Here is a 144,179-nt window from a genome sequence, read left to right on the forward strand (position 1 = left end):
GGCAGATAACATTTTTTTTTTTACCTGCCATTTTTTCATTAAGAAAGTGCTGGTCAGTATTAAGTTAACCACTCCCCCCCAATCCAGCCATTTAGTTTGTTAACTTTTAACAGGTTCTGTTCTGCTTACTTGTTTTAGCAGCACAGCTCCCTCCCTGCCCAGCGCTCCGAGTCCTCCATTGACCCTGGCCGTGACGTCAGCGCGGCTCACGCCGCTGGACTGAACCAAGAGACTCCCCCATAGGAGGGGGAGTGAAGAGGGGAGTTACAAAAAATGAAAATTGGGCTAGGAAGAGCGCTTGCGGCAGTCGGCACACAGAGGGCCAGATTCATGAAGCACTTACACCGTTTTTTTGGTAGATGCACGGCGTAAGTGCAGATTTGCGCCGGCGGATCGCTGCGCCGTACCCAGAGAACCAGATTACGCCTCCAAATAGACTTCATCGCCTCGGTGTAACCTTTCCACGCCGGCGCGGCGTTGGCGCAGATTTACGCTGGTCGGATCTGGCGCGGCCATGGTTTTTGTGTTTTAAATATGCAAATGAGGTTTTTGGGCCGATTCATCAACTTAAGCTTGACCGGCGCAGGCTACTCCCGGTGAGCGGAGCTGAAATTTCCGGTGCAAAGTTACACCTCATAAAAGCAGGGGTAACTTTGCACCAAACTTGCAGAGGTCAGCTGGAGAGCAGCTAAAGCAGCAGCGTTACAAACGAACTGAGCAACAACACTTGCTGGACAACACATAGAGGCGGTCCCCATGTTGGGAGAGGCCCTCAATAATGACAGCCCTCTCCTCTGGGCTGAAATTGGTCATCCGCCCACCTGAGGATTCCTCATCAGCCATAACTGCCCCACCACAATGCAAACGACCTAGCTTGGAAAAAAAAAAGCTTCAGTACATTTGCACCTGCAGGGCGGAAGTCTGGGCTGATTCATGGACTGGGCTTTGGTAGTGGGTCGGCGTAGCTCAGGGATCACGCCGGGGCCCAGTTCTGAGCATGTGCAGATTGGGGCATTTACCCCTGGATGTCACTGAGCATGTGCGGTCTAAGATGCGCCCTGGCGTGACCCCTGCGCCGCAGTCGGCACTTCATTAGCATAGGGTGACTCCCAGTTGGCCTTACCCCGCCTTACGCCGTCTAAAATCCGCCCCGCTGGGGCATCGTAGACAAAAAAAGTTTCTTGAATCACCTAACTGCCTCTCCGCGCTGGACCGGTGTAGTCTAAAAATGATGCGCCACACCGGTGCAAATCTGCACCATTGTTCATGAATCTGGCCCAGTATGTACAGTGCCACTGCCGCTGCCCGCGCTCTGTACTGGTCTGGCGGCCGCGGCTACATTTTTACAAGAACCTGCCACCCCTCCTATACGCAATGGTACCGCCCACGGAGGGTGGTCATTATCGGCAATTTTAAATGTATTTCGGCATGTCCCCCAAATTGCTATTTTCGGCCGATATGTATCGGCCACCGATATATCGGTGCATCCCTAGTTTTATATCTTTATGTTTGAAGCCTGAAATGTGGCAAAAGGTCGCAAAGTTCAAGGGGGCCGAATACTTTCACAAGGCACTGTATGTCAATCTCCAGGCCCTTCCTCATGGCGTAGTTGTGCAGCACGCAACATGCACCGAGGATCTGCCACACAAAGTTTGGGGAATACAACAGGGCCCCCCCACGTATCCAGGCATCGGAAACGGGACTTCAGGAGGGCAAATGTGCGTTCCACCACTGCACGGGTGCGTATGTGTGCAGTATTGTATTTTCTCTCTCCTCTGGTTTGGGGATTCCGGTATGGAGTCAGGAGATGGGGCCCAAGTGCATATGCAGAGTCACCTGGAAGGGAAAAGACAGGAGGATGTTAGTCGTGAATGTGCCCCTCGTCATGTCTGCATCATGGGGTCGGACAGTCATGCCTGACTCCCATGTCACTCACCAGCCAGCCAGCTGTCCCTGTACACGTTCTGTTCAAATTCTGTGCAGATGTTGCTTTGATGGTATATGTAGCTGTCGTGGCTGGCCCCGGGGTGTTTGGCATGGACGTGCCATATGAGGCATTGGGAATCGGCTATCACCTGTACGTTGATGGAATGCCACTGCTTACGATTGCGGTATATGTGCTCTGTGGCACGGGGGGCCGTAGTGCCACATGTGTGCAATCAATGGCCCCCACGGTGCGTGGGAATCCGGCAATTCTGTAGAAATCCTGCATTGCCTTCTGCCGCAGATGCTCTTGGGTGGGTTTGATGAACTGGTGAGACATGCGTCTGAGGATTGCGGAGACAACCTGGTGCATGCATCTTCTCATGGTGGATTGTGACATCCCAGCCACGACTCCACTTGTACGCTGAAAAGATCCACTGACAAGGAAATGGAAATGGAGTGTTGCCAGTACCTTGACCAGTGGCTGCACTGCATGTGAGCGTTGTGTCTTGCTGGTGATGTCATCATGCAGGGCTGTGGCTAATTCCAGGATGGCAGCAGGGCTGAATCTGAAGATGCGAAACACCTCCGAATCCCCCATGCCAAAGACGTTCATGCGCTTTCGGTATATCCTCTCCCCTGCCCTCCTACGTGCTGGTGGACACAGTAGTAGTGCTATGACCATGGCTGCCCCTGGCATGTTGGCATACAGATGTGTTGTCCTGCAAGTGTGGTTGCTCAGCTCTTCCGTAACGGTGCTGCTGCAGCTGCTCTCCAGCTGACCTGTGCACGTCTGATGCTGAGTTACACCTCCTTTATGGGGAATAACTTTGAGCCGGACGTACAACTTACGCGCACCGTGCGTAGCCTGCGCCGGGCGCACGTACGTTTGTGAATCGCCGTATTTCCCTATTTCCCGTATTCCAGCCCATATTTGCGCCCACGCTACGCTGGCGTAGGCAAGTTACGTCGGCGGGATGAAGCCTATTTTTAGGCGTATCTTAGTTTGTGGGTCCGGCGCACATATACGACGGCGCATATTTGCACTTACGCGGCATATCTCGAAATACTGGCATATGGATGTGTTGTCCTGCAAGTGGGGTTGCTCAGCTCGTCCGTAACGGTGCTGCTGCAGCTGCTCTCCAGCTGATGTGTGCTGTTGCTGAGTTACACCTGCTTTATGAGGGATAACTTTAGGCCGGACGTACAACTTACGCGCACCGCGCGTAGCCAGCGTCGGGCGCATGTACGTTCGTGAATCGCCGTATCTCCCTCATTTGCATATTTGAATAGGAAATCAATGGGAGCGCCAGATGCGTCCAGCGTAAATATGCGTCCACGATGCGCCGGCGTCGGAAAGTTACGTCGGTCGGAAGAAGACTATTTTCAGGCGTATCTATTTCTGTGGGTATGGCGCACAGATACGACGGCGCACATTTTGAATTACGCGGCGTATCTCGAGATACGTCGGCGTAAGTCCTACGTGAATCTAGCTCCTTGCCTTTAATTGAACTTTTTAAGATATTCTAAACAATTTCAAGTTGCTTATGAAGTCCTATGCACAAAATGGTTAAAAAAATTAAAAACTAGGGGCCAGATTCTTGTACGATCGCGTAACTTTGTGCGGGCGTAACGTATCTGATTTACGCTACGCCTCCGCAATTTAGACGGGCAAGTGCTGTATTCTCAAAGCACTTGCTCCGTAAATTGCGGCGGCGTAGCGTAAATCAGCCGGCGTAAGCCCGCCTAATTTAAATTTGGATCAGGGGGGCGTGTTTTATGTAAATCTTCTGTGACCTGACGTGATTGACATTTTTCCCGAACGGCGCATGCGCCGTCCGTGGAATTTCCCAGTGTGCATTGCTCCAAAGTACGCCGCAAAGACGTCATTGGTTTCAACGTGAACGTAAATGACGTTCAGCCCCATTCACGGACGACTTACGCAAACGACGTAACTTTTTTAAATTTTGACGCGGGAACGACGGCCATACTTAACATTGTTACGCCGCACTTACGCCACCATATAGCAGGGGTAACTATACGCCGGGAAAAGCCTAACGTAAACGACGTAACTTTACTGTGTCGGCCGGGCGTACGTTCGGGAATTCGCTTATCTAGCTAATTTATTTTCCTTTTTTTTCATTTGAGCAGAAGATCGAGCAAAAACATGCAACAAAACGTAAATGGCAAATGTGTAAATGGTGTGTTTCCATTAATTTCTATGAGAATAAAGGTGTGCCAAAAACACACAAATCTGCCCAATCTGACCTTCAAAAGAAGCCCCAGAACTTTTCTGAGCTTCAAGTGTTTGGCCCTCGGCGACATGGAGTGGATATGTGAACTAACTCCATAGAATAATTTATTTTTTCTCCTCCAGCGTTTTGGAGCTTTGAGCTTCAAACTACAAAAGCTGGAGGTGTGAATGGGGCTTTAAAGTTTGGCTCCAACAGTGTTTGGTTGCTTCTGATTTCTGTAAGTATGTCCTCCACTTATAGCTGAATCAGTAAGGGCCCTTTCACATCTGCGGACCATGGGGCAGATCCACAAAGAAATTACGCGGCGTATCTATTGATACGCCGCGTAATTTCAAAGTTGCCGCGTCGTATCTTTGTTTTGTATCCACAAAACAAGATACGACGGCATCTGGGATCGATCCGACAGCCGTACATCTTAGTACGCCGTCGGATCTTAGGTGCATTTTTTCGGCGGCCGCTAGGTGGCGTTTCTGTCGAATTCCACGTTGAGTATGCAAATTAGCTAGTTACGGCAATCCACGAATGTACGTCCGGCCGGCGCATTTTTTTACGTTGTTTGCGTTTGGCTTTTTCCGGCGTATAGTTACCCCTGCTATATGGTGGCGTACTCAATGTTAAGTATGACCGTCATTCCCGCCTCGCATTTTGAATTTTTTATGTCGTTTGCGTAAGTCGTTCGCGAATAGGGATTTGCGTACAATGACGTCACCGTCGTAAGCATTGGCTTGTTCCGGTTTAATTTCGAGCATGCGCACTGGGATACCCCCACGGACGGCGCATGCGCCGTTCAAAAAAAACGTAGTTTACGTCGGGTCACAACGTATTTACATAAAACACGCCCCATCACATCCATTTGAATTTCGCGCCCTTACGCCGCCAAAGATACACTACGCTGCCGTAACTTACGGTGCGAATTCTTTGAGAATTAAAAAAAAAAAGTAAGTTACGGCGGCGTAGTGTATCTGTGATACGCCACGCCTGCCTAAAGATAGGCAGATCTTTGTGGATCTGGCCCCATATGTCCACTTTTTCATCCATCCGTTTGCGGATGAAAAAGGGACATACATTGGTCCCTATGAAATTGCGGGTGTCAGCGGATGAACATCCGCTGACACCCGATCTCGTCCGTCTTCGCAATGATCCGATTCTGCAGATGGAAGAAAACCCTATTTTTCCTTCCGTCTGCGGATCTGATGAACACGGACATACGGTCCGTGTTCATCCGATCCCCCCATAGGGGAGAGCGGAGAAAAGACAGGGCGGTCCCTGCACAGTGTGCGGAGACCGCCTTGTCATCCGCTGGCTCAGCGGGGATCAACGGAGCGATTCCCGCTGAGCGTACGGAGGCAGGTCATTACTGATCCGCCCCGTGTGAAAGTGGCCTAACACTTTTTCATATAGTCATGCTTTGACATACAGTATATTTCACTACATGCCTTTCTTTAATCAGATTCTCCACACACTTGCTATTATATTCTCACAGAACATTTTTTTTCAACAATTTGTTACTATGTCTTCACTAAACTGCCTCTATCCAATTTGTTACTATGTTTCCACAGATAAATACTGTGTTACAATTTAATCTCTTGCTCACAAGACAATAATTAGGCTCAGTTCACAATGCTGCAAAGCAATTTTAAAGCGATTTTCAGTGTGATTAGGTACTGCGACTGTGCATATGATATGGGGCCAAATCGCACTGTAAATCGCATGAAAATAGCACAGAAACCTTTTCCAGTCGCACCGTGCTGAGTCTCATTAATGAGAATGGGCAATGGAAAATGGCAAAAAACAGATGGACGGCTGCACACCAAAAAACTCTTGAGTCGTCTTTATTGAAGGAGCATAAGCACACACCACAAATATACAGCAAGAATCATAAACAGTCGACGCGTTTTAGACCCCATTCACACCTAAGCGACAAAACGCCCGACGCGGGACGCTTCTGTCGCTAGAGGGGAGAATTCCCATTGCCGTCTATGGAGATGGTTCACATCTCATAGACGCGCAACGCCTGTCGCCTGAAAAAAAGTCCCGGACCCTTTTTTTCACGCGACAGGCGCGTTTTCCCATAGACAGCAATGGGAATACTTTAGAAAAAAAAAAAAAAAAAAGAAACATTTGTAATCGCGGCAAATCTGCCGCTACACGCGTACGCGGCTGTCGCTTAGGTGTGAATGCAGCCTTACACTTGGTTAGTGCTTATTCATGGCCTTATGAGAATGGGCACCATTGAACATACTGTAATGCGTTTTCCCTCATCAGCACTCAAGTCGCACTTACATGTACACCATTTCTTTTTTCTTTTTAACCACTTCAATACAGGGCACTTATACACCCTTCCTGCCCAAACCAATTTTCAGCTATCGCTGCTCTGAGGCCTCGTACACACGGCCGAGGAACTCGACGTGCCAAACACGTCGAGTTCCTTGTCGAGTTCAGCCCTGAAGCCGCCGAGGAGCTCGGCGGGCCGAGAGCTCCCATAGAACAACGAGAAAAAAGAGAACATGTTCTCTATTTTCTCGACGAGTTCCTCGGCGGCTCCAACGGGCCGAAAGTGTACAGACGACAGAGTTTCTCGGCAGAATCCGGCTCTGACCGAGTTTCTCGCCGAATTCTGCCGAGAAACTCTGTCGTGTGTACGAGGCCTCACACTTTGAATGACAATTACCCAGTCATGCTACACTGTACCAAAACAAAATGTTTTCACAAATAGAGTTATCTTTTGGTGGTATTTAATCACCACTGGGTTTTTTATTTTTTGCGATATAAGCGGAAATAAAAAAAAAAAAAGAATTGTTTCTATTGTAAAATTTGGCAAATAAGTAATTTTTCTTCATAAAATGTGGGCCAAAATGTATACTGCTACATATCTTTGACAAAAAATAACCCAAATTAGTGGATATTATTTAGTCTGTGTGAAAGTAATGCCGCGTACACACGACCGTTTTTCGGGTTGTAAAATTTTTTATTTTTAATGGTCTAGAAAAAACGACGTTTCTTTCAACCCGATCATTAAAATGGCCTTGCCTACACACGATCGTGAAAAAAAATGCTCTAGCAAAGCGCGGTGACGTTCAACACGTACGACGGCACTATAAACGGGAAGTTCCATTCGGATGGCGCCACCCTTTGGGCTGCTTTTGCTGATTTTGTGATAGTAAAAGATGATTCGCGCTTACAGCGTGATGAATGTGCTTACTCCATTACGAACGCTAGTTTTACCAGAACGAGCACTCCCGTCTCATAGCTTGCTTCTGAGCATGCACGTTTTTTTCACTTTGTTAAAACCTGCACGCGACTATTTTTTTTTACGTTAAAAACGACAACGTTAAAAACGTTTTTAATGACATAAAAAAAACGACTCAATGCGTACGACGTGAACGTAACCTACGCCCAGGCCCATTCACGTACGACTTACGCAAACAACGTAAAATCCGACGGCTGTTCCGACGTCCATACCCTAACATGACTTACCCCTGCTTTATGAGGGATAACTTTACGCCGGACGTACGCCTTACGTAAACGGCATAGCTTACTGCGACGGGCGCAAGTACGTTCGTGAATTGGCGTATCTAGATCATTTACATATTCGACGCCTAAATCAATGGAAGCGCCCCTAGCGGCCAGCGTAAATATGCTCCCAAGATACGACGGCATAGGAGACTTAAGTCGGTCGGATGGAGCCAGAATTCAGGCGTATCTGGTTTTAAGAATACGGCGCATAGATACGACGGCGCATCCTAGAACTTATGCGGCGTATAAGAAGATTATTAGATTATTTCTAACACATAGCATGTACTGTACATACCAACAAACCAAAAAACATTCTGCTGAGCAAAGGGTAAACAAAAGATTACCTGTGGTTTTAGTAGTGCAGTGGTCTACAGAGGAGAGCATCTGTCCAGGCAGCAGGCAGGAATACTGTCCATAGTCAGTACAGGCTAGAAGCTGAGGTGACGAGAGGGCCCCCCTTGTGGCTGAGAGCAGGGTAACCCGGGAGTTGGAGACAGAGAATGCTCTGCCCAGAGATGCATGGGTTGCCTGCCGATGAAGGTGTCTGATGGTTCCAGAAGCGAACCCCCCGGAGCAGAGAAAGTGGTCACAGCCAATGGCTCCCTGGATGTACTGGCAGATCTTAGCAGGTGGAAAAGCAGAGACATCGTCAAAAGCCAGGATAGGAGTCAAACACAGGAAGGCAGTCATAAGCAAAGGTAGGAGGTGTAGTTGTGATCAAACCGGGGGTCAAACACAGGAAGTCAATCTGGAACAGGCAAGGAGCAGGTCCGTGAACAAGCCAGGTTCAGAGCCAGGAGAGAAGCCAGAGCAGGTCAGGGTAAGCCGGGTTGGTAACAAGTAATCGAACAGGAGCAAGGAACACAGGATACAGAGCTGACGACAATCCAGCGATTTATGAGAGCAGTTGAAGTCCTTATATAGGCCAGCAAAACACTGATAATTAGTGTTAGTGTTTGCGTGCGAACGTTGGCCGTTGCCAGTTCTTATGCGGTTTCTTCCCTGACAGAAAGATACTGTCAGCACAGCCAAAGCATTGGTCCAGGTAGCAGGCAGGGATGTGGTCAACAGCAGCAAAAGTGTCACACCGTGTCCAGGATTTGATCCTGGGACCTGGTGTTCTGTGGACAGTTTCCTATTGCCTGAACAACCAGGTTCTTATTGCCTGAACTTCCTTTAACCACATAAACCCCCTTCGTTCCCAGGCGAAATTTCAGCTTCCGGCACTGCGTCGCTTTAACTGACATTTGCGTGGTCGTGCGACGTGGCTCACAAACAAAATTTACGTCCTTTTTTCCCCACAAATAGAGCTTTATTTTGGTCGTATTTGATCACCTCTGCGGTTTTAATTTTTTGCGCTATAAACAAAAAAAGAGCGACAATTTAAAAAATATATATATTTTTTTTACTTGTTGCTATAATAAATATCCCAATTTTTTTTTAAAAAACTATTTTTTTTTCTCAGTTAAGGCCGATACGTATTTTTTGACGTATTTTTTTTTATTTAAAAAAAATCGCAATAAGCGACTGGTTTGCGCAAAAGTTATAGCGCCTACAAAATGGGGAACAGAATTATGATTCTTTTTTATTATTTTTTTTTTTACTAGTAATGGCGGCGATCTGCGATTTTTATTGGGACTGCGATATTGCGGCAGATGTATCGGACACAAATTTGGGACCATTCACATTTATACAGCGATCAGTGCTATAAAAATGCACTAATTACTGTATAAATGTGACTATCAGGGAAGGGGTTAACACTAGGGGGTGAGGAAGGGGTTAAATGTGTAGCCTGGGTGTGTTCTAACTGTGTGGGGGGAGGGGGGTGACTGGGGGAGGTGACCGATGCTGTGTCTCTATGTACAAGAGACACAGATCGGTCTCCTCTCCTCTAACAGCACGTGGAGCTCTGTGTTTACACACAGAGCTCCACGTCTCTGCTGTTACCGGCTGTGTCACCGACGATCGTGTGTACCGCGGCCGCCAGGTACACGCATCAGGTCCCCAGCGATGCGGCGGCACAGTGTTTACCCGCTGCGCGCCCCCCAGAGGCGCTCGCGGGTAATGCTTTTAAAAAGACGTCCAAAGACGTCCAGTTGGCACCTGAGAGCCGCGCTGTTGACGTCTTTTGTCAATAGCGCGGGTCTCAAGTGGTTAAGGTAGAATCCTTGTTATACTCTGCTACTTGAGTTTGCATGTTAGCTCAACCCTGTGACCAGCTGTTGGCAGTGGTCCCACTATTCTAGTTGTCATCACCCTAGATGGATTAACAATGTTCCAAAGAGTCAGTTCAATCGACTTAGACGAAACTGCACCAGACCTGAAGATTACAATTCCTTGAGTACTAATCTTAAAGATAAGTTCCTCTCTAAGGGATATCCTCCCAATCTTGTCCAAGATGCTTGTGACATGTATGGGCGAGATCCTCCATCTCTACCCCAAAAAATCACTACAGCACCCATCACTCGCTTTATTACCCAATACCACGCCAAACATAACAAAAATGGAGAAGATCTTTGAAAAACACTGGTCTATTTTAACTCAGGACCCTCATCTATCCTCTTCCATTACCCCTTTACCCAAGTTTGCTTACCGTAGGGCACCTAACATCAAAGGCAAGATTGCGCCCAGTAAAACCAAACCATCAGATAACCCTAAATTAGTAAGGCTTAAACAACTCACCCTTATCCCCCTGGTTGGGATGTACCAGTGTAAAAAAGCAAAATGTCTAGCTTGTGTTAATGTCCCGCATGGTAAGAAGAATTTTATAGCCAATAAAAAGACATACACACTGAATTCCTTTTATAATTGCTCGACAACTTATGTCATTTACTGTATCTCCTGTCCTTGCGGCCTTTTAAATATCGGCCGTACTATCAGAGCCCTTCGCACGAGATTCGGCGAACACAGGCGGGCTGTTCAAGGAGCAAACCCTAAATACAGTGTAGCACGTCATTTTGCTACCCACCATCATCGAGATACATCTCTACTGCAAGTGTGGGTGATTGAAGCTATACCCAAAACCCCCACAGCAGTAGAGAGATTTCAGCGTCTTTGTCAACAAGAAACCTATTGGATTTATTCCCTCAATACTATGTCGCCTCATGGCCTGAATGAGGAAATTGACACTAACAACATAATCTAAAGTTTTCTTGTGTTTTTTGGATATTCATTGTGCATACACATTATTAGTGATTCTGTGCCCCATGGTTTCTCCCCATTCGTGCTGTCTGATAGAATAGGAGTAGAGAGTTACCTTTACATAAACATATATGCTATATCTATTTTACATCTAATTTTCCTTGAAGGTACATACAATCTGAACCCTGGATTTTACCTTCTCCTTTTTATCTTAATATTTCCTATTGACTGGGACTATATTGTGATTGGTCTCATCTATCTCTATATATATGTGTGTATTATACATGCGCACATATATATATATATGTATATATGTATGTATATATGTGCATATATATGCTTGTGCAGTATCATTATCATTATTTTTATATTTGTATCATTCCCACATAGGATGTATCTTCACTCGTATTTTTATTGTATTTTTATAATTATTTTTATTCGCTTTCTTATCTGTAATCTATCTGTTTTATTACATATATTTTATACATGTATTTTAAACATGCTAATATTCCCCATTTTTTTAAATATCCTTTCGATGTTCGTTTCAAAACGTTTCAAAAATGTTTGGCTTATATATTAATATCTCATTCTTGTTGCATTTAATATTGCGTTAGCTCAGCTTTTAACATGTTAATTCCTATAGTCATCTCCGTCTAATTCTATTCCTTGCTTGAAATCGTTGTTTGCTGCCAGCCTATCACAGCAGTTCCGCGCCTTTTTAACACGTCTGTCCTCTATGGACAACATGGATCTGAAGAAACAGCTGACGCTGTGAAACGCGTAATCCCATTGGCTGGCCTGGACTCCCACGTCACTTCCGGTGCAACGGCGGGACGCTGCGCTCCACGGTGGAGCGCACGCCGATTCTCCGTGTCCTTCCTGGATTTCCAAACCCTCGGACATTAACATCACCAGCTTGCTGCTGCCCGGGACTTGGAACCTGAAAGTTGATGTCACCGAGTGACCCCAGTCACGCACCCGACTACCGATCACCTGCATCCCACCATTTCGGTTTTGTGTCTGTTTTCTACTTTCGTTTGTGAGTAGGCACTTTACATGTATATTTATTTTATTTATATTTCTCATTAAAATCTAGGCTTACTGCACTTAGATTGGCGCATCTTGTCCCCTTTTTTCTTTGAATCCTTCAGAGGTTTGCTTCTGCTTCAGGTGCTGATGCCAAGTGTCCCCTACAGCCATCCATACTACTATTATCCAGGACTTTAATGGACATTATTTTCTATACATGAACTTGATTGATTACTAGACTATTTTATATACCTCATTGTAGTGTTGTATGCTCTATTGGATCATGCGCCACATACCCCCTTTTTCCCCCGCCAAGGGGCAGCCTCCAGATGCCCAACCGGGCCCATTTTTCGGGGTATCGGACCCGAAATCTCTGAAGCAGTCTAGGGGTATGTACTGTATATTGCCTGCAGGTTCCCAAGAATTTACTTCTACTGAATAACCCTTCCATTTTATAAGATGTTGAATAGTCCTACCTCTCCTGCAGCAGTCCAGGATGGCTTCTACCTCGAACTCTGTTTCATCTCCCACTGAGACTGAAGGCGGAGGGTCTTCTTCTCTTCCTAGAAAAGGACTAGAGATAACAGATTTAAGTAGAGATACATGAAACACAAGATAAACATTATAAGAGCTTGGTAGTGACAGTTTGAAAGCTACTGGGTTGATCGCCCATCTAATCTTAAATGGGCCGATAAATCTTGGTCCCAACTTCAGGGAGGGGCAAGGAAGCCTAAGATTTTCCAAAGAGAGACAAACTTTATCTCCAACCTTAAAACTAGGACTCTCTCCCCTCTTCTTGTCTTATTGTTTCTTGTATTCCTCTTGAGCCATGGTTAGCCAGAGGGTTTGATAATTAGCCTGAATAGAACTTATCCTGTCTTGAACTGCTGGGACTGAGGCTTCCGGAATGACTTTAGGTAGAAATGAGGGATGGAAACCATAATTGGCCCAAAACAGTGATTGATTGGTGGTTGTGTGTACTGAATTGTTCTAAGCGAACTCTGCACAAGGGAGTAAAGAGGTCCAGTCATCCTGGGAGAAGAAGCAGAAGCAACGTAGATATTGTTCTAAGGTCGGGTTAGTCTTTTCAGTCTGACCGTTGCTTTGGGGATGATAGGCTGAAGACAGGCATGCTTCAATTGACAGTGTCTTGCAGAGTTCTCTCCAGAATCGGGAGATAAATTGTACCCCTCTATCCAACACAATAGGGGAAGGCCATGAAGTCTGACTGTCTCCCTTATGAAAGTTTTTGCCGTCTCTGCGGCAGAAGGAGTACCTGTCATGGGCAAGACATGTGCCATTTTGGATAAACGGTCCACAACTTCCAGGATCGTTGTGAACTCTTCGGAGGGAGGCAGCTCTACTATGAAGTCCATAGATACATTTCTCCATGGTTGTTCTGGCACTGGCAGTGGACGTAGAAGATCCCAAGACTTAACGTTGGACCCCTTATTTCGCTGGCAGGTAGTGCAGAAGTTAACATACTCCCTGCAATCAGATTTCATGGTAGGCCACCAAAAGGATCGTTCTATGAGGTCCATGGTTTTCCTCACTCCAAAGTGTCCGGCAAGTTGGTGGTCATGCAATGTCTTTAGAGCCTGAATTCGGGCTTGTTGCAGAACAAAGATCTTGTCCTGGTGCCAAAGATACCCCCTCGGCTTCTTAAAGAGAATGCTTCTGATTCCTGGAATTGGAGGGAAGCCTGTTCAAGAGAAGACCTTAGATCGGGTTGAATCAAAAGAAACTTCTGTGGTGACAAGATCGTGCTAGATGTTGTCTCTTCAGGAGTATCGGGGAACATTAGGGATAAAGCATTGGCCTTTCCGTTCTTGAAGCCAGGGCGGTAGGTGATGTGGAAATGAAACCTTGAAAAGAACATTGCCCAGCGAGCTTGATGGGGTCTTAGGCGTTTATCAGTGCGGAGGAACTCAAGATTCCTGTGATCTGTGAATATCATTATGGGGTGAGTAGCCCCCTCAAGAAGGTATCTCCAATCCTCTAAGGCTGTCTTAATGCCCAGGAGCTCACGATCACCTACATCATATTTCCTCTCGGGCTGGCTGATTTTCACAGAGGAGAAGGCCACATGGTGAAGCAAAGACTTGGGTCCCTGGCGCTGTGAAAGTACTGCCCCTGTGGCTACATCTGAGGCATCGACCTCCAAGATGTAGGGCAGGGTCAGGATGTTGGAGAATTGGTGCAGAGGTGAATAATGACTTTAGTTTTTCGAAAGCAGATTGGGCTTCGGAGGATCACTGGAAGTGGACATGTAGGCTGGTTACCTGGGTTATGGGTGAAATTATGGAAGAGAAGTTTCTTATAAACCGTCTATAGAAGTTTGCAAAGCCCACAAACCTTTGCACCCCCTTCTTATCTGACAGAGTTGGCCAATCAAGGATTGCCTGGACTTTCTGTGGATCCATAGCTACATCGCCAGTGGAGATGATCAGTCCCAGGAATTGTATTGATTTCTTTTTAAAATCACACTTCTCTGCTTTCACGTACAGTCCAGGTTTCCTTAATGTGAGCAACACTGTTTTTACATGAGTCTGGTGGAGCTCCAAGGTGGCTGAGAATATGAAGATGTCATCCAGATAGATGAGATATTCCCGGAAAATATCATTTACGAAGTGCTGGAACGTTGCCGGGGCATTACAGAGCCCAAAGGGCATCACTAAATACTCAAAGAATCTTGTTCTGAATGCCGCCTTCCATTCCCTGGAGGTCAAGTTTAGTGAATACTTGGGCTGTACGAAATCTCTAAAAGAGTTCAGGGACAAGTGGAAGTGGGTAGCGGTTCTTTATGGTGATTTTATTCAGCTCCCTGTGGGTCTTAAAGTCTTATCTTTTTTTTCAACAAAGTAAATGCTGGCACCGGCAGGAAAGGAGGAAGGACGGGTGAAGCCCTTTGCCAAGTTTTCATCTATGTATTGTCGCAAAGTTCCTAATTCCATTTTGGAGAGAGGGAATATTCATTCAAATGGAATCTCATGCTGTTTAGGGCCTTTCTTCTCCACTGGCATCTTGGGCGCTGCTCTCCCAAGCCGCTGCGGCTCCGTGCAGAACGAATCCATCGTTCCCTGCGTTGTCCGGTCCACCCTCGGAGGCTGAGAGGACGCCCTTTTTCGCTGGGACATGGTCCGGTGAGTTTCCTGCGAATTGCCCTATGGACGCTGAATTAAGCTGCGGTGTGAGCGGAGCTGAGAACACACGCGTCCTCACTCCACCATCGCTCAGCCACGCCCTCTGGAGGGGGAGCCAAAACGAACAGGGGTGGAGAACACTGGAGGGGCTGGAGAGCGATGGGTGGAGCTTGAGAGCACTGGGGGGGGGGGGCAGGGGTGGACAGCACGGGGGGAACAGGGGTGGAGAGCACTGGGGGGGGGGACAGGGGTGGAGAGCACTGGGGGGGAACAGGGGTGGAGAGCACGGGGGGAACACGGATTGAGAGCACTAGGGGGGACAGGGGTGGAGAGCACGGGGGGGAACAGGGGTGGAGAGCACTGGGGGGGAAGGACAGGGGTGGAGAGCACTGGGGGGGACAGGGGTGGAGAGCACTGGGCGGTGGAGAGCACTGGGGGGGAGAACAGGGGTGGAGAGCACTGGGGGGGGACAGGGGTGGAGAGCACTGGGGGGGGACAGGGGTGGAGAGCACGGGGGGAACAGGGGTGGAAAGCACTAGGGGGAAGGACAGGGGTGAAGAGCACTGGGGGGGGACAGTGGTGGAGAACACTGGGGGGTTGGAGAGCACGGGGGGGGGGTGGAGAGCACTGGGGGGGGAGAACAGGGGTGGAGAGCACTGGGGGGTGGAGAGCACTGGGGGGGGGGACAGGTGTGGAGAGCACTAGGGGGGAGCACTGGGATGGTGGCAGAAAGAACAGGTGGAGAAAACTGTGGGGGGGAGGCTGGAGAGTGTGTTGGGGGAGGAGAACACTGGGGGGGGGAGCTTCAAGGAGAACTGGATAGGAGGAGAAGCAGGGGGGGGGCGCATATAGAGGAAAAGAGCTTTCTATATTCCTCCATACAGCCGCTGAATGCTTGCAGGAGGGAGAGGAGAACCAAGCATTCCGCGGCTGCATGGAGGAATAAATATAGAAAGCTAATTTCCTCTATATTTAGCGACCCTGCCGAAGTCAATCCTCCTATTCAGGCACATAGGGCGGACTGTACGGCGGGCATCTCCTGTGTATCATCACTGAGCTGGCTGGCCTGCCTAGGTCTGTGTTTGGCGGTGACGCTGTAACACGGTCCCGCCCCCCTAGACCGGCTTGTGTGATAGGCTGAACATTGATTCTATCTACTATCACATGAGCCGGGTGGGCGGGACCATGTTACAGCGTCACCGCCGAACACAGACCCAGGCAGCCAACTTCGTGATGATGCACAGGAGCAGGTGAGAGGGGACATGGAGCATTGCAGCCCAGCAGATGAAACCGGCCACAGGACAGGCAACCTACCGGGAAATCTCCTGATATCCCGGTAGGCCAGTCTGGCCCTGCTAATAGTTGTCCTGTGGACAGATTCTCCCACCTGAGCTGTGGATCTCTGCAGCTTCTCCAGAGTTACCATGGGCCTCTTGGTTGCTTCTCTAATTAAAGTGTTAGTAAAGGTTCCCGCTTTTTTTTTTAAATAACAAACATGTCATACTTACCTCCACTGTGCAGTTATTTTTGCACAGAGTGACCCGATCCACCTGTTCTGGGGTCCTACGACGGCTCTCGCGGCTCCTCCCTGCATTAGATAACCCCCTCTGGAAAGCTCTCTTCTGAGGGGGTTACCTTGTGGGCACGCTCCTGTGTCATACACTCGGCGTCCATAGACGCCGAGTGTATGACTTGGCCCCGCCCCCCGGGTCATTGGATTTGATTGACAGCAGCGGGAGCCAATGGCTAAGCTGCTATGAATCTATCCAATGAAGAGCCGAGGATAGGATGCATCAAGGTGAAAAAACACATAGGTTTACAACCCCTTTATTGCTCTACTTGCCCGGCCTGTCAGTTTAGGTGGATGGCCATGTCTTGGTAGGTTTGCAGTTGTGCTATACTCTTTCCATTTTTGGATGATGAAGTGAAGTGCTCCGTGAGATGTTCAAAGCTTGGGATATTTTTTTATAACCTAACCCTGCTTTAAATTTCTCCACAACTTTATCCCTGACATGTCTGGTATGTTCCTTGGCCTTCATAATGCTGTTTGTTCATTAACCCCTTGCCACCCACCCTATTGCAGATTGATGTCCGCAATGTGACTTCATTATCCTGACTGGGCATGGTATGATGTCCAGCGGGATAAGCTACTCGTGGACTTGTGTGTAGAGTTTCCCCTTCTATAAAGAGAAGACCCTCATGACATAAGTGATATTCCTGGACTTGTGAGTTCCCCTTTCTATGAGGAGGACACCCCATTACATGATATGTGATATTCCTGGACTTGTGTGTAGAGTTCCTCCTGTACGAGGAGAAGACCCTCATGACATAAGTGATATTCCTGGACTTGTGTGTAGAGTTCCCCCTTCTATGAAGACAAGACCCTTGTGACATAAGTGATATTCCTGGACTTGTGAGTTCCCCTTTCTATGAGGAGGACACCCCATTACATGATATTTGATATTCCTGGACTTGTGTGTAGAGCTTCCCCTTCTATAAAGAGAAGACCATCATGACGTAAGTGATATTCCTTGACTTGTGTGTAGAGTTCCCCTTCTATAAAGAGAAGACCCTCGTGAAATAAGTGATATTCCTGGACTTGTGAGTTCCCCTTTCTATGAGGAGGACACCCCATTACATGATATTTGATATTCCTGCACTTGTGTGTAGAGTTCCCCCTTCTATAAAGAGAAGACCATCATGACGTAAGTGATATTCCTGGACTTGTGTGTAGAGTTCCCCCTTCTATGAAGAGAAGACCCTCATGACATAAGTGATATTCCTGGACTTGTGTGTAGAGTTCCCCTTTCTGTGAAGAGAAGACCCTCATGACGTAAGTGATATTCCTGGACTTGTGAGTTCCCCTTTCTACGAGGACACCCCATTACATGATATGTGATATTCCTGGACTTGTGTGTAGAGTTCCTCCTGTATGAGAAGAACCCATGACAAGTGATAAGTGAGTTCCCCCTTCTGTGAAGAGAAGACCCTCATGATGTAAGTGATATTCCTGGACTTGTGAGTTCCCCTTTCTACGAGGACACCCCATGACATGATATAAGTGATATTCCTGGACTTGTGTGTAGAGTTCCTCCTGTATGAGAAGAACCCATGACATGATATAAGTGATATTCCTGGACTTGTGTGTAGAGTTCCTCCTGTATGAGGAGAAGAACCCATGACATGATATAAGTGATATTCCTGGACTTGTGTGTAGAGTTCCTCCTGTATGAGAAGAACCCATGACATGATATAAGTGATATTCCTGGACTTGTGTGTAGAGTTCCTCCTGTATGAGGAGAAGAACCCATGACATGATATAAGTGATATTCCTGGACTTGTGTGTAGAGTTCCTCCTGTATGAGGAGAAGAACCCATGACATGATATACGTGATATTGCTGGACTTGTGTAGAGTTCCCCCTTCTATGAGGAGAAGACCCTCATGACATAAGTGATATTCCTGGACTTGGAGAGCTCCCTTTTGTATGAGGAGGACACCCCATTACATGATAGAAGTGATATTCCTGGACTTGTGTGTAGAGTTCCTCCTGTATGAGAAGAACCCATGACATGATATAAGTGATATTCCTGGACTTGTGTGTAGAGTTCCTCCTGTATGAGGAGAAGAACCCATGACATGATATAAGTGATATTCCTGGACTTGTGTGTAGAGTTCCTCCTGTATGAGAAGAACCCATGACATGATATAAGTGATATTTCTGGACTTGTGTGTAGAGTTCCTCCTGTATGAGGTGAAGAACCCATGACATGATATAAGTGATATTCCTGGACTTGTGTGTAGAGTTCCTCCTGTATGAGAAGAACCCATGACATGATATAAGTGATATTCCTGGACTTGTGTGTAGAGTTCCTCCTGTATGAGGAGAAGAACCCATGACATGATATAAGTGATATTCCTGGACTTGTGTGTAGAGTTCCTCCTGTATGAGGAGAAGAACCCATGACATGATATAAGTGATATTCCTGGACTTGTGTGTAGAGTTCCTCCTGTATGGGAAGAACCCATGACATGATATAAGTGATATTCCTGGACTTGTGTGTAGAGTTCCTCCTGTATGAAGAGAAGAACCCATGACATGATATAAGTGATATTTCTGGACTTGTGTGTAGAGTTCCTCCTGTATGAGGTGAAGAACCCATGACATGATATAAGTGATATTCCTGGACTTGTGTGTAGAGTTCCTCCTGTATGAGAAGAACCCATGACATGATATAAGTGATATTCCTGGACTTGTGTGTAGAGTTCCTCCTGTATGAGGAGAAGAACCCATGACATGATATAAGTGATATTCCTGGACTTGTGTGTAGAGTTCCTCCTGTATGAGGAGAAGAACCCATGACATGATATAAGTGATATTCCTGGACTTGTGTGTAGAGTTCCTCCTGTATGAGGAGAAGAACCCATGACATGATATAAGTGATATTCCTGGACTTGTGTGTAGAGTTCCTCCTGTATGAGGAGAAGAACCCATGACATGATATAAGTGATATTCCTGGACTTGTGTGTAGAGTTCCTCCTGTATGAGAAGAACCCATGACATGATATAAGTGATATTCCTGGACTTGTGTGTAGAGTTCCTCCTGTATGAAGAGAAGAACCCATGACATGATATAAGTGATATTTCTGGACTTGTGTGTAGAGTTCCTCCTGTATGAGGTGAAGAACCCATGACATGATATAAGTGATATTCCTGGACTTGTGTGTAGAGTTCCTCCTGTATGAGAAGAACCCATGACATGATATAAGTGATATTCCTGGACTTGTGTGTAGAGTTCCTCCTGTATGAGGAGAAGAACCCATGACATGATATAAGTGATATTCCTGGACTTGTGTGTAGAGTTCCTCCTGTATGAGGAGAAGAACCCATGACATGATATAAGTGATATTCCTGGACTTGTGTGTAGAGTTCCTCCTGTATGAGGAGAAGAACCCATGACATGATATAAGTGATATTCCTGGACTTGTGTGTAGAGTTCCTCCTGTATGAGAAGCACCAATGACATGATATAAGTGATATTCCTGGACTTGTGTGTAGAGTTCCTCCTGTATGAAGAGAAGAACCCATGACATGATATAAGTGATATTCCTGGACTTGTGTGTAGAGTTCCTCCTGTATGAGGAGAAGAACCCATGACATGATATAAGTGATATTCCTGGACTTGTGTGTAGAGTTCCTCCTGTATGAGGAGAAGAACCCATGACATGATATAAGTGATATTCCTGGACTTGTGTGTAGAGTTCCTCCTGTATGAGAAGCACCAATGACATGATATAAGTGATATTCCTGGACTTGTGTGTAGAGTTCCTCCTGTATGAAGAGAAGAACCCATGACATGATATAAGTGATATTCCTGGACTTGTGTGTAGAGTTCCTCCTGTATGAGGAGAAGAACCCATGACATGATATAAGTGATATTCCTGGACTTGTGTGTAGAGTTCCTCCTGTATGAGGAGAAGAACCCATGACATGATATAAGTGATATTTCTGGACTTGTGTGTAGAGTTCCTCCTGTATGAGGTGAAGAACCCATGACATGATATAAGTGATATTCCTGGACTTGTGTGTAGAGTTCCTCCTGTATGAGAAGAACCCATGACATGATATAAGTGATATTCCTGGACTTGTGTGTAGAGTTCCTCCTGTATAAGGAGAAGAACCCATGACATGATATAAGTGATATTCCTGGACTTGTGTGTAGAGTTCCTCCTGTATGAGGAGAAGAACCCATGACATGATATAAGTGATATTCCTGGACTTGTGTGTAGAGTTCCTCCTGTATGAGGAGAAGAACCCATGACATGATATAAGTGATATTCCTGGACTTGTGTGTAGAGTTCCTCCTGTATGAGAAGCACCAATGACATGATATAAGTGATATTCCTGGACTTGTGTGTAGAGTTCCTCCTGTATGAAGAGAAGAACCCATGACATGATATAAGTGATATTCCTGGACTTGTGTGTAGAGTTCCTCCTGTATGAGGAGAAGAACCCATGACATGATATAAGTGATATTCCTGGACTTGTGTGTAGAGTTCCTCCTGTATGAGGAGAAGAACCCATGACATGATATAAGTGATATTCCTGGACTTGTGTGTAGAGTTCCTCCTGTATGAGAAGCACCAATGACATGATATAAGTGATATTCCTGGACTTGTGTGTAGAGTTCCTCCTGTATGAAGAGAAGAACCCATGACATGATATAAGTGATATTCCTGGACTTGTGTGTAGAGTTCCTCCTGTATGAGGAGAAGAACCCATGACATGATATAAGTGATATTCCTGGACTTGTGTGTAGAGTTCCTCCTGTATGAGGAGAAGAACCCATGACATGATATAAGTGATATTCCTGGACTTGTGTGTAGAGTTCCTCCTGTATGAGAAGCACCAATGACATGATATAAGTGATATTCCTGGACTTGTGTGTAGAGTTCCTCCTGTATGAAGAGAAGAACCCATGACATGATATAAGTGATATTCCTGGACTTGTGTGTAGAGTTCCTCCTGTATGAGGAGAAGAACCCATGACATGATATAAGTGATATTCCTGGACTTGTGTGTAGAGTTCCCCCTTCTATGAGGAGAAGACCCTCATGACATAAGTGATATTCCTGGACTTGGAGAGTTCCCTTTTGTATGAGGAGGACACCCCATTACATGATAGAAGTGATATTCCTGGACTTGTGTGTACAGTTACCTCTCTATGAGGAGGACACCCTCTCCTTACACCCGGCTTTCGCTCTGTGAGGGAACGGAACCTCCCCTCCCCTCCCCCTCTGTCTCTTTTAAGACGGGCCCCTGGGCGGCCTTACGCCGCCTGTTTTGGGTTGTGCTTTGCAGACGGTCCCTGGTCGGGGTGTGTTGTGTATTGGCAGTGGGGCGGCTCCGACTCCCTGACGCCAGTGAGACCAGATCAATCCAGGTTGCCGTGCAGGAGGAGGAGGGAGCTTCTCATCCCGGGCTGCTGCTGCTGAAGGCATGCGAGCGGCTTCCCTGCATCGCTGCACACACCGACCCGCCGCCACCGCTTGGTGACTGACCCCCCGCCCGCCGGCCAAGCAGCAGGTAAACGAGGCGGGCGGGGGGGATGGGAAGAGAAGGGGGTCCGGACTGGATTGAGGGATCACTTTATAAAGTAGTTTAGTTGGGCGGAGTGCGGCTCTCCATAGAAGAAGGCTCGTCTGGGACTTGTAGTGACGGAAGAGCCGCTGGCAGCCCCCCTTCTCCTCTGTCCCAGCTCTTGTATGGGGCCCGGCCAGGGGAGCAGCGAGGCTGGCTGACTCCACAGCGCTCCCCCGTATTCCGGCAATGAGTCAGTCCGGGATAGTGCGAACTTGTGCTGTGGGACCCTGGAAAGGAGAAGGAAAGGGGGGGAGGTGGGGGGAGAGCGATGGCGCCTGCACCGCACAGAACAAGTCCTTGTGTGAGAGAAGTCAGCCTCCCTCCCTCTCTGTGTGGAAGGGCCGGACATTCCCAGCACACTGCTGTCTTCCCTCACACCAGAGCCCCGCTCACCTTCCCTCACTTCTCCGCCAGCACAAGTTTGTGTGTGAAGTCTGTCTCCTCCATAGCACACATTACAGCCCACATCTCCTGTCTACAGGCCGGCCTATGGGGCCTTTCACTGGAAAAGGGGAAATACCCCCCCCCCCATGCAAATAATGGTACAAGCGGCATTAACCCCCCCAAATGTTTATTATATTGCAGCTTACCAATTATTTTCATGGCTGCATTCATTTCTTTACACTTTCTTCTGTCTTCACCAGTGATCTAGTCAGTAAGTCTGCTCTTCAACACAACAAACTCCTGCAGATGTAGCAGTTAGAGGGATGAGACCAGCCATTTACCACTGATAGGGGTGTTTACAACAAGCTTTTATTTATGTAAAACGTATCCCAAAAGGTGAAAGTGCTGTAACTGCTTATAAAGTATTAGCTGGAGTCTGGCTTCCAATCACCCAGCGAATACAATTCACAATACACAGACAACGTACAAAGACATCCACATCTCTGCCCACAGATACATCACTATCCTTGTCTCCAAATGTCACCCAACCGCTCCTTACAACACCTCCTCCAGGACTTGCCCTAGAGCAAGGGGTCTCCTAATATTCTAAACAAAGGGCCACATTATTGTCCCAAGACTTTAGAGGGTTCTGATTGTGGCCAGCGGGAGTGGAAATTCTCCTGGCATCAGTGAGTGAACGTTGCCACATTTGGTATTCGGGCACTATTCTTCCTCCTATCGTTGGTGTCATTAGGAGTAATAGTGCCCCCTTGTTGCCAGTGGGAGAAATGGTGCCCCATTGGTGTCACATTGTTGGTATCAGTGGGAGAAACGGTGCCCCATTGTTGCCAGTGGGAAAAATGGTGCCCCATTGGTGTCACATGAATGAAAAACTTATATAGCGCCGCACATGCCAATTTAATCGCCTCTGGGCGCTTCACATTGTTGGTGTCAGTGGGAGAAACGGTGCCCCATTGTTGGTGCCAGTTGGCAGAGTAGTGTCTTGTATCAGTGGGAAGAATCGTGCCTCAAGAACACGGTAAAGGCAAACAAAGTGCCACATCCAACCCCCAGGCCGCAGTTTGGAAACCGCTGCTCTGGTGCAGTGATGGCAAACTTTGGCACCCCAGATGTTTTGGAAATGCATTTCCCATGATGCTCATATACTCTGTAGTGTAGTTGAGCATCATGGGAAATGTAGTTCCAAAACATCTGGGGTGCCAAGGTTCACCATCACTGCTCTAGGGCCTTTCACATCCTCTGGAGCTCCCTACCCCAATCTCCTAATGTGTAGGCAATCCCTGAAAGCCCATCTCTTTTAGAGAGACCTGTCCTGCTTTTAACTAACTGTGTTTTTTTTTTCTCATCCCCCCACAGTTTCTAACTTTTGTATCACCCTCTTAAAGTGGATTTTGTCACCTGTGGGGAAAAAGTCAGCTACAAAAACTGTAGCTGCTGACTTTAAAAAAAGCCACTCGGGATCAAGTGTGCTCACCCGCTGTCTTCAGTCCCCGGCATCTTAACTATGGGCACGGGCTGTGACAGCTTGCGGCTTCACAGCCAGGTGCCCACTGCGGATTGTGAATGTAGGAGGCAGTCTTTTAGGACCTGTCAGGGTCCCAGAAGACTGGAGGGAGGAGATCTTCAGTTTCTAAACGCCACAGCATTCAAAACGCAAGTGGCAAGCGGGTACCTGTCAAAATTGGGTACCTGCTACCCCTTCTCAAAAGTGCCAATTCAAGAGGAACAAGTCCTTTTGGGCGGAGCTCTGCTTTATGCCTGGAACACACTCCAGTTTTTTTTCGTGCAACCCAAAGAAAAACTGACAGCTCCAGTCAGAGCCGCTGTGATAACCATGCAAGGTTAGTTCAGCCATCTCCCCCACGGAGCTGTTGTATTCTGATGGGGGGGATAGCCCCCCCCCCCCCCGAACACTCTGATCAGCGCTGATCGGGAGTGGGTTGGCTGCTTGTTTTTTCAGCATGGCATTTCCCACAGAAGCCGGCCAGGCCGACATACACATGGGCCAAATGTCAGACTTTTTTTTTTTTTTTAAACCCGCGGTTGTCTCCCGACGTACAGCCCATGTGTACAATGCTTTAGATTGTAAGCTCTAATGAACAGGGCCCTGTAATTAGTCTTCTATTGAATTGCATTGTAACTTTACTGCTGGGCTTTTTGTAAAGCGCTGCTTGAATTGGTTCTATATAAATCCTGTATAATCATAACAATCTGCTGCTCCACTTAATCCTCCCCCCTAGACTGACCATGCTGGAGCCGAGCCCTCTGTGCTCCTTCATCCAGATTGGGGACACTCCTTATACAGTAGGTGTGTTACTGGTCAGATCATCAGATGGAAACAGGGAAAATCCTAAAACTATCGCAGCCACCCTAGTTGGTGATTGGTAAGCTGTGATGTATTAAGTTTTTGGTTATTACCGCTTAGTCTAGGGGTAGAGGACTGATCTGTAAGAATTACATTATTCCTTGTTCCAGAAGACCACTCTAAAGCCTGTTTAAATCTTGGCTGGTTCAGCAGTTGATTGGTCAGATTGATGGTTGATCGACCAACTTGTGTACAACCAGCTGATGTTTACATCAACCACATTCCTGGACTAGAGTGTACATGAGGACAATGAGGGGCTGCCCTCAACACAGAGCTTTGAAGAGTGCTGGCGGCCAGGGAAACCAAAGCACCCATTAAAGCGGAGCTCCACCTTAAAGTGGAACTCCCATTGATCGGAACCCTCCCCCCTCCGGTGTCACATTTGACACCTTTCAGGGGGAGGGGGGTGCAGATACCTGTCTAAAGACAGGTATTTGCACCCACTTCCGGCCACCCAGTCTCGGGTAAACTGCGGGCATGAAATCGCCTCCTGCCCCCCCAGTTGTGTTCTGGGAACACTTGGCTCCCAGAACAAAGCGGGAGCCAATCGGCAGGCGTAGCGTGACTCGTGCATGCGCCGTAGGGAACTGGGCAGTGAAGCCGGAGCACTTCACTACCTGGTTCCCTCACCGGGGGGGGGGGGGCAGCAGAGTGCCGAGCGATCGCTCGTCCTGTGCTGTGAACGGCGCTGGACTCCAGGACAGGTAAGTGTCCTAATATTAAAAGTCAGCAGCTGCAGTATTTGTAGCTGCTGGCTTTTAAATTTTTTTTTTTTTTTTTTTCCAGCGGAAGCTTCGCTTTAAGTATTGCAGCCTCCACTACCCTAGATCAGTGGCTCTCAACCCCTGTCCTCAGGACCCACTAACAGGTCAGATTTTTAAAGGAGTTGTTAAGGCAAAAGATTTTTTATCTTAATGCATTCTATGGATCCTGTGGCTAAGTCAAGTCAGTCAGCCAATAGGGAGAGATGGGACATGGGCCAGGTCGGGGTTCCGTGTCTGAATGGATACAGGGAGCTCTGACTCAGCTTCGGTAATAAGCTGCTGGCTGGGGGGGAACTCAAAGGGTGACCCAAGAAGAGGAGGATCCAGGCTGCTCTGTGCAAATCCATTACCCAGAGGAGGTAAGTATCACATGTTTGTATTTTTGTTTTTTTAAACAGCCTTTACAATCGCTTAAGGGCCCTTTCACACATACGGACAAACGGTCCGTCTATTACAAGTCCGTTTACGGACTTGTAATGTATCCCTATGGGATTGCAGACGTTAGCAGATGATGCATCCGCTAACGTCCGCAACCATCCGCGTCTGCAAAGATCTGCTTTTGCGGACGGAAGAAAACCCTATTTTTCTTCCGTCCGGCGGAACGGATGCATACGGACACATGGTCCGTGTTCATCCGATTCCCCATAGGAGAGAGCGGAGGGGAGACAGGGCGGTCTCTGCACAGTGTGCGGGGACCGCCCTGTCCGCCGACAGCTCAGCGGGGATTAACAGAGGAATAACGGGCTAACGGAGCGGATCAATACGGATCTGCTCCGTGTGAAAGAGCCCTAAGTATTACCTTTGTGATATGCAGACTAGAATTCTGCATTTGCTGAGCAGCAAGTTATATCACTTGTGATGTATTCATTTATCTTTCTAACCTGGCCTGTTGGTGGGTCCTGAGGACAGGAGTTGAGAACCACTACTCTAGATGAAGAGAGCATTCAACTCCTAGCCTAGATTCACTTTGGTCATGCGATCAAATCGCGTACCAATCGATGGCTATTGCTGGCTATGGCACTGTCTGTTTCCGTATGGCATTGATTCCCAAAAGTAGTTCCTTTACTACTTTTGGCGATTTTTGTATAGATTTCTGTGCATGAATCCGCACAAATGTCTGTCAAATCGCCTCTGAAGTTGGACTACATTGCCGGCTTGACATTGTGCAATTTCAAACCTGCAGCAAAGATGACCCAGTCATGGGTGCACACTAAAAACCTCACCTTCAGAGTTTTTTTTTTTTTTTTTAAAGGCCTAAAGTGCTAGGAGGAGGAGGGGATTACTAGTCTTGGGTGTGAAAAACATCTTCTGGGCTTTTGTCAGGCGCTGTCATTGAAAGCTGTGGGGCCAGTAGGCGCACGATCATACTCTAAAAAACCTATGGACGACTTTGGCGTGACACATTGATATGCAATTTTTATTTTAGAAACGCAGGACAAATCATTCATTCAGGTGTGAACAGAGGCTTAACCCCTTTACAACTGCCTAACGTGTGTGTGTCTCCACAAAATAGTGGACTTTAACACCCACATATATACATTTCTGGGCAGCTAAAGTTTGTGTTGAGCGTGCTCCAAGCTGTGAGACAGCTTTTGGTGCCTGCTAAGAATCTGTAGCTGGAGGGACCGGCTCCTAATCATGTGACCACAGTGGAAGTAAGTCAGTGGTCATGTGATAAGCCAATCTTTCCTACTCCCTAGCATTCAGAACATTGTAAAGGGATGCCAGGGTAGGGCGGGAAAGGTTTAAATGGTGATCGTTTTGTGGAGCTTTTTTTTCCTTCCTTATGGTAGAGCTTATTACTGATGCTGCCACTAAAGCCTTTTTACACAATGAGCATATCGGACAAATGATCGTCAATTCAATTTTCTTTCTTTTTTTCTTTTTTGTTATTCTGGTCACATGTTCTTGTACCACAGAATACAGCTTCAGAAGTGATGCATTGTGCTGTATTTTGTTTACAATTGTGCGGCCTTGGTCACTTGCGTGTTTTTTTTTTTTTTTTTTTTGGACGGATACCATATTGAATAAATGTAAATCTGGTATTGTTCAAGAGAAAATTCATGTTTGTCCCCTTTTGGATAATTTCAGTTGAATTGGGATTGACTGCTGTGTACGAACGATCAGATTATCGTACGATCGCTTCGCTTTTTTCATTGTGTACAGTACTAAGCATTACACACTTCCTGTCCTATGGTGACCATTCTTGCTCAATGTACTGTATCTATGGAGGAGCTACATCAGGGATCCTCAAACTACGGCCCTCCAGCTGTTGTAGAACTACACATCCCATGAGGCATTGTAACACCCCGACATGCAGACATGACTAGGCATGATGGGAATTGTAGTTCCTGAATAACTGTAGGGCTGTAGTTTGTAGACCCATGAGCTACATTATCATGCTTGGCTGATAACATTGGGAATTTCAATTCAGTGTGCAGAAAGTGACAAGGACACAAATATTTCTGTTGCCATTAACTAAAAATTTTTTTGTGTAGTTTAGCAGTAAAAAGAAAATAAATGCAGCCATCGCATCCAAGGACTGGTTTACTGCAATATTGGTTTTCTTTCTTGCGTTTAGATCTCCTTTGACGTACACATAACTTGTCAGGAAAGGGACCATCTTATTTTTTTACACCTTTTTATTATGTCTTTGTGAATATACTTCCTGTCTGGTGTCCCATATAACTTTTATTTTGTGGCCAGGTTGGATCAGGAAACCAAGAGCGCTGCCTGTGTCAGAATAGGCATGGTAATATTGTGTCTGTGCTGTACTACAAGTTTAGGTTCATCAGTAGAAGTGACGCATCAGACAAGAAGGTATTTGGTACGGCCGGCGACTACAATGCCAGATCATTACCCCGTTGGAAAGGCACTGTCTGTGTTTTCAGGACGGACAGATGTGTTGGCCTGCAGTCTGTTGCATCAGTCAGGAAGCTGCTTCAGGTTCTCCCTGGAGAAATGTTTCCCAGCTTTTGGCTGCAAAGGCTCTGGTTACTGTGGAAATGATTGGAGGCCTTTGTTTGATTTGTGAGTTTGTAGTAGCCCCTAGTCCAGTCATTCTGCACCATTCAGTCTCATGGGAGAGTTGCTGCAAGGCAGGATTGGTTTACTCCTGAGGGCATGGGCTGTCCTTGTCTCTTCGTCTGACCCCCTTACAGTAGGTATTAACCCTAACAGGACGTTTAATGTGCTCATTATTTACACTATGGTGTAGTGTAAATAATGGCCACATCATTTTAAAATAAAATACTGCTCTCTATCTCTCCATCTCTCTATCTCTCGTGCTGATGGTCTACCCCAGCCTGTTTCAGCTTCTTGTCCACATGCACTTACTCTGCTGTTGGCCTAGACTGACTCCTGTGATGTCTGCAGAAAGGGGACTTCAGTCTGCTCTCTGCTCAAAACGGGGTCCCATGAGTGGAAAACGAATTGCACTCCTGTGACCCATAGGCGAAACCCAGCCAAACTAGCTTGGGCTGGACTTCTCCTTTTTAACTAGTCACAAGCAGTATTAACTGTGGACCATGCCTGTGCATTGTCTTCATAGCTCATTCCGCCAGGAGCACATGTGACAGCTTGACAACGCAGGAGCATGATTGGGAGACCACCCAATGGCAGATTGTGCTAACAAATACTTTTTTATTAAATTTTTTTCTCTAAAAAGTGAGTCCACCCCTCACATTTTTGTAAATATTTTATCTTTTCATGTGACAACACTGAAGGAATGACACTTTGCTACAATGTTAAGTAGTTGGTGTACTTAAAGCGGAGGTTCCACCAATTGTTTATAAAAGCCAGCAGCTACAAATACTTAAAAAAAAATGGACAGTTACCTGTCCAGCGTGCCCGCGATGTCAGCAGACGAGGCCGAGCAATCGCTCGGTCCTCGGCCGCTTCCGCCACCATCCTGGGTAAGGCAGTAGGGAACCTGGCCCAGTTCCCTACTGCGCATGCGCGAGTATCGCGGCGTGCCGTCACTGGTCCATGCTCTCTGCTGGGAACAGTGTTTCCCAGAAGACAGCGGGGGGGGGGGGGGGGGGAGGACTCCAGGAAGTCAGAACCAAGGAGTGGTGCAAATCCCGGTCTTAGACCGGTATCTGCACCCCCCCTGAGAGGTGCCAAATGTGACACCGGAGGGGGGGGGGTTCCAAAAAGCGGAAGTTCACTTTTTGTGTAAGCCTCCGCTTTAAGCCCAGGTGTACACTGGGCTGCGGGTATGAAGCCGTGCGAGTTCAGCTGTACTCGCGCAATTTCTCTCCTGCTTGTCAGTCCCGATTTCGGCTTGCGATTAGATGCCAATGTAAATCGTGGGCCGAAATCGCAAAGAGTAGTACAGAAGCTACTTTTTGAAATTGGTCCTGCGTCGCACCGATTAGGGCAGTTTCATTTCCAGCAAATACCACCAATTTGACATGTCAAAACGCACCAGTGTGAACCAGGGCTCAAGGTGTACTTCACGTTTGCCAGAGGTTTAGACATTAATGGCTGTTTGAGTTATTTTGAAGAATCAGCAAATTTACACTGTTAATACAAGCTATACACTCACTACTTTACATTGTAGCAAAGTGTCATTTCTTCAGTGTTGTCGCATGAAAATATATAATAAAATATTTAAAGATTGGCTTTAGAAAAGCCAAAGCAAATTTATTATCCCAAAAACAACTTATTGCAGCTTACGAACGCTGAATTATTTTTACCCGATGATCCTGTCGGTAACACACTTTCTCACATAGAGTGACAACACTCACTACCGTAGCTGCCCTGCATCTGTATCTATGGAGGAGCAATGTTGTCCTCCTAGAATGCTCTGTTAAGCTGCTATATAATTTTATTCTTGGGTTTAGATATAGCTTAACCACTTGCCGACCAGCCGTCAAGCTATACGTCATCTCGCCGAGCAGTCAATAGGGGCGCGTGCCCGGCATTTGCGATCACCACCGGGCACCCGCGATCACTCGTTACAGTCCACCGCCCCCCCCCTTTCAGTTAGAACACACCCAGGGAACATGATTAACCCCTTCCTCGCCCCCTAGTGTTAACCCCTTCACTGCCAGTGGCACTAATCGCTATAAAAATGCCAATGGTCCCAAAAATGTGTCCTGAGTGTCCGCCATAATGTCGCAGTACCGATAAAAAGCGCTGATCGCCACCATTACTAGTAAAAAAAAATTATTAAGAAAAATTCCATAAAACTTTCCCCTATTTTGAAAAACCCTAACTTTTGCGCAAACCAATTAACCACTTGCCGTCGCCGCACCGTCATAATACGTCCACAAGGTGGCTCTCCTAGGCGAGATCACGTATTATGACGTCCTACCTTGTAGCCGCCACTAGGGGCGCACACGCGCCGCCGGAGGCGCGCGCGCGCCCCCCGCTCGCCCCCGACTCCCGTGCGTGTGCCCGGCGGGCGCGATCGCCGCCGGGCACACGCGATCGCTCGGTACAGAGCGGGGAACGGGAGCTGTGTGTGTAAACACACAGCTCTCGTTCCTGTCAGCAGGGGAAATGCTTTTCTTCGGTTCATACAATGTATGAACCGAGGATCAGTGTTTCCCCTAGTGAGGCCACCCCGCCCCCTAGTGTTAACCCCTTCACTGCCAGTGGCATTTTTATAGTAATCTAATGCATTTTTATAGCACTGATCGCTATAAAAATGCCAATGGTCCCAAAAATGTGTCAAAAATGTCCGAAGTGTCCGCCATAATGTCGCAATACCGAAAAAAAAATCGCTGATCTCCGCCATTACTAGTAAAAAAAATATTAATAAAAATGCCATAAAAAAAAACCCTATTTTGTAAACGCTATAACTTTTGCGCAAACCAATCAATAAACGCTTTTTGCGATTTTTTTTTTACGAAAAATATGTAGAAGAATACGTATCGGCCTAAACTGAGGAAAAAAAATGTTTTTTTATATATTTTTGGGGGATATTTATTACAGCAAAAAGTAAAAAATATTCATTTTTTTCAAAATTGTCGTTCTATTTTTGTTTATAGCGCAAAAAATAAAAAACGCAGAGGTGATCAAATACCACCAAAAGAAAGCTCTATTTGTGGGAAAAAAGGACGCCAATTTTGTTTGGGAGCCACGTCGCACGACCGCGCAATTGTCTGTTAAAGCGACGCAGTCCCGAATCGCAAAAAGTACTCTGGTCTTTGGGCAGCAATATGGTCCGGGGGGTAAGTGGTTAATAAACGCTTATTGCAATTATTTTTTATTTTTTTTTGTTTTACGAAAAATATGTAGACTAATGCGTATTGGCCTAAACTGAAAAAAAAAGTTTTTTTTTTTATATATTTTTGGGGGATATTTATTATAGCAATTGTCAGTTAAAGCGACGCAGTGCCGAATCGCAAAAAGTGGCTTGGTCTTTGACCAGCAATATGGTCCGGGGGTTAAGTGCTTGCCGACCAGCCGCAGCGGTAGGTTGGCTCTCCCTGTGCAAAGTGCCGTAGCTGTACGGTGGCCGCTTTAAGGGCTATAGGGGGTGCGGAGCCGATGCGTGCGCCGTGATGTCCGCCGGCCACCCACGATTGCTCATTTGAGCCAGAATGGGCATCTGTCAATGTAAACAGACATGTCCCCTTTATGTCAGGGAAGTTGAGAGAGATCTGCTGTTCTTACACTCTCTACTCCCAGTCAGTACTCTACCCACACAGTTCGAAACGCCTTCCTAGGGAGCACTTAACCCCTTTATCCCCCCCTAGTGTTAACCACTTCCTTGCTAGTGACATTTATACAGTGATCAGTGGCCATTTTTTTTAGCTCTGATCGCTGTATAGGTCACTGGTCCCAAGAAAGTGTCAAGTGTCTGTCCGATGCAATGTTGCAGTCCTGCTAAAAATCGCTGATCATTGCCATTACTAGTAAAAAAAATTATAAATATGCAATAAATGTATCCCATATTTTGTAGATGCTATCATTTTTGTGCAAACCAATGAATATACACTTATTGCGATTTATTTATTTAAAAATTTTTTTTTTTTTAGAATACATATTGACTTAAATCGGGGGTTCCGCGGTCCGGACGTTTTTCTTTTTTCCCCCTTAATTTAACTCTTGCAATGTTATTAAAATTGTACTCGGATGTTTCTACTGCCCCGCATTCACCCTCGGCATGAAATCTGTCTTTATAAAAATTTCTTGCCTGTTTCCATTTTGCTTGTGGGCAGCGTGAAGCCCACAAGCAAATGCTTCCAGGAATTCGATCTGCCATCATCACGTGACCTGCTTCATGGGTCACGTGATGAGTGAAATCCTGTGATATTTAGTGAATTTGTCTTATCACTCGTCTCCTGGGAAATGTGACGCTGTGCTCCCAGGAGATATTGGGGCGCTTGGAAATGAAATGACACGCCCACTCCCGTGGGAGGGATACCCGGAAGTGCCTGGTATTGTCTCCTGAATCAAGGTATTGGTATCATTTAAAAAAATATTGATAGCGGACTTTACATGTATTTATTGTGCCGGTCTTAATAAGCTGCAGTTTCTATTGAGGGTGAACCTCCGCTTTAAACTGATGATTTTTTATTTTTGATGTTTATAGCAAAAAGTAAAAATATTGTGTTTACAGGAGTGCAAAAGATAAAAACCAAGTGACGCAGTGCCGTATTACAAAAAATGGCCTGGTCCGGAAGTGGGTAAATCCTTCTGGGGCTGAAGTGGTTAAATATAACTTGCCTCCTGTAGATTATCCAACATTGCTGTTTGACAGAAGACAGACTCTTGTCAATTGGTAGCTGCAGATCAGTGTATTCAGACAGTGAAGAGTCCCAACTATAGTGTGGCACGCAGTAGGGGGAATTTCTCCACCCACCTTGCTTTTTTGGATAGAGCAATTATTCGTGGTGTATTTTTATTTTCCAGTCTGCCTGGTTTTAACAAAACAAAGTCATCTATGACCAGCTTTAATCTCTTGCCTGTAAGAGAATCTTCTGTACGAACTATCCAATGTTGGTACAGAGATCTCCTCTGCTGTGCTATTGTGTTCTGACAGTGTTGGTTTACATCCGACTGCCCTACGATCCGCCAAAACAGAACAGATTCCCTTATTTTTGTTTTGATCAGAGGTAGTTGGGTGTAAGGGCTCTTTCACACGGAGCGGATCCGTATTGAGCCCGTTTGGCTCAGCGGGGATTCCTCCATTAATCCCAGCTGAGCTGTCGGTGGACAGGGCGGTCCCCGCACACAGTGCCGAGACCGCCCTGTCTCCTCCGCTCTCCCCTATGGGGAATCGGATGAATACGGACCGTGTGTCCGTATTCATCCGATCCGTTCCGCCGGACGGAAGAAAAGTAGGGTTTTCTTCCGTCCGCAAAAGCGGATGGTTGTGGATGTTGGCGGATGCATCATCCGCTAACGTCTGCAATCCCAAAGGGATACATTACAAGTCCGTAAACGGACTTGTAATAAACGGACCGTTTGTCCGTACGTGTGAAAGGGCCCTAAATGAACAGACCTCTGTTTACAACCGATCAAGTCCTCCTGAAAAAATTGCAGGCAGACCTGATCAGAACAGCCATTTGAAAGAGGCATAAGGTTGTAAAAACTGCACACTATTTCCATGGAAATAAGGCCAGGTATGTATGTTTAGAATTAAGCAATCACATTCAAACACCTGTTAAATAGGAGTCGGTAAACACCTGTCATCATTTTTAAAGTGCCTCTGAATAATCCCAAATAAAGTTCAGCTGTTCTAGTAGGTCCTTCCTGACATTTTCGAAGTCGCATCCTACAGCAAAAGCCATGGTCTGCAGAGAGCTTCTGAAGCATCAGAGGGATCTCATTGTTAAAAGGTATCAGTCAGGAGAAGGGTACAAAAGAATTTCCAAGGCATCGGATACATCATTGAACACGGTAAAGTCGTCAAGTGGCGAAAATATGACACCACAGTGACATTACCAAGAACTGGATGTCCCTTGAAAATTGATGGGAAAGACTAGAAGAAAACTGGTCAGGGAGGCCTACAGGAATATCTGGCAAGTACAGGGTGTGTGGTACATGTGACAACAATCTCCCATCTTGTTCTTTGTATGTCTGGGCTATGGGTTAAAGTGACAAGATGGATGTTTTTCTTTGTAAGAAAAGGCTTCTAAGCCTGGCTTGATTTTGCAAAAATGCATCTAAAGTCTCCCAAAAGCATGTGGGAAAACATGTTGTGGTCTGAAACCAAGGTTGAACTTTTTGGCTATAATTCCAAAAGATATGTTTGGTTCAAAAACACTGCAAATCACCAAAAGAACACCATACCCACAGTGAAGCATGGTGGTGGCAGCATCATACTTTGGGGCTATTTTTCTTCAGATGGAACAGGGGCCTTAGTCAAGGTAGAGGGGAATTATGAACATTTCCAAATACCAGTGAATATTGGCACAAAACCTTCAGGCTTCTGCTAGAAGGCTAAACATGAAGAGGAACTTCACCTTTCAGCATGACAACCCAAAGCATACATCCAAATCAACAAAGGAATGGCTTCAGCAGAGGATTAAAGTTTTGGAATGGTTCAGCCAGAGCTCAGACCTGAATCTGATTGCAAATCTGTGGGGTGATCTGAAGAGGGCTGTGCACAGGAGATACCCTCGCAATCTGACAGATTTGGAGTGCTTTTGCAAAGAATGGGCAAATTTTGCCAAGTCAAGCTGTGCCATGCTGATACTCATACCCCAAAAGACTGAGTGCTGTAATAAAATCAAAAGGTACTTCAACACAGAATTTAAGGTAGTGCAGACCAATGCAGCCATACTTTATTTTTACTTCCCTTCACATAAAATATTTCAGTTTGTTGTTCAATTGAGTTGTACAGTTTATAGGTCACATTGGGACCCCTTTTACACTGGGTCGTTTTGCAAGCGCTATAATGCTAAAAACTGCACCTGCAAAGCGACCTGGAGCAGTGCGCTAGCAGCACAGTATAAAAAGTCCTGCTAGCAGCATCTTTGGAGCAGTGTGTATACCGCTCCTCCCATTGAAATCATTAGGCACCGAGGACATACCGCCAGCAAAGCGTCTCTGCAGCAGTGCTTTTAACCCTTTCTCGGCCGCTAGCGGGGGGCAAAAGCTAGTGGCTGAATAGTTCAGAGAAATTGACAGTAAAGCGCTGCTAAAAATAGCGGCACTTTGCTGCCCCCGCCCCAGTGTGAAGGGGCCTAAAGGTGGAAAAGGTTCTGAAAATGATTTCTTTGTCTTTTTTTTTTTTTTTTTTTTTTTACACCACAGAAACCTGATGGTTTTAACAGGAGTGTGTAGACTTGTTATATCCACTGTATATGTGTTTGTTTTTTTCCTCTGACCCTACAGTATCGCACATAGTACTCGCATGTGTTATGGCACGAGAATGCATTTTTTTTTTTTTCACAAGTACTTAAACTGTAGTAGGCATCATGAGTGCTATAACACTAGCATTTTTTTTATAGGAGAGGTTTGCAGTCGGCTTATAGACTCCGTATAGGTTTCCTTGAATGCATTTTAGATGCGTTTAAGGGTCGGTTCACACCAGAGAAATGCAGTCCGGATGCGTTCCAGATGCTTTTTTTGCATGCACTTTTTTATTTGTTCCAATGCGTTTTTGATGCAGTTCCGTGTGCTTTTTTTTTTTGTCTTCACTAAAATACATGCACAGTGTTTTCCATGCATTCCAATGGCTCTAGTTCACACCAGTGCAGTCAGTTTCTGCCATTGGAACACATGGAAAACACTGCATGCATTTTTGGTGCAGAAAAAAGCGCGCACAGAACTGCATCTGGTGTGAACTAGTACTAAATAGGGATGTGTGTTCTGGTATGTTCCAGTGCATTTTTATGCGTTTTTTTTTTACAACGTTCCAGTGCAGGAAAAATGCAGCATGTTCGTTTTTTCTCGAACGGCAAGCACTGGTGTGAACTATGCCATTGAAAACCATATAACCTACTTTCCATGTGTTATTGATGCAGAAAACACACTGGACTGCATGTGTGTGAACTTACCCCAAATGGTTTGTATGGTACTGTGCTGTTTTCCCTTTTAAAGGTAGTTTTTTTTTTGTTTCTATTTTAAATTGAAGGTGCTTTTTCTTGTGCTTTAGTACACTTTTTACTTACTAGAGCACAGGATAAACAAAGTGTGCCAATGTTTTCTAATGCTTTAACTGCAATTTGTTTCAAACATACCGACTCATACAACCAGTATGAATGAGACCTTTAAAGTTATTGCGGTGTCCAGCGTGGGTGATGACAAACGACATCCCAGAAGCCTGCAGTGTAAATATTCTGTTAGGTCATAGTCCCAAGTGCATGCCACTTGTTAGTCATTAGTATGTGTCAGAGTTTTCTAGTTTGAAAAAAAGACCTAGTCTTTTATGCAAGCCGGGCATTTATTGGCTTCCAAATTATTTTTGATATTCAGTGAAACATGAAATGGCCCCCCACCTTGTGTATTCTAGGTAGGTAGTTTAAATTGTCACATTTTCTTTGTCAGTGCAGCATATTAGGAAGAGCCTATCGTTCATTCCCATTTGAAAAGCTACAACAAAAAAAAAAATCAAAGCCCCTATAATATGACAAGTGTATTTTCTTTTTTTTTTTTTTTTATGCTGTAGGTATTGCAACTATGGATATAAGGAGTTACTATAGAAACTGTAAAAAGAATAGTTGCAAACACCTACTGTTTCTTATTGTATGAATAGTTGGCCCCTGTTCACATTGCTGCGACTTGTAATGTGTTTTAGCAGCGCAGAATAGCATGACAAATTGCACCCCACTGCTGCATCTTATGTCGCAATGATTATGACAAAGGTTCCTGCGATACTTTTTTATCGATTTTCTTTGGGACTTGCATAGACTTCTGTTAACTGCTTAAGACCTGGACCAATATGCAGGTTAAGGACCTTGGCCCTTTTTGCGATTCGGCACTGCGTCGCTTTAACTGACAATTGCATGGTCGTGCGACGTGGCTCCCAAACAAAATTGGTGTCCTTTTTTTTTTTCCCCACAAATAGAGCTTTCTTTTGGTGGTATTTGATCACCTCTGCGGTTTTTATTTTTTGCGCTACAAACAAAAATAGAGCGACAATTTTGAAAAACATTCACAATTTTTTACCTTTTGCTATAATAAATATCCCCAAAAAAGATTAAAAAAAAAAAAAATTTCCTCCGTTTAGGCCAATGCGTATTCTTCTACCTATTTTTGGTATAAAAAAAATTGCAATAAGTGTTTATCGATTGCTTTGCGCAACATTTATAGCGTTTACAAAATAAATGGATAGTTTTATGGCATTTTTATTGTTTTTCTTTTAACCACTTAAAGACCTCAGGTGTTTTTCAGATTTGGTGTTTGCAAGACTAAAACAGTTTTTTCTGCTAGAAAATTACTTAAAACCCCCAAACATTATATATATTTTTTTCTAACACCCTAGAGAATAAAATGGCGGTCATCGCAATACTTTTTGTCACACCGTATTTGCGCAGCAGTCTTACAAGCGCACTTTTTTTGGAAAAAATTCACTTTTTTGAATTAAAAAATAAGACAACAATAAATTTGGCCCAATTTTTTTATATATTGTGAAAGATAATGTTACGCCGAGTAAAATGATACCCAACATGTCACGCTTTAAAATTGCGCCCGCTCGTGGCATGGCGTCAAACTTTTACCCTTAAAAATCTAGATGGGCGACGTTTAAAAAATTCTATAAGTTGCATTTTTTGAGCTACAGAGTAGCTCTAGGGCTATAATTATTGCTCTCGCTCTAACGATCGCGGCGATACCTCACTTGTGTGATTTGAACACCGTTTTCATATGCGGGCGCTACTCGCGTATGCGTTCGCTTCTGCGCGCGAGCTCGTCAGGACGGGGCGCTTTAAAAAAATTTTTTTTTTGTTTTCTTATTTAATTTTATTGATTTTATTATTTTTTACACTAAAATATATAAAAAAAAAAAATGATCACTTTTATTCCTATTACAAGGAATGTAAACATCCCTTGTAATAGAAAAAAGCATGACAGGTCCTCTTAAATATGAGATCTGGGGTCAAAAAGACCTCGGATCTCATATTTAGGCTTAAATGCAAAAAAAAAAAAAAAAAGGAAAATTTGTCATTTAAAAAAATGACAGAAAAAAAATTGTCTCTTTAAGAGGCTGGGCGGGACTGACGTTTTGACGTCACTTCCGCCCAGCAGAGCTATGAGGACGGGTGGGGGCCATCTTGCCCTCACTCAAGTCCTCACTCTCCAGGCGGCAGCATCGGATCTCCTCCGCCGCTACCGACGGCTCCGGTAAGCGGCGGAGGGCACGGAAAAGCGGCGGGGGGGGCCCTCTCCCGCCACCGATAACGGCGATCTCGCGGCGAATCCGCCGCGGAGACCCCCGTTATCGTTTACACGGCCGCCCGCTGAAAACATGGATATCTCAGTTGTGGCAGCAGCTGCTGCCGTTACTGAGATATCCATGTTTAAAAAGAGGACGTATATATACAGTGGAGGGTCCTTAAGTGGTTAACTACTAATCGGCGATTTTTTTTTTTTTTCTCCTCATGACTGTGACATTATGGCGGACACATCGGTCACTTATGACACATTTTTGGGACCATTTTGGGGTAATTTTCACAGCGAAAAGTGCTATAAAAATGCACTGATAACCCCTCTACTGCCATTTTCACAGTTAACCACTAGGGGGTGCTGTAAAGGTTAAGTGTGACCTCATGTGTGTTTCTAACTGTAGGGGGGTGGGGCTGGACGTGTGACGTCAGTGATCGTCATTCCCTATATCGGGGAACAGACGATCACTGACATTGCCACAGAGAAGAACGGGGAAGGTTTGTTTACACTCACCTCTTCTTGTTCATCTCCTGTGACCGATCGCGGGACACCCGCGGCGATCGGGTCCCGCGGTCATTGGTTTTCGGACCGGGTCGCGAGTGCGCCGGAGTACTCGCGACCCGCGGCTGTCCTCTTAAAGGGGACGTATATAAACGTCCATGTGCCATTCTGCCGATGTATATCGTTGTGCAGGCAGTCCTTAAGTGGTTAAACAAAGTCGCCAGTGGCAATGAAATCGGCAGTGCAAATCTCACTGATGTGAGGCTTTGAAATCACGAAGTAGGACCCGTGTGAACCAGGGGTAACTTTTATCTTGTGCAACTATACGGCCTCATGCACACTGGACGTTAAAATAACGTTCTAAAAAACGCCAGTAACTTTGCAGTGAATTTCAAAATTTTTGCCAAAGTGTTAGCATTTTTCCGTGTTGACTTTTAATTTTTTTTAATCAAAAACGCTGAGCTGTGTTTTTGAGCGTTTATCAGCGTTGAAGCATTTTTACAGCTGAAAACGTCTTTCGGAACTCACTAGTTTTGTTTTTTTTTTCACAAAAACGCCACGGCTATGTGTGCATGGACACATAGGATAACATGGAGAGTTTAATGACTGTAGAGAATAACCGCTGCTGTGAAAACGTCAAATGTCCAGTGTGCATGAGGCCTACAACTTGCTTTTGGCCCTCTAAAGGATGAACGCTTTTTCAAAATATGTATCCCGAGCCTCCCTGTCTGTGACGATTGACTATTCACAGCATTTTATTAGTAGTGGCAGCCAGTGGCAATTTGTGTGATTATTCCACAATTTGTCAGTCGATTGGAAAACTTGATCGCAAGGGTGTGCGGCGTTTTGCGGCAATTTAGGTTTGTGCATTGGGCCCATAGAAAACAGTTCAGATTTTTTTAAAAGAGAGCGTACTGATAAAAGCTGCATTTTGCTGTGGTACACATGAGCCTTTAAAAGAACATGGACCCAAACGTACAAATTGTATGTTCTGTAGTATAAAGGTTATAAATCCTGTTATGTGTTGGTTCTCCAAGGCCAAGTGGTGCATAAAACAGTTTCTCCATCTGTGTAGTTTTATTCAGCTAATGGAGGTCTCAACTAGCCCTTATAAATAATGTAAGCTGTGTCTAATGGAGAGACTCTAGGGACTGAGGGAAAAAGCATCATTACTAGACTTTTCAAGATGCTACAGATCTCGGGATTGATTTACAGCACTGATCTGGTGCAAAATGATACATCAGGGCGAACAGGGTCATTCTGGAAAAGTGTATTATGTGAGGCTATTAGTTGGCTGATCCTAATTAAGGCACATTGAAAAAGGCAGCTGTATGTGCGAAATGTGTCATAATGCATTATTTTATGACACGAGGGTGGGACACATTTTATAGACTTCCCTAAGTGTCCTTCCTTATTTTTTAGCTTTGCTCTCTAGGTTCACTAGGTAGCAAGTCAAACTAAAATTCAGGTTGGTTTGTGAAAATTCATACTACATAGATTTGTACAGTGTGTTTGCCTATGTAGCTAAATCCACATGTTGTGTAAATATTTTATGTGCCTATACTGTCCATCATTTGCAGTGCGGTGTGCAAACATTTCCCCAGATTTCTGCTTGGGCTGAATAGACTGAGAACAGGGTCCTTCAGACAAAGGAAAGTCTCTTCACAACTGAGATAAATCGGAGCAGATAGAATTTGGTAAACAACATAATGTATGCATATCGTAGTTTAGGATTTTTTGAAAGATGTTCTGTGATCCAGGGAGCAAATTATTAACTGTTAAACATTTCAAGCATGATTTTTATTTTTTCTGTCAGTCAGGAAACTCTTTTTCCAAACATTCCTTGATGACTAGTGTGCCAGCTACATCCGTTTCCTTTCTTGGGATAGTCCCAGAATGCTCTGTCTTGAAAATCACTGTTCTCTTTATATACTGTGTACATAATGTATGTGTTTGTGTGGGGTGTTTTTTTTTTTTTTTTTTTCTATTACTAATACGAGACTTTAAGTAATATCCGTTATTAATTTTGATGCTGAACTTGTACGAGTTTGATCGCAATTTTCAAACAGGTTGGATCTCTTAACATTGTATATCATAAGTTGATATTTTTAAGGCAGCCACATCGCTACTTTTGGCTTATTACACGTATGTGCTTTTGGTTAAGATTGACACAAAGAATAAGTCTTGTTACTCGGTTATGTTGCCCATCTGGCACTCGATTTTCCCGACTGACCTCGGCACAATGAGCAGATACAGAACATGGCTGTAAAATGCTGAGCTGTTGTGCACATTTATCATCCTGTTTCCTAGCAATTTTGTACTAGTTGTGTTAGGCAGCTGTGTTCTCATGTGATTGAATTATGTTTTTTTAATGATGATGGATTTTTGAGCCTAAGAAACCATTTATATAGCACTCTACTCTTGGTTCGTGGTTAGTTGGCTGTTGGCTACTAGTCTTGGCTCAGTTAAATGATCAGAAAAGGTACAGTAAAACCTTGGATTGCGAGCATAATTAGTTCATGAAAGCACTTGTATATCAAAGCAAATTTCCCCATAAGAAATAATGGAAACAAATGTTTTTTTTCCGTAACCATTTATTCATAACTCCTTCTGTTCTATAGTCCATATAAAAATATTATAGCAATGTGATAGGTTGTGTAACCACAAAATGTCCATCCACAAATGGAAGCCTCTCCAAGGAGATTAGAAGCAAAATCCAGCAGGAGCTATAGAATATAAAAGAGAGGCGCCTCTTCAGTGTAGAAAATAGAAATATGTTGTACCTTTTTTTATTAAATGTAACCATATTGCTACACTTAGAGGCGCCTCTCCTATACTCAGTTGTGACATGACGCTACTTGTATTTTAAGACATCGATTATATATCAAGTTAAAATTAAAGCGGAGGTTCACCCTAAATATAAACGACTGCTTAATCAGAGCTCATCAGTGTGTATATAAACCGTTTGGTATCCATAATGTTATATACCATTACAATTCCTTTAATCCTGAGTCAATAGGAGGCACTTCCTGGTTTTCCTCCCGCGGGAGTGGGCGTGTCGCTTAAAGCGGGAGTTCACCCATTTAAAAAAAAAAAAAAAAAATCTCCCCTTAGCTTCCTGCTCGTTCGGTCTAGGGGAATCGGCTATTTATATTAAAATATGAGCTGTACTTACCCGTTTTCGAGCTGCATCTTCTTCCGTCGCTTCCGGGTATGGGTCTTCGGGAGCGGGCGTTCCTTCTTGATTGACATTCTTCCGAGAGGCTTCCGACGGTCGCATCCATCGCGTCACTCGTAGCCGAAAGAAGCCGAACGTCGGTGCGGCTCTATACTGCGCCTGCGCACCGACGTTCGGCTTCTTTCGGAAAATCGTGACGCGATGGATGCGACCGTCGGAAGCCTCTCGGAAACCTGTCAATCAAGAAGGAACGCCCATTCCCGAAGCCCATACCCGGAAGCGACGGAGAGGATGCGTCTCGTAAACGGGTAAGTACTGCACATATTTTAAAATAAATAGCCGATTCCCCTAGTAATAACGAGCAGGAATCTAAGGGGGAAAAGTGCCCTCTAAGGGTGAACCCCCGCTTTAATCTCTCATCGCCCCCCAGTGTTTGCTGGGACTATTTCTCAATGTCTCCTGGGAGCACAGCGTCGCGCTTCCCAGAAGACGATTCCTAAGGCAAAACGACAAAATATCGCATGATTTTGCTTGCCACGGCTTCCTACAGCCGGCCACATGACGCAGTGTGTTTTGCTACAATTGTAGTTTTCAAACCAACCTATACTAGCAAACCTTGACACGGTCAAAAATGTATGCATCGTCCTCATAAAGAACAAGTGGCTAAGCTGGCCATACATTAGTAGAAAAATATTTTGAGAGGATTTTTGGGGGAAATTTGGTCTTCTTGCTAATTGTTAATGGGGTCAAATTGTTTGCTTTTTTTCCTGTCACTACAGTGAAAAACAAAAGGAGGTTTTTATGAACAAAATTCCAGCTGTAGATGTCCCTTTTTTAGATGGAAATAAAATTTGCACTTTTTTGTAATGTGAATCCCGAAATCGAATGTAGACATCAAAACATTGACATGGCAATGGAAGAAAAATTCTGGGTTTTTGTGCAAAGTTTAGCAAATCCAAAATGGTATTGAATGTTCTGATTTTTCTTTTTCAGAATTTCCATGAAAAAGTTTGAATGAAATTTGCTAACTTTTTGGCTCAAGTGGTTTTCAGACAACCAAGCTGTCCTGCATGTTTTAAATCCAGACATATACTGATTGGATGCTGGAGTAAATGGTGCAGATACACATGTCGCTTGTTTTTGGGGACCATATGTGGATCGAAAGTTGGCCAGTTCACCTAAATTTTGATGTGTGTGTGTGTGTGTGTGTGTGTGTGTGTGTGTGTGTGTGTGTGTGTGTGTGTGTGTGTGTGTGTGTGTGTGTGTGTGTGTGTGTGTGTGTGTGTGTGTGTGTGTGTGTGTGTGTGTGTGTGTGTGTGTGTGTGTGTGTGTGTGTGTGTGTGTGTGTGTGTGTGTGTGTGTGTGTGTGTGTGTGTGTTCTACAGAAGTCGTTCTATTAATGGACTTTTGTACGACTGCCCTGTTGGATTCTCCCCACTTGATGACTGATGCAGGCTATACCTGGCAATGCTGATCGGTGTCTTCTAATGTGGGAAAGTTTCTCCATTGTTGGAATACAAAGGCTTGGAGGGGAGGATTCCACCCCCCCCCCCCCATCCTCATCAAATGCGTGGATGGAGGAATTGTGTCCTCTTTGCTTTTTTCTTCCCAGAGGGTGAAAAAAAGCAGTCTATGGGCAGCCTAAATTTTATTTTGTGTTTTTTAGATTATCAGGGTTTTTTTTAAGCTCTGCATAATTTTCTAATGTCGCACCTATCCAGCGTCTGAAGAACGAATTGATAAGAAATGTGGACCCGACGGCTTTTTCTCCAACACCTGCTGAGTCCAGGAAGTTGCATGTCTAGCCCTTCTCATTCTTTGTAAAGGGAGCATATGGCTCTGATAAATAACTGGACATCTTGCAGTTTAGCAAAAGCTGTCTGGAAGTGGTCCATTATACCTGTTGTAGTGAAGGTGTGTGATTTATATCTATACGTAATTTTTATTTGCCCTCATTCACACTGAACACGGCTTTGAAATATAAGCTACATTTCAGTCTGACTTTAGGAGTGACTTAAGACATCTGGGCAGGTTCATGCACATGTATCTATTGAAATCACCCCCAAAGTCGGCAAAAGTAGTGCAGGAACTTCTTTAGGATATGGGTGGGACTCCAAAGTTGGCATTGCATCAATTGGGACGCTCCTATTGCTGGCAGTAGGCTCCGATGTGACATGCGATTTTTGATCTGTCAAATCACGCCGATGTGAACGGGGGAGGGGGGGCCTTTAAGTGTGTGTTGTGCAGAAAGTTTTCATGTCTTTCATATAGACATGTTCTGGCAGTTAAAGACTAGTTGTGTAGTTGTAGATGGCTGCACAGAGCAGGATAAAGCAAATGAAGTCACTGTTTGTTGTCTAGCTCCTGCAGTGTCCAGGACATCCTGCAATAAATCACCTAGAAGCTACTTAACCCTTTATAGGTGGCTAAACTAGTTGCTGTAGTCAAATTTAATAACATTTTAAATCTTTTAATCCCAGTTGTCAATGTTTGACAACACTTATTAATTGAAGGCCTGAGGAAGTGTGTATTTTTATGTTCAGATAGTAAGAGAAGTCTGATTTTATAGTCAGCAGTCGCTTTAAATGGGCGTGTCTAAACACTTTTTTTTTTTTTAATATTGCTCTTTGGATGTTGTCTACATAGTGGTGTGTGGTTTTTTTTTTTTTTTTTGCATCAGTTCTTTTTTTTTTTTTTTTTTTCCCCATTTGTCTTTGTACACGTCTATGCGTGTTCCAAGCATGTTTGAAGCCATTTACGAATGCCTGTCTCGCTACCTCTGCTGGTACAGTAGTTTATTCCAATGAACTACACTACCCTTTCAGCAAAAAAATACTTTCTAAGATTAGTTTTGAAATTTCCTCCAGTTTGAGGTCATGTCCCTGTATTCTTGATTTTGGTTTTGAATTTAAAAAAACTGCCCTCCTGACCCTTATTCGACCCTTTGATGTATTTAAAGGTTTCATGTCTCCTCTTTTTTTCCCCAGACTGTACATATTAAAGTGTAAATTCGTTTTTTATTTTCTATTAAAATAACATGCCTGCTCTGTGCAGTGGTTTTGCGCAGTGCAGCCCAGATCCTCCTCCTCTGGTCCCTAGCTGGTACTTCCTGGCCCCTCCCTCCCTTTTGATTGTCTAACAGTTTGACAACAGTGGGAGCCAATAGCACTGCTGCGTTCGCAGCCAATCAGGAGGGAGAATCCCAGGTGGCCGAGACACTTGTTGAAATTGCTGGATAGAGGGGGGGCTCAGGTGAGTATTGGACCCCTTTCACATTGAGGAGTTTTTCAGGCGGTACAGCGCTAAAAATAGCGCTGCTATACCGCCTGAAAAACTCCTGCCCAGCTACCTCAATGTGAAAGCCGGAGGGCTTTCACACTGAGGCGATGCGCTGGTGGGAGAGAAAAAAATCTCCTGTCAGCAGCATCTTTGGAGCGGTGAGAGGAGCGGCGTGTATACCGCTCCTTCTCATTGAAAACAATGGGAAACCGCGGCAATGCGCCTCTATAGAGGCGCATTGCGGGCGGTATAAACCCTTTATCGGCCGCTAGTACTCGCACAAATGCTCCCAGTGCCAGATCCGATACCTGGAACCGGAAGTCGGCGGACGGAGAAGGGGCAGAGTGGAGATCGGTCTGGTGGCAGTGTATCAAAGTGAAGTGGATAAGCTGGGCAGGGGTGCAGGGTGACCAGAGCCATCACATTCGGTACATGAAGTGACGTTCCGGGGTCTCCGTCAGAAGGGTAAACATCACACCGGCCATCTTGGTACACCCTGCACTTGGCTGCAGTAAGCCAGCAGCGGACATCTTGTTACACCCAGTCCATATAGTTGGGGCTGGGTGTAACAAGATGTCTGCTGCTGGCTTACTGCAGCCAAGTGCAAGGTGTACCAATATGGGCATCGCAGTACATACTTACTAGAAGTTAAATGACATGAATAATGAGAGGAAAGGAAGGATTTTGCAATGCTATATGCCAAAAAGCATTGCAAAATCCTTCCTCTCCTCATTCATGTCATTTATTATGCAAGTGACATCAGTTCCATCTGTTGGTGCCCCCTATTCAAATTGTCACATGACAATTAAAACAAGTAGGGGGGGTGAGTTTTGGTACTTGTACTCGGTCTTAAAGTGGTATCGGGACAACAAACCTTTAGTTAAATCGCTTGAATATAGGTTAAATGGAACAAACCCAGTACAGAGCCTTGTGGTACACCACTAGTGACTGCTTTCTGTTCTGAGTGAACCCAATTTACAACCACTCTCTGGGATTTATCCTCTAGCCAACTGCTTATCCACTGAACCACCCAAGGGTTTAAAGGGGTTGTAAAGGTTCGTCTTTTATTTTCTAAATGGGTTCCTTTAACCACTTAAGACCCGGACCAAAATGCAGGCAAAAGACCAGTCCCCTTTTTGCGATTCGGCACTGCGTTGCTTTAACTGACAATTGCACGGTCGTGTGACGTGGCTCCCAAACAAAATTGCGGTCCTTTTTTTCCCCCACAAATGGAGCTTTAATTTGGTGGTATTTGATCACCTCTGCGTTTTTTTTATTTTTTGCGCTATAAACAAAAATAGAGCGCAAATTTTGAAAAACAATATTTTTTTACTTTTTGCTATAATAAATATCCCCCAAAAACATAACATTGTTTTTCCCTCAGTTTAGGACGATACGTATTCTTCCTATTTTTGGTAAAAAAAAATCGCAATAAGCGTTTATCGATTGGTTTGCGCAAAATTTATAGCGTTTACAAAATAGGGGATAGTTTTATTGCATTTTTTATTAATAATTTTTTTTTTTACTACTAATGGCGGCGATTAGCGTTTTTTTTTTTTTCGTGACTGTGACATTATGGCGCACACTTCGGACAGTTTTTGGGACCATTGTCATTTTCACAGCAAAAAATGCATTGTTTATTGTGAAAATGACAGTTGCAAGTTGGGGGTTAACCACAAGGGGGCGCTGAAGGGGTTATGTGTTCCCTGAAGTGTGTTTACAACTGTAGGGGGGTGTGGCTGTGGGTCTGACGTCATCGATTGTGCATTCCTATATTGGGGAACACACAATCGATGACGGCGCCACAGTGAAGAACGGGGAAGCAGTGTTTACACGCGACTCTCCCCGTTCTTCAGCTCCGGGGACCGATCGCGGGACTGTAGCGGCGATCGGGTCTGCGAGTCCCGCGGCCACGGAGCTTCGGACCGGGTCGCGGGAGTGCACCCGCGACCCACCTCTGGGCTTTATACAGTCACGTACAGGTACGTGATTGTGCCCAGCGGTGCCATTCTGCCGACGTATATCGTCAGGCGGTCCTTAAGTGGTTAAGCTAGTGCATTGTTGGTTCACTTACCCTTTCCTTCGATTTCCCTTCTGAATGTTTTTTTTCTTTGAATTTCTCACTTCCTGTTTCTCCTCAGTAAGCTTTCCACTATCATCTGAGAGGTGGAAAGTCATTTAGAACAGCTTACTGAACAGCTTACTGAGGAGGAACAGGAAGTGAGAAATTCAGACAAAGAAAATAAAGAAAAAACATTTAGAAGGGAAATCTAAGGGAAAAGGGAAGTGAACCAACAATGCACTAGCTTTAAGGAACCTATTTAGAAAATAAAAACAAACCTTTACAACCCCTTTAAGTCTTACCTGTGAGAAGTACCATCTTTGCCCCCATGGGTTGCACAGATGTTTTGTGCAGGTAGTGGCATTGATGTCTGTTGGGATGCAGTAGCTGCACGGCCTCAGCTGTACAGCAGGGCTCCAGAGGGGTGGAGAACGGTAGTACTTGTATCCAATCAGATGTGTTTTAGGCCATGGGGCAGAGTGACAGACTGCTTCTCCTTTTACTTTGTAGTCGCAGGATGTGGGTGGAGAGGTGACATGAGACGGCTAAGAAAGATCTGGTTGCATCCTCTGCTAGTCAGGGCTGTGCTCTTATTCTCAGGACTGAATTGGCAGACCTTGTAAAACTTTTGACCAGTCAAATGGCTCCACAAATGCGTGTTTTTTTTTTTTGTTTTTTTTCCTGGAGTTCAAATTTAAAACCAAAAGTACTTTCTTTCCTAGTTGGCCTTTGCATTATAGCGGAGTGCCGGCCCTTTGCATCTTCATAGCGGTTCCTTACTGTGCATGTGCAAAGCGTGCTGCACTTTGTGAATTGCCCTGTAGGGGGGGGGGTTGGGGGAACTTCCAACTGATTTAAGAAGTTGAATTTAAATATTGAGTACAAATTTTAGGAACTGCAACAATTTTTTTTTTTCTATTTTGTTGGGAATCCTTTACTGGCAATGACTGCCTGAAGTCTGGAACCCATGGACATTACCAAAGACCGGGTTTCCTCCTTTCTGATGCTTTGCCAGGCTCACTGTAGTGTTCTTCAGTGGTTTGTGGGTTTTTCTCACTTTAGTTTTGCCTTCAGCGAATGACATGCATGCTCAATTGGGTTGAGATCGGATTATTGACTCGGCCATTGCAGAATATTCCCCTTTTTCCTTCTAATACTCCTGGGTTGCTTTTGCAGTGTGTTTTGGATCATTGTCCATCTGTACTGTAAAGCGCCATCCAATCAACTTTGCTGCATATGGATGGCGGAGTCTGGGCTGACAGTATATCTCTAAACAGAATTCATCCGGCTGCTTCTGTCTTCTTTTACATCAATAAACACCAATGTGCCATTGGAAGCCATGCATGCCCATTCCATCACACTGCAAGCTACACCACATGACGCAGTGCTAGTGGAAGCCATGCATGCCCATTCCATCACGGCAAGCTACACCACATGACACAGTGCCAGTGGAAGCATGCATGCCCATTCCATCACACTGCAAGCTACACCACATGACATTGTGTGCTTTGGATAACGAGCTGCTCCAAGCCTTCACACCATTTATTTATTTTTGTCATTCTGGTACAGATTAATCTTGGTTCCATCTGCCCAAAGAATGCTTTTTCCAGAACTGATCTGGCGCTTTTAGATGTTTTTTGGCAAGTCTAATCTGGCTTTTCTATTCTGCAGGCTTATGAATGGTTTGCACCTTGTGGTTAACACTCTCTTTTGCTCTTGTGAAGTTTTCTCTTGATTGTACTGGGGCAGTGCACTGGCAGGGCAGTGAAGGATCCCCCCCCCCTCTCCATTGAAATTAATTGGAAAGCTCTTCAAAAGCGCTCAGTGTTTTACTGGCAGTTCAGAAGCGCCTTAGTGTGAAGGGGCCACTGATGCGCTTTTGCGCTAAAAATAGCGCCTGAAAAGCTCTTGTTGACTACCTTTTCTACAGCCACAGTGTGAAAGCCTGAGTGCTTTCACACTGGGGTAGTGCGCTTGCAGGACAGGAATGAGTCCTGCAAACGGCACGGGAGCGCTGTATTTGGTGCTTCTAAACTGCCCCGTCATTGAAATCGATGGACAGCGCTGAAGTGCATGCACAGAGCTTCGGCAGCGGTGCTTTGTGGGCACTTGTAACCCCCCCCCCTTTTTTTTTTTGTGATCGTGAAACGCCGCTGTATTATAGTAGTATATTTATTTTACTGTTGTATGCAGATCAGTCACATTTTTTTTTATTGCTGTTCATGTGAATGAAATGGTAAATGACGCCTGCAGTCTATCTGCAAGTGTCATTTTGCACAGGAATGGCTCCGTCCATCCCATCCAGTTTTTCTGAGAATTAGATGAGACTAAAACCCATCTATATCTATGCAAAATGAAGATTCTGTATATTGTGGTTTGATGCCCTTTTACTCTGTAACAGCCCAAGTTAACAATTTGCTTTACACTAAATGATCATACATAGGGTTACCTCATTGCTAAAATTTCCTACCTCCTCCCTAAGTATCTTCTACATCTGCAGTAGAATATTTATGCAAGCATCCCCATCTGTATTATCTCGTGCTGAGCAAACAGACATTTATCTCGTGGAAAGCGCCCTTTATAAAACAGGACAGATCATAATAAAGTGGAAAGCCCCCACCCTTATTTTCCTGCATGCATGGTGTATACATTTGCCTCCTCCCTGACTTTTTGAACTGTCTGTGGAAAACAGGTGTTATGTTTTTTTAGTATTTCACCAAAAACTGCACATCTGTGTGGGTGTGTATGTTGAGAAGCACAAAAGCAGGATAGCCTCTATATATAGACTTGTCTGCTCAGCTCTAATTGCATAATTTAATCAGGGCCCTGTGCAGCGGAAAGGCATCCATACTGCTCTCAGGCATCAAAGGAAACATCTTTCCAAGCTGTATCCTTTTGCAGAGCAGCACGCAGTCCCACACCACACGCCCAATTGTTGGACCCCTCCGCTGGGAAGAATAAGGAATTTTGTTCTTTTGTGTCTTTTAAACAAGCACTTCCTCCATTATTTAGGTTGGGTGTTATGGATGACCAGAGCCACGCAAAGGCCAGCTGATTACACCCTCGCTGACAGCCAGGTTTTCATATAGAAATGATTTCAGGTCAAAGCGGTAAACCAGCGAATACTAATTTTGGTTATAGATTCTGGTGGGGAAAAGTAATAAACTTTGTCTATTTGTAATCCTTATGCTGCTGGCATTAGTAAATGGATGAGGAAAGTATATTGTATTGGGTTTTCTTAGCTAAGCACACCTTCCTGCTTACCTGAGACAAGGGCAGATGGATTCCAGGAACTAAATGCCATCTGTCCTTACTAGATGGTCATAAAGTGCTCAGAGTTGTTCAAAGTGATTTCTCGGCAAAATAAAGCATTTAGACATGGATGGGTGTCCAGTCCAAGTTGAAATTTCTGTCTTCCTTGTACTAGGCAAGTTGCTGTACTTTTCTTGCAATCTCTCTCGATGGGCTAACTTTTTTTTTTTTTTTAGTTTCTGCTCAGCTAACCTGGTGATATTTAATGTGATTGTAAGGGCAAAAGGTGTTTTTTTTTAATATATCTTAAAAAAAAAAAAACTGTTCAGCACCCCTAATACTTGAGCCCCATCTAGTTCTATAGATGTTGCAGCAGTGTCTCGGCTGGCCAGGTCTCCCTCATTGGCTGAGACAGCAGTGCCACGCCATTCACCCCCCCCCCCTCCTCCTGCTACAGTCAGTCAGCCAATAAGAAGAGAAAGGGTGCCGGGCTGCAGCTTCTCATCTGAATGGACACACGGAGCTGTGACTCGGGTGCCCCCATAGCAAGCTGCTTGATGTAGGGGGCTTTTAACAGTAGGGAGGGGCCAAGAGCACCAGCAAGGAACCCAAGATAAGGATCTGGGCTGCCCTGTGCAAATCCACTCCACAGATCAGACATGTATGAAATGATGTGTTTAACCACTTAAGACCCGGACCTTTAGGCAGGTAAAGGACCTGGCCAGTTTTTGCGATTCGGCACTGCGTCACTTTAACTGACAATTGCGTGGTCATGCGAAGTGGCTCCCAAACAAAATCGGGGTCCCCCCCCCCCCCCCCAACAAATAGAGCTTTCCTTTGGTGGTATTTGATCACCTCTGCGGTTTTTATTTTTTGCGTTCTAAACAAAAATAGAGCGACAATTTTGAAAAAAATTCAATATTTTTTACTTTTTTCTATAATAAATATCCCCCAAAAATATATAAAACATATATATATTTTTTTTTTTTTTTATTTCTTAGTTTAGGTCGATACGAATTCTGCTACCTATTTTTGGTAAAAAAACATCGCAATAAGCGTTTATCGATTGGTTTTACGCATAATTTATAGTGTTTACAAAATAGGGGATAGTTTTATTGCATTTTATTTTTTACTACTAATGGCGATAAGCTTTTTTATTTTTTTCGTGACTGCGACCATTTTTGGGACCATTGTCATTTTCACAGCTAAAAATGCATTGTTTACTGTGAAAATGACAATTGCAGTTTGGGAGTTAACCACTAGGGGGCGCTAAAGGGGTTAAATGTGACCATCTGTGTTTCTAACTGTAGGGGGGACGGGGCTGGACGTGTGACGTCATTGATCGTGTTTCCCTATATCAGGGAACACACCATCAATGACGGCGCCACAGTGAAGAACGGGGAAGCTGTCCCCGTTCATCTCTGGGGACCGATCGGGGTCACGCCTTGCGGGCCCGCAACCCACGGCTGGGCACTTAAAGAGGACGCACAGGTACGTGCTTGTGCCCAGCCGTGCCATTCTGCCGACGTATATCTGCAGGAGGCGTTCCTTAAGTGGTTAACAAGGAAAAAATTAGACTTTGCAATCGCTTTAACCACTTAATGCCCACTGCATATATCCTGCTGCAGGGCAGCCCCATTGCGCAAAACGTACCTGTACATCGTTTCATGCAATAGATGGTGTGGGCGCACGCCCGCTGCACAGAGGAGGAGCTGATGTTCGTTCTGACAGTGGAGAACATGGAGATCTGCTGTTCCTAATGATTAGGAACAGATCCCTGATGTTTCTGTCAGCACTTCCCCCACACAGGCAGAAAGCACCAACAGGGAACACGTTTCACCCTTTGATCGCCCCTGATGTTAACCCCTTCCCTGCCAGTGTCATTTATACAGTAATCTGCATTTCTTTTTAGCACTGTTTTGGTGTCACTGGTCCCTAAAAAGTGTCACTTGGTCAGATTTGTCCGCCACATTGTCGCAGTCCTGGCAAAAATCGATGCTTACCGCCATTACTGAAAAAAAAGCTAAAGTCCATATATCTGTCCTGTAGTTTTTAGACGTTTTAACTTTTGCACAAACCAATATATGCTTATTGGGATTTTTTTTCCGTAATGCATATTGGCCTAAATTGATGAAATGAATTTTTTTTTTTTTCAGTTAAAGTAACACGGTGCTGTATCGCAATGGCCTGGTCATTAAGGGGTAAATCCTTCCTGGGCTGAAGTGGTTAAACTTTTTTTATTCATTTTTTTTTTGGTGAAATTTTTAACCACTTCAGCCCCGGACCATTTGGCTGGCCAAAGAACCAGCCACTTTTTTTTCACGCAAATGGAGCTTTCTTTTGGTGGTGTTTGATCACCTCCTGCGTTTTTCTATTTTTTGTGCTATAAACAAAAATAGAGCAACAATTTTGAAAAAAAAAGCTATATTTTGTACTTATTGCTATAATTTCCTTGATTTAAAAAAAAAAGCAAACATTTTTATTTTTTTACTTGTTATGGTGGCATTTTTTTTTTTTTTTGCCGTGACTGCGACATTATGGCAGACACATTAGACACTTGACACTATTTTGGGGACCTTTCACATTTATACAGAGATCAGTGCTATAAAAATGCACTGATTACTGTATAAATGTGAAGGGGTCAAGTGTGTCCTAGGGAGGAGTGACAGATCACTGATCGCTGCTTCGGAGGAGTGACAGATCACTGATCGCTGCTTCCAATGAGAGGGATCAGACTGACCTGTCACCAGGCAGAACAAAGATGCCTTTTGTTTACAAAGGCATCCCCCCGTTCTGTGACCCGATCGCGGGACACCGGTGGACATAGAGTCCGCGGGCATGGAGACCGCAGCAGGAGCACGCCTGCTAGGGGGCAGGATTCAAAGCAACTTATATCTACATTGCTTTGCCTGCCCGTGCCATTCTGCCGACGTATATCTGTGTTGGGTAAGCAGTTAATGTCTGACTTTTTAAATTGTTGCTATTTTATTTTTTTAATGAAGTCAGTGTCTCTGTACAGAGACTGAGCTGCAACCCAACTATTTTCCAGAAAGGGGGGTATCATTTCTTATACTCTGCTGGTTTTTGCAGCAGTTCTTCTGTAGGACCGTACTACGACAGTAAACCTTATTTATATTAGAAGATGGGTTATATATGTTAATGAGACACAGTTTCTCCCATTTAAGACCTATGGGCTATTTTACATATATGAAAACATTTAGTTTATACCATTTTGTACTTTGCCCCCACACACTCATCCTAAAAAAAAGCTATGAGATGTGGAGATCTGGGTTGAGCTGGGTATAAACACGTCTGCTCTATCCAAAGGGCACGCTGAGAGAACAAAAGCTGTCTAGCTTAAAAAAAAAAAAAAAAAAAATGCAAATGATCAAACTACTGTATCCAAGTTGATTCTCAAGTTTTATTTCTAGCTAGTAATTTCCTGTGTGTAAGCAAACCATGACTGTGTATAAACTAATCATTAAAACTGCAAAATGCAGGACAAGCAGTATTGGAGGAAAACATGGTGTGTTTTTTTTTTTTTTTTTGGCTGGCGCTGCTGTCAATCACAGCCAATGACGCCGGGGGTGGGGCCGAGTGATAGTCGTATAGCTGTATCATGCTCGCTCACATGAAGGTGGAAAGCTCTTGCAAAGGGGGAGCTATGACAGCCGCCGAGGGACCCCAGAAGACGTGTATCGGGCCACTGTGTGCAAAACGAGCCACACAGTGGAGGCAAGTATAACAACATGTTTTAAAAAATAAAATTTACTTTAGTGTCGCTTTTAAATAGACACTGCAAATCCCTTAAGACAGATTTTACACTGAGCGTTTATAGCGCCGTGTACCTGCGTGTTTTATTGTGCAGGTTTCCCATAAATTTCAAAGATGCAGTGTGTAGGCATTTTGGTAAGGGTGGATTTGATTTAAATCAAGGCTATTTTGATCGCTAGTAAAAGGGCTTAATTTAAATCAACTCAATTTTTAAATCATCATTTTTAGAGAGTAACCATCTGTCCCGCAGCAGCTCCTTATCTGACCCGCTGTGGACTCACCGACAGTCTCATTCACTTTAATGGGATGGCTGGGGATGTAGCAGTGACACGGCAAGCTGAGGGGTTGGTGGTAGCAGGTGAGTGGATGCCCATTAACGGGTGCTGCCATGATGGATCTGAAATGACGGATGCTCTTTAAATGTAAGGACTTATTCTTGCTGGTAGTTAAAATCTTTGCAAACAAAATAAAGGTTTCCTATTTATAATAAGCTGTCGAATTACTAAAACGGTGATATCTGAACCGATTCAATCATACAGTTTGGTGTACATGGATAGTAATGGGATAAAGGAATATTCCTGAACTTTTCTCGATTACTGTGAAATTTGTGTGAATGCATCAATACAGTGCATGTTATCTCGGCTTACAGAGCTGGGATTCATTGAATTTACCAAAAATTTTAATATTGCAGCATGTACAGCCTTATGCTACATAACGAAGCTCAATTGCATGCTGAATAAACCAAATGAATGTATCTTAACCACTTAAGCCCCAGACCCCATTATGCAGCTTAAAGACCAGGCCACTTTTTGCGATTCGGCACTACGTTGCTTTAACTGACAATTGCGAAGTCGTGTGACGTGGCTCCCAAACAAAATTGGAGGCCCCCCCCCCCCCCCACAAATAGAGCTTTCTTTTGGTGCTATTTGATCACCCCTGCGGTTTTCATTTTTTGCGATATAAACAAAAATAGAGCGACAAATTTGAAAAAAATGAAATATTTTCTGTGTTATAAATACCCCCCCCCCAAAATATAGATAATTTTTTTTTCTTCAGTTTAGGCCAATACAGATTCTTCTACATATTTTTGGTAAAAAATTGCAATAAGCATTTGATTGGTTTGCGCTATTTATTTAATTTATTTATTTTTCGTGATTGCGACATTATAGCGGACACTTGACACTATTTTGGGACCATTGTCATTTTTACATCAAACAGTGCTATAAAATCGGCAGTGAAGAGGTTAACCAGGAGGGGGCACTGTAGAGATCAAGTGTGTCCTAATATGTGATTCTTACTGTGGGGGGGGGGGGGGGGGGCATGGCATGGCTGGATGTGTGATTTCACTGATCGTCGTTCCCTATGACAGGGAACAGACCATCAGTGACAGTCTCACTAGGAAGCACTTGCCTTTCCCCATTCTTTCTCTCTGACCTAATCGCGGGACATCAGCGGCGATCAGGTCCACTGTTCCCTTGGGGACTGTCACAGGGAAGAGGACTGGGTCATGAGCTTGGCGGCGCGCTTGCGACCCACGGCTGGGATCTTAAAGGGGACGTACATGTACGCCCTTGTGCCAGCCGTGCCATTCTGCCAACGTATTAAGTCGTGCGGCGGTCCTCTTAAATAGAGAACCATCTTTAGATTTTTTAACTCAAAGCATTGTATTAAAATAGATTTGCTTTAAAATCTCCCAAAAAATTATAGCTAGATATAGATGAGAGAGATCATTGATTTATAGCCACCCTGCTTTTGGTGAAGGTTCAAAAAACGCACCAAAACTACGCAATCAAATAGTCTATGGGAATCTGCGGGTAGCCCGTATGAATACAGTGGGTACACTGCACTGAGGCCAAACCACATCGCTGTGTGAAACTGGCCTTACTCAAAAAGCACAGCACATAGTTCCAGTGATGAACACTGTGTATCATTTTAAAGAAGCCAGTGCTTTTTTTCTTTCAGTACATCAGCTTGAGTCATTCTTTGTGACTTGCACATGCCTTGCTAATGATGATCGGTGATATATTTTCATTGTCATCATTGGGCTTCTTGGGTATTTTCCTGTAATTCTCACTAGAATTATAACCAAAGAATTTTTAATGAACCTTCTGTTATGTTTTTAGAATTCCATGAAATTTAGTTTTGATAATATGCTGTATTTGCAGATTCATTTATGGTTTATGGAATGTCATTGTGCATCTGAAATGTTATGATGGCTATTGATATGATTAAGTGAAACTAAGAATAGCACAAATTGAGGGGAATAAGTTGACCTTCTCTGAGCACAGGTCACTAAATTCTCAGGGGGGTTGTGTTCTCACTGTGGATATATGTTGTGCAGCAGCCAATATATTCAGTACTCTTGAATGCTGCCAGATGATGAAATCTCGCATCTGGATTTCTGTCCCTCCCTAACTAATATATATACATATTTTTGTTCCCTTTAGATGCTGCTGGTTTACTAAGAACTTCAGACACCGACTCCTGCGCTGGAACCGGTCTTCTAGCCAAGATACAAGGATCAGAAACCTTTCGTATTCTCGTAAAGTTGGACTGGACAAGTGTTGTGACATTTGAGCTATGAATGTGACCAGCTTATTCTCCTTCACTAGCCCTGCAGTGAAGAGACTACTTGGTTGGAAGCAGGGGGACGAGGAGGAAAAATGGGCTGAGAAAGCAGTGGATGCATTAGTGAAAAAGCTTAAGAAGAAGAAAGGGGCCATGGAGGAGCTGGAGAAAGCCCTGAGTTGTCCTGGGCAGCCCAGCAATTGTGTCACCATTCCCCGCTCTCTGGATGGCAGGTTACAAGTTTCACATCGGAAGGGTCTCCCACATGTCATTTACTGTCGAGTGTGGCGCTGGCCGGATTTACAGAGTCATCACGAACTCAAACCCTTGGAATGCTGCGAATATCCCTTTGGCTCTAAACAGAAAGAAGTCTGCATTAATCCTTACCACTACAAGCGGGTAGAGAGCCCTGGTAGGTATCTTAACTGGTGCACATGGAGTGGTGTCTAATCATGTGTTCTAAGCCCATATTCATTAGCTGTATAGCAGTACTGTAATGCAATATTTCCCGCAATGGAATGGATACAGTTTAAAGTTAAATTGTTTAAATATCTACAATGAAGTAGGAAAGACAAATTGGGGTTGATTTACTATAACTGGAGAGTGCAAAATCTTGTGCAGCTCTGCATAGAAACCAATCGGCTTCCAGGGTTTTAGCTTGGTGTTACTAAACCCAGGACCCTGCATTCACTATATCTGCTCTCCCACAGTACACAGAACATGGAGATGCAATTATTTTAGTAAATATTAACTGCTAAATACTTTTTTCATCAGCAGTGTATTGCAGTCTTGTAACTTCTCAGTGTATGTTTAAAACTTGTCGGAGGAGTTTTCATACTGCACTGCCTGACCTATCGGGTTGCAGGACCCCTGTCTGGACCATGCTGATTGGCTCTGTGCTGATCACATGCACTCTCCCAAGCAAAAAACTAATACTCACCAAACTGAGCATGTGCAGCTGGACTCCAGTAACTGCCTTATCCAGGCATGTTTAGGTGACAGTGCAAGAAGGGGAGGAGCAGAGAAAACAGAATCAAACAGTCTTTACACAATGCAGCAGGTTAACCCCTTAGGTTCCACCGTGAGTATAACCAGCATGCTTTAGGCTGCATTCACACCTAGGCGTATTGTCGCCTGTAGCGCGACGCTATTGCAGCCTGCAATACGCTGGAGGGGTGATTTTACATTGTCGGCTATGGAGATGGTTCACATCTCCACGCCGAAACGCCTGAAGCTCAAAACAAGTCCCGGACCTTTTTTTCAGGCGGCGTTCGGCCATAGCCGACAATGTTGATCACCCCTCCTGTGTATGTTACCGCGGCGTATTTTACCACATTTTGTCGCGGTAAAATACGCCGCATTCAGATGTGAATGCAGCCTTACTGCATATACAGACTGATTTTACTGTTGTGTTTAGTAACACTCTAAGTGAACAAGCTGGAGTTAGCATATTGCAGGTGCATCCCCCCCCCCCAATACATGCCTTTCACCCATTTGAATTCTATGGAACCAGAAATGTCCCTGGCCCTTTCCATAAAATGCACAGATGTGAACTAAATTTATAGGAAACCATGGTAAATGGACTGTAGTGTGTGTCTGCAGAACTCAAAATGCTCTAAAAAATGCATAGGTGTGAACCAGACCTTAGAAGCAAATGCAAATCAACCCCAAAGTCTGCCAATAGGGCAAGGTAACATACAATGTGTGTTTTTGATCTCCTTTTTGTTAGAAAATCCTGTACTGATCTGATGTTGGATATGACTTTTTGTGTTGCTTTACTTCATAAATGAACCCGATCTAATAAGAAACGTGTCTCCCTATGCAAAGCTGCACTGACTGCTACCTTTTTTTTTTTTTATCACATGTTGGGGCGAAGCTTGGGCCTTCTCGAGTAACACTAGCTTGTTTGCTACAGTCCCACACATTGCCAACTTTACCTAACAATACTCCTGCCATTTCAGTGCCTGTCTCCCCACATGCTGTAGCTCCAAATGACATAATTGCTGCAGTCGCTGCTGTGACTGAAATGTAACATTGTAAACACCTTCCCGAAAAGTGCTGGTGTCCCTTTAATAGATTTTTTTTAATTATAAAAAATGAATGTTATGGCGCAAAAAAATATATAATTTATAGCTTATTTAATTTGTTGCAAAAATGCATGTCACCCTTGAATGAAATGCAAAAAAAATGTAAACAATGAATTGCGCTAACCTTAAAATTGTCAACCCACTTTTGTGAGCAACCTATTTTTATGAAGGAAACCCGTAAAGTGTTATCCTATACTCGCCATTAAGTGAAATGCCACTAGGCTTTAAATCTGTGCTTATTATATAAATATATTGATCCTAATTATACTTTTTTAGGATCAATATATTTATATTCTTATATGTTTTTATAAAAAGCAAAATTGGGTTGACAATTTTAAGGTTGGCGCTATCCATTCATTGTTTTATACTGATTTTTATTGGTGAGGACTTGCGAGCTGCTTTAACAGTTCAATCTCTGGGAGCGCACTCGGCATAGAAACATCCACTGCCCTGTAGAGCGTACCTGTGGTGTGTGTGGGCAATAAAGCCAATCCTTTTGTCAATGCACGTGTTGCATGGGCAGCAACCGGTTATTGTGGGTTGTGTTGACGGCATGGGCTAAATATTTAATTGTGTGCGTGTTTTCACTTCAGAGATTTAATTTATATAATCGTAGCCTTTGCCAGTTTAGTTTGTGAATAAGTACTTTTATTAACCAGACTGCTTATTCTATTTTTGTTTGCAAATATCCATCACGGCAGCGCCTGTAAGCGGGCATCCACTCACCTGCTGCTGCCATGTCCTTCACTTTGTCACTACCGCTTCACCAGCCATCCCATTAAAGTGAATGAGACTGAGTTACAGTGGGTCAGAGGAGGAGTTAATTTAAATCAAATCCACCCTTGCATACAGTGTCCTGTGGGTGAAAAAATATCTTTTGTATTGGCCTGCTTAAAGTGGTTGTAAACCCTTAAAAAAATAAAACCTGCAAGACAAAGGGCCCCCGCCCCCACTTCCGGGTATCGCGGCTCCGATGCTGTGATTGGCCGGAGCCGAGATGATGTCACATGCGCGTGGGAGATGCCAGTAATGGCACATCTAACTGAAGCCATTGCCATGGCTTTAGTGCGCCGATCACTTCGGCACATGCAGACACGGGGATATCTCCTAAACCGTGCAGGTTTAGGAGATATCCAGGGTAGCTACAGGTAAGCCTTAATATCGGCTTGACTGTAGCATAAAGTTACAAAAATGGGTTTACAACCATGTTAACAAGGATTGCCAAATGTGTTTATGTATGCGCTGCATCTCACTGTTGTAGTGTCAGTGGGCGCTCCATGTTTAGCAGTTGTGCACATTGCGGTCTTGTAACTTAAGTTGGTGCAGGTTGCATTACAGCTTTTCTCTGTGGCACCCTTTTCAAAACGTAATATTTATTTTTTATTTATTTTTTGATAGACTGATTTTCTCTTTTTGAAATATTCCGTAGTGGAATAGGAGGAATAATGTGAGCCTCTTCACCAGTGGGGGGGTTTAGCCCAAAGCAAAGAAATGTACAGGTTCATGGCCAATCCTCTCATAGAACAAGTTCAGGTATGACCCATGTTTTAGTTTTGTGGGTGGAGAGATAAAGGTCGCATAACCTGGTGTGCTTTAATCCAGTGCTCGACAAATCCCGGTCGCCATGGTGACTAGAAATAGGGTCTTGGCGACTTGGTTTGGAAGGGGGGGCACCATGAGCTGGCGCCATCTGGTGGTGAGCCGTTGGTATTACAAGTTAAACAGCAATTCTAATGTAATTTTTCACTATTTTCACTGCAATCTTCTTCCCTCTAATTAGAACCCCCAAACATTATATATATTTTTTATCCGAACACCCTAGAGAATAAAATGGCGATCATTGCAATACTTTCTGTCACGCCGTATTTGCGCAGCGGTCTTGCAAGCGCACTTTGTTGGGAAAAAATTGCACATTTTTTAATTAAAAAATAGACAACAGTAAAGTTATCCCCATTTTTTTTTAATATTATGAAAGATAATGTTACGCCGAGTAAATTCATACCCAACATGTCACGCTTCAAAATTACGTCCGCTCGTGGAATGGCGACAAACTTTTACCCTTTAAAATCTCCATAGGCGACGTTTAAAAAATTCTGCAGGTTGCGTGTTTTGAGTTAGAGGAGGTCTAGGGCTAGAATTATTGCTCTCGCTCTACCAATTGCGGCGATACCTCACATGTGTGGTTTGAACACCGTTTACATATGCGGGCGCTACTCATGTATGTGTTCGCTTCTGCGCGCAAGCTCGTCGGGACGGGGAGCGTTTTCTGGCTCCTAACTTTTTTAGCTGGCTCCTAGATTCCAAGCAAATTTGTCAACCCCTGCTTTAATTGCAGAGCTCTTGCTGTGTTAAGCAGTGAGAACTCATTGGGACACCACAACCTGCGTTTTATGAAAGTACCATAGAATACAGGCTGTGGTGTGCATAACCTAGAGCAGGCGTGTCAAACTCCATTTGCTTGTGGGCCACATCAGCATTATGGTTGCCCTCAAAGGGCCTGTTGTATCGGCACCCTACCCACCTTACATCAGATATCAAGAGACCCCCTGCCATCAGAAGTCAAGCATCCCCCCCACTATCTCTTACATCAATGCACCCGCTTGCCTTGTGCTGCTGCCAGGAGGGCTGGACAGAGAAATGTAGAATCTGATGGAGGAGTCCTGTCTGCTGCTGAGACCAGGTAATGGTGGAGACCAGGGCTGTGAGGGCCACATGAAAGACCTGGAGGGCTGGATTTGACCCGCGGGCCTTATATTTGACCTAGAGTATAATGGTTGGGTAGTATTATCCAATTTCTGTGATTTTATATTGGGAACCCTAAAGTTTCTTGCTGTCCATAGCAAACTTCAGTCATGTGTGAGCTCCAGGTCTACTGGCAGTATCCTGCTATATAACCTTATGAACCATTCTCCCTGTCCATGTTGAATGTATGTTGTATTGTGGGAATAGTTTACAAAAATATATGAACCCAGCTGGTGACTGGATCCACCTGTACTCAAATATCACTTTAAAATGGACTAATACTTAAGACCCCTTTATGCAGTCAAATGAAACTGAACTTGTATGCTCCCGCAAAAATTCTTTTTTTTAGGTCTGCCTTGATTTTAGAGCGGTTTATTTATTTTTTACCTAAAATCTGAAAAAAATTGATTTTTTTTTATATTTACCAGGAAGGGCTGTTGCTATGCCGAAGTAGCTGTTCTGCCTCTTCCTCCACCGCGGTCCTCCTTCCTTCCTCTATCGCGGTGTCGTCTGGTGAATAGAGCGCGCTGCCTTCTGGGAACTGTGTATCACAGGAGGCAGCCGCCCATCCACATAGCGCCGTGCGAGTCGTGCATGCGCAGTAGGAAACGGGCAGTGAAGTATGGCTTCACTGCCTGTTTCCCTTAGTCAGGATGGAAGCGCTGGACTGAGCGATCGCTGTCAGGGGCCCATCATCGCGGGCGCCTAGGACAGGTAATTGTCCTTATTAAAAGTCAGCAGCTACACGGTTAGTAGCTACTGACTTTAAAAAAAAAAAAAAAAAAAATTGGTGGGTGGAATCCCGCTTTAACTCCTCTGGCTTCATATGATTTTTGTAATTGTCACCCAATGTGACTTCTAGTGATTGGCTGCTGTAATGTTTGGCACATTGATTTTAGTGAGGGTTTTTTAACTTATTTCCTAAGCAAAACTTTTACTTGGGTGGGCCACCCAGTTTTAGTGAAGTACAACCGTGATACTGATTGGTCTGGCATTAACCCATCAAAGTTTGAGTCTTTAAAAAAAATAAATCTACAGCGAGCCTTTTCATATAAAAAAATCATCCAGCCAAGAATCTGTAATGTGTGGCATTTGTAATGCTGGCGGTTTCCCCTTGCCACCCGCATAATGTCAACATTGGCAAAGGATAGTTAAGATTTTGGCTTTCGTTCTGAAAGAGGCATGCACAGAAACATCTTCCAGACTGCATTTTATTTGCACTTAGGACTAGAGTAGATCCTATCCAAGCAGGTATTCCTAACATCTGCTCTACTAGATGTTTAATTCTTTACCAACTTTGGTGGCGTAAAATAACTGGGAACTCCAAGTGAGATTAGGCTTTTTTTTTTTTTTCTCTCGTTAACACCTTGGCAGAAATGTTCTGACATACAATATTTTTGTATTCAGAATTTCATTTTTAATTGGGAAAATATGAAGTCTTATGAGTTAAGTTTGAGTATTTTAAACTTGCCTATCGCAGGTGGTAAGCTGTAGGCAACTACACCGTCAGATTTCCTATAGCTGAACTCCAGATGACTCTCAAACACAGATGAGAGGCATATAAGGGAGCTGCTTTTACCTGGGAAAAAAATGATTTGTATTTCTCCATCTAGTCCTGAGATTTACAAAGCTCTGCCACGCGGCACAGCCCGGTCTGGGAGGGCGGGAGGCATTATCTTTGTATGCTGCAGTTAAAGTGGAGGTGCACCCTAAAACCATTATATAACATTACATCCAGCATAATTCACACATGTACAGTATGATGGTATTTATTTTATTTTTTCCGCCGTACATACCGTTTTATTGTTTTTCCCCCGGGACTGGGCGTTCCTATTCAGAGGTAGACGTCTGGTGAAAAACTTCCCAAGGCGCGTCACCAGTTTTCCGCAGCAATTTGAAGCTGCTACAGAATTGCGCTTAACATTTATGTTGCTAGGAAAAAGCGAATTGCATTCAATGACAAGTCTGAGGGTGGGAGCATCACCAGAAAGGCCAAGTGGGCACTGACTGGAAGAGTGAGCAGAGTAAGGGCTCTTTCACACGTCCGTTCCGTTCGTCCGTTTTTTTGGACGTCCGTTAACGGACCGCAATGCTTCCCTATGGGCTAGCGTCCGTTAGCGGATGAGCATCCGCTAACGTCCGTTAGCATCCGTCTGCATTCAGTTCCGTTTTTTTGGACGGAAGAAAACCCTATTTTTCTTCCGTCTAAGGAACGGACGAAAAACGGACGTTAACGGATGATCCGTTTATCATCCGTTCCGCTAACATCCGTTTTTCTATGTAAAAAGCCCCCAAAAAAAAACGGATGGAAAAACGGATGGAAAAACGGATGGAAAAACGGATGGAAAAACGGATGGAAAAACGGATCAACTGATGAAAAAAAAACTGATCTGAAAAACTGAACGGACGTGTGAAAGAGCCCTTAATAATTTGGGTGTCCTATATTTATGAATTTTTCACACAAAGGAAGATTCTCACATCTTTCCCCAACATCTACACATTTTGTAGTTTGGTTCAGTTGAGGGGAAATGCATGAATCATGTCAGTTTTTTTTTTTTTTTTTTAACTAATAACGCTTTATTTTCCATGACAAAATCCCTTATGTAGCCCTGATGTTTATCTTTACAGATGCACGACACAGGTTTACACACCGTTATGAACTTCAGTACATTTAAAATAAGTGAGATACAGCACATGCTGGGACTTTTAGTCCCCCAGAAGCCCCTGTCCCAGTGTACACACAACCAGGAGGTATCATTGGCAGCACAGGTGAGAATTGCCCCATCATAGATATTCAACACCCCTGTAGCCCAGTATCCAGACCCCACAGCTTTCTCTCTGGGATTACTTTGGGTGCACCTCTCCTTCCAGAACAAGCACGTGGGTGTGCCGATTCACTCCAGATACCCTGTATGGGAATTTCAGCCTGTTCCTGGGCGATCCCTGTCATTCTGTTCCTGGGTGGGGACACGGAACCCCATTGCTTCTCTGGTATGCGGATTGACACTGCTACAAGTTTTTAAATTCCTTGGTTATTTGTACATTGAACAGTTTAAGTGTTTCCGGCCTCATTTGCTCTACACTCCTGATTAGGGAATGACCGCTATCATTATTTTGGCAACCTCTTCAGCTGATATTGTGTGCCGATATTCTGTACATTTAAAAAAAAAAAATATCCCTATAATACCGTAAAACCTTTGGTTTGATAGGAACTTGGTTTGAGAACATTTTTGCAAGACGAGCAACTTTTTATATTTTTTATTATAAGCTTCGACTTGGTATACAAGCGATGTATTGATAGAAGAGTAGCGTCATGTCACAACTGAGTAAAAAATAGGAGAGGCGCCTCTAAGTGTAGCAATATTAGAAACTTGCATGGTTGATTAAAACGGGCACATCTAAGTATGCAGGTATCCAGGGTAAAGCTGTCCACATAGACCATCCTCCTCAAGCCTCGCTTTCAGATCGCTTCACTGCAGGGTAGTCTTCCCAGTCATGATTGCAGAATGATAGCGGTAAGAGCCATCGGTGCGGAGGATAGTCTATGTGGACAGCTTTACCCAGGATGCCTGCATACTCGGATGTGTCTCTTAATCGTCAACCATGTGAGTTGCTAAATGTTGTACCTTCATTAAACGTAACTATATTGCTACAGGTGTCTGTCTCCTCTTTTTATACTCTGTCTCTGCTGGATTTTGCTTCTAATAGCCTTGGGGAGACTTCCAATTGTGGATGGACATTTTATGGTTGCACAACCAATCACATTGCTATAATCTTTTTATATGGACTATAAACTGAAGGACCTATGAATAAATGGTTGTGGAACGAATCATTTGAGTTTCCATTATTTCTTGTAGGAAAATTTGATCTACAAGTGCTTTGGATTAAAAGCATGCTTCGGAACGAATTATGCTCGCAATCCAAGGTTTTACTGTGTGTATTATTTTTTTATATATATATATATATATATATATATATATATATTACATTTTCCTCAGTTTAGGCCGATATGTATTCTACATATTTTTGGTATTACAAATGGCAGTAAGCATCTATTGGTTGTAGCACCTACACAATAGGTTATTTACTTTATGGCTTTTTTATTTAAATTAAATTTTTTCTGGGTCATTGCGGCAGACCGGACACTTGACACTTTTTTTTTTTTAAACCATTGACATCTATACAGCGATCAGTCCTATAAATAAACTGATTACTGTATAAAGCTTGCTGGCAGGGAAGGGGTTAAATGTGTTCCCTTACGGTGTTCTAACCGGGGGGGGGGGGACCAATTCAGTGTTCCTATATACTGGAACATGATCTGTCTCCTCCCCCCTGACAGAACGTGGAATGCGTGTGTTTATACACACCCCCACGTTCCTGGCTACAAGGCACGCACATCGGCTGTGACGTGGCGCATGCCCCCTTTACTGGTGGGAAGCTGAGGCTGTCATATGATGCCCGACTAGGCTTGGAGATCCCATCTGCAGATGTCTTTTGACAATATGCTGGGAAGGAAGTGGTTAATCACTGTTATTGCTGTCGCAAGAAATGTAAACCTCCCTATTACAATAAAGCCGACGGTACCAGGGTGATGCCAGCAGCTGCAAGAATCCCCCCCAGTGTCTCTACACTGATCAGCAGCTGAAGCCACTGATAATCAGAAATTGTAAAACTTGTTTTTTTATTTTGCTTGACAGAAATCTAATCGACTTCTAACCATGGAATCCCTGCTGAACTGGCCACTTTTTTTCCCCTCGCTCAAATAGTTCAAGTTACATAAGACCCCTTTCACATGGGGCAGCGCCACTATTTTTAGCGGCGCTTTACCGCTGTTTTTTTGTGGAGGTGGTTCAGCCTCGCTGCCCATTCATTTCACTGTACACACCGCTCCAAAGATGCTGCTTGCAGGAGTGTTTTTTTTTTGTGACCGATTTCTCTTTTTAATGAGACATCAGGTTCTAAAAGGCCATGCATGTGTCCCCTGTGCTCCACTGAATATATCGGGGATCCGAAAGTGACGTCACTTCCAGGTCAACAAGGGGAGGAGAGTGGATGTGTGTCCTCTTTAGAGTGGAGCTTTGTCCCAACTTTTGGATGGGTGCGAATTGGATGCCATTTTTGGCTTTGACCAGTGAGAATGGTTAACTGTTTCATCTAGGTTCTAGAACATTCAGGTGCGACTTTTAGATTGCAGTTTATGGCCCTCGTCTCATAAAAGTTGGACCAAAAGTACAACCCCCTGACAAGTACGAAATGACCACTCTTAGAAAATGTTCATTTAATCGTGTAGGAAAAAACGAATCACAAACATGCCTCAAACTATTTTCAACATTCCAATCTTCTGGCTTTAACCAACACTTTTAAAAGAGAGAACTGTAGTCAATTGCCACTGTTTATGCAGATCAAGCAGAGGAAAATATGGAATCGCTCAATTCTGAAGAAATTATGGAATCCTCATGTACTTTGCAGTTCTAAAACAAACCCCATGCATCGGATTACATCTAATTGGTCTGCAGTTAGTGCTTGCACCAACCTGATTGGCATGCATCATTGCTCCAACATATCAGTTATCAATAAGGGCCCTTTCACACGTGCGGACCTTATGTTCGTATTTCATCCATACGGTTTTGGATGAATTACGGACATGTATCCCTATGGGATAGCGGGTTCCATGCGCTGACACCCAATCTCATCAGTCTCTGCTATGGTCCGATTCTGCAGACGGAGGAAAATCCTATTTTTCCATCCGTCTGCGGATCAGATCGGGTGAACACGGACAGATGGTCCCTGTTCATCCGTGTGTGTTTTTTTTTTGTTTTTTTTTTATTACACCCCCCCATAGAGGAGAGCGGAGATCCAACAGGGCGGTCCCCAGTGTGGGGACAGTGTGCAGGGATCGCCCTGTCTGCTGGCTCAGCCGGGGATCAACAGAGCGATCCCTGCTGAGAAAGTGGATATTAAAGGAACGGATCCTCATGGGATTTGTCGGTGTGAAAGGGCCCTAAAGGTGAGTATTATAAAACTTAAAAAGGTAAATCATTGGGGAATGTTGCAAAAGATGTTAGTGGTTCCCAGTCAGCTGTGTCTAAAATCTGCATGAAGTACAAATCAAATGGGGAAAGGTTGTTAACCACTTAAGACCCGGACCATTATGCAGGTTAAGGACCTTGCCCCTTTTTGCGATTCGACACTGCGTCGCTTTAACTGACAATTGCCCAGTCGTGCAACGTGGCGTTTTTTATTTTTTTCACAAATGGAGCTTTCTTTTGGTGGTATTTGATCACATCTGCAGTTATTTTTTGCGCTATAAACCAATATTTTTTTACTTTTTGCTAGAATATCCCCAAAAAATATATATTTTTTTCCTCAGTTTAGGCCGATACGTATTCTTCTACCTATTTTTTTTTTTTTTTTTTTTTTTTTTCTTGACTGCGACATTATGGCGGACACATTTTTGGGACCATTGCCATTTTCACAGCGAAAAGTGCTATAAAAATGCACCGATTACTGTGAAAATGACAATGGCAGTGGAGTGGTGAACCACTAGGTGGCGCTAAGGGGTTGTGTGCTTTAAGGGAGTGATTCTTACTGTAGGGGGTGTGGCTGTAGGCATGATGTCACTGATCGTCATTCCCTACATCAGGGAACAGACGATCAGTGTCATTGCCACAGTGAAGAATGGGGAAGGTGTGTTTACAACACACCTCTCCCCGTTCTTCAGCTCCTGTCACCTATCGTGGGACACCGGCAGGAATCGGGTCCGCGGGTGCGGAGCTTCGGACCGGCTGGGCTCTTAAAGGCAACGTACAGGTACGTGCCCCTGCCCAGCCGTGCCATTCTGCTGACGTAAATGTGCAGGAGGTGTAAACCGCAATATGCCTTGAAATCCAAAAATGTAGAACAAAACAAATGAGGTACAAATGGTCAAACTAAAGTCAATGTCTGTGACCGAGCTGTAAGACCTTGACTAAAGGAGATGTGATTTACATACAGAAAATCCAAACGGAAATCATTAAAGAGGAAGTAAACCCCTCCATGGGTTTTACTTCCTCTTTGTTCCCTGCAAAGTAAAAGCATTGCATACTAGCCTAGGGGTTGACAAATTTGCTTGGAATCTAGGAGCCAGCTAAAAAAGTTAGGAGCCAGAAAACGCGTCCCGTCCCGTCCCGACGAGCTTGCGCGCAGAAGCGAACACATACGTGACCAGCGCCTGCATATGTAAACGGTGTTCAAACCACACATGTGAGGTATCACCGCGATTGGTAGAGCGAGAGCAATAATTCTAGCCCTAGACCTCCTCTGTAACTCAAAACATGCAACCTGTAGATTTTTTTTAAACGTCGCCTATGAAGATTTTAAAGGGTAAAAGTTTGTCGGCATTCCACGAGCGGACGCAATTTTGAAGCGTGACATGTTGGGTATCAATTTACTCGGCGTAACATTATCTTTCATAATATTAAAAAAAATGGGGATAACTTTACTGTTGTCTTATTTTTTAATTTAAAAAAGTGTAATTTTTTCCCAAAAAAGTGCGCTTGTAAGACCGCTGCGCAAATACGGCATGACGAAGTATTGCAACGATCGCCATTTTATTCTCTAGGGTGTTAGGATAAATATATATAATGTTTGGGGGTTCTAATTAGAGGGAAGAAGATGGCAGTGAAAATAGTGAAAAATTACATTAGAATTGCTGTTTAACTTCTAATGCTTAACTTGTAATACCAACGGCTCACCACCAGATGGCGCCAGCTCACAAAGCCCCCTTCCAAGCCAAGTTGCCAGGACCCTATTTCTAGTCGCCATGGCGACCTGGCGCCCGGGATTTGTCGAGCCCTGTACTGGGCCGATTGTGCCACTTGCCTGCACGTCCATACGTATTCGCGTCCATCTTCAACGCCACTACCGGGGCCGTATGCTCTGGCTCTGCTATTGGCCGGAGTCGTGTGACATCACTGTGGCGCATGCATGCGGGAGCTGACGGTCACGGCACAAGCACTATAGAAACGGCAGGATCGAGCCGTTTCTTCAGTGCAAATGCGCTGATTTTATGCAGGCGTACATGGTGAATATCTCCTAAACCGTAGAGGTTTAGGAGCTATTTCCTGTACCTACAGGTAAGCCTTATTATAGGCTTACCTGTAGGGAAAGTTGTTGTACAGGGTGTACAACCAGTTTAATGCCTAAACAGAAAAAACAAGGTTACAGTGGACTGGATAGTGTGAAAGGGCCCCAAGTGTTTCTTAAAGGGGTTGAAAAATCTCCTGTGATGCACCAGCCCCCCATTTTACTTACCTGAACCCGGTCTTTCCTGCGACTGGAGCGAGCGCATCGGCTTCAGCCTGTCTCGGGTCGGATAGATTGATAGCAGCGCAGCTATTTGCTTCCACTGCTGTCAATCAAATACAATGTGTGGCCGAGTCTTGTGGTCTGTGTCAATAGATGCAGCAGCAGGACATGAGAATGCACCTTCACGAGTCCCCCGAGAGAGTCTCTCCAACAGGGCACTCGAGAAGAGGAGGGCCTAGGAGTGCTGCTGAGGGACCCCAGAAAAGGTTTGGAGCCACTCTGTGCAGTTGGTTTTGCACAGAGAAGGTGTAAATATCAGATGGGTGTTTTAGGGCCAGTTCACACCAGACTAGGGCTGCAACTAACGATTTTTTTCATAATCGATTAGTTGACCGATTTATTGTTTTGATTAATCAGATAATGGCCTAAAAAAAATTTAACTTGGCATTTTTACATTTTTTTGGGGGCCAATTTGTTGGGCAGATTACAAAACACAAATTGCTGCAAAAACACATTACATGCTTTTCGGCAGCTTCTCCATTAAAGTATATTGAATCAAAAAAACAAAATTGCACCGCTTTGCGTTAAAAAGTCCTTGCGCTTTCCAAATACGCAGCAGCTGGAAAAAAATCATGTATGTGAACGTGTCCCATAGGAAAACATGTAACTGAACTGTAGTGTGTTTCTGCAAAAAACAGAGGTGTGAACCCCGGCCTGAGATGTTTAACATAATGGGGTTAGAAAAACAAAAATGAGTACAAAGAGCAAAAAAATCGCTACTGTAGGGGGTTAATTTTTTTACTGCGGGACAGTGAAAGTAATATTTACAGTAGCAATTTGCTTTTTTGTACTATAAAGGGCTCATTTTCGTTTTAACCCTTTTTTTAAGCTAGGTGGCTTCATTTTATGGAAAGTGAATATGCTGAGCACTGTATCCGTGTAAGTCGCGGTTTGCTCTAGGAGGCTCCTTATTCAGAGAGCAGCTGTTCTCTATGGCCTCCATTTTGCTTCTAGTGCTTTCAGCTGTGGGAATCCAGGGAATTTATTTTTAACCTTCAGGGCTTTTGCAGCATCAGCAATCTTCTTCTTTATTGTTCATAGACCCAACTCCATGTACTGGTTGCAAAATCCATAATGGCAGATGCCAGCTCTGTTTGATCTGTTGACTGTGGGCAAGAACGCTATACCCAGCATTGATTGGTGAGTCGGCTTGCACTTGGAAAAGGGGTGGTAGATTGTACTTGGGAGAGGATTTGAAGAAAGTTGGAGCAATATTAGACTTGGCATGGGCAGAGATCTGACTTTTTTTTTTTTTTTTCAATGGTCGTAAAGAATTTCCTACTTTGCCCCTTGGTAAAAAAAATCTGAGCTAAATGGTGCTTGATGGCTGCTTTGGAACAGGCACCAATACATCACTGCCATGTATCAAAGACTGGAAGCAGCCATCTGGCAGTGCAGTATTCTCTTGTCCACCTATAACAGTAACAACATTCTAGGATATAGAATATAGTGTGTGTGTGTATAGCGCAAAACCTTGCTTTGACGAGCAAACATTTTTAATAACTTTTGATTTGATATACAAGCAATGTGTTGATATAAGAGTAGCATCATGTCACAAAATTGTCACGCCATCAGTAGGAGTGAGGAGAATGGTCTGTGGACAGCTTTACCCCGGATACCTCCAGTACTTGGATGTGCCTCTTTTTTATAATCAACCATGTGAGTTTATAAATGTGGTGCCTTCATTAAATGTAACCATATTGCTACACTTAGAGGCGCCTCTTTTCTCTTTTATACTCTGTAGCTCCTGCTCGGTTTTGCTTCTAATCCCCTTGTGGAGGCTTTCAATTGTGGATGGACATTTTATGGTTGCACAACCTATCACACTGCTATAATCTTTTTATATGGACTATAAACTACCTATGTACCTATGAATAAATGGTTGTGGAACGAATCGTTTGCATTTCCATTATTTCTTATGGGAAAATTTGCTTTGATATACAAGCGTTTGGATTACAAGCATGCTTCCAGAACAAATTATGCTTGCAATCCAAGGTTTTACTGTGTGTGTGTGTGTGTGTGTGTGTGTGTGTGTGTGTGTGTGTGTGTGTGTGTGTGTGTGTGTGTGTGTGTGTGTGTGTGTGTGTGTGTGTGTGTGTGTGTGTGTGTGTGTGTGTGTGTGTGTGTGTGTGTGTGTGTGTGTGTGTGTGTATGTATTCTATCATACACACATACACTCTATCTCTAGGTTTTCTAAACTTCCTTTTGAATCCTGTGCACGTGTTCCCTCCCATAAGACTAAACACCTCTTTATAGCCTTTTTAGTTGTATTTCTTTAGTGTTGAACCTCCTCCCTTGCCCTTCCTTCCTCTCACATTGTCTCTCGTCTATGATGAGAGTTTCCCAACTGTGCATCCTCCCAGCTGGCTCTGCCTCTTCTTTGACATTACTTGCTCTTTTCAGTACTGTTTGAACATGGTCTTTGGTTAGAGTAGATTTCATTTAAAATACAAGTGATGTACCATTTGGCTATCAAAGGCTTTTTTCATGTAATCACAAAATTATGTGTTACTGTGTGTGAGGGTAAACCCAGTAATAAGGTCTCCCCCCTCATAGCGCTGTAAAAACAAGAAAACTGCACTAAAATTCCTACTGTCCCTCACAGACTTGACAATTTATGCTGTCGCTCCTTTTCTTTCTATTACTAGGGGTGCAACGGATGAAAAAAACATGGTTCGCCGGGTGTACCAAGATGGCCGTGGCTCCGGAGCTAGGCCGAAGCCGCGGCCTTTCCTAGCGTTATGGCCGCAGCTCCGGAGGTAGGCTGAAGCCACGGCCATAACATTTGGCAATCCGCGGATCAGTGTGTTCCGATCCGAAGGGGGTGACCCGTTCGGATCACGGATCAACTGTGATCCGTTGCACCCCTATCTATTACGTTGTAATATATAACAAAATGGTTCATCTCACCATAATGCAGAATTTGAGGGAAACCTGAGCCACTAGATGCAGCTTGCCACTGTAGCTGACCACGAGATACAGCTTTTTGCTGTAGCCTGCTATTGGATGCAGCTGTCAGGGTTTTCTTTGTGTAGTAAGTAAACAAAACTAAATAATCTTGCAAGGAGTTCACAAATAAATGGGCAATTTCCTTAGTTTATCCTGTTATCTCTGTCCTAAACAAGCATTTCAACTATCAATTGAAGATGCTCTTTTCAAAGATTTAGCAGATGGGAAGTTTGAGACTCTTAAAGATCTTTAAGCTTGCAGACCCAACCCTGTAACCAGTTCTTGCTGCATTTTCGGCATGTCAAACTGCAGATAACTCGACTATGACCACGTGAACCATCATAGCCCCGTATTTCAGGGTTGTGCTGTTACACAGCAAATACAACAGTTGCTTTGTACACCCTTTTTCTGCGTAGATGCCCTGGAACAGGGGTGCCCAACCTTTTGAAGAGCAAGGGCCACCTAAGCAACTTGGTAACCGGTCGTGGGCCACTATGAGCAGGTGGATGGCAGCCCACTCGGCTCTATAGAGCCCACTCTACTCTCAGCACACCAAACTCGCAGGTAATGGAAGTCTATGGCTCAGTGCAGGTAACCCACAGGTGCACTTTTCTGCACCTATGGATCAGTTTGAAAGCAGTCCAGTAACCACTGCAGAACAGATATGCCCATATATACACTGATTTTAGTGATAAACTTGCCTTTAATAACAGTATTCTATTTAGGAGGTTGCGGGCCACATCGGAGGGCTCCGTGGGCCACTGGTTGGGCACACCTGCCCTAGAACTTCTCAAAATGCATACCATCTTGTCCACTCTAAACCAGACTTCAACTTTAATGCAAGTGTAGCCCTTCCTTTCGGTGCCAGGCCTGGCCTTCTAAGGCCACCATGTTATACCCATGGGCTCAATCATTGGATTCAAAGGGGTACAAAAGACTTCAAAACTCTACCACTTCACAACTTTTCTTTCAGATCACCCAAAAAGCTGCCCAAGCACCAATTGGAAAAATGCCTTGAACCACCTCTTGTCACATGAAGTTGTACCAGCACAGAACCAAAGCCCATCAGGGATATTCCTCTTATTCTGGATTCTAAATCTCTCAACAAATTTCTTAATGTAAAAATTTTGCACAGAATATGCAAGGACAGTAATTGCCTCTCTGAGACGAGGGGAATACATGGAATCTGTGGACATTCAAGATGCTAATCTACAGGTCCCCATTTACCCACCCCATCAGTTCTTATACACTTTGCAATAGTAGACCGACAACCACTTCCAGTCCCTCAGAGTAAACTCGTACAAGCCAAACGGGAATATAACCATATGATTGCTGAAGCATATAAACTGGAGGTTATTCCCAAAACTGCAGGGAATTTGATCTCACATTATTTTTAATTTGCATTCTGGCCTTCCTACGATCAGGTCTTGGATCAGAAATTGCCTCTGGCTTTGCTCTCCCTTGTAAGAACAGTTCTTTAACCATTTCCCGCCCGGTCAATAGGCAATTGACGTCCAGGAAGTGGTTTCATTATCCTGGCTGGACGTCTATTGACGTCCTGCAGGATAACAGCTGCCGCACGCTACACTGCTGACACACCGCTGCACTGATCTTGGTAATGAGCCTCCGACGGGGGGCTCTTTACCACATGGATCAGCCGTGTCCAATCACGGCTGATCACAATGTATACAGGAACAGCCGCAAATCGGCTTTTCCTCACTCGCGTCTTATAGACGCAAGTAGAGGAGAGCCGATCGGCTGCTCTCCTGACAGGGGGGGTATGTGCTGATAGTTTATCAGTGTAGCCCCCCCTCGGATCACCGCACAGGACCACCAGGGATAGGCATCCACACTGGACCACCAGGTATGCCCTCTAGACCACCAGGGAATGCCAATCAGTGCTCAGGCAGCTGCCAATGCCCAGGCAGCTGCCCATCAGTGCCTATAAAAAAAAATCCCTGCCAGTGCCACCAGGGATACCCATCAGTAATGAATATCAGTGCCATGTATCTGTGCCCATTAGTGCCGCCTATCAATGCCACCCATAAGTACCCACAATTGCAGCCTTTCAGTGTCTCCTATCAGTGCCCACCAGTGCCGCCTATCGATGCCACATATCAGTGCCCATCGTCAGTGCCACCTCATTGGCCCTGCCTCATCGGTGCTGCCTTATCAGTGCCCGTCAATGCCACCTTATCAGTGCGCATAAGTGAAGGCGAAAACTTACTTATTTCAAAATGTTATAACCGGGAAAAAAATATGTATTTTTTTTTTTTTCTCAAAATTGTTGCTTTTATTTGTATAGCAAAGGATAAAAAAACCCAGAGGCGATCAAATACCACCAAAAGAAAGCTCTATTTGTGGGAACAAAGTGATACAAATTCTGTTTGGGTACAGTGTAGCATGACCCGCGCAATTGTCATTTTAAACAGCGCAGAAAGCTGAAAATTGGCTTGGGCAGGAAGGGGCGTAAGTGCCTGGTATGGAAGTGGTTAAGGTGTGTCTAACAAGTCACCCTTGCAGCACCTTTTTTTTTTTTTTTGTATCTCAACTTGGTTCTTTCTGCTCTGCAAAAACCATCCATTGAACCTGGATATCTCCCTAGATCCCCATGCAAAGTAGCCTCTTTTGGTCACTATCATGCCTGCCAGATGTGTTTCTGAACTGGCTTTCCTCAGGGCTACTGCTCCAATCAGATGAATAGATTATTTGTCCTGTGTTCTGGACCTTGCAAGGTTTCCTTACTTCTAAGTCGATCATTGCCTGATGGCTCGGATTTCAAGAGCCTACATTCTTAAAGAGAAATCTCCTCTTGGGCTTTTACACGCTCATTTCACCAGATCTGTGGGTATTTTGCCACCATTTTTCGGTTGCCCGGTTGTGTAAAGCTACCTCCTGGTCTTCTGTTTATACTTTTTCAACAGTTTTCCGGGCGGATGTCCAGTCTTCTGCTGATGTAGCTTTTGTTTGCAAGGTTCTTGCATCAGCTCCCTGAAGTTGGGTCTCTTGACCCTTGTGCCTTTTTGGCACAGTTCTGTTTGCCTCGTTGTTGCCCTTCCTATTCTTTGCTTGGGGATGTCCATAATGTATGAAAATTCTGCCTGTGTACTGTATGCTTAAGATAAGTGGAATTTGACACTGAATTCTAGATCTTGGAGGATGGAACATAGGCCACGGGCCACCTTTCATTCCATTTCTTGGTTTGCTCTCCCTTGCGTTCTGTAAAACGGAGACTTGAATGTAGGGTAAGTTTTTATAGGGGAGGCTACAAGGAGTTTTGTCCTCGTTTTCACGCCCAAATTTCTGTGTTCTGGCTTTTCTCCCCCCCTTTTTTTCCCCCCCAATTCATGTTTTTTGGTGCATTTATTTTATTTATTTTTGCCACATTCCAAATGTGTTCCATATAGAGGAGAAAATGCAGCATGTTGTACTATTGATTACACTGAAATGCATTGCATGCTTTTCTTCGATAGATTAAAATTGCACCAGACTGCATCTGGTGTGAACCAGCCCTATGGTTTTACCAGTTTCTGATAACCTGGAGGTACAGGTGTATAAATATTCTACCTGTGTACTGTACTCTAAAGGGATTTCAAAACCCAAAATCTTGCAATAGGGACACCTGACCATCAAAGTATTTCCTCTTGTGTTGGAGAGAGTTCTTCCTGTTGCCAAGTATACTGACATCTCACTGGGAACATGGCCTGCAAAAATATTTGGTGCCAAGGTTTAGACCAGGGGGTGTCCAACCAATGGCCGGGGGGGCCACATGAGGCCCCATGGAGCCTTCTGATGTGCCCCGCGACCTCCCTGCTCTGGAATAGAATACTGTTATTAAAGGTCAGTTTATTACTAAAATCAGTGTATATATGGGTATATCTGTTCTGCAGTGGTTACTGGGCTGCTTTTAAAATGTATCCGCAGGTGCAGATTAGTTTTACCTGCGGATTACCTGCACTGAGCCATAGACTTCTGTTATTACCTACGAGTTTGGTGAGCTTTCTGAAAGTGCACCAAACCTGCAAAGTGCTGGAAAGCCAAAGTTACACTGCATTGCACCCGCGGAGTGGGTAAACTGCAGCGCATCAGTGTGAAAGCAGCCTTGGCCCTCTTTCACATGGACAGTCCAACCAATTGGACCCTCAATTCACCTCCAAGTAGTGGTAGACATAAACCGACTTGTGTCCTACATCTGATCCGCTAAAGTAGTGTGGGCTGTTTATGTCCACTCATTGTCTGCTCTGCATATGCAAACATGCCATCCACCCACTCTGCTCATTTTGGCCTGCGATCCGTTACCAAGTCGCTTAAGTGGCCTTCACTCTTAAAAAAAAAAAAATTGGGCACCCCTGGTTTAGACCATTGCCAGGTGTTTTCTTTGTCTGATTAAAGTAATCTGTATTGAGAAACGGTCTACTGCAGATTGCTTTCTGAAAATGCTAGCTGCTTGTCTGTACTTGGATCCTCTGACACTACTGAGTAACTGACCCAGAACCCTTCTGCAAGGAACAGAAGGTGGTGCATACACCAACTTTACTCTGACAAATGTTTTTGGTCTGAAAGTGTTTTATCTATTCCAGGGCTTGACAACCCAGGCGCTAGGTCGCAGTGGTGACTGAAAATTGCATCCTGGAACCTGGATTACACTGCAGCAGTTGCGCAGACTAGCGTCGGGCTGGCCGATTAATTGAGGCCGCGGCTTTTGTGGCCTGCGGGATACACGTTCCATCTTCGAACCGGCGCCCTCTGGTGGACGGTGCTGCAATGAGCGCGGCTCGCTCTCACTGCCTGCCCATCCTGCCTTCCCTCAGTGCCAATCCCCACCCGGCTGAGTTCGACCACATGACTGATGCGGTGGTCAGCTGGTTTCGGGCATCCTATGCGGCATTGTTGTGAAGATGCCGGAAGTGTATGGCGGTTGTAGATGAAGGGACACCGGGGATAGGATGGTGCTGGAGAATGGAGAGCATGAACCATCCTAGGTGTGTTGTGCTGCGCAGCCGTCACCCTCTCCCCATACAGAGGTATCTACACACTGACGGCTTCTTGTACAGAGGGCTCATTACTGCAGTGTGTTATATTAGATCACCATAGACCTCTATACATCATGCCAGCAGCGGGATGTCCTCCTTCCAGCCTGGATCATGATGGAAGGTCTCTCTATAATCACTAAGTAAACCTTAGAAGTATAATTTGGCTTTTGCAAAACATATATGTGCCTATATTTACATAAAAATGTATATATTTTGTATTGCTGTGATTGGCTTGGGATGCAGTGCAAAGGCTCTGTGTCTGAGACGGTCTATTGGTTCCTGAGCTGGAGGGAGTGTCGTTGCTACACTTGTATCCCACTGAGGACTGTGACAGATGGGAGTTGTAGTTCTTTCATTCACACATCTACACACAGAGTGCAGGAGATTTTCGGGGAGAAGAACCCTGCCATCCCTCATGGGTGGGGCAAGTTTTGTCGGTGGCACCATGTTTCGACCTAAATACGGGATAAGGGGACACTGGATAAATGCATAGCACTGTTTGGTGTCTGTGCTCCAGCAATCTGCATTGGAAACTGCCGGCAATTACTAGCAACACCATACACACCACACCCCCCCCCCATCTACAACATTAAACAAAATGTATATAGCACAAGCACTTTGCAATGTAGAGGGGTGGAACTGACAGGCCGCACTGACGGGTGACACTGATGAGGCTGCGCTGATGAGCATTGATAGGCTGCACTGATTAGGTGGCACTTATGGGCACTGATAGGCTGCATCAGCACAGCCTCATCAGTATCGTCTGTCGGTGCCCATCAGTGCCGCCTGTCAGTGCCCATCAGAGCAGCCTCATCAGTGCCACCTTATTTATATTTTTACTTTTTGGTCCCCCCTCTTTTTTTTTTTTTTTCTTCTGCCATAAATTGTAGTCTGCCAAACGGGGCAAATTTAAGACTTATTTGCATGTGTGCCACAATGTATAGTTGTAGTAAACGTAGTTTTGGAAGTCGGCACACAGTTTGGTTGTTCTGGGATTTTCTCCAATTTACACAACTAGACATAATATAAACATTTCAGGGAAGCTCGGCACACAATAAAATCTGTCTACAACTGTTGGGAGGCCTGTTGAAGGGTATGAAGTCACAGCTGTATATTGCAGCCCCCTTTTACTGTGTAGGCCTGCTGGATTTGTTTCAAAAACGAAGAAAAGTTTATTCAGCTCTTTAAAGTTGTGAAGCTTAAAGGAATCCGTATTTTAATTAAGCAGAATAATGATTGACTTTTTTCATTTTATTTTTTTTCCTCCAGTGGCCTGTGCAGGTTAGACATGTATACCATGTCCAACCAGACTATGGCACTGAGAAGCAAGATGAGAAGATTTGTGCCATGGGGTTTTACAGGTAGCACAACTTTTTCTCATGAATGTGCTAGGCATATGCTTTCATACATTGGGGTGTTTGTGAGAACTTTATATTGGCTGAGTAGACCATAGCCCAACCGCATCTCTGTGAAGCAGAGTACCTTTTTGGGGTAATGACCTCTAAATGCATACCAGACATTTTGCCCAGATAACCAAGACATGCTGGTCTGCTGAGCAAGTGGAAGCTCCCCCTTTTTTTTTTTCACCAACACACAGAAGCAGGTGTAAAGTGTGGTGGTTTTTTTTTTTCACAGCCAGCAGGCTTGAGGAAAGGGTGTATGACCAGCTTGGTGGCACTAAACCCTTTTATCCTTTACTGCCAAGGAAGCTGCCATCTTGGCTTCCATTTGATTTGCAGTTGCTATGGTGCTGCATGATCAGTTATGACACTAGCCATTTGAAGTCTTGACTGTTTGGGAGCATAAGCAACTGTAAAAGTTGTTCATGGCATACCCTGACTAACTTTAACTGGCCAAGTCCCTAAGGCGTACGGACCTTATTTCTCTTATAAACGTATCCCAACTGGATCCCTGCAGCCACCATCATTAGCCAGCGTCCCTCCTATGTTGCTCCCGCCGGCTTCAGATGTTGCTGGGGGGGGGGGGGTTCAAATGCGTCAGGTGGGGTGAAGTGGGGGCTTAAACATGTGTTCAAGCTTCCCCCATCCAAGTAAAGTGCTACAGAGAAAATGGCTATCTTCAGTCCCTTTTCTCTATGCCAAAGAGATATGGGGGTCTGTTTTTTAGACCGCTGATATCTCACCAAAGACTGCGCCCCCCCCCCCCCAATAAAAGTAAAAAATAACTAAAAGAATGGAAAAAGTAAACCATTTAAAATAACAAACTTGGCAAGACTCCCCAGCTCTGCCCGCACTCTCCCATCCACAGCTTCCTCCGCTTCTCCTCCCGGCCAACCATATCCATCCTTCTCCTGGCCAATCAGGAAGACCATGGCTAATATTCTCTATTGTTACAAGTGGGTGGGTTTGAGGTGCAATGCTCTGAGTCCAACCTTTTTCAAGCCAATTGGAGCCTCCGGCTCTAAGCATGTGGCTTGAAGGGGGGGGGGGGGTAAAAACTCAAATGTATGAGTCCAGCACCCTGCAGGGGTTTCACATGGGTGGATGGCAGGTCTGCTTCGCTGATTCAGAGTGGACACGGACACGGCTCACTATTCTCTATGGTCGGGTGGCAATAGACTGCCTGTCCAGTTCCATCAGATACCATCCGATCTGCTAGATGGATGGGGAATGGGATCTCCATCCCTCTGTTTTTAGTGGACTGGATTGGATGCAGGTGTGTGTGTAGGACACGTCTATTTACATCAGCCTCGCCATAGAGAACAATGGGTGATCTGATTGGACCAGCCTTAAAAATGAACAGACAGATCTGATTGGTGTGCTTGTGTGAGGAATACACAGCATACTTTTACAGGGATGCACATGTGTTCTGTGCAGGCAGACCCATTGATGTCATTTGGGATGTAGCACCTGCACGAACAGCAGTTGCTCCCAATTTTACATCCATGTAGGTCCGCATGCATGTTCCTGAGCCCACACTGTCTGCGTTCGGGGTCATGTACAAATGTCAGTTTGGGAACATCGGCTATGCTTGTGCAGCTGTTTCATCCCAATTTGACATAAATAGGACTGCCTGTATGGGGATGCATGGAACACCTGTGCATTGCTGACTGTGCAGGTAAACATGGCCCTCCATGGGCGTACACTTCAGTATTCCATATGTGAACAAGGATTTAGCAGGAAATATCGTTTTGATAAACCTTTGCACAAATCTTGTGCTGCCTTAAAAATCAGTAGCACTCTTTTACAAACTCTGAAAACTATAAGTGAAAAATAAAAAAAAGCAAAAGAAAAATTGCAAAAAAATTATCTGGCTACCTGAGTGTACAAAATGGCGCACAGGCAGCGTCTGGCAGCGAAAGGGTTATAATTGTAATAAAAAAACCTTAAAGCGGGAGTTCACCGATAAATGATGTTTTATCCTGTTTTTACCCTTAGATGGATGCTCATTTTAGTCTAGGGGAATCGGCTAGTTTTAAAATCCGAGCATTACTTACCGTTGTAGAGGGCGATCTTCTCCGCCACTTCCGGGTATGGGTCTTCGGGACTGGGCGTTCCTTCTTGATTGACAGTCTTCCGACAGGCTTCCGAAAGGCTTCCGACGTTCGGCTACTTTCGGAAAACCGTGACGCGATGGATGCGACCGTCGGAAGCCTGTCGGAAAGACTGTCAATCAAGAAGGAACGCCCACTCCCGAAGACCTATACCCGGAAGTGGCGGAGAAGATCGCCCTCTACAACGGTAAGTAATGCTCGGATTTTAAAACAACTAGCCGATTCCCCTAGACAAAATGAGCATCCATCTAAGGGTAAAAACAGGATTTTACGGGTGAACCTCCGCTTTAACGGCAGAGTGATCAAAACCAAAATCCTGTTTACTTTGGCAGTCTTTAAGGTATTTGGTAACCAACCTGTATAATTCCAGAATTCCAGCTGTGGTGAAACTACAAATCCCATCATGCCTCTTCATCTAGAATTCATGTCTGTTGCTGTTAGTCTTGCAATGACTCATGGGAATTGTAATTTCTCCACAGCTGGAGAGCTGAGGTTGCCTACCTCCTGGTATAAATTTTACATGCTTTGACAAACTCAAGCCTCGGTTACAACAATAAGGAAGTGTGTGTGGCAGTGTGTGTGTGTGTGTGGCCATTATTGATTTATCTGTAGCTTTGGTAACACAAATGTTCCAAGACACTGGAAATGTCCAATATATTGCATGTGGCCATGGGGTGTATTCGCACTTGCATATATCTATATATATATCTAATTTTAGAGGGGTTCTAAACGCAAAAGATTTTTTATCCTAATGCATTCTATGCATTAATAAAAAAAGCCTTCTGATCGAAACGGCCCTCCTAACATATCTGAGGTCCCTCTGTCCAGCGATGTCCACGAGTGTCTTGGCTGTCTGAGATGCTCTGTCCAGATTGGCTGAGACACGAGCAGTGCCATTGGCTCCCGCTGCTGGTCAATCAGTCAGCCAATCAAAGAGGGGTTTGGTTGGGGCTCAATGTCTGAATGGACACAGGGAGCTGTGACTCGGCTTGGGTGCCCCAATAGCAAGCTGCATGTGGTGGTGGCAACAGAGCAAGTATAATATGTTTTTGTAAAGTCCTTTGTTTTTATAGGGGGGGGGGGGGGATCCCTTAAATGAACTCTTGATTTATGAGATACAGCCTAATTATGTCACAATTTTTCAATTTGCCTGTGTTGAATAGTGAATGGGTGGTTTTGTACTGTTGCACCCAACTGGGTGCCCTACAGTACCATTCTATAGTTAATAGAAATGCACCACAGTATATATACCTTTCTGTTGGTGTGTTTTTATATATATAATTTGAATTACTGCGCGATCTATTCTGCAGTGCAAAATGTGAATATGCACTTAGAATGCAGTGAAACCATTTCTTAATTTTACAGTAAGAATACAGGCTATGAAGACCGGTTCCTTAAGATAATTTGACACTCAGATGTTTGGTTTTGTAGCTACTTTCTGCTGACCCTTCACATAAGTGTGGCAGCATAGCAGTGGGCTTCAACACAAGCCTGTTAACCATGTAGAGCCTGCCCTTGCTGTTTTTTGTTTTTCTAATATGCTCCTGGATAAAAAGAATTGTTTTTTCTCTAAATATGGCACGTAAATGTAATGCAACTGTTGCCGTTCAAAATCCTATGCATTCAAATACCTGATCCACACATAAGCACGTCATTGCCGGTGTGAATGAGGTCTCAACTGCTGCAGAAACTGAAACCTTTGTTCCTGAAGTTTCACAATGGTTTTGAGCCTTGCCAATGGGGATGTTCAACAATCTGAAGCTGTTGGATTTCTATAGATCAAGAACTTATTTCAGCATAGTACCAATTCCATGTCCGTTAGCACCTGTTAGATGGCACCATGCTGGGCAGCTACACAAACATCCATTTTCATACTTTCATGGCCGCCTCCTTTTCAGCTGTTAAGGTTATGTAGCAGTCTGGCTGTTCCACGTGTATAATTAGCAAATTATACATCAGCTGTTAGATTAAATTGTGGGCCTTGTCTAAAATTAGAAGTGGGGAAGGTATAAAAGGAGGAATCTGTAGCATCCAACACACGTTGGTTCTTGCCCACCCACGTTCTGCTCTCTCATCTCTGCAGTGACTGTGCCTGTACAAAACACTTTTCAGTTCATCCAACAGGGGAGGCATCCGGGCGAGCTGCACTATACACCAGTCTGCAGCGCACACGTTTTATAGCGTCTTTTATTCATCACTATGTATTGACCACTTTGGGTGGTCTCTAATGGTTTGGATGAAGAGTACTTGGCTGCACTTTTTCTTATGTACCAATACAAGCAACAGGAATCCATTGATTCAAAAATAAGTGGATAAGCATTTATTACAGAAGCTATTTATCGATATACAATTGTATCTAGTGTTCAGTTTTATGGAGAAATAAAAGTGCGTTTTTGCCTGAAAGGTTTGCGTACGCCGGAGATGATTCAATAAAGCATTTGCGACATGTTTCTGGGGATTAGTTCTGTGCCTAAAATCATGAAAGCCATGGAACAGCTTTCTTTTTATTTTTTGGCATATGACAAATTTAGCTAGCTATGTGCTACACTTTCACTTTCTGGTGGTATGGCTGCAACAAGATCATAAAGAAATACCTCCATATGCGGGATAACAGAAGTGGAGTACTGTTACTTGTGCCCGTAAGGGGAAAATAAATCACTATTCCGATAGAAAGGAATGAAGGGTGTTGGAGGACCGCTAATTGCATATCCCTGTCCTATAGTAAGACCCCTTTCACACTGAGGAGTTTTTCAGGTGTTTTAGCGCTAAAAATGGCGCCTAAACTCCTGCCCTACAGTCTGTGAGAGAACGTGGGCTTTCACACTGAAGCGGTGCGTTAGCAGGACCGCTCCAAGTCCTGCTAGCAGCATCTTTGGAGCAGTGAAGGAGCGGTGTGTTTACCACTCCTCCACCGCTCCTTCCCATTGAAAGCGATGGAACACCGCGGTAATACGCCTCTGCAGAGGCGCATTGCTGGCAGTATTAACCCTTTTTCGGGTGCTAGCGGGGGGTTAAAACCGCACCTCTAGCAGCCGAATACCGCCACAATTACGACGGAATAGCTCCACTAAAAATAGTGCCGCAATACCTTCAGCGAACCTCCCGCCCCAGTGTGAAAGGGGCCTACACTAGTTGTAGTAGTCCAAAACCTCCACTAGATGTCGGCATACAGCACAGAGAAATATCATAAGTGGGGGAGTACAACTGAACTAGGAAAGAAAAATACAGTAGCTCTTTGGATGCACTGTTCCCTTTTGTGCATGTGTGAACAATTGTGTATTTTATGAATGCATTACTTTTTAGTTTTTTGCCCTGAAGTTTTTTTTTACCACCTTGATCTTTGTTGGCAATATCGCTACTACAAATCGTATGTGTTTTGTCTCTGCGTACTGTCCAGACAGGATTTATTTATGCCAGTATAAACAAGCAAGCATGAAAAGAAAGCAAGTGTGTAAAGAACCTAAATATAGGAATAACTGCAGCTAAAAATGACCCTCAGTACCACTCAAAGCAATTTTGTGGCACACTGTCATTTGACTGGGTGTGGTGTCACTGGTTGATTTGTAACTTGGTACTAGGGACTTTTGCTTACCGTTGTACATGTTTTCATTATGTGAGGTGCCTTTTCCATAAATGAGGAATTTAAAAATCAAGTCAAACATATGTTTAAATTCCAATCCAGTTGGCTAAATGTTAACATACACATTTAAAATGTTCTGCCAGGCTTGTAATGCAGGCACCCCCTGCTATCACTTTGCTCTTATCAGCAAGTTACAAGTGTTTTGTTTTTTATTTTTAAGATGCTAATATGAAGCCATACTTGGGTGCTTGTGCTAGCTGTGTTTTACAGTGGAACTAAGGGCAAAATGGTTTTCATTCCCCCCCCCCCCCCCCATAGTGTGAGAACCCCTGGTTGTCACAAGAAATGTTGTCACCATTGGAACATGTGCCCTCCTATTCCTGCTTCATTGATGACTCAAATTTGATTCTATTACTTTTGGTGATGGTAAACAGGATAATTAAAGAGGGACTCTGACAAGGACTCTTATCCCTCTCCCTTTTTAATAAAAAAATCTTTTATTCTAGTTATACTTATTATAGTTGCCTATTTTTAGGCTGCTCTGGTGACACAAGCTACAGGGGAGAAAGGAACATGCTCCTGATGGTGGCTAGTAAAGCCTTGAACATCCATCACCCATAGGCTAATGCTGGCCATACACTCCACGAAAAATCGTCCGAACGAACTTTCGAAAAACGAAAGTTCTTTTGTGAGTGCAAACGATAGTGCCATCATGTAATGGGCGATAAATCGTTCAGTGGACATAAAAAAAAAATGTTGTTTTTTTTTTTACATATACCTAGTGCAGAAAGTTCGGACGGGAAACGCATTAACCTTCCGATTTATCGTTCGTTCGGCAGAAAATTTCCAAACTTGTCCTTCGTTTTTTCGGCTCAAAAACGTCCAAACGATTTTCGATTTTGTGCCCATTAACTGGCCGAAAAACAAAAGATCTTTCTTTACGACTGATTTTCGGGCAAATTTTCGTATAGTGTATGGCCAGCATTATATCATGGCCCATATGTTGTCTGTCCTCCTCGCCCCTTGTTTCTATGGACATTCCTGGAATGTGCAGGTGGGAATGGAGCCTTACTTGGTGTCGATCTACTGAGACTACAGGGTCTAAGCCCCCGTTTACATTGGTGCAACATCACGCCAATATAACGGCACATCTATTTCTATGACTTCAGCAGCGCTTTAAGCATCTCTTAACTTGCTAGTCTATCTTTGTCTTGTCTCTTCCTGCAACCCCTTTATCAGTGTAGCTACTAAAGCCAGCCATAGAAAGCTTGACCCAAGGTTCAGCAGGGATCGACTGAGATTCAAACCATGTATGGGCAGGCTGATTGTACCCAAGTTGATCATTTTTAATTTGGGTACAACCAGCCTGTTGGATTTTTAATGCAAATTATGCCAGTGTCACTGAGAAGGGGGTAGCACATGGGGTCATTGCTGGAACCGATCACTGTTAACCTTTGTACAGAATTATTCCTGTTCATTCTCTCTCTAGCTGAGGCAGCAGCAAAAGGTAGTTATCTGTCCTGAATTCATTTTTCCTTTGTCTGTTTAGACCCCTGATATTTTGCTAACCCCCCACAGGACTGTTCAAAAAATGTAACGCAATGGGGTTGATTTACTAAAGGGAAATCCACTCTGCACTACAAGTGCACTTGAAAGTACAGTTGCTGTAGATCTGAGGGGAAGCTTTGAAATGAGGGGAAGCTCTGCTGATTTTATCCAATCGTGTGCAAGCAAAAATGCTGTCATTTTATTTTCCTTGCATGTTCCCCTCAGATTTTCAGCGGCTGCACTTCCAAGTGTACACTTGCAGTGCAAAGTGGATTTGCCTTTTGTAAATAACCCCCAATGGATCCATGGGAAGAAAGAGGAAAGGTCTGGTGTCCCCAGTGGCACACTTCCATCCCTGTTACATAAAGTCAAAACAAAAGGATTCGCCCCGAGACTTGCCCACTTCATTTAAAGTCCCGGGGCGAATCCTTTTTGTTTTGACTTGGAGAATCATTCCCATGGATCCATTATCAACGCTGACTGGTACCTGTGGTTGCAGAAAAAAAATTGCAGTCTATGGTGGCCGAGGAACATGGTGTATTTTCCATACCTCACAAAGTAAAATGTCATCAGCAGACTGTGTAAATTAAATCTGTTTCTCAAAATTCCCTCTACTAGCTTTTCCACAATGTGTGCAGAGCTTTGGGTTAAACTGCATACAGCCTGTTTGAAACATGGCACCTCCAGTGTCTGCTTTGATTTCAATGCCTTACTTTATAATGAACCAAAGCTTGTAAACATGGTCCCATGTGATCTGCTGTGTTTGTTAAAGGTTTGCTGCACTGGGATTTTAAATGTAATGCTTGCATGAAGTTGCTGTACCTTTGAGCATACAAGAGGCCTAATAGTTGGCGATGAGGATTTGCATGGAGGTAACCTTTCACTTGGCTTCAGTTTGAACGTTTTTAAATGCCTACTAGAAAAGTGGCGACCTGAGTGTTAACCACAGCGAAGAGAATCGGGTCACCTACCATGCAAAACTGGATGACAAATGTGTAAATTCCAAAACTGGACGGACAAATACAAATGTTTGGCAGGAAAAACTGATTCCCTCTGCATTTCATCTGTGTATTTGGTGGTTTGCAGAGAATTTACGTTTACACTTAATTTATGTGCAGTTAAATTTATTTTTTTTTTCTTTTTTTTTGTAGTGCTTCCTCCAGTCCTTGTTCCGAGGCACAGCGAGTACAACTCGCAGCACAGTCTTCTCGCTCAATTCCGTACCATGGAGCCCAGTGAGCCCCACATGCCACACAACGCCACTTTTCCAGATTCTTTCCAGCAGCCAAACAGCCACCCTTTTCCACACTCGCCCAACAGCAGTTACCCAAATTCTCCTGGAAGTAGCAGTACCTATCCCCACTCTCCAGCAAGTTCAGATCCAGGAAGTCCCTTCCAGATCCCAGGTATGTTTTTTGCTTTTTCTGGTTGCTGCCACCTTTTCAACTGCCATAGCGGTACAAGTAATATGAATGGGTATATGGAATATATGTGATGGCAGTCGTAAGGCTGTATTCGCACATCTTCCAGCATGCTAAATGTTCTTGAATTTACGTGTATGTGTTTTTTTGTTTTGTTTTTCCCAACATGCTGCATTGATGTGGGAGGGTTTTTCCGTAAAAGCCAAAATGCCGTCCTTTATTTTTGGTGGGGACTGAAATATTTTAGAAACTATGGATTTTGGCTTGTTTCACTAGACCTACATTGAGTAGTGTATATTAAAAATAAAATCTCTTCATAGATGTATTTTGATTAATCTACAAACTACACAAGGGATTTAGGTACTTTTATTTATTTTTGCTGGTAAGGGGGGTGATCGCAATTTTTAGCGGGACTGCAACTTTTCCGCTAACATAATCTGACCATAAATTACACTTTTTGGGGACAGATTCAGAGGGCAGTGGTGCAGTTGGTTGCTGTCATCAGTCAACTTGCCGAGAGGCGATAGTAGGGGCATGGCTTGCAAGGCACTGTTTGTCTGTGACCATGCTCTTTATCGACCCAGGAGCTTGCTTGCACGGGTGCCTAAAGAGCCGGCTTCCTAAGAATAAATCCACAAACTGAAAGGGCGTCTCTGGCTTAAAGACATGCCACAGGAGAACGAAAGGCGATTCATGGAAAAAAACATTGTCCTGTAAAGGAAATGGCAAGACAGTTGATCAGAGTTTCTGTGCCTGTACTAGGTTGATGTAGTCTTTTTTGCCCAACCATTTGCTACAACTGCCATTCTTCAAACATTGGTTGAATTTTGGTGAATGTATCTGCAGCATTATTAAGCAGTTTCCTTGTTAAAATGTCTTTCAGCTGACACCCCACCTCCAGCTTATATGCCTCCTGAAGATCAGATGACCCAGGACAACTCTCAGCAAATGGAAACCAACATGATGGTGCCTCCCATCTCTCAAGAAATTAATCGAGCAGGTACTTTATCCCAGTTTGAGTACCTAGACTGCTCCAGAATATATACTTTCTTTTTTTTCCCTCCGATAGGGTGGATTTTTACTAGGGTTTGTAAAACGTTGTACCAAGTTTGTATGGAGAAGTTTTTTAATGCTCAACTTGCCTAATCCCTTAAAAGGAGAAAGCTGGAAAAAAAAGTTGGCTCTCCTTAATTCTGAAAGGGGCTGGGTAAGCCGTTAATCCAGGCTCTGACAGACCCTTAAGCTTACTGTTAAAAAGTCATGTAATAAGCTGCATATTTCGGACTATGTACAGCCACCCTTCCCCGACATCTAAACAGAAGAATTTCTGAAATGTATCCACTTGCCTTGAATAACCAGCGGAAATGTCTCACATTTTTCATGTGAAGTTTTGTCATTCTGAGTTTTTTTTGCTGACACAGGAACTTTGCATCCTTTTTTAAAATATTAAAATGGTGCTATAAAACACTACTGTCATATTGACATACTTTAGTTGCTGCATGAATGCAAGCTTTGTTGTCACGGGACAGACAGCCTTTGCCCTACCTTTTTGCTTAAAGTGTAACTTTTTAATAGATGGCTTTGACACCTATCTTTATTTTAACGTTGCACTTTTAGAGTTGTCTGTTTTCATTTTCTGTTTTAAGAACCTGTTATGTAGTTCCCGTGGGAACAATTTTCTCTTGGCCCGAAACTTGTTCCTACTTCCCTTTCTTCACTTCACAACACCCAGCATTGCATGACGGGTCATGTGCTTGGGTACCTAACTGTAGAAAGCTGTCAGTATTATGCAGAGTTGCGCCATTGAATCATAACTTAAAGCCAAACTCCAGGAATAATGAAAAAAAAAAATAATCTACCCTTTGCTGTGCATTGCAAGGCTTAAATGCCTTTGTCTAGAATCCAGTACAGTCATGATTACCTTGCACCCCCTTGCTCCATCAGTTCTGGCATTCATAGACACCTAGAAAAGTGGTGTCTGCGAAAGGCTGAGTAATCAAAGTCTGACCCCCCCCCCCCCTTTTTTTTTTTTTTTTTTTTTTTACATTTATTTTTTTTTTTTTCTCTGTTAATTTTTATGGTCTGACTATAGATCTGTTTGTCCCAAGCATGTTTGAAGCCATTTACTGTTGGTAAATTCCAAGCAATCAATGTAAACCTTGCACTGATCAATAGGTAGTATATAGATTTCAGAAGCTGTAATTAAACACAAACTTTTTTTGAGGGGGGGGGGGAGTGTCAATCTGTATTTACAGTTTTATCCTTAAAGTGAAAGTAAAGAAAATCCCAAATTTTGGGTTGTCCCCAAGAAGGTATCTTCCAATAGGCACACTAATTCTGGTCACCTGGGAGTCCCCTAGAGATTCCCCTAATTTGCGTGGATTCCCCCTAACTTTTTGGCTCTGGAACAGGAAGTGAAAGGAAATCTTCAAAATGGGGCACAAATGGCGTAAAAACAAAAAAAAATGAAAAATTGGAACTCTCCCTTGCTCGATCCAAAATCAAGAACAGTTTTGCATATAGTTCTACTGTAATGTCTCAATCATGATGACCATTGTTCTGTCAGAAATTCAACATCCTGTTCACTAAACTGAAATCTCTAACAACATTGTTACATTGGCCTTCCAAACTAGATAATGTAAGCTAACAGAGTACCTTATATAATGGAAAAGGCGTGAATCTGTAGTCCTGTCCTAGGGCGACAACACCGCTCCTCCATAAATCGGCTACAGTGAATGTTGTCAGGATAGGAAGAATGTTACTGGCGAGATCAACAAAGCAAATGCAGCCCAAAAATAGAAAACCAGTGTGGACATCTAATGGCCCGTAAACATGATCTGAAAATCAGACAAAAAAAATACTGCATTTGATGCGATCGTACGATAATCTGATCTTTAGTACAGAGCTTTAGAGAGCCGTTCACGACAAACACGATATGATCGGACAAACGCGAAACATTTTCCTGTATGATGCTAGATCGTAAGATTTTCATTTAATCGGTACAGTTGTCGTCCAAAAACCACAATACAATTACACTACAACACATGATATTGCTTCTAAAGCACCCCTGCCTATTGAAATCAATGGGCAGTGCTGTCGAACCGCCGATGTAGCGGCTCTTTTTAACCCTTTTCTGGGTGCTGTGAGTGTGACCGCACTCTAAATGCGCCACTTTCTGGCTAAGATTAAGCATGCAACATGCAGTCCTGTGCACAATTGAAAAATATGTGGTGTGAAAAACAATAATGCCTGGCGAAAAATTTGCCTTCCATGACTTTTCAAGTTAAAAAATAAATAAAATAAAAAATGCATTGACATTGGTTGCTATGAGCAATGCAAACCCTATCCTTTCACATTTAAAAAAACTTTTCTCTTGATTTGCCCAGACCATGAACAGTAACAGGTTAATGTTGGAACTTAATTTGACTCATTCAATTTAGGGCTCAACCATTTTCTTTATCAATTAGTTGGCCGATTCATTTAATCGGATATAAACTAAAAAAAATGTGGTGTTTCATTGAGTTAATATGTAAAGTTTAAAGACTCTCTGTTCTTGAATATCTGTATTCAGTGGTAAATATAAACAACCACTTTATATGGTTAAGGAACAAAATGCCCAATCCACAGAATAGAAGAAATGTACACTCACTGGCCACTTTATTAGGTACACCTTGCTAGTACTGGGTTGGACCCCTTTTACCTTCAGAACTGCCTTATAGTGGTTATAAACCTTAGTAGGGTTTTTTTTTTTTTTTTAAATATGATAAAAAAAACTTGTCTATACTCACCTGATCTGTGCAATGGTTTTGCACAGATCAGCCCCCACCTGCTCTTTGGTGGGTACCAGTAATAAAAAGTAATTCAGCGCTGGAAAAATACAAAAACTAAAATATGCAAGCCAGCACTAAGGTAAATTCAAATAAAACACCTCACATGGATATACAATAATAGTGCAGCGCAAAACATGAAATTAAGTAAAATAAAATGACACACACACATTATGCAATATAAACTATATAGAGTCCATATATAGTGCTCAAAATATAAATCCAAATCGGAATATATATATGATATAAAAGATAGAAAGTCCATCTAAAGTGCTCTGGTGCAAATAAATTCCAAATACGAATAAATCGGTGCAAAAACTCCAAAGGGTGAATCCAGAAGAACCTCCACCATATGACAGGAATGGCCTCTCACCTTAATGCTTCGACCTACAATAGGTCACAAAGCTTAATCAGAGAACCTCCCTGTTCTCAGAGGACAGCAGCCACATACAGCAGAAGCACCACGATGCAATCCAACTCGGGGACAAGCCATAGCAGTTAGGGCATATAAGACAAAAAAGAGGGAATCTAGTGCTCTCTGGAGAGTGACGATAGGAAGAGCTCTGCATTGGAGTGATCATTATCCTGGGATTATAGTGATCTCTCTTCTTCATCCATATACAGTATATACAGAACCTCCTTCACAGCTTTACTCCAGGACATGAGTCTTCATTTGGCATTACTGGAAATCACCCTCACTGCTATGAGGTTACAGCATATCAATAGGCACAATCCCGGTTGAAAGCTGCTTTCCATGTGGGGCACCTGTGCATGCTTGCTCCCGAGTCCTGCTGCTGCATCTGTTGACAGCAGGCTTGGCCCCGATACCGTGTCGCAGCATTTAATTGACAGCAGCAGGAGCCAATGACTCAATTTTTTTTATTTTTTTGACCATTCACTATAAACCCTAGAGATGGTTGTGTGAAAATCCCAGTACATCAGCAGTTTTTGTAGTACTCAGACCAGCCTGTCTGGCACCAACAACCACACCACGTTCAAAGTCACTTAAATCCCCTTTTATTCCCCATTCTGATGCTCAGTTTGAACTTCAGACATGATGGGTGGAGGGGGATATAAATCTTTAGTTATAGTAGTACTTAAGGATGAGACTTTTTTTTTTTTTTCCCATGGATATAATTCTTAAATGCTCAATACTGGTAAACATTTTTTTTAAATGTTATTGTAATACCTTATATTACCTCCAGTCTATCAGCTTCCACTTTCTCTGGGTTCGGATGCTGATCTTCCCTGCACAGAGCCCTTAGCGTGATTGTAAAGGTTGGATTTTTTTTTCTTTTTAAATAACGTCATACCTGCTCTGTGCAATAGTTTTGCACAGAGCAACCTCGATTCTCCCCGGCTTGGGTTTCCCGCTGGCACTTAAGACTCCTGCCTACATAGTTCCCCCCATAGTAAGCCTCTTGCTATGGGGGTACTCATGTGGGCTCGATCCTTGACCACACTTTCCACTTCTGTTGGCACACGCGCTCAGCTCTGCCCACCGCTCCCTCCTCGCATGCTGTGATTGACTGCAACAGGTGCCAATGGCTCGCGCTGTAGCATCCTGCAAGGAGTCCTGCAAAGAGCACAGCGCTGGATAGGGATCATGTAAATATACCGGGGGGGGGGGGGGGCGCTGGTCACAGGTTTTTTACCTTAATACATGGAATGCAATGAAGTAAACTTCCGCCATTAGAATAACTTTAAATCTCCCTTTTCCTGCTCATGACTACATGTCCCTTGAGGCATTAATCCTCAGACATTCACACAAGTTGTCAGGCACTTACTGACATGTATGGACTGTGTACTGAGCTGTATGTGTGCTGCACTGTTTCCTGATATATAAAGGGGTGCTCCAGGCAAGTCGGCAGCTACAAAAAGTGTAGCTGCTGGCTTTTAATAAACATGCTGCTCCACGTTCCAGCCGGCCGGAGCTACGCTTCTCTCCCACCCTCTCCGGCTGGTGTCCTCATTGCTACTGTGGGCACCCGGCCGTGACAGCTTTTGGCTTCACGGCCGGGCACTCACTGCGCATGCGCGAGCGGCGCTGCGCTTTCTGATTGGACAGGCGATCGCCTGGGATCTGTTACGTGACCCAGAAGATCGCCTACAGGGAGGGGCCGCCAAAAGGCGATATGACGTATCGCCTTAGCGGGCCCTCGGCGGAAGGAGGAAGTGGGACAGGATGTCCCACTCCTCCTGAAGCCCCCACCCCCCCCCCCAAAAAATTACATGCCATATGGCATGTAAGGGGGCGAGGAGTGGATTAAGCGGAAGTTCCACTTTTGGGTGGGACTCCGCTTTAAACAAATAGCCAGGCCAACTAATCAATAATGAAAATAGTTAACTCTTTTTATACGAATTGATTGTCTATTAGTTGTTTTAGACTTGTTCTATTTTAATCAAGAACTTGTTGTACCTCAGACTGTGCTTCATAGTCGGGCTCCTTCCAGGTTGTCATATGTGCCCTCACTATTCAAATTTTGAGTTTGCCTTATTTGACTGTATTGGTTTTTGTAACGGGCTCCTAATTGCTTTCATTTTTAACAAATGTCACTGTGCTGAACAGTTGACTTAAATCCCATTTCAACTGTTCAGCAGCCTATTCTGCTGGAGATTTGTTGGTCCTGTGAGATTTCATTTAACAAGCTGCATCCTGTCGGTAGAATTGGGTGATTTCCATTGTTGGCCTTTGCTGGGAACAGAGACACATCGCACCTGCTCTGCATGACTTATAGCAAACGTAAGGAAGTTGTGCGAGAAATCTGTGAGAGAGGGATGATTCATCCCAGAAGAATTGCCAGCTGGCAGCATATCTTACAAAGTTTGAGAAAGCTGTAGCCTTGATGGTTACTGGTATCTTGATGTGTGAAATAACCCTTTAATAGGGAGACGTTTTAATTATACTGGCAGTAGGGTGCTCCAAGAAACTGCAAAATAGAGGTGTATGTTTTGATGTGACTCCGTAGCTTCTTCCCTTGCACAATGAATATAATCTTGAAAAAAGGTTTATTGCAGTGAAACTTGCCCGTTCCTAACCATGGTGGCTGCATTGGTTCTTTTTTTTAGGCTCTTTCCATTATTTTAAGGCTTGAGTTAATTTATTTTTTTGTTTTTTTTTTCACTGAGAATTTTTCCGTGTGCTGGAGGCCATTGTCTTAGTTGAAAAGTTCCATCCCTCCAATGCACATGCAGCAGTACTTGTCTGTTGAGGGGGTATTAAAGCTGCTGGACCTGCCATAGTCACTTGTCACGGGTGCCAACATTGCTGCCCTTTTTCTCCTAACCCCCCATTCATAGAAGATGTACTGTAGTTTCCATAGATGAAAAAGGCCTTTTATTCATACACCTGTCCTCCCATTCATGGAGCAATTTTTAATTGATGGAAGCTATAGTGCAGCTTCTATGACTGGAAAGAGCTGGATATGATGGGCACAGTCCACACTCTTAGCAAGTTCCTTTAATCTGCCAAGCAGTTGTCTAAACCCCCCTCCCCAGAAATGGAAGATTATAGCAGGCAGAGTGGGATGGGGAAAAGAATGAAAGACTTCAACAAGAGAGCATTCACTATCTATTTGAAAACAAGTGATACCAAACTGGAGCTTTAATCTGGTGAGTAACAGTTTTTTTCCCAATGCGTCTTTCAGGACAGCACCTTGAGATTGTGACTCCACCCACAATCATAGGAAACACCTTCTTCCTCCAGATCTTTAAAGGGAGGCACCTCCCTAGTACACCTGTTTTTTTTTTTTTTTTTTTTTTTCTCCTCCGGCCTAGAGGGAACATCTTCTGTGAGGGGAGTCAATATTTCAGGTGTTCCTGGGAGACGGCTTTCCTCCAGTGAGACCGTGTGTCCTCCCGTGCTACCCGAACTACAGCGGTAACATTCTGGCTCCTTTTTCCCCAGAAGCGCTCGGTGGCCTGGAAAGAACGGCGTTCGCGCGCGGCGCCGCCATTTTGGCGTGGTCCAGGATGCTACAGCAGGTCGCCGGGTCAGCGCGAGCGTCCTTTCCGGCGCAACAGCAGGGGCAAGAGGCTGGGGCCCATTTCCGGTCTGGTGTGGAGGCGCTGTGGGAGTCTGAAAACGGTGTGTGAAGCGCTGTTCATCTGCAATGGAGGACGCAGAGGTTACAGCAGTTTAAGTCTGCTTTTTTTCCTTACCTGTAATTTTTTCTTTCCGGTCTTTTTTTTTTTTTTTTCTAAACCCCCCCCCCCCCCCCCCCCCCCCTAGTGGCAAGGGTCCTGTCTGGGCACTGGAATGGGCACATTTCTTTCCTAGTGCACCTATGGGGGTGTTCATTTACTGGGACTGGGTCTCACTTAGGATTCCCCTGCTTTCTTCTCCCCAGGCCAAGACTTCTGACAGTGTCCTTCATGTAGGACAAAGATGGGCGAGAACTGGAAGAAGGCTCTATGCAGCACATGCATTTTTTCTTTAGTTCAGGAGGAATCAACCTCTGTACGGGAAGAGTTGACTGCCTCTGTAAAATAACTTTTTGCCACGATTCAAACTTTTTGTGACTCATTAGTTTCCCCTACCACTACACAGGCCTCCACTTCAGTCCTCCCATGACTCTGTGGCTTTACCAGTATTAGAATATTTAGCTGAAGAGCCTGTTACCAGGGAAGGTCACTTCCATGTTCCTTCTAGGGAGGATTCAGGGGAAGAGTCAGCAGTGTCCCCTTCAAGATTTAAATTGTCCCTGAAAGAGGTGGATGGTTTACTTGGGGCCATTTATGTTACTTTGGGTCTAAAGTGAGTAAAGAGAGGGTTTAAGTGACATGTATGCAGGTCTAAGTGAACCCAAGGGTCGGACATTCCCAGTCCACTCGGTCATTTCTGATGCCATAAAATAAGAATGGCAGGATCCAGAGAAAAAGCCTTTTTTCTCAAAGCCCATAAAAGGCGCTTTCCATTTAAAGAAGATCCCTCTGCAATATGGAATAAGGTCCCTAAACTGGATGTGGCCTTCTCTCAAGTTTCCAGGTCCACTGATCTGTCTTTTGAGGACATGGGGGTTCTAAAAGACACTATGGACAAACGCATGGATCTCCTACTTAAAAGGCCATGGCAGTCGACCATGAATAATTTAAAACCCGCTATGGCCACAACGTGTGTAGCCAGAAGTTTGGAGTTTTGAATTAACCAGTTGAAGTACCATATAGTGGCGGATTCACCAAACAGGAAATCTTAGATTCTTTTTCCACTTTATCTTCTGCAGTGGCTTACATATCTGATGCTTCAGCTGAAGCAATTAAGATGTCGGCAAGATCTGCAGCCTTGACTAATACTGCAAGAAGGGCATTGTGGATAAAGACTTGACCGGGTGATGCAGCTTCAAAAAAATAACCTTTGTGGGATTTTTTTCAGGGGACCTTCTTTTTGGCCTGATCTAGAAAGTATCCTAGACAGGACAGATTACAGGAAAAAATCTTTCCCAGTTAAAAAGAAACAACCCCCAAGACATTTTTTTCGACCTCAAAAAGCTCAGAAAAAATACAACAAACCCCAAGGAGGCAGGAGGAACTGGGCCGCACAGAAGGGAAAAGGTGGAAATCCTTTTCCATCCTCCTACACAAGCCGAGAAATCTCAATGACTCAGCCATGCGGGTAGGCGGGAGATTACAGAAGTTTCTTCCACAGTGGTCAGCGGTGACATCCAATCAGTATATCCTGACCACTCCAGCCCAGGGTTATGTCATAGAGTTCTCGGAGGCTCCTCCAAGCAGGTTTTTGATAACAAAGGACCCAGAAAAATCCCTGGCCATGAAGTCCTCATTGAGAAAGCTGATTCAACAGGGTGTGGTGGTACAAGTACCTCCAGAAGAACTGGGGTTCTATTCATACATCTTCCTGATAAAGAAACCAACAGGAAAATTCAGAATGATCCTAAACTTGAAGCCTCTGAACAAATTTGTCAAATACAGAAAATTCAAGATGGATTCAATATTTTCGGTCAAAAATCTATTGACGCCAGATTGTTACATGGCGTCAATAGACTTGAGGGACGCATATCTGCACATCCCAATCTCCCCTTTAGTCACAAAGGTTGGCAGTAAGGATGGAGGGAGTAAGTACACCCTCTATAATTCAGGGCCCTCCCATTCGGGCTGTCTACATCACCTCGAATTTTCACCAAAGTGATGGCGGAAGCCCCTAGCCCCGCTTCGTCTACAGGGGGTTGTAGTTCTATCTTACCTAGACAAACTGTTATTCTTTGCCCCTTCAAAGACAACCTATCCAAGGCGTGAAGCCACCTGGAATCTCTGGGTTGGATTTTGAACTTTGAAAAACATATTCTAAAACCCCAAAAATTTGTGTAATAAAAATATAAGCAGCGCTGTAAACAATGTAAGATGAAATATCCGTTTTCACAGGTGTTCAAAAATAATGGCAATGTCCATAACCATCACCATGTGACAAGTGAATATGTGCACAAATTTCAAAAAATATATAAATGTTTTTAAATATTAATTAAATATAAGTCCATATAACACCTCAAGTAAGTTTGTGAAAAAATAGCTTCCAATCTTCCACCACACCCGGTGTCGGTGAATCCTCTCCCTTCAGATGCAAAACTCACCAACTCAAATTGCCTTACACTCTCGTGTTTGGTGTGTAAACGTGTACAAAAAGACCTCACTGGTAGGTATAGCAGATAATCCCAGTTCCAACCAATTCACTGCCAGAAAGCTCAGCATGTAAATAAAAAGTGCTCAAAATAGCGTGATACCGTAAAATCAGTTTAATACCACACTTAAATCTTCAATTTTGAACTTACAAAAGTCATCCCTAGTTCAGGACGCCGTGTTGCGGCTACAGTCCAACCAGCATATAACAATAAGTCAGGTAATGTCTGCATTGGGAGTTCTGACTTTAACAATGCCGTCCATTCAATGGGCAAGACTACATTTCAGATGCCTACAAGCCTTTCTCCTGAGATCATGGGATCACAATCTCGGATCCCTGGACACTCTGATAAAAATCCCATCACGAGTGAAGAGGTCACTTTATTGGTGGAAAGATCAGGAGGTCCTTTCAAGAGGTCTGGACTGGGCCTTTCCAGTAGAAAAGAGACTGACTCCAGTGCGTGGGGATGGGGAGCCCACTTAAGAAAAAATTTCATCCAGGGGCCTTACTGGAGAGGGCTAAAGGCTATTGCTTTGGCCCTAATAAAGTTTGCTCTGGGCCTCCAAAATCACCATGTTCAGGTGTTAACGGACAACGCCACGATGGCAAGGGGGATACCTAAACAAGCAAGGGGGCACAAGAAGCAGACCTGCAAATTCTTGCTGCAAGAATTCTTCTGTGGGCAGAAAAGAACTTTCTGTCTTTCAGCTATCCATTTAAAGGGGTCCCTGAACAGGGTGGCAGATTACCTGAGCAGACATCAAGTATGGGAGTCAGAGTGGTCCCTGAACCCGGAAGTCTTTGTGGAAATTTCCAACAAGTGGGGTCAGCCAGAGGTGGATCTGTTTGCCTCAAGGGAAAATTCTCAAGTACCTCAATACTTTTCCCTAAACCGGCTGGACGGGTCTCTAGGAATAGATGCTCTGGCGCATCCTTGGAGGTTTCGCCTGTGCTTTGCGTTCCCCCCCCCCTCCCTTCCAGTAAAAAGGTACTGGTCATCTTGATCACCCCGTACTGGCCCAAGAGAGCTTGGTTGTCGACGGTCCTAGGAATGGCGACCAAGCCTTGTTGGCATCTGCCTCTCAGGCAGGATCTTTTCACACACGGTCCTGTAAATCAGTGGTCATCAACCCTGTCCTGCAGGGCCCACTAACAGGCCAGGTTTGCAAGATAACTGAAATACATCACAGCTGATATCATTTGCTCCTCAGTGATTGCAGTATTCTAGACTGCATCTCCCCAAGGTAATACATAAAACCTGGCCTGTTAGTGGGCCCTGCAGGACAGGGTTGATGACCAGTCTCTCCCTTGCAGCTTGGTATCTGAAAGGCAACTCTTAAAGAAAAAAGGTGTTTCAGACTGTTGGTTTCAACCCTGCTAGAAAGCAAGAAGAAAGTGTCGAGTGCCATATACACCAAGGTGTGCAAAGTGTATACCTCCTGGTGTAACTTATCTGGTGAAGACCCGAACCTTCTTGGGTCCATTTTGGAGTTTTTGCAAGAGGGAGCAGATAAGGGTCTGGCAATCAGTACTTTTTAAAGGTACAATTATCTGCTTTAACAGTGTTTCTGGAAAGATCTGTGGCCTCAGAACCACTAGTAGCTAGGGTTTTCAAAGCCCTTACAAGGTCTAGACCGGCTCAGATCAAAGGTTTCCCGAAATGGAATCTCTTTGTAGTTCTGCAAACCCTGGCAGGAAAGCCATTTGAACCTTTAGAAGACGTATCTCTCGGAGATCTTACCTTTAAATATTCCTGGACGCTATAACTTCAGCGTGCAGGATCAGTGAATTACAAGCCATGTCAATAAAGTAACCTTATTGATCTTTATTTTCGGATAGAATTGTTTTGAGAACGGATTCAAAATTTTTGCCTAAGGTAGCTTCAACAATTGTTTCCAGGATATTGTGCTACCTACTTTCTGTGCAAATCCCTCAGGGGAGAAAAACGTTTTTTCATATGTTCGATGTAAGAAGGACTTTGTTATGCTATCTTAAAACAACAAATAGCTTCAGACGCACAGACTCTATTCTTTTTGGTGGCAAAAAAAAGGGTTGCCAAGCTTCAAAGGGTACTTTGGCTAGATGGTTGAAGTTAGCCATTCGTGAAGCCTACTCTCATGCAGACGTGGTGCCACCAGTGGGAATCTGTGCTCATTCAACAAGAGCAATTGCGGCCACATGGGCAGAAAGAGCTGGTGCCACCCCTGAGCTTGACGTGGTCAAGCTTCCACACGTTTGTGCGGCATTAGACTGGACCTCACATCTACCAGTGATCAGGCATTTGGCAGAAAGGTCCTACAGGCTGTTGTCCCGCCCAAAGGTGGAAAGTCTGTTATCCTCTCAAGGTGCTGTCCTGAAAGACTCCTTGGGAAAATTCAAGTTGGACTTACCGGTAACTTGTTTTCCAGAAGTCTTTCAGGACAGCAATGACCCGCCCTATTGGTTTGATCTACCATGCTGTGACTAACGTATGCGTTTGTGTTCCAGCCTGGGCCGGAGGTTCTCTGAGACAACTGAGGTGTACTAGGGAGGTGCCTCCCTTTAATGATCTGGAGTAAGAAGGGGTTTCCTATGGTTGTGAGTGGAGTCTCTATCTCTCAAGGTGCTCTCCTTAAAGACTTCTGGAAATCAAGTTGCCGGTAAGCCTAACTTGAATTTTCTAGGGTGCCTACTCGCTTATGGAGGAGACACAATGTTGCCCTACAACAGGGCTACCGAACACCTCCCCCTCATCTTCTCCAGAACAGCGTTTTTTTTCCTGGTTTAGATATTGTCGAACAAACTGATTACATTTCTGGCAGGATCAACTGATTTTTTGGACTTAAAATTTGCTATATCAAAGCACATTCAATGCTATAGTTAAATCTGAATTCCATAAATTCAGCCATTTTGTAAAAGTTAAAGGCACGCTGACTTAAAGGGTCACTAAAGGAAAAACTTTTTTGCTGAAATGACTGTTTACAGGTTATAGAGACATAAAAGTTAACTGATTCCTTTTAAAAATGATTACAAATAGATAACAATCAATCCTATAATGTGCCTGCAGGTTAGTTTCACTTTTAAACTGGTTTCATGTTCCTGTGAACTAGAGAGACACACAGAACAAAAACAAACAAATCCAGGGCAGTGTTTTTGTTTTTAAAATGAATCTGATTTGTTCTGTTAAGTTTTAGACACACAGTAATAACAGCTTAGACCACCGTGAAAAGCTCCCAACACTGTGGTTATAAGGAGCCAGACAACCAGGAAGTGTGGAGATCACAGCAGAATTACAGCTACTTCAAAGCAAAAACGAACAATAAGGACATGAAACCAGTACTGCAGTATAGTAAAGGAAGCTATTTAGCTAAAAACAAAAATCCCTTTAGTGATCCTTTAAGTCAAAGGAGGTCTGACATCTCCCAAACTAATCTCGATCTATAGCTGACAGGTTTATGGCTCTGCCAGGAATACACCGACAATCAGAGCTGTGAAAGACACACACAGCAGCTATGCCACCCTCCCCTCTGCTGCCCAGCCAGAGAAGCCTTTGCATTTTGTGAACGAGTTTACATAATACAAAGGCTTCTGTGATTGGGGAGGGGCAGGCATAAAAGCTGCAGCGACTCTTATGTTGAAGATGCTTAGACCTGAAGCATAGTGATGTCTTCCAGAAGCGCAATAAAACTGAGATGTAAGACATTAGCCCAGTAGATGTCAATGCCCGCTCTCCTACCCCTTGCTGAAAATTAGGGCCGAAACAACTAATCGATTATGAAAATTGTAATCGATTAATTTCATAATCGATTAATCGGCCAGTAACATAATGGGGTTAAAAAAACGAAAATTAGCCTTTTATAGTACAAAAAAGCAAATCGCTACTGTAAATATTACTTTCACTGTCCCACGGTAAAAAAAATGAACCCATTACACTAGCGATTATTTGCTCTTTTTGTACTTATTTTTGTTTTTTTAACACCATTATGTTACTAAACATCTCAGGCCTGGGTTCACACCTCTTTTTTGGTGCTTTTTGCAGAAACGCACTACAGTTCATTTACATGTTTTCCTATGGGACACGTTCACATCCATGCGTTTTTTTCCGCTGCTGCGTATTTGGAAAGGGCAAGGACTTTTTAACGCAAAAACAATGCTATTTTTTATTTTATTTTTGGTTCAATATACTTCAATGGAGAAGCTGCAGAAAAGCATATAATGTGTTTTTGCGGCAATTTGTGTTTTGTAATCTGCCCAACAACAAATTGACAAAAAAAAAAAAGTAAAAATGCAATTTTTTTTTAAGGCTATATTTCGATTAATCAAAATAATCGGGCAACTAATCGATTATGAAGATAATCGTTGGTTGCAGCCCTACTGAATACGGCCCTCTAGGTCGTGAACCTCCCCTCCCATTCTCTACTCGCTCCCCCCCCCCCTTTGTGTTTTGTACCCAGAATTTTCTGCTGCCCAGTGGGTTGGGATGATAGATGGTCGTCTGCCACTTTCACTACTAACCATCCAATCCTTATTTCCATATTTTATTATGTTGATGGCAACAGTGTCTTGTTATCCTTCTATTGCCTCAGACCATATGGTACTATATAATCAATACCCGGCTCTGCGCCCCCCTAAGCCTTGTACACACGGGCAGAATGTCGAAAGACCATGGCCGGTTTAAAATGGGCAGACATTTTTGCCCGTGTGTGTGTAGTTTTGTGCGACAGAAGTCTGCCAAGAGCACTGACACTGTCAAAACACAACAGCCCAGTGCGGGAGATCGCTGGAGCTACCTAGCATGGTTAGTACAGCGGCTCCATCTGGTGTGTACCCGGCTTGAAGTTCTGTCCTACAACATTTGTTCCTTTCCTGAGGTATAATGCTTTTTTTTCCATTTTGAGGTACCGGTACACACTTTTTATGTTTTAATAATTTTATTATGTGTTTTATCCGTCTGTTTTTGCATCTATTTTGACGCCTTGTGTTTTTTATACAAACACTTTCAATAACCGTAAATAAGAAACCAGATCCGTTTTTGTTTTCTAATCTTATGGCTTTTAATTGCAAAAGTCTGTGCAATTTCCTGTAGTATAATTTAGCTAGTAGCTACCTACTCTAATGGAACAATCTTAAATGTCAGTCTTGCTGTTTTTTGATGTGCAGCAAATGTGTTAAACTGCTTTATACACTTATTTGTGTGAAAATAACTGATGCCTCTCATTCTGGATTTAAAATGTTAAAATTGCAGACTCTGCGAGCATCCCGATTATGATGTAAGTTTTAATTGGTTCCCATGCCAAATGATTATAACCATATCTTTGTTGCAGATGTTCAAGCTGTTGCTTATGAGGAGCCAAAACACTGGTGTTCTATTGTCTATTATGAGCTGAACAATCGAGTAGGAGAGGCGTTCCATGCCTCCTCCACAAGTGTGTTGGTGGATGGTTTCACCGATCCTTCCAACAACAGGAACAGATTTTGCCTTGGGCTCTTGTCCAACGTCAACCGCAACTCCACCATCGAGAACACCAGGCGGCATATTGGGAAAGGTAAACCTACCTAAAGAATTACATTGCAAATACTACCAATATTTTGGTTTCGCTCTCCATCTGCCAAACTTAAATGAAATCTAAAACTTGCGTGAACATCCAAGGAGCCAGATACTAATGTACTTGAACAGCTGCCAGTTGATGTGTAAACACAATCATTTAAGGCTCCATACACACAGAAGCTGATAAACTGCAGTTTATTGGCTTTTCTTTTTTTCTTTTTTTTAAAAGTCCATAGACTGAACTCTGTTAGCCTATGTGCTCATGCACACATGGGCGTTTTTAGTGTTGATGAGCTTTGGAGTTCATTGGCTTTTTTCTGAAAGCCCAAAATTTGAGTTCAAAGTGCCTTTTTTCGGCATGAAACGTTTTTTTATTTTTTTTATCCATGGGGGGAAAAAAGGCTAAACGCTATTGGAAAAAAAAGCTAAACGTTGAAAGACTCCCTGCAAAGCTATTTGCGTTTTTTTATAGCTTTTTTTTTTTGTTTTTTTGTTTTTTTGTTTTTTAGCTTCTGTGTGCATGGAGCCTAAAGCTTACGTAACTTTAAAAGTCCAATATTTTAAAATATGCAGCTTTCGTTAAAGTTCATTATAATCCTTGTTCAGGCACTTCTTATTATAGGGGGTCAATGCTCAGTTCCTGTCTTGCGAATAATTTTTATGTTGTCACTGTTTCACGCATGCTTCTGATGTGAACTTTAAATGGACACTTTAACCACAGGCATGGTGCATGGTTGTCGCCATCAGGAAACCTGCTATTGGAAATGACATGCAGCAGTTTCTGGCTTTGAGGCTGCAGGATATACAATAAAGTATAGAATAGACTTTAAACGGCATTTTATTATTCAAGTGGGATCCATTTATTTTTTATTTAGAGGATTGCAACAGATAAGAGAAAATACTGATTTCATAAAAAATTCCTACGTATGGTCCATTTCACTGCAAAGGTACTTTTACAAAAGTGTAAAAATATCCACCGAGGTGTACAGTAGAACACACAAAAACCACATTGATCAACCAGAATCCACATGGGAAAATGTCAAAAGTCCCACTAAATAAAAAGGACTTGGTATAGAGAGACCTCTTGGATTCTGAGAGTGGGTGCAGGAAAGGAACCTATGCCCATAGTAAGCACAAATGTCTAACATGCCCAATCCTGCCTGAATCTTCAGTTGGGTTTTACCTAGGTCTGAAACAAATAGATTATGAAAATAGTTGACAAGTATTGATTGGCCTGCATACAGAATGCATTATTTGTTTACATATCAGTTAATACAGTGTAGCACACGTACAGCTCAGTACACCATCCATCCATACATGTCAGTATGCCGGAGAATGTGTGAGGAGCAATGCCTCATGGCACATGTAGTCCTGGGTAGGAAGTGAGTGGTTCTAAAGGCAGAAGTTTTTTACCTAGATATGTGGCTTGCTATTGGGGCACTCTGAAGGCATATATCCTACTTTTGTGTGTGATAAATGTAAAATAGATTACTTTCACTGTTTCACAGTATAAATTAACCCCTTATAGTAGGGATTATCTGCTTATTTTAATGATGACAGGCAATACAAAAAAGCATGCTGCTGCTACTAAATGGCTTAGCCTGGTTCGCACCTATGCGTATTTTGGGTCTTTTTTTGCAGAAACATACTACAGTTTATTTAACACGGTTTCCTATGGGATACATTCACATCTATGCTTTTTTTCAGCCTCTGCGTATTTGGAAAGGGTCAAGGACTTCAATGCAAAACTGTGCTTTTTATTTTTTTTTGTTCAGTAAACTTCAATGGAGAAGCTGCAGCAAAGCATGTTGTTTTTGCAGCGATTTGCACCTTTTAATCTGCCCAACAACAAATTGGCCAAAAAAGCCAAATCGTGAATGCAAAATCCGCAGCAAAACACTGTAGAAATGGCTCAAAAGCAAACTACTTTGTTCAAGCCTTATGCTGGCTTTACACGTATCGATTTTCAGACCAGAATATTAAGATAAAATCTTTGTACATTCGCTTAATGAGAGAATGTCGTTTGAAAATTTTCTTTTTAACATGAATGTCATTTCTGAACGAAAACCATATACACTGCCTAAAAATTTCCTTGACCAATACGTTTTCTATTCTGCTCCTTGGTTTTTTTTTTTTTTTCCGCTATTAAAGCGGAGGTTCACCCTAAAAACAAGTATATACCATTCAATCCAGCATACTGCCGACATGTACAGTATGCTGTTTTTTGGGGGTTTTTTTCCGGTTTACATACCGTAGTATAGGTATTTTCCCCCCAGCCTTTCGTGTAGTGAATCCCGCGGGAGTGGGCGTTCCTATTCAGAGACTAAGTGATTGACGTATGGCAAAAGCTTCCCCCCCGGTGGAAAAAATGCGCGTCACCAGTTTCCGAAAGAAGCCGAACTACGAGTCGGCTCTATACAGCGCCTTCGCACCGACGTTCGGCTTTTTCCGGAAACTGGTGACGCGCCGGGGGGGGGGGGAGCTTTTGTCATACGTCAATCACTTAGTCTCTGAATAGGAACGCCCACTCCCGCGGGATTCACTACCCGGAAGCCGGGGGGAAAATACCTATACTACGGTATGTAAACCCAAAAAAAAAAAAAAAAAAACTGCATACTGTACATGTCGGCAGTATGCTGGATTGAATGGTATATACTTGTTTTTAGGGTGAACCTCCGCTTTAATGTGGTCAAAAACTAACATTGATTTGACCCCACCAATGATTAAAAAAAATCAAATGAACATTCTGATATTTACCAGATTCAACTTCTAATACATCTGTTATTCTCAGAGTATATTTGAGATTTTGCTCCCTAACCATATAGTTGGTAAATTGCCTTTTTTTTTTTTTTTTTTTTTTTTTATTATTATTATAGACATTATCTAAATTATACACCACACTTTTTAAGGTTATTATCCAATCGAGTAATCAAAACAATAATTGGCCTACTAATCGATTACGAAAATATTTGTTGGTTGCAGGCTTAGTTTTACCTGTATTTTTTATTTTTTGTGTGGAATTTCACTTTTGACGCTGAGCCAAAGCCACCTGCAGTGATCTTCTATACAAAGTCCATCCTGTTTTGAAACAAGGGTACATCCTCTGCAGTTATAAGTATTGATTGTAATGCTGGCCATACACGGGTCGAATTTCAAAAGAACTTTCTTTTGAAAATCTAAAAATGTGTGCGTTTTTGTGATCCGTTGGTGCCATTGATTTTGAAATTTGACCGACCAAACCTTCAGTTTCACCTCGCGTTCCTACAGAAAATAATTTTCGTGTCTGGGAATCGTGTTTTTTTTTGTTTTTTTTCGGGAATCCGCTTTTCTTGTTATATTAAATGTCTCGCACGATTCTCTATCATTTCTTAGAAAATCATTTTTTCAAAAAATATGCAACGAGTTGGATTATTAAAATTCAATGGCCGCACGAGAATCGGCTGTTGCTGCAGCCCACTAATGGTGCAAAATACGAACAAAAATTCTTGGCTAAGATTTTCTAAAGAAAGTTCTTTCGAAATTCGACTCGTGTATGGCCAGCATTAGACAGGATGTCAGGTGTGAAAGGAAAATCTCTCCCCTTAAAGCGGGAGTTCACCCATAAGAAAACATTTTCAAAAAATCCCCTTAGATTCCTGCTCGTTTTGTCTAGGGGAATCGGCTAGTTGTGTTAAAATATGCGCTGTACTTACCCGTTTTCGAGATGCATCTTCTCCGTAGCCGAAAGAAGCCGAACGCCGGTGCGGTTCTATACTGCGCCTGCGCACCGACGTTCGGCTTCTTTCGGAAAATCGTGACGCGTTGGCTGCGACCGTCGGAAGCCTCTCGGAAGACTGTAAATAAAGAAAGAACGCCCACTCCCGCAGCCCATACCCGGAAGTGGCGGAGAAGATGCATCGCGGAAACGGTAAGTACGGCTCATATTTTAACACAACTAGCGGATTCCCCTAGACAAAACGAGCATTAATCTAAGGGGAAAAAGTGTAATTTAGGAGTGAACCTCCGCTTTAATCAGATCTGTATTTTAGAAGTAGTGTTTTGATGGGTTTTGACATTTGCATCCATTTATAAAGCAAGCTTAAATTTTAGGTTCAATGGGCCTTTATTTTATTGTCCAATAGTCAAAAATGTGACCATAGCCAAGACCTTAGCTTGCGGTGTGGGAATTTAAATGGACCACAGGCAATCATTTTATATAAAATTTACAAATTTATTCAAATGTATAAATAATTGGATAGATGACAAACGGTTGACTATGATAAAGAAATGCATAGATTGGGGGAATGTATGTAGCTAGCTGAAAAGGAAGCCTGAGAGCTGTCAACCAATAGAGCGTCCATCGCGTTTCAAAAATTGTGTAGTTTCTTCAGGGACTATACAGGCTTAAAGCTTCCAGAGCTGTGACTTAAATCCCAAGTGTAAACATTCCACCAACAATAGACAATTGCACAAAAGGTGAAGAGTAAATGATCCGTCGGAGCCAAACAGATGCAGGTGGAGGTGTCACAGACCAGAATGGTTCCCATATGTCATGGTAGACTTTGTGTATATAGTACGTTAAGCCACTAGATTTAACTGCAGCGTATCTCGGCTTTTGCAGAAAATTGTAACCAATGGAGGGTGTAACCAACCAAGGCCCTATTTTGTTGGTGCTTAAATGGACTCAGTCTTTCCTATCAGTAGATCCAGGGATTCACCGGTACACTATAAAGGGATCCATCTTATAGTTAAAATCCTCATATCCTCTTATACATAGAGTAGAGAGATGTGGCTCCTTATCTGCCCAGTGGAAGAGACTGGTTGCAGTATGGTACTGTGGTGTCTGCTTAGAGTTAACAGATCTCTGAGCAGATGTGAAAGAGCCAAGTTGACCATAACGGTTTCATATTGGTAGCACATTGAAAAAAGGCAAGTGAGCTGCTTCTCTTTAGAAACATGGGGAGGTTCACTTATATAGGAATGACTTTCACTTATGTTGTATTTGTTTGTTCCTCTACTCAACTGTATTTTTTTCTTGGATGTCTATTGTTCAGCAACTGATATTATAGATCATCTTCTGTGGTGCTGTATGAAAATTTGAAAAATTGCTCCATCTTCTAGGTGTCCATTTGTACTATGTTGGAGGTGAAGTGTACGCAGAGTGCTTGAGTGATAGCAGCATCTTTGTTCAGAGTCGAAATTGTAATTACCATCATGGCTTTCATCCTACAACTGTATGCAAGATTCCTAGCGGATGCAGCTTGAAGATCTTCAACAACCAAGAGTTTGCTCAGCTTCTGGCCCAGTCGGTAAATCATGGATTTGAGACGGTCTACGAACTTACTAAGATGTGCACTATTCGAATGAGCTTTGTTAAGGCAAGTTATTCTGAATCACGTAAAAACCCTTTAGAACTTTTTTTTTTTTTTTTTTTTTTTTTTTAATCCGTTTAGGGCCAAAACAACTAATAGATTATGAAAAAAGTTGACAACTATTTTCATAATCGATTAATTGGCTGGTTGATTAGTTGGCCTGCATATAGAATGCATTATTTACATATCAGGAAATACAGTGCAGCACACATACAGCTCAGTACACCATCCATGTCACTAAGTGCCTGAGAATTTGTGAATGTGAAAGTGTGAGGAGCAATGCCTCATGAGACATGTAGTCCTGGATGTGAGTGGTTCTAAAAGGCAGAAGTTTTTTTACCTTGCTATAGCGGGTGCTCTATACTATACTTTGCAGCTTGCTATTGAGGCACTCTGAAGGCAGCAGGGGCCAGAAGCATCGGCGAGGGACCCCAGAAGTGGAGGATCTGTGCTGCTCTGTGCAAAACCATTACACAGAGCTGGTAAGTAAAACAAGTTTGTTAAAAAAAAAAAAAAACACTTTTAAAGACTCTGTGCAGGGAGGATGAACATCTGAACCCAGAGAAAGTGGAGGTAATAGAAGGCATTACCATTACTGTAGTTGGTTTATTTATATTTACCCCTGCATATGGATATTTATAAATAAATTGCCTTTTTTTTATTTACATATTAACTAAATTGTACACCACACTTTTTTTAAGATTATCCGATTAGTCGATCGAAACAATCGGCCAACTAATCGATTTATGAAAATAATCGTTAGTTGCAGCCCTAAATCCGTTCCAGATTCTAACCTTAACGTTAAATTCTAATTTTGCAGAAATAAAAACTGCCGCTTTTAGTCACGTAAAATGCATTGCAAGGATTTTGGCAAACCTCATTGCAGTCTTGATTTTCTCTGTACTAGGAAAATTTGTGCCAGCATGTCTTTTCCCAGGCTGACTGCTAAATGGGAGGATTGGTTAGATTAGAGGAAATGGAGTATCCGCTACAACCCTTTTATTTGTCGCAGTAAAGTTTAGAAAGTATTTATCTAAAATGCTAGTTGCATGTCCTCTTCTAAATGAGCTTCCAAATCTGTGTAGACTTTTGGAATAAGCAGTGCCTCACTGGGCCAGCGCGGAGGCTGGGTAATCGAATGATATACCCTAAGGCAGGGGTAGGTGACCTTTCAGAGGTTATCCAACTACCTGGATCACATGGAGATGAGACTGCTCCGTTTTTAACCACTTACGGACCGCCTCATGCACATATACGTCGGCAGAATGGCACGGCTGGGCACATACAGGTACGTCCTCTTTAAGTGCCCAGACGTTGGTCGTGACCCGTGGACCCGATCGCCGCTGGAGTCCCGCGATCGGTCCCCGGAGCTGAAGAACAGGGAGAGCTGTGTGTAAACACAGCTTCCCCGTTCTTCACTGTGGCGCCGTGATTGATCAATTCACACCTACAGCCACACCCCCCCTACAGTTAGAAACACAAATGAGGTCACACTTAACCCCTTGTGGCCCCTTGTGGTTAACTCCCAAACTGCAATTGTCATTTTCACAGTAAACCATGCATTTTTTTTTGTGAAAAATGACAATGGTCCCAAAAATGTGTCAAAATTGTCCGAATTGTCCGCCATAATGTCGTAGTCATGAAAAAAAATCGCTGATCGCCGCCATTGGTAGTAAAAAAAAATTATAATCATTATAATAATAATAAATAAAACTCTCCCCTATTTTGTAAATGCTATAAATTTTGCGCAAACAAATCGATAAACGGTTATTGTGATTTTTTTTTTTTTTACCCAAAAATAGGTAGAATCAGTTAAATCGACGCAGTGCCGAATCGCAAAAACTGGCCAGGTCCTTTAGCTGCCTAAAAGGTCCGGATCTTAAGTGGTTAAACAAACAAAAAAAATCACGTTCCCAATAAAAAGATGGCATGAAGAACAGTGTGCCACAGTCGTACCCTCTGCCCCTTCACATAACTTTACAAGGACACAATAATTGTTTGTGCCCTACTCGCACCATAACGCTGCTGTCACATCCGTTTGTTTTTTTCTGCACAGGGATATGGAACATAAATTCTCTGCAAGGGAACAAAGAAAATAATTTGTTCTCTAATGTGCCCTGTTCACACCACATGGTTGAGGTCATGGCAGTTTTTTTTTTCTGCACAGTTAACTGCATACACGTTGCAGATTTCTGCGCAGAATAAAATCTGCAAATACCAGTGTTGTGGCATGAACCGGAAACCTGGAGAACACTGGTTTTCTTTGTGAACGAGGCCCAAAACATTAAAGATTACTTAGTATAGGGGTGTGTCTAGAAGAAAGCACTGTTGGTTTTGGTAAATGGGTTTCAGCTGTGAAATGCAGTGAGCTTAAAGGTGCTTCTGAAATGCTTTGATTTCCATTTAAGTTGCTTGATTTGCTTTTTTATTTTGCTCAGTTATCCTAAAGTTTATGTAAAACATAACAATGAACCTTGGTGTACTCCTTTTTGATCTTTTTTACGCCATTTAAAAATCCTGCCAGTGAGCTGATGACTTTCTGTACTCTCTTCTTCTGCACTTTGTTCCAGTTGGCTTTGTTCCCGGTTTTATGTGGACTACAGAACCTCTCCCCTCCTATGTTATGCAGAAGGGAAAAGTGTTTTGGGGTAATGTTGTACCTTCGTCAAAACGGCATAGTGTGTGATCATGGTTACTGGCAGGATCACAAGGGGAAATCTCAACAAAAAACACCACTTCTAAAATAAGCTATGATACATTATATTGTTTGTGTCACAATCAGTTTTACATATAGGTTGTGGCAATCCACTTTGGGTTGATTTTGCATTTACATTGACTTTTGTTGGAAAGAAAAGCGGCTCAGACGCAAACAAGCCATGTAAATTATCTCGTCACTGTTGAGTTCCCATCTTAATGTTCTAGTGCCTACTGTTTGGAAGCTTCCAAGTTTCCTTTTATTTTCAGTACTGTTGTAGTTCTGTTGGATAACTGTCTTTATTTGGTTACCTGATCTGACAATGGCTTTTTTTTTTTACTTTCAGGGGTGGGGAGCAGAGTATCATCGCCAGGATGTTACTAGCACCCCCTGCTGGATCGAGATTCACCTTCATGGCCCTCTTCAGTGGCTGGATAAAGTACTTACTCAGATGGGCTCCCCCCATAACCCAATCTCATCTGTGTCTTAATTGGAACTGGACATTTCTGGATGCTATGGAGCCATGCATGTACTTGAAGGATGTATGCATCAGACACATACTGGCAAAGGAGGGGACAATTTTCTTTTTTCATTTTATTTTTTATTTTTTTCGTATACAGTTTGGGAGCCTCTATTACTTGATGTTTGTGACCAACTCAGCGCAAGAGGGGTAGAGGGTCGCTACTTTGAGATGTGGCTCAATTTTCACAGCAGCTAATTCTTCTTTTTTTTTTTTCTTTTTTTTTTTTTGGATATAACGGTATAGCATTGTAATTTAAACCATGCTGTGTAAAGTATTAACTAAAGCAGATTTCCTTCTGGCTGTATAGTAGATATGAGATTTAGCCCAAACTTTGCTGTTCTAGATTGGCAACATTCTCGGCACTTGATATACCCCCCCATATTGAACTGCGCCATTGTATTTCAGCTATGTTAAAATACATTTTAGTAGTAGTTGTACATGATGGGGGGGGAAATAACGTGTCACTTAAATGTGCATTGTCCATCAGGATGTTAGGAGAAGCTCCTTGCTGTTTGTACAGATTTTTAATGACCCTGCCCCCACCCTTTTACGAAGCATAAAATAGTTAGGATGGACTAGGTGAGATTTGAAGGTTCCATGGTCTAAATTGTTTAAAAATGTGAGCACAGCTTTGAAGGCCTTTTTTAACATTTGCTGTGTTTTGTAATGCACCTCTTGCTTTCTTTTGTAACTTTATGCGGTCAGTTGGGTGCCACAGGTAGGTACATACAACTGATTGAATGAAGTGCAAGCATTTTTTTTCTCTTGGCGGTAACCAGCCTTGGTTCCTTTCATCTTTTCATGAATAGCCTAGCTAACGTGCTTTACTGTCTTTTTGGAGGGTCTTGCAGTTTTATGACCCACCTTCCTGTATTGTAACACTACTGCAGTGTCCTAGACCTTGGCTTTAACTGCTAGTGTAGGAGAAAGCAATGGTTAAAAAAAATACTAAAATATTGCACCTCCTTTAGTAATGGACAGCTGAAAAACACTTCTGCTGAGCTTACAGTGGACATTTAAAAATCCAAGGTTTACTCACTTACAGACTTATTCTTTTTCCCTTTTTTTATGATGTTACTTTTTGTACTATTTTTGTTTTCCTTTTATATTCACAGTTAAGCTGTAGTACTTCGCGAAAGTACTTTTATTCCAAATCTAGTGGATGGTGTTTACTAGAAATTTAAATAAACAGTCATTATTGCTTACCTATATGAAATTTGTGGTTTGTTACTTCACCAATTCAATTTACATTTTTGGAGCAGGAAACAAGGGTGATATATTTGCATTGTAAAGAGTACCTGTGATCAGTGACCAATCGCAGCTAGCAACACAATTGTACACAATCTATCTGGCAGGTATACTGATCAGTCATGCCTGGGTTACAGATTACACCAGAGTGGCCTGTTATACACGCACAACGTCCGTCTTAAGGGTGTTTTAAGTGCTGTAGTCATTAATTATTATTTTTCTTTCCCAAAGCATGAGGTCAAATACAAAACTTGATACAGGGTTTTTTTTTTTTAATTTGTCTAATGAGCAGCATTTCCATTTTTGAATGTTTTAGCCTCTTAACATTATTTCAGTAACTTGCTAAACCACTGTGTGTGTGTGTGTGTGTGTGTGTGTGTGTGTGTGTGTGTGTCGTCTGCCACGACATACCCCATGACTCCTGGGGTGGCCGGAGAGCTTTGCGCTCCAAGGTCCACATATGACTGGGCTGTGGTGTTGTCTTACTCACAGTGGACCAGGCTGACGGCTACCTCCAACGTGGTTATATGCCTGTCTGGAATGCGTCAACGAGTCCTCGCGTGGATGTGCAAGTACAGTCCCTCCGCTTAGGTGGGTTGGTACGGCTGAGTATTCCTGGGGTTCGGGGGTCCACCTCTCCTCCCTTCCCTTTGCTGCATTACATTGCTGCTGTCGGGGGCAGCTTACTGAGTGGACTATGGTGCATCTGTCCTGTTTTTTTTAATGCTGTGGCTCTTTTTCAAAGAGGCGTTTTGGCCACTGTTTAGCCCAGGGTTTGACAAATTTGCTTGGAATCTAGGAGCCAGCTAAAAAAGTTAGGAGCCAGAAAACGCGCCCCGTCCCGACGAGCTTGCGCGCAGAAGCTAACACATACGTGAGCAGCGCCCGCATATGTAAACGGTGTTCAAACCACACATGTGAGGTATCGCCGTGATTGGTAGAGCGAGAGCAATAATTCTAGCCCTAGACCTCCTCTGTAACTCAAAACATGCAACCTGTAGATTTTTTTAAACGTCACCAATGAAGATTTTAAAGGGTAAAAGTTTGTCGGCATTCCATGAGCGGACGCAATTTTGATGCGTGACATGTTGGGTATAAATTTACTCGGCGTAACATTATCTTTTATAATATAAAAAAAAATGGGGATAACTTTACTGTTTTATTTTTTAATAAAAAAATGTGTAATTTTTTCCCAAAAAAGTGTGCTTGTAAGACCGCTGCGCATATACGGCGTGACAAAGTATTGCAACGATCGCCATTTTATTCTCTAGGGTGTTAGGATAAAAAATATATATAATGTTTGGGGGTTCTAATTAGAGGGAAGAAGATGGCAGTGAAAATGGTGAAAAATTACATTAGAATTGCTGTTTAACTTGTAATGCTTAACTTGTAATACCAGCGGCCACCACCAGATGGTGCCAGCTCACACAAGGAAGAGCTGGGGGACTTCACAAAGCCGCGGCCTCAATTCCCGAACGGGCCCCCCGCGATCGAGCGGCAGGGGAGGTGGGGGCCTAGTCTGCCACTATCCTGGGGAAAAGGTGCTCCGCGGACTAGGCCAAAGCCGTGGCCTCGCCTAAAACATCCTGCCTGCAGCGAGGGGCAGGTTTTAGGTGAGGCTTCGGCCTAGTCCGCGGAGCGCCGGTCCTATGGAACAACTTATTTTTTTTTGCCCACCTTCCAAGTCGCCAGGACGCTATTTCTAGTCACCATGGCGACCGGGATTTGTCGAGCCCTGGTTTAGCCTCTTTCTGCTTTCCCTGTTTAAATGATGTGTTTCGCCGGCGCAATTTTTTAGGCGATTTTCAACTTCTATTGAAAATCCCATTGGTGGGTCATAGCGCGGCTACAACAAAATGTCCAGATTACTATTGCGGTCGGCCATTTTCCTGTGGCCGTGTCCGGCTCTATATGCGGCCATCTTACCAGTCTTTGGCCTCTATTGCTGGTTCCTATGGCGCGTCTCCTCACGAATTGCCTCAGTTTTACCTCACAGTTCTTCTTCCTTTCACACACACTGTGTACTGAGGGTGGGCAGCGGCGCTGTGCAGTCTCCTCCTGTGGTGGTGAGTCCCCTGGGAACCCCCCTGGCCAGCGCAGCAGGAGGGTGGGTTTTTTGTTTAAGTCTGAATAGGGCCCTGGGAGCTTGGGTAATGGAGTCAGTATCTGGTTCTTCTTCCCCCAAACATGACAGAGGTGGCAGCTGGTACTTCTGCACCTGCGGTTCTTATAAACGACATGTGCTATCCCCTGGGGAATGCTCTGAATCATACCAGGACCTGGCTGCGGCTCAGGTCCCTGGTTCGGTTTTATCTGAAGATGTGGACCAGGACCTTCCTTGTGAGGAAGACCCCTTACTTGGGTCGGTGCATGACAAGGCACTTGTTAGTGCGCTTATCAATGCTGTAAGGGACTCCCTTAAGCTGGATAGTGCAGCTGAGGCTTCCGATGAGGGCTCTGTCTTTTTTGGATCACACAAATCGGACCGTTCTGTGAAGGTTTGTCCTTTATGTGTCCTTCTTTGATAAATTCATTGATGCGGAATGGGAAATGCAGCAGAAGGCATTTGTAGTCCCTCACCGCCTGGCGGTTTGGTACCCCTTTGAGGAGAGCCTTTTAAAAAAAAAAGTGGGCTTCTCCTCCGGTGGTGGACCCTCCGGTTGCCCGATTTAAATAAGGTAACCACTCTCCCTATTGAGGGAACCCCTGCTTTTAAGGATCAGACTGATAGGAGATCTGAAGCACTGACCCGTTCCATGTTTACTATGCTGGGGTCTGCCTTGTGGCCTATTGTGGCCACTACCCTGGTGTCTAAGACACTAACTGAATGGGCAAAAATTTTGCGCCAGACTGTGGAGGAGCACCAACTCCCTCTCAAAGTTATTAGGCTGGCAGACCAGCTGGTCCAGGGCCTTGTATATGTCTGTGATGCTTCACTGGATGCAGCACCCTTGATATTCAGGGCTTCTGTTTCGGCGGTGGTTTTACGCCGCCTTCTCTGATTGAAATGCTGGTCTGCTGACCAGGTCTCTAAAAAAGCCCTGGCAGATTTACCCTTCAGACAGCAAGGCATTGCCATCGTGGGCTACTTAGACGATCTTTGAGAGCAGCTTCTGGCTCAGAATTAGAGGAGGATGTGTCTACAGCCAGCCAGACTCCAAGAATTTCGGTGGGTATTGAATGTTCAGAAGTCGGTCCTGGTTCTGACTTAGTGCTTGGAATATCTGGGATTGATTCTGGACGTTGATTCTGGCGGATTTACCCTTCAAATGTGGGGGGTTTTTTGGGTCCTCGCTGGACGACATTATCAAGGATGTCACTGGAGGGAAGAGCACACTCCTCCCTCAGTCCTCCAAGGTGAAGGAAGCCCCGCCATAAGCCGGGTCCTTCCTTTCCTACGCAGAAGCGGTATTTTCGTCAGTCAGGGTCCGCGGGTAAACCCTCCCAGTCCGACAAAGGTTTAGCTGGGGAACAGAAATGTCCCTGGGTGCGTAAGCCGAACAAGCCGGCACCCAAACCCACCACTACATGAAGTCCTGCCCCCGCCGGACTCATGGGTGGGGGGACGGCTTTGCAGGTTCACTACTTGGTGGACCTCTGCTCTCCGACCAATGGGTCTGTGAGGTGGTCTCTTTGGGGTACAAGATAGTTTCTTTGCTATCCCCCGAACAGATTCTTTCCCTCAAGTCTTCCTCTCCTCCCGGCTCGTCGGGCTACCCTGTTGGGGGCAGTACAGGACTTGCTAAGTTGCGGGGTAATTTTACCTGTTCCACAGGATGAGAGGTTTCAGGGATTTTATTCGAATCGGTTTGTGGTCCCGAAGGACGGGCTCCGTCCAATCCTGGACCTCAAGGCCCTAAATGCCTTTGTGAAAGTAAGGAAGTTCCGCATGGTATCCATTTATTCGGTGGTAGCTCCATCCGGGGGACTTTCGGGCGTCCTTGGACAACAAGGACGCGTACTTGCATGTCCCAATTTGCGCAAGTCACCAGAGGTTTCTGCGCTTTGCGATAGGGGAAGACCACTATCAATTTGTGGCCCTTCCTTTTGGCCTGGCGTCAACACCAAGAGTTTTCACCAAGGTCTCACCAATCCTAGCTTTGCTGAGACAGCAAGGCATTGCCATCGTGGGCTACTTAGACGATCTTCTGAGAGCAGCTTCTGGCTCAGAATTGGAGGAGGATATGTCTATAGCCAGTCAGACCCTCCCAAGAATTTGAATGGGTATTGAACGTTCAGAAGTCGGTCCTGGTTCCGACTTAGCGCTTGGAATATCTGGGGTTGATTCTGGACTCCTCGGAAGCGAGGGTCTTTCTACCCCTGGAGAAATTGCAGACCCTTTAGTCTGCAGTAAGAGTGTTGGCATCCCGCAAATGGTCGTCTCTCCGATTTTTGCATGCAAGTTCTGGGCTTCATGGTAGCCTCATTCGAGGCAGTACCGTATGCCCAGTTCTACACGAGTATTACAGAAGGAGATCCTGTCCAATTGAAACAATCTCCATTGGCTCTGGATCGCCAGATTCAGGTCAGCCACCTGGTCAGGGTCTCTCTGAATTGGTGGCTGAGATCCCTGGCTCTTCGGTTTGGGGAGGAGTTTCTTCCCTTCCAGTGGACGGTGATTACGATGGACGCCAGCCTCACGGGCTGGGGGGGGCGTCTGGGGAGTCCAGTCAGTCCGGGGTCTCTGGACTCTAGAGGAATTCCATCTGCTGATCAATGTCCTGGAACTTCGGGTGATCAAACTATGCCTCTTCTTGTGGTCTCGAGGTCACCTGATCAGGATCCAGTCAGACAATGCCACGGTGGAACAAAGCGTGCTGGCAGTCTACATTCCGAGTCGCCAGATGCTGGACCAGGGGGAATGGTCATTGCATCCGGAGGTGTTCCGACTCCTTTGCAGGAGGTGGGGCACACCGGATGTCGATCTCCTGGCCTCTCGTCTCAACCGCAAGGTGTCGGTTTGTAGCCGGGTCCAGAGATCCTTGGGGGGATGCGTTGGCAGCCCCGTGGGGTCAGTATTTGCTAATTTATGCCTTTTCCCCTGTTGAAGTAAGCTCCTCGGCTGCTCCTCAGTCTTCATTCCTTAGGCGCGGTATGCGCTCTGCTGGTGTACCTGTCGCCTACGGCTCCGTTTCGGAGGTCTGACTCACTTTTTGTGTCGGTGTCCTGTCCACAAAAGGGCCTGACGGTCTCGTCTGCTACCATTTCTCAGTGGATCAGACAGACCGTCATACAGGCCTATGCTCTTAAAGGGCGGGCGCCCCCCTTTCCGGTTACAGCACATTCGAACAGGGCAATTGGTGCTTCCTGGGCTTTCCCGACATCAAGCGTCTGTCTCACAGGTGTGCAAAGCGGCGACTTGGTCGTCTGTTCACACTTTTTCCAAATTTTACAAGGTTGATGTGAGTGCATCTTCGGATGCTTCCTTCGGCCGCAAGGTTTTGCCAGCGGCTGTTTAAAGTTGCATCTCCGTTGAGGAGCTCTGCTTGTTTGGGGTGAAGTTGTGTTTTTTTTTTTTTTACTGATACCGTTCCCACCCCTCGTTTTTGACACTGCTTGGGGACGTCCCATTTGTCAAGACTTGAAGAGGCTGTGTCCGTCCATGGACGATAAGAGAAAATAGGATTTTTTGTACTCGCCGTAAAATCCTTTTCTCTGTCGTCCATGGACAGACACAGCCCCCACCCCTCCTTTTTAGGTTTGTACTGCTTGTTACGAACTGAGGCTGCATGCTACAGGGAGGTGGGTCATGTCCGGAGGGACCGCCCCCTCGACGGGGCTGTTCAACTCTGTTAAAATAACATGTTTCTGAATAGTCCTTTCCTGTAAATAGGAACATAACCCACTTGTCAAGACATGAAGAGGCTGTGTCTGTTCATGGACAGAAAAGGATTTAACGGTGAGTACAAAAAATCCAATTTTTTTATATGGATCAGTTGAGACTGAACCAGCTTATAATTTGCACTGACAAAAGGTGCAGGCTTGCTTTCTAATTACTAATAGATTTCAGCTGGTGTCTTGGCTTTCCATGCTTTTTTGCACCACCCTTTCTTCATCTCCCTTTGTGTTCAATACTCTTTCCCTGTGTCATTCCATTTTATTACACATAACTTAATTTCTGTATTTTTTTTGTATGTATGGATTGTTACTGACCTCTCCAAGGGAGGTATTCTGGGTACCACGGCCCCCTTCGCAAAGTGACTCCTGTCACAAATTTGGTTGCCGCCGTAAGTTGAGCATAGAGATTTCCTGTGACAGGTGGTCCCCAGTCATCTCTATGACCCTTGGAGGCCTGGACGCAACTTTATGATGACCAGGCCGGTGTGACTGAAAAGGCAGATGTGTGTTTTTGTTTATCTCAGCTTTTCCAGTCTGAAGGAGAGACTCCACATCTCCCTATAAAGAGGACCTGCCATGCACTATTCCTATTGCAAAGGAATGTTTACATTCCTTGTAATAGGAATAAAAGTGATCAAAAAAAGTTTAAAGAAAGTGTAAAATAATAACAAAAGCACCTGTGTGCTCGCACACAGAACTGAACACATACGTAAGTCGCGCCCACATATGTGGACAGTGTTCAAATCGCACATGTGAGGTATCGCTGCGTGTGTTAGAGCAAAAGTAACAATTCTAGCCCAAGACCTCCTCTAACTCTAATCAAGTAATCTGGGCAGCAGGGGGAAACCTATGGTGCACAGGGTGAGTGATTGGTATGGCAAGGGGGCGATTACTGGAACCCCTTTTATGACTCTCGGCAGCAGAGCTGGAAGGGGTGGAGGAGAAGCCAGCTTTCAATTGCTACAGAGAGCCATACAGAGGGATCTGTTGCAGTAATTGCACAACCCTGGCCCATTACCCTCCCTGTTCACATCCGATTCATCCAGCTGATGGGGCCCTATACAGAAGGAATAGTGATACCCTCTGATCCACGGTTCTCTCAACTGATGCTAGCTTCAGTCATAAGGTTCTTCAGTTTAGCCGCCTCTCAACTTTTTGGTGGGCCTATTGGCCTTCTTTTTGCAGCGTTGCCCACCCATCAGTTAAACTACTTTTGGATGTTCTTGTATATCATAATGTACGATTGAGAAAATATAATTTAATTATCTGAAATGTTTTTTTGGAGTACATTACTAGATGCGGGTCCCTCCCCTGTTTCTTATCTACTCTTACTATTGCTTTCTACAAAACTGAGGCACCCTGAGAGTACTGGGATGTCTTTACAGCTATTGTTTGTCAGTGTCCAATCTACTGAAGGCAGCAGCATTAATCCTATGTACCTTAATAATTCTCCTGTGTCCTGTAATTTACTTAAAGGTTATTATTGCAAGTCAAAAATCTGTTTTATATAAACAAATGAATAAGGCTTGGGGGGGGGGGAGGAATGTTGGTACGCTTTTTAATTGTTTTAATCTGGTTCTTTCAACTCATTTTGTGTGTGGTATGTTAGTTTGTGTCAATTTAGTTAGACATCCATGTTGTGGGAAAAAAAGCCACCTTTCAATTTAATGTACAGAAAAGGCAGTTTGGCAGGCAGATCTGAAACCGATAGAAGGATCAACATATCTCTTATGGATGGGATTGAAGCACAGTCTCCAACTGCTGTGCTGAGCACTTCCTGCACACTTACTGCTGACAAAGGAAGCCTTCCATACGAACAAATCCTGCTTCAACAGATGTTGCAGTTACAACATATGGTCTTTAAAACTGATTATTTCATTGTTCCTGAGGATGCCTTTCTTGGTAGTGTTGTCAGCTCTGCCTAGTTCTCTTCTGCTGAGCAACAAAATTACTCCGCTTTTATATATTTAACATGGGGGATGAATACCTTGTCCTTAATCAAGTGTGTTTTTAAATGCAGTGCAAATGCATGTGCTAGAAAAATTTATGTATTTCAATCAACCTAGTTTGCAATGCTTTTATTAGTGTTAAATCTTTTTGCATATGAACAAACTGTAAAAGCATCACACACGTGAAACCACACAGTGGTGGGGATTGTGGTGTAAATGAGTACTGATGCTAAATTCACACATTTATGCTCGCTGCAGTTCTCTGAACAGAAATGCATCAAAATGCATATCAATAAAGATGCATTTTTTTTGTGCGTAAATGGCACCTATTGACGTTCAGTACAAAATGCAGTGTGATGCATGTTGAACTGTAAATTTATGTTTCTGTGGATTTTAATAGGAAATGCGTCGGAGACAAAAACTTAAATGTGAATAGGCCCACGGATTAAAACGTATTTGGGGGGGGAAAAAAAATCTAAGCTAGAAAAATGTTCCCTTACCGCACACCACCATACAAGCCAGTCTGTTATACGAGCAATGGCAGCCTCAGTCTGACTCCATCTAAGCCACGCCCCCAACATTTGGGGGGTACATGGTTTAGACCAGGGGTGTCTAAACTTTTTTCAAAGAGGGCCAGATTTGATTAGGTGAACATGCGTGAGGGCCGACTATTTTGCCTGACATTCTTTGAACCATTAAAATTTGGTCTAAGTGTGTTCGTCTGAGCACTAATACACGGCCCAACAAGAATTATCTTGCCTTTGTGGCTGTGTGGTGAAGAGATGAGCTTGGGTGTGTTATTTGGATATACTGTATAGATTTCTTTTGTGGCCCCAACGAATCCCAGAGCACTGCTTAGGACTAAGGATGAGCTTGGGCGTGTTATTTGGATATACCGTATTTATTGCCGTATAACACGCACGGGCTTGCCATTGCCACGAATGCAGCCTTGCCATTGCCACGAATGCAGCCTGAACGATGCCCATCTGCAGCCTCGGAGGGCAGAGGGAGGGGGCGGGACGAGTGCCGACAGATTACAAACAAAAGAATCTCTTGTTTACCCTGTGGCCTCTTAAATACAAAGTCCTGCCTCCTATGATAGACAGAACAGTTGTCCAATTTCATCCCAGGAGACGGGACTTCCAATAGAGGCACTGCTGAGTAAAGCGAAGATTCTCTTCATGTAATCTAACGGCGCTCATCCTGCTCCCTCCTTGTCCCCTGGGGGCCACAAACAATATATATATCCAAATCCCCAGGGGGGCCATATTAAATCAACAGGGGGGCCGCATTTGGCCCCCGGGCCAGACTTTGGACATGCCTGGCTTAGACAGTCAGGCTAAGGCTGCCATTACTCATGTAACCAACAGGCTTGTGTGGTGATGGAAAGTTTTTTTCTAGCTTATGGGCTGCTTTCACACTGAGCTGTGGCCGCTTTGGCAGTAAAGCACTGCTCATTTTGGTGGTATTTTTCAGCCGCTAGTGGGGTGCTTTGAACACCCACTAGCCGCAGAAAAAAGGGTTAAAAGTGCCGTTTTGTGGCGCTTCTGAAGTGGTGCTCATTCATTCCAGTGGGTATGGGTGGTTTAGGAATGCTGTATACAGTGCTCCCAAACCGCCCAAAAGATGCTGCTTGCAGGACTTTTTTTTTTTTGTGAAAGCACTGGGAGGCAGTCTTCAGGTGCTTTTATAGGTGCTATTTTTTGCGATAAAATGCCTTCAGTGTGAAATGGGTCTTAAAGCGGAAGCAATCTCATCAATTTAAAGTGGTTTTCCACCAAGGGGAAAACAAAATTTCACGAAAAATCCTAAAGAAAAAAAATAGAATTCATTTTTTTCTATACTCACCCGAAATACCTGTTGCTATGCGGAAGTCCGTAATCTGCCTTTTTCGTAACCGAGGTCTGTCTTCTTCTGCATCCTCTTCTAGTGAATGGGGTGCGCTGCTTTCTGGGAACTGTGTGTAATCCCAGAGAGCAGCTGCTCATTCACAAGTCGGCACGAGACTCGCGCAGGTGCAGTAGGAAACGGGCAATGAAGCCTGATCAGGGGGCCATCAGCGTGGGAAAGTAGGACAGGTAAGTGTCCATATTAAGTCTGCTGACCTTTAAAAAAAAAAAAAAAAAAAACATGGCGGCTTGCCCCCGCATCGCGGCGATCGCAAATGTGACGTGCCAGTCTGACACCCCGCATCTCCAATTGTGATAAGAAGCCTCTGTCAGAGGATTCTTACCTTGTGATCAGCTGCGACCAATCACAGCTAATCATCGCGTGAACCAGGAAGTGCTGGTAAACTGCATTTCTTGGTTCACGCTCACAGGCAGAGCCGCCGATCGGGGGGGGGGGGGTCTGTGCTGATAATCGGCACATTGATTATAAGCACAGCCCCCTCCAATGTACAAATCACCTGCCCATAAGTGCCCCAGTAGAAAAATATCCCATCACTGCCCACCCCAGTGCCAATCACTGCCCAGCAGTAACACCTCTCAATGCCTACCAATGCTACAAATCGGTGCCAACTCGTCAGTGCCCGTCAGTGAAGGGGAAAACAAAATGTTATGACAAACTAAAAAAACATTTTTTTTATTTTATTTTTTATTTTTATTTTTAATTGGTCTTTTTTTCGGTTGTTTTGCAAAAAATAAAAACCAGAGGTGATCAAATACCACCAAAAGAAAGCTCTATTTGTGGGAAGAAAATTATAAAAATTTAGTTTTGGTACAGTATTACATGGCCACGCAATTGTCATTCAAAGTGTGACAGTGCTGAAAGCTGAAAATTGTCCTGGGCAGGAAGGGGTGCAAGCGCCTGGTATTGAAGTGGTTAAACAGAGGCCAAAATGGCAGCTTCCTTGGCTTGAAAATGATAGGAGTGTTTAATTCCAGTTTAAGGTCACAATGGACTTTCTAGCCAGCCTGCACCCTCGGTAGAATTAATCAGATGTGGTATAGAGGCCTAAGCGGGATCTGCTTTGATTTCTCTGTACTCCCAGTCAGTCCACTCCCCCACACTTAGAAACACCTCCTTAGGGAACACTTGACCCCCTATTGTTAACCCCTCTTCCCTGCCAGTGTCATTTATACAGTGATCAGTGGAAATTTTTAGCTCTGATCACTGTAATGTCACTGGTCCCAAAAAAGTGTCCAATCTGTCTGCCGCTGATCACTGCTATTACTAGTAAAAAAAAAAAAAATATAATATAAATGCCATAAATCTATCCCCTATTTTGGGGATAACTATGCCTTTTTTTTTTTTTTTGTTTTGCAAACCAATCAATATAAGCTTGAGATTATTTTTTCAATCACAAATATGTAGCAGAATACATATTGGCCTAAATTGATGAATAGATTTTATATATATATATATATATATATATACATTTTTAATTGTGCTCATCAGGTTACATACCCTGGCAAAATTTATGATTTCTTGGTAATTTTTCAGAGAATATGAATGATAACAGACTTTTCTTTCATTCATGGTTAGTGTTTGGCTGAAGCCATTTATCATCAGTCAACTGGGTTTACTCTTTTTAAATCATAATCGCAACAGACTACCCAAATGACCCTGATCAAAAGTTTACATATCCTGGTGATTTTGGCCTGATAACATGCACACAAGTTGACACAAAGGGGTTTAAATGGCTATTAAAGGGTAACCATCCTCACCTATGATCTGTTTTCTTGTAATTGGTGTGTGTATGTATAAAAGGTCAATGAGTTTCTGGACTCATGACAGACACTTGTATCTGTCATCCAGTGCTGTACTGATGATTCTGGATTCTGAGTCTTGAGGAAAGCAAAAGAATTGTCAAAAGATCTGCAGGAAAAGGTAGTTGAACTGTATAAAACAGGAAATGTTCAAATCCAAGGAATTGAGAATGCCAATCAGCAGTGTTCAAACTCTAATCAAGAAGTGGAAAATTAGGGTTTCTGTAGAAACCAAACCATTGTCAACTAATATTTCTGCCACAACTGCCAGGAAAATTGTTCAGGATGCAAAGAAAAAGCCACAAATAACTTCAGGTGAAATACAGGACTCTGAAAACATGTGGTGTGGCTGTTTCAAGATGCACAATAAGGAGGCACTTGAAGAAAGATGGGCTGCATGGTCGAGTCACCAGAAGAAAGCCATTACTACGTAAATGCCACAAAGTATCCGTCTTACAATACGCCAAATGGCACAGAAAGAAGCCTCAAACCTTCTGACACAAAGTCATTTGGAGTGATGAGACCATAATTGAGCTTTTTGGCCACAACCATAAACATTACATTTGGAGAGGCATCAACAAGGCCTATGATGAAAGGTACATCATTCCTACTGTGAAACATGGAGGTGGATTGCTGATGTTTTGGGGATGTGTGAGCTACAAAGGCACAGGAAATTTGGTCAAAATCGATGGCAAGATGAATGCATTATGTTATAAAAAAAAAAAAAATACTGGAGGAACATGTGCATTTGTCAGCCAGGAAGATGCACATGGGACTTACTTGGACATTCCAACATGACAATGATCCAAAACACAAGGCCAGGTTGACCTGTCATTGGCTGCAGCAGAATAAAGTGAAGGTTCTTGAGTGGCCCTCTCAGTCCTTTAACCTCAATATCATTGAGCCACTCTGGGGAGATCTCAAACGTTCAGTTCATGCAAGAAGGCCCAAGAATTTACAGGAACTCAAGAAGGCTTTTTGCCAAGAGGAATGGGCAGCTTTACCATCTGAGAAGATAAAGAGCCCAATCCACAAAATACTTCAAGCTGTCATTGATGTTTAAGGGGGGCAATACACGGTATTAAGAACTGGGGTATGTAAACTTTTGATCAGGGTCATTTGGCTAGTTTCTGTTATGATTAGGATTTAAAAAAAAGTAAACACAGTTGATTGATAATAATTGGCTTCAGCCAAACACTAACCATGAGTGAAAAAAGTTTTTGTGTTTTCCATATTCTCTAACAAATGACCAATAAATCATAAATTCTGCCGGGGCATGTAAACTTATGAGCACAACTGTGTGTGTATCTATAGATATATGTATGAAAAAAAAAAATATATATATAAAACATTTTTTCATTGGATATGTGTTGTAGTAAAAAAAATATTTTTTTGTTTACAGCACAAAAAATAAAAACCACAGAGGTGATCAAATACCACCAAAAGATCTATTTGTGGGGAAAAAAAAGACATCAAACTTATTTGGGTACAGTGTTGCACGCCCGGACAATTATCGTTTAAAATAACAGTGCCGTCTTGCAAAAAATGGCCTGGTCATTAAGGGAGTAAATCCTTCCGGGGCTAAAGTGGTTAAACCCCATCTGTTATCCTGTGTCCATTAGGGGTGTTGAAATTAATCGTAGCATCGAGATTCGACCACCCACGATGCAGCATCGATGCTACAACTTGTATTAATCGATTTTATGATGACGTCACCTGCGTGTTGAGTCTGAAAGAAGCCGAAGGAAGCCGTGGGCGTTAGCTGCGCCTCTTTTCCCGCCCCCCGCTAATGCAGCTGAAGGAGCCGCGCCTCTTTTCCCACCCCCCCTGCTGATGCAGCCGAAGAAGCTGTGGGTGTTGGCCGCGCCTCCTTTCCCGCCCCCCGCTGACGGCGTTCCCAGCCGCCCGTCACCATGTGAGACACACGTGGAGCGAGTGTCCCCCAATTCCTGACAAGTGATGGCCCAGTCCCGACTCCCCAGAGCCTTCCTCCTTGGCTCACCTCACACTGTGCACACTCTGCTGTGAGAGACCTGAGACGGCCGAGGACTGCAGGCAGCAGAACACTGACAGGAGTCAGAGACCAGCAGAGATTTCATCATCATCAGGTACTTGGGGGATGCACACTGGCAGCAATTGATGGGCACAGTAGCGGCAACTAATGGGTACACTGGCAGCAATTGATGGCACACTGACAGCAATTGGTGGCACAGTGGCGGCAATTGATGGCACAGTGGCGGCAATTGCTGGCACACTGACAGCAATTGATGGCACATTGGTGGCAATTTATGGAACACTGATGGGCAATAATTTGGGCACACTGGCAGCAATTGATGGCACAGTGGCGGCAATTGTTGGCACAGTGGTGGCGTTTGATGGACACGTTGTATATCATATATCTGATGCACCGTTATGTGTATTGCAAATTTGCCAAATTATGAAAACATTAGTGACCAATGAGCATGACTCTGCCATTTCAACATAAATTATGGTTTATGTATGCCTTATTGTCTTGGTGATTGATTAACATCACAACTTCATTGATTTGAAATAGTTTTTTGTATGATTTTTGCTTTTGCTCATCACTGCCACACACATGCAGCCATGCATTGCATGTGTGGGGCAGTAATGAGCAAAACTAAAAATCATACAAAAAAAAGGTATCGATGAAGTGCGTTTTTCCCGCGTTTTCGCGGTAAAAATAGCGCTATTAAAACGCCCATAAAACGCTCCCCATGCCCCCTCCATTGAAATTAATTTAAAAACGGAGCGTTAAAATCGCTGTAAAACACCGCGATTTTACCACGCTTTTACCGCGTTTTTAATTCATTTCAATGGGGAGCGTTTTAATAGCGCTATTTTTACCACGAAAATGCGGCAAAAATGCACCAGTGTGAAAGGGCCCTAAGACAATAAGACATACTTAAACCATAATTTATGACATGACATACATTGTCGTTTGGCAGTCGTTATGGGGACAATGTCCGCAGTCTCTGATCCTCTCTAGTATCATTGTCTGCAGTCTCTGATCCTCTTTAGTATCATTGTCTGCAGTCTCTGATCCTCTTTAGCAGGGATCCTCAAACTACGGCCCTCCAGATGTTGCGGAACTACACTTCCCATGAGGCATTGTAAAACTCTGACATTCACAGACATAACTAGGCATGATGGGAATTGTAGTTCCTGAACACCTGGAGGGCCGTAGTTTGAAGACCCCTGCTCTTTAGTATCATTGTCTGCAGTCTCTGATCCTCTCTAGTATCATTGTCTGCAGTCTCTGATCCTCTCTAGTATCATTGTCTGCAGTCTCTGATCCTCTCTAGTATCATTGTCTGCAGTCTCTGATCCTCTCTAGTATCATTGTCTGCAGTCTCTGATCCTCTTTAGTATCATTGTCTGCAGTCTCTGTCCAGTCTGGAGCTCCTCTTTAAGTTGTCTGCTGTGTTTACAGTTTGCTACATGCAGAGAGTTTTTTTTTTAATAACAGATGAAAAACGCGTGCAGCAATCGTGATGCATCGCGGAATCGAATCGTGGACAGGGTAATCGAAATCGAATCATGAGGCCAGTGAAGATGCGCACCCCTAGTGTCCACGCACACATGGACGTTTTTAGCAGTTTATTAGCAGGGGAGTTTATGGGCTGTTGTCTCCCTAAAATCGAGTAAGAGCAGTAGTTCTGACCACAAAAAACTCATAAACTCTGGGCAGGTTTAGCACTTCAGTGTTTATTTGTCAATGGGCAAAATAAAAAAAATTCTGGCCAATGAAATAAGCTCCCGAACACCAAACTCTGATAGACGCACCTAGACTGTTTTGGAAAAAATGCAGCTTAGGTGAGTTTATAAGCTGATTTTCTTTCGAGATAAAGAGCATTTACAAGAAACCAGTTTGCATAAAGCCTCAGGCCTCATTTACATTTGCTGTTGGGAGGTAATAAAAACCTAAGTGAACCGTTAAAAGAGGAAGTAAACTTACCTGGATTGTTTGTACCTATAAGTAAGCCTATAGTGAGGCTTACCTAAAGGTACTGTAAATATCTCCTAAACTTGCACCGTTTAGGAGATATTTACTGTATACACTACACTACAGATGACCTCATCAGCACATGCACTCTGAAGGAACGGTCACCTGTGCCGTTTCTTTAAAGCCCTGTGCCGTGACCGATGCACGCTTTTGTGGAAGTCGCGTCACGCGGCTCCGGCCAGTCACACAGCCAGAGTCCACGGACCCAGAAGGAAGATGGGTTAAGACGGGGCTCCACAAAATCCGGGCGCCAGGTCGCAATTCCGACAAGAAACCGGCCAATTACCGGCCGTCGCGGGCCCGCCGCGATTGCACGGGGGGAGGTGGGGGCGCACGGAGGCACAGGATCCTGTGTCTCCGTGCGTCCCCACTGCATGGCGGCCGGCAATTGAGGCCGCGACCTTATGACCTGGCGCCATCTGGTGGTGGCCGTTGGCATTATAAGTAAAACAGCAGTTCTAATGTGTCATTTTTCACTGCCATCTCCTTCCTTCCAATTAGAACCCCCAAATATTATATATATTTTTTATTCTAACACCCTAGAGAATAAAATGGCGATCGTTGCAATACTTTGTCACGCCTTATTTGCGCAGCGGGCTTACAACCGCACTTTTTGGGGTAAAAAATACACTTTTTTTTTATTAAAAAATAAAACAGTAGGATTAGCCTTCTCAAGATGGTTTTCCTCCCCAAGTTTCTTTATGCTTTCCGCAACTGCCCAACCTGGCTGCCCAACTCATTTTTTAAAGAGGTTGAACAGTGTATGAGTAGATTTCTCGGGGGGGGTGCATTTCCTAGTATAGCCAACTCTACTTTGGTTCTCCCGGTGCGGTGTGGGGGTTTGGCACTTCCGGACCTACGGGTCTACTTTTGGGCTGCGATCCTGGTAACTGTCCGCTGGTGGCTCATGCGATCAAGGTCCAATGCTGCGGTATGTCTCGAAGCTGCTATTGTTGGTTCTCTACAGGAACTGGGGAATCTGATCTACCGAGGCCCCCGGGCGTATGATGCACTGCCCTTCTCCACTAGGACCACACTTCGGGTTTGGGGGGTGGCGAGGAAGCAGTTTTCTTGTCCTAATAGATGGTCACCCGTTACCCCGCTTTGGGGTAACCCAAACCTCCCACACCTCCGAACCGTTCCGGATCCTCAGGTGTGGGCTAGGTACGGGATTAAGACTTTGGGGGACGTCCTTACAGCTGGCAGATTCCTTTCAATGATGGAACTTAGGGCCCGCTTCCACCTACCTGGATGGATGACGTTTGTTATCTCCAGTTGCGCCACGCTATGTGAGCTCAATTCCCTTCTCCACCGACTTTGAAAATGGACCCAATTGAGGGTGAACTAGCGGTTGAGCAGCTGGCACAGCCCCTGTCTACCTTATATTTTGTCCTGCAATCCTGCCATTCCCCTCGGATGGAGCGCCTCTGGGTGAAATGGAGTGAGGTTGTACAGGGAGGATTGGACAGGGAGGATTGGGATGACTGTCTTGGTGAGAGCGCACAGGCGCTGATCTCTTCCAGGGATAGGTTGATTCAGGTCAAGTATTTGCACAGAACCTACTTTACGCCACAGAGGCTACATGCCATTTATCCTGATAGATCGCCGCTTTGCACCAGGGGCGGTGGGCACATTCCTGCACATGCTCATTAACTATCGGCTTCATCTAGACTTGCCGGTCTCCCCTACTCTTCTGCTCCTCAGTATTCATGATGATGACCAGAGGCCCAGGTATACCAAAATACTTTTATGTTTCCTTTTCTTTTATGCTAGGAGGGAAATTGTTCTGAAATGGAAGTCCCGATCCCCCCCCCTCTGTGGGTTCGTGGGAAAGCTATTAGCTCAGCTTTACCTATGTATAAAATGACTTATATGAATCGGAAATGCCCTGAGAAATATGATAGGGTCTGGCAGCCCTGGACTGCTTGAAGAACATATTTGTGCCCTTTGGATTCTCCCCCTTTTTTTTTTTTTCCCCTTTTTTATTTTTTTTCCTTTTTGATGCACTTATATAATGCTGGGTATGTCTTTGATGCTGTTGCCAGACTCCCTACATGTGACTGTTTTGACTTCTATGGTTTGAACATTATTCTGTACTGCCTGTCTTTCTCTGTAACTTTTATAAAAAAAAATTCAATAAAAGAACATTCTGTTCATGTTAAAAAATAAAAAATAAAACAGTAAAGTTATCTCAATTTTTTTATATATTGTGAAAGATAATGTTACGCTGAGTAAATTGATACCCAACATGTCACGCTTCAAAATTGCGTCCGCTTGTGGAATTGTGACAAACTTTTACCCTTTAAAATCTCCATAGGCGACTTTTAAAAATTCTACAGGTTGCATGTTTTGAGTTAGAGAAGGTCTAGAGCTAGAATTATTGCTCTCGCTTTAACGATCACGGCTATACCTCACGTGTGGTTTAAATACCGTTTACATATGCGGGCGCTACTCACGTATGTGTTCGCTTCTGCGTGCGAGCTCGTCGGGACGGGGCGTGTTTTCTGGCTCCTAACTTTTTTAGCTGGCTCCTAGATTCCAAGCAAATTTGTCAAACCCTGGGTTAAGATGGATGCGGCCTCTATCAGTGACAACAAGGGCTTCATTTGCAGGTATGTTTCACATCATGTGCTAGTATGCGATGCACACTAGCACATTATGCCTTTCCTTTGCAGGTCAGCAAAAAAAGGCAGTGTTTACTTCCTCTTTAACTCTACTGTTGCGTTTGGTGGGTAGCACTGAATGGGGCTGTATTACAACCACCATTTTCACAGCATTCATTGCTTTAAAAAATAAAGTAAACTTGGAAAAACTGGCTTAAACATACATGCTTGTCCATGAATAAAATGCAACTGTTTGCTGCTCTGTGTGCTTTCTTTAGTTGTACTGGATAGGTTTATATCCTGGATCTCTTAGAACAGGAAACCCTTTAAACAAAGGATGATTGTCCTGACAATCGTCTGTGGCTTGCCCCTTGATTACTCTAGCAGTTATGCCCTTAGGCCTGTTAAAATAAATGTGGGTAATGTTGAGTCACAATGACCACTCTGAAAGTCTCAATTTTTTTTATTGCAATTGCACAGGGCTTAAAGGCACTTCATTTAAAATTGGTTTTATGCATATATTTTTCAACCAGCCAGTTGAAGCACAGTTAAAGATGTCGCATGACAAATGTATGGTCTCACATGGATGCATTTATCTGTTGGCGCCAATTACCTTCATTAATATTCAGACAAGTTTTAGACTAAATTAGGACAAAATTAAGATTTGGCCCTGTATGTAAACAATTTTGTCTTGGGCTGGAATGGCTCAACAGCGTAAGTGTATAATAATAAAAAAAAAAAAAGAGCTCTAATTTTTGCATGGTACTTTGCAGGAAGGTAAATTATAGGTATATTTTGTAGGGGATGCAGCCTTTAGTGACCAGTATACTGCTGGGTGTAAAGGTAGTGGGCATTAGCACCTCACCCTATGTACCATTTTATAGAAAACTAAAACATGTTTCCAGTATACAATACGCTTTGCCTTTGCATATAATAAGATTATTTTGACCAAATATAGGGAGAAAAGGGTGTTTTTCAAGGGAAGTGATGGCAGGGCAAGAACCAGAGAGCACCCCTCAATTCTCTGAAACTTGGCAGATTACAGCATACCTCCCAAATTTGCTCACCATACTATGTTTATCGTAATGCATACATCTCTATCAACTACACTCACCAGCCACTTTATTAGGTACACCTTGCTAGTACCGGGTTAGACCCCAATTTTCCTCAGAACTGCCTTAATTCTTCATGGCATAGATTCAACAAGGTGTTGGAAACATTCCTCAGATTTTGGTCCATATGGCGTCACACAGTTGCTGCAGATTTGTCGACTGCACATCCATGATGCAAATCTCACATTCCACCTAAAGGTGCTCGGGAATGAGATCTGGTGACTGTGAAGGCCATTGGAGTACAGTGAACTAATTCTCATATTCAAGAAACCAGTTTGAGATGATTTGAGCTTTGTGACATTGTGCATTGTCCTGCTGAAAGTGGCCAGCAGAAGATGGGTACACTATAGTCGAAAAGGGATGGACATGGTCAGCAACAATACTCAGGTAGGCCATGGCGTTTAAACAATACTCAATTGGTACTAAGAGGTCCAAAGTGTGCCAAGAAAATATCCCCCACAGAATTACACCACCACCAGCTTGAACTGTTGATACAAGGCAGTAGGGATGAGCTTTACATTTGAGTCGAACATGAATTCGACTCAAACATTGGCTGTTTGCCCGTTTGCCGAACAGTGAACAATTTGGGGTGTTCACGGCAAATTTGAAAAGCCACAGAACACCCTTTAAAAATGGGAGAAATCTAAAGTGCTAATTTTAAAGGCTAATATGCAAGTTATTGTCATAAAAAGTGTTTGGGGACCCGTGTCCTGCCCCAGGGGACATGTATCAATGAAAAAAAGTTTTAAAAAATGATGTTTTTTCAGGAGCAGTGATTTTAATAATGCTTAAAGTGAAATATTCCTTTAAATTTCAGACCTGGGGGGTGTCTATAGTATGCCTGTAAAGTAGTGCATGTTTCCCGTGTTTAGAACAGTCTCTGCACAAAATAAAATTTCTAAAGGGAAAAAGTAATTTGAAACTACTCACGACTATAATGAATTGTCGGGTCACGGCAATACAGATAAGTCATTGAAAAATAAAAAAAAGTGCGTGGAGGTCTCCCCAAATTTTATTACCAGGCCCTTCAGGTCTGGTATGGATATTAAGGGGAACACTGCACCAAAATAAAAAAAAATTGGCGCAGGGTTCCCCCCAAAAATCCATACCAGACCCTATATCTGAGCACGCAACCTGGCAGGCCACAGGAAAAGAGAGGGGATGAGAGAGCGCCCCCCCCCTCCTGAACCTGGGGAGGATGTCCCCATGTTGATGGGGACAAGGGCCTCATGTCCACAACCCTTGCCCGGTGGTTATGGGGGTATGTGGGCGGGGGGCTTATCGGAATCTGGAAGCCCCTTTTAACAAAGGGAACCCCCAGATCCCACCCCAGCCCCCATGTGAATCGCTAAGGGTTGACACGCAGGTTTCCCATTGCCTCAGCTATATAAGAGCTGTCAGGCTGGTGGCGTATCAGGAATCAAGTACTCACCGAGACCGAACTGCCGAGGGTGGTTCACCTTTACGACCAAGCGCGCCCGCCCACTGAGTTTTGGAACAGGTGGCGGAAGCACGAGGCGGTACCGGTGCCAGTGGAGAAGCGTTGACCGGTGACGGTTGTAGATGACAGGTGCTTCTGGGTGACTGCAGACGGAAACAGGAACAAACGATACTGAAGCTGGATAACCGGTACTGAAAGAGTCCAAGAAACAAACTGGAAAGTCCGGGGTGCAAGCCAAGGTTCGGGGAGCAGAGAAGACAGCAGATCCGGGTCACAAGCCAAGAGGTTCAAGGGCAGGAGAAACAACAACAGAGTCCAGGTCACAAGCCGAGGTCGGGGTCAGAAGAGTTCAATAGAGTGGTGAAGCAATCCGAGGTCAGGTTCCAGGTGAGAGGTGAGTCGAACGGAATTCCAACAGGAAATGGTTTCCAGAGACACAGGTTCAGGAAGTAGCTGACGATAAACCAGCAACCTGTCTACTGTCTACTGCCAGGAGCTGGTTTAAATAGGGCGGTCACGCTGGTGATTGGCCCCGAGAGGTCACATGCGTATGCGCACATGCCTAAAGTGCCCAGTTAGCTGCCGGGAAGCCAATCTACTACGCTAGTGTGTTAAAGGAGGAAGTACAGCGCTTTGGCCCTGACAGTGCCCCCCCCCAAGGGGCGGACTCCGGACGCCTAAACTGGCCATCAACTCCGGATGCTCCTGGTGAAAAACACGAATTAGCCGAGGGGCATGCACATTTCTTGAAGGTTCCCATGAGTTGTCTTCTGGAGGGTAGCCCCTCCATTCGATCAGGTATTGGAGTTGTCTCCCCTTTTTTCTACAGCTCAAAATGGCCTCGACCTCAAACTCCTCTTCTCCATCAATCTCCACTGGTGGTGCAGGAAGAGCTGCCCTTCCCTGAAAAGGGTCGGGGATGGTAGGTTTTAGGAGGGAGGCATGAAAAACCGGGTGGATTCTATAGGAGTTGGGTAATGAAAGTTCAAAAGCTACTTCGTTGATCTTGCGTTTGATTCTAAACGGGCCAATGAATCTCGGACCTAGCTTCCGGGCAGGAACTGGCAACTTCAAATTAGCCGCGGAGAGCCAGACCTCTTCCCCAATTTCAAAAGAGGGACAGTCCTTCCTTCCCTTATCATAGAATTTCTTATAATCCTCTTGGGCTTGCTGCATTACATCCCTGAGTTTCCGAAAGTTAGACTGTAAGGTGGTTATACGTTCCTGGGCAGCTGGGACAGGTATCTCCGGGAGAGGGTCTGGCAGGAAGGCCGGGTGAAAACCGCAATTAGCCCAAAAGGGTGTTTGGTTGGTGGTAGTGTGAACAGAATTATTGTAGGCAAACTCCGCGGTGGGCAATAGAGATGACCAATCATCTTGGGAGGCAGAACAAAAACATCTGAGGTATTGTTCAAGAGTTTGGTTCGTCCTTTCCGTTTGCCCGTTGCTTTGCGGGTGGTAGGCTGATGACAAACATGTTTTGACTTCCAGGGATCTGAAAAGCTCTCTCCAAAATTTAGAGGTAAATTGGACCCCTCTGTCTGAGACAATGGTTTTGGGGACCCCGTGAAGCCTAACGATTTCTTTGAAGAAAATTTTCGCCGTTTCGGCAGCAGAAGGGGTTCCAACCATGGGTAGAAAATGTGCCATTTTAGACAGGCGATCCACAACTACCAGGATTGTCGTGAAGCCCTCCGATGGAGGTAAATCTACGATGAAATCTAGAGCAATATCAGCCCACGGACGTTCTGGAACTGGCAGAGGCTTAAGTAACCCCCAGGTCTTGGTTTTAGGACCCTTGTTGCGTTGACAGATTGCACATGAAGAAATTTAAGTTTTACAGTCTTGTTTTCATTTTGGCCACCAAAAATAACGGGAAAGTAGTTCAGAGGTCTTCCTTGTCCCAAAATGACCGGCTAACTTACGGTCGTGGAAGGTGCTCAGAACTGATTGCCTGATCTCGGTGGGAACGTAGATCCTGTCTTGAAGCCAAAATAAGCCATCCCGCTCCTTTAGTGACGATGATACTGGGTCCGAGATTTGTCTGGATGCAATTTTGATGGAATTTAACAGATCAGTTTCAGAAACCAAGAGAAAATTCCGGAAAGGCAGGATGGTACTTGGTTCCGCTGTGCAAGGAGTCTCTGGGAACATCCTGGAAAGTGCGTTCGCCTTTCCATTTTTCGAACCAGGCCTATAAGTAATATGGAAATTAAATCGTAAAAAAAAAGAGCCCATCGAGCTTGTCTAGGTCTCAAACGTTTTGCGGAGCGCAAGTACTCGAGATTTTTATGGTCCGTAAAAATTATAATCGGGTGAATTGCTCCTTCTAACAAGTACCTCCACTCCTCGAGGGCAAATTTGATAGCGAGGAGTTCTCTGTCCCCTACGTCATAATTCTTCTCTGGAGTTGTTAGTTTCCTGGAGGCAAAGGCCACGGGATGGAGTAGGGACTTTAACCCTTGCCTTTGTGAAAGAATGGCTCCTAGGGCTGTCTCAGAGGCATCCACTTCCAAAGTAAAGGGCAACTTTGGATCAGGGTGCCGTAAGACAGGTGCTGAAGAAAAAATCTTTTTTAGTTTCTCAAAAGCTTCCTGAGCCTCCTGCGACCAGTGAAAATGGCTGTTTTGGTGGGTAAGTTTGGTGATAGGAATCACGATGGCAGAAAACCCGACGATAAATCGCCGGTAGAAATTGGCGAAGCCAATAAACCGCTGCACTGCCTTCTTATCCACTGGTGTCGGCCAGTCTAAGATGGCTTTGATCTTCTGGGGATCCATGGCGACCCCGCCGGTGGAGATGACAAAACCTAGAAACTGTATCGTCGTTCTTTCAAATTCGCATTTTTCGGCTTTCAAAAATAATTTGTGTTTCCTGAGGATAGTAAGAACTTTCTTGACGTGGTGCCTATGAAGCTCAAGAGAAGGGGAAAAAATGAGGATGTCGTCCAGGTATACAACTAAAAAATCGTCCAAATACTCACGAAAGATATCATTGACCAGATGTTGAAAGGTGGCCGGGGCATTGCAGAGCCCGAATGGCATGACGAGATATTCAAAATGACCGAACCGTGACCTGAAGGCGGTCTTCCATTCATCCCCGACTCGGATTCTAACAAGATTGTAGGCACCCCTCAGATCCAATTTGGAAAACACCTGGGCATCTCGAAATCTCTGAAAAAGCTCTGGTATGAGAGGCAACAGGTACCTATTTTTGATGGTGATCCGGTTAAGTTCTCTGTAGTCGATATAGGGTCGTAACGAGCCGTCTTTCTTTTGAACGAAAAAGATACCTGCCCCCGCTGGAGAAGAAGAAGGTCGGATAAAGTTCTTTTGTAAGTTTTCGTCGATGTATTCCTTAAGAGCCGCAAGCTCGGTTTCAGATAACGGGAAGATGCGGCCGAAAGGTATTTCAGAGCCAGGTAAGAGATCAATCGGGCAATCATAAGGCCGATGGGGAGGGAGAGAGTCAGCCTGCTGTTTATCAAAAACGTCTTTAAATTCATGGTAAACAGAGGGGACGTGAGGTGGAAGTTCAGGTGAGGTTACCACAGTTGAACAGGTGGCTACCGTGGGTGCGCAGCAGTTTTGGGCACAAAAGGAAGATGTAAAGTTGACCTCTTTCTTCAGCCAATCGATGCAAGGTTGATGTGTTTGCAACCAGGGGAGTCCTAAAATAATAGGAAAAAGCAGTGAAGAAATGAGATCTAGTCGTAGAAATTCCTGATGACCTGAATCGGTAATGGCTAGAAGAGGCACAGTTTCCTGTGAGACTAGTCCCGATTTAGGAAGAGAGCCATCGGCCAAATGTATTTGCAGGCGTTGATCCTTATTGCGAAGGGGTATGTGGAATTTAAGGGCTAAATTGGAGTCCAGAAAATTACTGCATGCACCTGAATCAAGGATGGCCGGGAGGCGGATGGTCTTTTCCGGTAGCTGTAAAGAGACGAAGAGTACAAGATGAGTTTGAGAACTATTTGAGACATGAAGGTTGAAAACGGGTTGAATCGGGAACTTACTCGGTCTTATGGGGCAGGTGCGAAGAAAATGACCGGTGGCACCGCAATACAGACACAAGTTATTCTGGCGTCTACGCAGTCTTTCCTCACTGGTGAGAGGGGTTCGAACCAGTCCGAGTTGCATGGGTTCCGGGTCTGGAAGACTGCCGTGTTGAGGAGCCACAGGAGGGGATGCAGCTGGAACTACCCTGGGTGGAACCCAAGCAGGGTGTGAAGTCTGGAAGCGCTCAGTGCGTCGTTCTCGTAAACGTCGGTCCAGCTGGGTGGCGGACTGGATCAAGGCCTCTAACGAAGCGGGAGCCTCGGTTCTTGCCAACTCATCCTTGAGAGTTTCTGAGAGTCCCTGGCGGAATTGGTATTTTAGTGCTGCGTCATTCCAGCCGGTGTCAGCTGACCATTTGCGGAATTCCGCGGTATAATCCTCTACCGGACGCCTCCCCTGGGTTAGATTATGGAGGACGGTCTCAGCAGAAGCCATACACTGCGGGTCATCATATAACTGAGCCATATGATCAAAGAAAGAGTCCAGTGAATCTAGGATCGGACTTCGTTTTTCCATTAGGCTGTGCGCCCAAGCCTGGGGTTCTTCGGACAAGAGGGAAATAACAAATCCAACTTTCACGGCCTCTGAGAAAAAAGTTCTAGGCTGGAGGTCTAAGTATAAAGTACACGCGTTTTTGAACGCCCGGTATTTTCGGCGTTCGCCAGAAAAACGCTCCGGAGGAGGGACCCGAGGTTTCCGGGTGGATCAATCCGACAGCTGAACTGGGAATGGACTGTTATGAGGAAGTCCCGACAGCAGATGCAGCAGGTGGGGGTGTTACCCCAGGAGACCCAGTTAACTGTTGTAGACGGCCATCGACTTGGACATATCCCTCCTGAAGTTTCTGCACCGCCTCGGTAAGCGCGGACACCTGCTGGCAAAGTGTCTCGAAAGGTGAACGCACCCTGTCGGTCTCGGACATTTTTTGTTTTCGGCTGGTTTATACTATCAGGAATCAAGTACTCACCGAGACCGAACTGCCGAGGGTGGTTCACCTTTACGACCAAGCGCGCCCGCCCACTGAGTTTTGGAACAGGTGGCGGAAGCACGAGGCGGTACCGGTGCCAGTGGAGAAGCGTTGACCGGTGACGGTTGTAGATGACAGGTGCTTCTGGGTGACTGCAGACGGAAACAGGAACAAACGATACTGAAGCTGGATAACCGGTACTGAAAGAGTCCAAGAAACAAACTGGAAAGTCCGGGGTGCAAGCCAAGGTTCGGGGAGCAGAGAAGACAAGCCAAGAGGTTCAAGGGCAGGAGAAACAACAACAGAGTCCAGGTCACAAGCCGAGGTCGGGGTCAGAAGAGTTCAATAGAGTGGTGAAGCAATCCGAGGTCAGGTTCCAGGTGAGAGGTGAGTCGAACGGAATTCCAACAGGAAATGGTTTCCAGAGACACAGGTTCAGGAAGTAGCTGACGATAAACCAGCAACCTGTCTACTGACAGGAGCTGGTTTAAATAGGGCGGTCACGCTGGTGATTGGCCCCGAGAGGTCACATGCGTATGCGCACACGCCTAAAGTGCCCAGTTAGCCGCCGGGAAGCCAATCTACTACGCTGGTGTGTTAAAGGAGGAAGTACAGCGCTTTGGCCCTGACATGGCGCGTCATTCGTCGGGGTGCCTCCAGTGGAGGCAGGATCATGTGTGTCGTATCATCTCTGAAGATCGAGAGTGGATTAAATCACTGGAATCTTTCTTTTTTTTTTAAATAAAGGACTTGTCCCAAGCCGTCTCCTGTCTTTTTAACATTTTGACACTTTTTGTGAAATGGTAATGTACAATGTACCCCTTACCAATTCACATAGGGGGGGCCGGGATCTGGGGGTCCCCTTTGTTAAAGAGGGCTTCCAGATTTTGATAAGCCGCCCGCCATGCAAACCCCCACAACCACCGGGCAAGGGTTGTGGGGATGAGGCCCTTGTCCCCATCAACATGGGACATCCTCCCCATGTTCAGGGCATGTGGACTGGTACGGTTCAGGAGGGGGGGGCTCTCTCGTCCCCCCCTCTATTCCTGCGGCCTGCCAGGTTGCATGCTCGGATAAAGGTCTGGTATGGATTTTTGGGGGTAACCCCACGCCATTTATTTTTTTAACCTCTTCCCTACCAGGCCTAGTCTGGCACTTCTTTCCTTCATGTAAAAATCATAATTTATTTGCTAGAAATTTACTCCGAACCCCCAAACATTATATATATATTTTTAGCAGACACCCTAGGGAATAAAGTGGCGGTCATTGCAACTTTTTTTTGCGCAATAACTTTTCGAACGCCTTTTTTGGGGGGAAAAAAACGGTTTCACAAATTAAAAAATAACAAAACGATAACAAAGTTAGCCCAATTTTTTTGTATAATGTGTAAGATGATGTTACGCAGAGTAAATAGATACCTAACTTGTTACGCTTTAAAATTGCACACACTCATGGAATGGTGACAAACTTCGGTACTTAAAAATCTCCATAGGCGATGCTTTAATTTTTTTTACAGGTTACCAGTTTAGAGAGTTATGCCATGTACACACGACCGTTTTAATGTCCTAGAAAAAACATTTTTCTTGACTCTTGATTCTTGTCAAGCCTGCCTTGCATACACACGATCGTGAAAAAAAAATGCTCGAGCAAAGCACAGTGACGTACAATATGTACGACGGCACTGTAAAGGGGAAGTTCCATTCAGATGGCCTCTAATCTAGCTGGGCTGTACTGCCAGTTCATTCTGTGTTCCAGAGATACCTTTCTATTTTTGGGGGCGACAGGTGGCAGCAGTGGAGTTCAGTCTGAAGCGCCTCTTGCCAGCAGCCAATCAGGAGTTTCTCCCTCGCGGGGCATGCTGGGGGAGGGTACTTCTAGAGCGGACGCCATTTTTTGGGGCGTTCTTCTGCTGGTTCCGGGTGCGGCACCCACCTTCCACACATCACGGCCCCGGCAATATGGCCTACCAGGCCAGGGCGCACGTGCTACGCGGTGTCATTGGTTCCAGGACCACGATGGCCCGGAGCAACTGAAGTTGTGGCGGGGCCCCAGTCATCTACTGGGTCCCCAAAATTCTGAAGAAGATCCCAAGCGAGTTGTGCTGTTCGATGGGGAGTCAGCCTGAGGTGAGCCCGGAGGCAGGCAATCCAACAGGGCCTAGACAATTCATCGGTGATCGAGGTGACCGGACATTGACAGTTTGTTTGATGGCAACCTGTCAGTCGGTGACCATTTGAGACTACCTAAGGGAGATTCAGGCACTAATCTACCAAGGAGGATTTACCTCACTACCTATGTTCTGGAGAAGGGACCTTTGGCAGAGGTCCCGTTCTGACTTGTCAGTTCTATTAAGTTTGTGGCAGAGACTTAATTTCTCCTCATGTTTCGAGTGATACCCTGGCTGCCAGGTCGGTGTGAGAGGCCTGTCCGGGTACTTTATACCCTCTCGGCTGAGAGGCGACGAAAGTAGAGTGTTATGCGAAGCAGGACTGCTTCTGTTCTATCCAGGCCTGAATCTGCAACTTCTCTTCTTCACCAACCTTTCTCTATCTACCTCAAGTTCACTGTTTGCCGTGTTTGGCAAAAATAAAAGCACAGAAAACGACTGCTGTTTGCACATTCCGTCAATTGCTTTCATCATCATCATCATCACTACCCCTAGACACATCACAGAAGGTAATACGCCGACCCAAATCTATACAGCAGCTCCTGCGGGGGTAGTGCTACATACTTTAAGTTTTTTACATTTAAATTTTTTGATCACTTTTATTCCTATTACAAGGAATGTAAACATCCCTTGTAATCGGAATAGTGTGTGACAGGTCCACTTTATGGAGAGATGCAGGGTTAATAAGACCCCACATCTCTCCTCCATGCAGGAAAGCATGAGATCAGGACAATAAATTCACAGATCTCATGCTTTCAGCCACTGGCTTTGTTTACTTCCGGGTACCCGGGCGTGACGTCATAACGTCACGCCCGGGCCTCTGATGGTCATAGAGATGACCGGTGAGCGTAAATCTTTATCCTCCTCATCCGGGGGCTGGCCGATTTGTTCTCCGGGCCCCTGATGGCATGGGAGAGACCAGAGAAGCACCAGATGGCACATACACACAGTATCTCACAAAAGTGAGTACACCCCTCACATTTTGAGAAATTACACTTTGCTACTATGTAGTGAGTGTACAGCTTGTATAGCAGTGTAAATTTGCAGCCCCCTAAAAACTACTGCCAACAAGAGTACGCCCCTAATGAAAATGTCCAAATTGGGCCCAATTAGCAATTTTTCCCTCCCCAATGTCATGTGACTCATTCGTTTTACAAGGTCTAAGGTGAGAATGGGGAGCAGATGTGTTAAATTTGGTGTTATCGCTCTCACTCTCTCATACTGGTCACTGGAAGTTCAACATGGCACCTTATGGCAGAGAACTCTCTGAGGATCTCAAAAAAAAAATTGTTGCTCTACATAAAGATGGCCTAGGACAGTGATGGCGAACCTTGGCACCCCAGATGCTTTGGAACTACATTTCCCATCATGCTCAGGCACTCTGCAGTGTAGTTGAGCATCAAGGGAAATGTAGTTCCAAAACATCTGGGGTGCCAAGGTTCGCCATCACTGGCCTAGGATATAAGAAGATTGCCACGACTCTGAAACTGAGCTGCAGCACGGTGGCCAAGGCCATACAGTGGTTTACCAGGACAGGTTCCACTCAGAACAGGCCTCGCCAAGGTTGACCAAAAAAGTTGAGTGCACGTTCTCAGCGTCGTATCCAGAGGTTGTCTTTGGGAAATAGACATGTGTGTGCTGCCAGCATTGCTGCAAAGTTTGAAGGGGTGGGGGTCAGCCTGTCAGTGCTCAGACCA

The 144,179-nt window shown here is 44.2% G+C and overlaps 1 protein-coding gene across 1 annotated transcript; it reads left to right on the forward strand.

Moving 5' to 3' along the window:
- The first annotated feature begins 21,860 nt into the window (after nucleotides 1–21,860).
- Nucleotides 21,861–114,573, forward strand: SMAD1 (SMAD family member 1). The gene is made up of 7 exons (XM_040331639.1): nucleotides 21,861–22,093; nucleotides 57,468–58,000; nucleotides 88,539–88,793; nucleotides 89,692–89,808; nucleotides 104,570–104,791; nucleotides 109,894–110,150; nucleotides 113,186–114,573. The coding sequence occupies exons 2-7, from the start codon at nucleotides 57,601–57,603 to the stop codon at nucleotides 113,327–113,329; spliced, it is 1,395 nt and encodes a 464-aa protein (XP_040187573.1). The 5' UTR covers nucleotides 21,861–22,093; nucleotides 57,468–57,600; the 3' UTR covers nucleotides 113,330–114,573.
- The last annotated feature ends 29,606 nt before the right edge of the window (nucleotides 114,574–144,179 follow it).

Source organism: Rana temporaria, chromosome 1 (assembly GCF_905171775.1).
Source record: "Rana temporaria chromosome 1, aRanTem1.1, whole genome shotgun sequence".
Lineage (NCBI taxonomy): Eukaryota > Metazoa > Chordata > Amphibia > Anura > Ranidae > Rana > Rana temporaria.

What these genes read in the sequence shown, in the direction of transcription:
- SMAD1 (XM_040331639.1), top strand. Translation starts at nt 57,601, where the DNA reads ATGAATGTGACCAGCTTATTCTCCTTCACTAGCCCTGCAGTGAAGAGA. An exon ending in AAGTCCCTTCCAGATCCCAG is followed by an intron (nt 88,794 to 89,691) that starts GTATGTTTTTTG and finishes AATGTCTTTCAG; the next exon opens with CTGACACCCCACCTCCAGCT. An exon ending in TCAAGAAATTAATCGAGCAG is followed by an intron (nt 89,809 to 104,569) that starts GTACTTTATCCC and finishes TCTTTGTTGCAG; the next exon opens with ATGTTCAAGCTGTTGCTTAT.